We start from the raw sequence: 119,990 nt of genomic DNA on the forward strand, positions 1-119,990 counted from the left end.
TGCTATATTTTGTGTTTGTGTCACTTATTGAATGAACTGGTTGTATCACTATAATAATGTTAGAACTGTGAGGTTATTAGATGTTCTGTTATACATGGTAGTCTAATGTTGACAATTTTACTATATTCAGCAGATGTTGAGATAAAAGCTGTAAGTGGATATTTTGACAACTAATTCAAATTTGTCGCTTTAGTATAAAAGTCAAGCATGACACTAGGATTTTGGTCCAAGATCTGATGGTGCTCATAATAGTTACAGGAGTTGGATGGCTGAATGGTTAGCATGTGCGCGCTGTATCCTAAGGCCTGTCATTGAGTCAACTGGCGTGGTTTCGAATCCCCGGTTGTACGTGACAAGGAGTAGGGTTACCTGTCCAACCTCGTGGGTTTTCTCCAGGTACTCCGGTTTCCTCCAACTGCTAAAGACCCCTACGCGCAAGCGAATTATTGAAATAAAATTAAATCATATGTTAGTTCCGAAATGACCTAGTTTGTGTCAAGTGGATGTTAAACTGCATTTCTCTCTCTCATAATAGTTAGCAACACTGATGTTGAAACTTTACAGCAATAGAATACTGCATGTCAAGTCTACTAGCTACTTCAATCACGGCACAATTTATATTACACGTGTATATAGAAGTACCCGTATCTTCATTGACAATTGTTTTGTTTGCTAAAATACCATTAGTAGGTTTATTGTTTACAATTATTTTGGGGACTGGGTAAACAATTTTTTTTAAAGAATTTGGGTTTGGATTATGTGTCTGTCATCTTTGCAAGCTTTAATTTTGATATTGAAGTAGACTGCCCATCTAACTTGGAGAGTTTTATCTCTCTTTGCATTTGAATCCCGGACAAGGAGTAGGGTCGCCTGTCCAACCTCGTGGGTTTTCTCCGGGTCCTCTGATTTCCTCCCATTGCTAAAGACCCCTACGCGCAAGCGAATTATTGAAATAAAATTTAAAACCATATGTTAGTCCCGAAATGACCTAGTTTGTGTCGAGTGGACATTAAACCCCATTTCTTTCTCTCTTTGCATTTACCCCCTTTTTTTTAAAGTTGAGAACAGGGTTACTTCCCCTGACACACTAAAGGGGGATAATTCAGAAAGACCAGTAATTCTCTCCCATTGACTTTAAGCTAAATCCATATTTCTTGGCATGTAACATTTTTGTTAAAATTCCAATCTGTGTGTGACACTGTTTCAATCTTTTTCTAAGTCTGGTTTAAGGAATGTATTGTCCATGAAGTCATTATCATAAGTGATTTCCCCAATTCATGTCTGTTTCCATCCTGATCCTTTCGCCTCAATATCATGAATATTCAATAAAACCAGGCACAAAATCCAACGCTTTCGATTCTTTACAAAAAAGACTACAAAAACTACCATGTAAAAGCAGAGAGATTCAAGGAACAGAGTTGCTATGAATGGAATTGAATTTTATTTGACATATTAATTGAATTCATGCACAGGGCATAATTTTATGGAATACAATTACCGAGTAATCAAACTTTAGCATCATTCATGGTAATTAGCAGCATGTCGCTGATTGGTCATCATTGACTCAGTATTGTTTTTACATGTCTACACTGTCACATAAAATATTTTATCATTGCTTCTTGATAAAGACTACAGAGCCTTGTGGAAAGGTCGCACAGCCATAGAAAGTCAAAGTATTGTATTCCATAGAATTGTGTTCTGTGTATATCAAGTGCAATTATTAAATGCCATTGAAACAATACTTCAATCCAGTTGAAAACATGTTAAAGATATTGTATTTTGAGCCTTGGGTGAGTTGCAAATATGAGAAATTGTTTAGCTGAGTAAACTAATTAACACTTCATGGCCAAAGGGCTTGAATATCTTTTGTCACATTTTGGTTTCTTCTTTTCTTATTTTCAGACAGCAGTTACATTTAATATACCAGTGATGTGTTGGACAACTTTTAATCGTAGTGAAGAAAAATAAATATTGACGTCACCAATTTTAATAAACCAAGATAAAGTTATACATTAAATAATATTGTTTTAAAAATGCTTTTTGTCAATGAAATCATAAATTTACTGAACTTCACTGATATAAAATAGTTGAAACAATTTATTAATTTGTTTATAATCCACAGTTAAACTTTGCGTACAGTCTGACTATTGACTAGTAAAGATGTCAATAGTTGGATGGGTTTTTGTTATAACATTTGCTAGATATTCATTCCTGATATCTAAGTTGTGGTATAAAAGGAATTCAAGTTAATACTGATATGTTCCTGTACTAAAGAAACTTTCAAGCACAAAGAAAACATTGTGCAGAGGCAATGTCTGGCATGCCTTTTTATTTTTTATTTATTGCTATTATAAACCAGACCTTCAATACCATTAATTATGAAATAAGAAACACTGAACATCCAGTTACAGTTTTTATGAAAATAATTCCCAGACAATGTCAGGAAATTTTGTCGCCTATTCTGACACAGTTATTTTGATCAAAATCACTTGATCTGGAGACATTGTTACATAATATTAATTTTTCAATAATGTTCATAAAGAAATAATTTTTTGGGTCTTCATCTTTCATTTTACAGCATATGAGGTCAGTTTCCAATCTTTGTCAGAAAACATTAGGGCCTAACTGGATATCTGCACCAGAGACTTTTATTAGATGTTTTTGAAGCGATTTGACAGCTGCTGGTATAATCTGATCAACTTGGTCTTTCTCCTCTGTTGTAAATTCACTAAGAACGTAATCCGCCACAACATCCGGTTCCCTGCTCACTGGACGATCTATGCCCAATTTTACTCGTAAGAAAGCCTGACAAAGCAAAAGAAAAACAAACTGGTACATTGCATGTGAAAATTGTTAAATGAAAAGTGTTTTCTAATAAAGCAGTCCCGTAATCCTTCGTGATCATTTCGCCATAATAATTTTTATTAAGTTGGGTCTCCTTCATGGTTATTACCGGTAATGACATGTCTCTGATTGAACATCATTAAATAAGTATTATTATTTACATGTAGGCCTATTGCTCAAACATATTTTATATTTTACTACTGCTTGATAAAAACTATAGAAGCCTTTATTCTCAGTATTAAACAGTAATTGTATTCCATAGTAATTCCAGTTACAAAAACCCATCGAAACAACTTTTCTTAGCGTTAGGTATTGTTAAAACATGATTAAAGTATTAAAAAGTGCATATATTCTTACATCAGTTTTCAAGGAATTCATCACAGACTTGACACCATTATGACCCCTGAAAAATAATTAAATTGATTTTAATATATTGGTTTTTTATAATGGATCTAAAAAAATAGTATGAACAATACTGACAATGTCGTATAGAACATTCTTTATCTCCTTGCTATAATATCTAATCTTACTGTAACCCAAGTTACTCTCTAAAATTTTTAAACCTGATAATGTCCTTGGTCTAGTTACTATGACTACTTCCATAGTGTATTTTATATATAATTCCAGTTATATAATTTCACTATATTATTCTCTGGGATGTGCTCTCAAAAGAAATGCTGGAAATAACTAAAAGCCATGGGAAATGAATGAAATGAGGTTTAAGAATTCTCATCAGAACAATACAACCAGGATTTGTTTTCCATCTGAACGATTAAACCTTAGCCTTGATCATTTTAATTTATGTAAACCAGATCAAATTGGATTTTTGTAATCGCTTTTGGGTTTTAAATTGATCAAAAGTAGTTTTTGCAGTTTTTGCAGAAAACTTGTGATAACTCCCTTTAAACTCAAATCAAGGGATAAAAAATTATAGTGATCTAACCTTGAACTACCACCAGATTTAATAGATATTCTCCCCAGTGATCTATCTAATTCATCTTGTACTATATAAACATTCTCTGGTGATATCTTATAATGTAGAGCTGAAAAAAATATTATAAACAATGATATCTTAAATCACATTAAGATGACCATTTTTAATTGTTAGCTGAAAGGAGCACGAGGAATTAAAAATGAAATGAAATGAAATGGGGACCTACTCTTATTTCAATTTCCAACTGTCAACGGTTCTTTCGTGTGCATGAGACCTCGATTTTTTGTCCCATCAAAATGACTACACACACATTGTCCCTTGCCAGGCCTTCTGTCCTACACCACTGACAAGGGGGAACCACGCTTGAAATTTGAATTTAAGCTATTGCTAGTGAAAGCTGTACACCATTTCAACATAATCTTTTGAGTGGCAATTAGCGATCGGGAAACAGATTAATAGAACAAAGTTTTTATGGGGTACAATCACTAGTTTTATTTCGACAAGTATCCTCTTATCGTTATCAAGCACAATGACATAGTAAACTTGAGGTCAGAGAGAGAGAGAGAAATGGGGTTTAACGTCCATTCAACACAAACTAGGTCATTTCGGGACTAACATATGGTTTAAGTTTATTTTAATAATTCGCCTGCGCATAGGGGTCTTTAGCAGTGGGAGGAAACCGGAGGACCCGGAGAAAACCCATGAGGTTGGACAGGCGACCCTACTCTTTGTCACGTACAACCGGGGATTCGAAACCACGCCAGTTGACTCAGTCAATGACAGACTTTATGATACAGCGTGCGCACACTAACCATTCAGCCATCCAACCCCCCAAACTTGAGGTCAATATATACTGTTAATTAATCTATGTAAATGGTTTCCCCATAAAAAACTTTGTTCTATTACAATTTCAACAATTGATTTATCTACAGACATTAACATTTTGATCTCGCACACTTTTTACCCCATTCAAAGAGGTCCAGAGACATAAGTGAAAGTCTGACGTTAACGATGGAGGACCATCAGACTGGGCAGCTTTTCATCAGAATCCCTTTTCTGATCTGTCACCATCTTAATCTTATATCATGGAGGTTATGTTTTGATGGAAGATCTATGTCCTGGGATTTTTTAAAGGGCCTATTCTTCTAGCCTATGTTCTTGGTACAGCAAATCTAGGTTGAATACAAACTTGGATGTGAAATGACTTGAAATGAGTTACCATTGTCCTGTCTCTCCCTTGCCATCAAATAAATGTAAAATGGTGTTTAATTTCTGCCATTCCAGTCATTCTAAAATATAGTAATCTACGGAACTTAAATGTGTTTAGGGTAAGGGAAGAAATGGGAACAATTTTTTCAGATTTCAAATATCACGTGTCTGGAAACTAAACTACCAGTTTGCACACAGGTACTGGTATTCCATTCTTATCCCATCCTTGTCAGCCTAAAAGCCATTACCCTTACACGTTTAAAAATTTGTGGCCCAGAATAAAAGTACCTGCTTGACTGGAAGCTATACTATAATGTTCTCTATAAGTAGGCCTACCTGTTTTATAAACGCTGGTTCCATTTAGATTCATTGGTTCTTTAGGTTTTAACAGAACCAATTCCACATCGTCACTCACAAAACATGATGTTACATAGCCTTTACAACGTTTACTTTCATTTATCCACCTAGCATTTAACTGAGCCGCTAGTCTATCAACAAACATCATGCCAATATTATGTCGGGTTGATGGTAGCTGATGGTTTCCAAGTCCTACAATCTGTTCATTGAAAGAAATGTTAAAATTAATAAAATTAGAGATATCAAAAAGTGGTGGAGACACTGGAGATTCGAAATGCAACAGTGCCAAAGCAAATCAACATAATGATAAATCCAATGAATTATGAAATCAACAATTATTTTTTCACCAAAATTGCAAAGTTATTATATCAAATGTACATAGGCCTATTCTTCAAAAGCGATTACATTTATTTTCTTGGTGAGAGATTCAACAAATAAAGGAAATTTCATAAAATTACTAAATATCATAATTCATGATCAAAAAGAACCTCAACCTGAAGTTTTTTCTTGACACAAGCCACAAGGTGACTTACCAAAAATTTATTCCTGTTGCTTTCTGTTGATAAATTTACAGCCATTGTAGGTGTACATGTTTTCTGTTCTCTAAAAAGTAAAGAAATCAAAAATCCAAAGTGTCTGCGCGACATATTTAGTTTACTCTTGATAAAACTGGATAAAATATGAAAATATGAACGTGAATGACACAATAACCCGAAATGAAAGCTGAGGTGATTTCTTATGATGACGACACTGACGCAGTATTCGATTGGTTAATAATGACAAGGCTCTTCCCTTGTTACTAAAATTAGATTCCATATCTAAAAATAGCCATTCCAGTCTTTGGACCATGGCTTCGACAGGGTTGCTTGCTGGGCGTTTAGCTCTGGTAACAGGTATAAAATATAAGTTTAGTAGGAGACCGGAAGGTTGCTGAATGATTGCGATTAATTTTATATTTAATATTCTTTTTGATTTATTTTTTTAAAAAAAATGTGCATTCACTGTCATGCATTACAAATCGCAATTTGCAATTATGAATTATGACTGGTATGGTCTTTATAGGTCTACTTTAGGCCTATATATTATATATAGGGTCCCATCTGACCACATTATTAGTTGACTTTGGGTTTCTGAAATCTGTCTACAGAGAAAGTTTAGTATTTTCAATTACAAGTGAACTTGTGATTATATAGTCCACAAAAGATATAATTACTAATAAAACTTGGTAATTAAGCCCAATAAGTAAATTTTCATTTTATAAGCTGATAAACCTCAGTAAAGATGTAAATTGCAGTTTAAACTCAGTAAACAAAAGAGATTAAAGAGAAAAGTAAACAAAAGAGATTAATGAGAAAAGTACTAATTGGTGCCAATTTTAATTGATCTTGGTGTAATCTAGGATTAAAAGATTATCTTTATCTTTGTGTCTTTTTCGAATTTATCTACAAACAATTAGAAATATTAAGGTATGCTTTTATTTATGTGCTCGGATTAGCTCAATAATTGGTTAAATAATTCAGCAGTGAAATGAATTATTATAGTGAACCATAACAAATAGAAATTTGGAATCTTCGTTCGTTCATTCCTGGGAATCACGTGGCTAAGTGGGTAAGACGCTGGCTTGCTACCCTGGAGGTCGGGTGTTCGATCCCTGCATTGGTCGTGAAAGTTCTACCAGATTTTCCCGTTGGTTTCCCCTTGTCAGTGATGCAGAATGGAGGGCCTGACAAGGACAGCTGTCTAGTTGTTCGGATGGTATGAAAAACCGAGGTCCCGTGTACACATTGGCGTGCACGTAAAAGATCCCTTGGTAGTTGGAATTCAATGTAAGAGTAGGTCGTAGCGACGCTGCCCTGGCAAAATTTCCCTCATAGCACACTGTATGGCGTATGCCCGTCTTCATTAGCCCAGGTTAGGAGCAGAACAGTAGGACGTTAAACTCCATTTCATTTCATTTCATTTCGCTTTGTTCATTCCTGGTCGAGTTTTACGTCCACTTCCACCAAAGGTGATATCATAGACAAGCTGTTCAGTTCTAGCCTATACTGTGAGTTGGCTACAAAATGACGGTATATAGAAAGAAGGAATCGGGTGTCACAATCCTATATTTAATGCTTAAAAAAACCATCATCATTAAACTTGGCCGTCCCACCCCACCCTTGTACCGCTTCTGAAATTCTGCATAAACAAACATCACATGCGGGTCTCACAATTTGCAAGTGCCTTTCCCTAAAACTTCAATGTGAAGGAGAGTTATCTGGCGAGACAGTTTTCATTGGCAGGGGTGTAATAACTTTGTGAATGCAGTTGTTTTCAGAATAACACATTCATCTACAAGTACTTTTTTTTAACAGGTGGAGGTAGTGGAATTGGTAAAGCTGTTTGTCAAGCATTTGCTAAAGAAGGAGCTAGAATAGCCTGTGTTGATATCAATAAAAATAATGCAGAAAAAACAGTTGAAATTTTACCCACAGGTTTGCAAATAGCATGAAACAATTTTACTGTTTATAAATGCCTTCAGACTGGAGGAGGGCAATAACTCACGCAAGCCCTTGAAAGTAATAAACAACATCATATGGTCATTTTGATTTTTGTTTTGTATTTGCCTTTGAATCAATAACTTTGACTATAACTGTAGTACCATATTATACGCCCACATTTCATGTGGACGTATTATGCTGTCCCCCCCGGTACACCTACAATTTGTTTGTGGACACTCTTCAGGTCACAATTTTTATCCGATTTTGACAAAACTTGAAATATAGGTCTATCTCCCAAAGATGTTGGTTCCTTTCGATATTGGCATTTATCGGACCATAACTTCATATATTATGGCCCCTGATTGTACGAAAATCACATTTTTAGCTTGTGGACAATCTAGAGGTCACAATTTCCATCTGATTTTGATGAAACTTGACATGTATATTTATAACCCAAAGATCTTGGTTCCTATTGATTTCCGTGCATATTAGATCGTAACTTCCTGAATTATGGCCCCTGATTGTACGAAAAATCATGTTTATAGCTTCTGGTCCCTCTAGAAGTCACAATTATTATCTGATTTAAAAAAAACGTTACACCATAATGTTAGTTGATTTCGAATTTTGTTAAAATTTCGTGAAAACTCCCAGAAAAATGGCTGTCCCTCAAAAGCAAATAATGTAAAAATATGGTATATTAAGGTTGTGGACCCTCTAGAGGTCACAATTTTGATCTGATTTTGATGAAACTTGAAATACATGTTTATAACCCAAATGTTCTTGGTTCCTTTCGATATTCAAGCATATAGGATTGCAACTTCCTTAAGTATGGCCCTTGATTGTACGAAAAATCACGTTTTTAACTTGTGGTCCCTATAGAGGTCACATTTTTTAACCGATTTAAAAAAACATTCGACTATATCACCGTTACACCCTAATGATGGTTGAGTTCAAATTTTGTTAAAATTGGATCGAAACTGCCCGACAAATCTCTTGCAAAATGTGGGCGTATCTTGCATGGCAACCGTTTGTCTATATATAATAAAGAATCAACATTATTGTAAGCTACTGGTACAAACAGTTTGTCAAACTATCTAATAAGCAGTAATCGTATGATTTTAAAAAAAGAAAACATTTTATTGAAGATAAAATAGATCTATATTAAAATTAATGTAGATCTAATAAAGAAAAACTAACCTGTTGCAAATATTTGCTTCAAAATGTTCATCCAGAGTCACTGTAGTTAAGCAAGAATTCACTTGATCCATTGTGAAGCTATAGAAAACAAGTGAATAAGTTTCAGTGTACAAGAATATTTAGATGATAATTGTGATCAATATAAAATATTAAATTTTCTTACTTCGATTCATAAAAAAATCCCAACAAATAACAATAGACAATACAGCTGACACAGGTTGATGACATCACAATAGAACTTATTAAAGTAGATTATTGTTTGTTTTATATAGTATAGATTAGGTGAAGAACATGCATGTATAACATCTGGTCACAGCTTCAACTCTTTCAGGGGTTTTTTTTTTGCATAATTAAATACTACTAAATCATATACTTCTAATTTATGTAAAGCCTAAATGCTTTAGTAATTCTATTACCGTATATCAAATTCACAGTGTATTTAGTGTGTTTGATCTAGGTGTAGACCTACATGTGGCATATTCCCCAACCTTTTTTCAGTTATAAATATAGATATCATTTTAAAGAAAATAGTGAAACTAGATTTAATGAATGCCCACAGGTTCAGATCTGTTTAGGTTTTCTTGTGATTATTAAGACACCTGTACCATTATTTTTATCATTCAAAATATGGATTGAAGTGTAGGTGTTGTGGTCGAGTGGTCTAACACGTGCGTTGATTTAGATCTTAAGGTTTATAAGTGACAGGGAATAATGTTTGTCCATCCTCATAGGTTTTCTCCAGGTTCTCTAAAGATCCTGTTACGCAGGCAAATTATTTGAATAAAATTGAATATGTTAGTTCCAAAATGACCTATTTTGTATCAAGCAATCTTTAACCCCCAGTTTTCTCTTTCCCCAGTAAAAATATGTCAGTTGTATAAAAAAAAATCAGATCACTAACTTGTATTTTTTCCAAATCTTGCATATTGTCAGAATCTATACAAATCTTATTTTACAGATGTACAACATGTAGCATTCGAAGTGAATGTGTCATCAGCTAATGATGTCAAGAATTTGTTAAAAGATGTGACATCAACTTTCTCCACACCACCATGTATAGCTGTCAACTCTGCTGGTATAACAAGAGACAATTTTCTGTTAAAATTAGATGAAAAAAGTTTTGATGACGTGATTGATGTGAATTTGAAAGTAAGTTGATTGATGTTGCTTGCAGATCAATTTAGACTGTAATTCTCTGAAATAATATTGCCAATCATTTGGTACCGTACTTTTAATGTAGTAACATTAATTGTGTTCAATTCCTGATTCAATTGATAGCCATATCAAACAGACTGCTTTTTGGATTAAATTTGACAATTTTTGTTGTTATATTTGTCTTCACCCCAGTTTGTCCGACAGCCCAACCACACTTGCTTGACAGAGTATATTTTTTATCTGTAATGATGCTGTGTATCTATGGCATTTATCATTATTTGCATACTTATTGCCCTTGACATAGCCACACTACATCAAAAATAGCTCAGTATGTGTATCTACCATGGTGATTGCTCATGTTATATTCCTTTTGGTAAGATGGGATTTTTTTCCCACCAGTTTAAAAAATGGTAATGAGCATTGTAATTTTTTATTACAGGGAACATTCTTGATTAATCAAGCTGTTGGTCGTTTAATAGCAGAACATAAAATAAAGAATGGGTCTATTGTAAATATAGCAAGTATTATAGGAAAGGTAGGCAATACACTTCTTGATCCAGCCAGGTTAAATAGTGTCTGTCTTAAAGAAGAAATCCCAGATATAGAACAGGTTAATTCTGTGTGGAAGTTTTAAGAACCACTTATTTTAGTCCCCAGCAACTAACCAAAGCCCTGTAATACGTTTTCGAAGAGATGCTAATGTCCAATTGTCAAATGGATTTGGAGACAAGCTTATTGACTTGCAATCACCTTGTGTCTGGATAAACCTAATAACTCAGATATATTGTTGCATTTAACTGCTTTTTAGCAAGGTTTCCAAAAATGGTATTGAATAGTCACATTTTGAGCTTAGCTTGTATGTTCGGTAATTGACCTAGATGTGGCAGAATACAGCCATTGCGCATGATAACAATAACACATAAAAGGCTCAAATAGATTTCATGTATGATATATTTATTGACAAGATATTGAATTTTATTGACACAGTACATGGGTGTTATTTTAAAGTAGCTAAGTCTCTTACTCAATATCATCCAAAATCTTCAACATTGAAAACACGATTTATTTGTCAAATTAAATCAACATTGATGTTGTGATCTTACCGGAAAAAGATGGGCTTTTGATATCCAATATTTAAGACAAAATAAACATTTTACCATTGGTACACGAATCGTGTACCATAATGCGCTTCAGCCCCAGTTATATCAAGAAACTTGAGGGACGAGGCTAGACACATTGCACCAAATGAAACGGCGTATAGTAGACTGGAATAACCAGACGCTAGAAATTTGCACTCGCTTGAGACTGCTGGCTTATTTAGGCGAACATAACTGATTTGAAATTGGAGTAAAAACGGAAACCATTGAATGTAAATCAGTTTATATACATTCATATTACAGTATTATATGCGTTGCGACCCACTTTTGTCAATTTATAGGTCCCAAATGTTAGCGATTTAGCTGCTTTAAACTCTATATTATATTTAAGGCAGGTAATATTGGACAAGCTAACTATGCTGCTTCAAAAGCTGGCGTTATTGGTTTAACTAAAACAGCTGCAAGAGAATTTGCTAGGTGAGTATAGTAAATTCGGAGATAACTTTTTTAGTTCCTGTGTAAAGAGTCATTTGACTATCTCTGATGTGCTAATGCATAATAATATCTACTAACCTTGCCAACCAGCAATCTTTGATTGATTGAAGTTATACTTGGATATCATGCTGACAGAAAGGTAAACCCAGAGAGTAGGAAGGGTTATTCTTGTTAAGATTCAGGACTGAATAATCCTCACTTGATGAGGACAACTTGTGGGTATAATCATTAAATCTACAAGGATGTTCAGAAAATGTTTATTTATATTCTTTACAGTATTGGCATTTGCTTGAGATAATTTTGATAACATGTAGAATTAGATATACAGATGTAAGCTTTACATGTACTTCTCTGAATATTGTACACATTGCTTACAAAGCATATCATCAAGGGAGATAATTCCTTTACATTTGTGTTCATATTCACGGGACAGAGATAGAGAAATGTACATTCAACACAAACCAGGTCATTTTGGGACTAACATATGGTTCAATTTTATTTCAATAATTCTCTTGTGCGAATGTGTCTTTAGCAGTGGGAGGAAACTGGAGGACCCGGAGAAAAGCCATAAGGTTGGATAGACGACCCTACTCTTGTCACGTACAACCAAGGAATCGAAACCACGCCAGTTGACTCAATGACAGATATAATGATGCAACGCACATGCACTAATCACTCGGCCATCCCCCAACCCCCCTCCTATTCATGGGACAAATAATAGATACATGTAATATTCTCAAATGAAGTAGTGTAAAATTCATGTTTATATAGAGGTGTTTATTTTATTAGGTATGGTATACGAGTTAATGTAGTATTACCAGGATTTATTGTAACACCAATGACAGATACTGTGCCTGATAAAGTTTTTCAACAAATGGTTTTACCACTTATACCCCTAGCTAGGATGGGACAACCAGAAGGTAAATTATCAAAACTGTTTTGTCTGAGGATATCCTCAAAATTCTATTTTACCAAACATACTTGCATGTAATTGATGTCTACTACATGTACTTTTTTTTAATGTAAAATTGTTTTAATAATATATTAAGATACTCATTTAAAAAAATTAATTAAAGAATAGATATTTCATCAATAAAATCTGTTTCTTCATGAAACCCTCTTATAGTGGTTTTAAACCAAATTGAGCTGGCAGCTCACAAATGTTTGTTTTTATTTCAGAAATTGCTGATACATGTGTATTTTTAGCATCTAATAAAAGTTCATATGTAACAGGGGCTAGTATAGAGGTTACAGGTCAGTATATTTTAAGCTTCTTGCTTGTGGACACTCTACAGGTCACAATTTTTATTTGATTTTGACAAAACTTAAAATATAGGTCTATCTCCCAAAGATCTCAGTTCCTTTCGATATTAGCATATATTGGACCATATCTTCATGGATTATGGCCCTTGATTGTATGAAAAATCATGTTTTTAGCTTGTAGACATGCTGTCCCTTGTACGCAAATAGTGTAAAAATATTGTATGTCAAGGTTGTGTACCCTCTTGAGGTCACAATTTTCATCTGATTTTGATGAAACTTGAAATGCATGTTTATAACCCTAAGATCTTGGTTCCTTTCGATATTCACGCATATCAGATCGTACCTTCCTGAATTGGCCCTTGGGCCTTGATTATACGAAAAATCACGTTTTTAGCTTGTGGTCCCTCTAGAGGTCACAATTATTATTCGATTTAAAAAAAACAACGTTTGAATATATCACCGTTACACTGTAATGATGCTTGAGTTCAAGTTTGGTGAAAATCGGACCAAAACTGCCCACAAAATGGCCACCCCTTGTACGCAAATAGTGTATATATCAAGGTTTGATCGATTTTGATGTAACTTGAAATGCATGTTAATAACCCAAAAATCTTGGTTCATTATGATATTCATGCATATCACGCTGGTAAATTCTATCAGAATCTAAGAATACACTGTATTGTAGCTGTACATACTTTTTATACACCCACATGGAAATGTGGACGTATATTGCCGTCTCCGTCCATCATCCACAATTTCTTGTGAACGCTCTAATGCCAAAATTTATCATTCAATAATTTCCTTTTATTATGTCTAGAGTTGTGGCCCTTGTTTCACTTTGTTGAACCTTGTGAACGCTCTAATGCCAAAAGTTAACATCCGATCTTTGTGGAATTTATATGCAATATTTAAATTAGGGAAACAAAGAAGCCTATTGAATTTCAGCAATATCCATTTATTATTTCTAGAGTTATGGCCCGTGTTTCACTTTGTTTAACCTTGTGAACACTCTAACAACAAAAGTTATCATCTGATCTTTGTTAAATTTATATGCATTATTTAAATTAGTGAAACGAAGAAACATATTGAATTTCAGCAATTTCCGTTTATTACTTCTACAGTTATGGCCCTTGTTTCACTTTGTTGCACCTTGTGAACATTCTAAATCTAAAGTTATCTGCCGATCTGTATGAAATTTATATGCGTCATTTCAATTAGCAAAGAGAAGAATCCTATTGAATTTCAGCAATTTCCATTTATTACGTCTCAAGTCATTGCCCTTGTTTCACATGTTGTACCTTGTGAATGTTCATATGCCAAAAATTATCATCCGATCTTTGTGAAATTTATATGCATTATTTAAATTAGTGAAATGAAGAAGCCCATCGAATCTTAGCAATTTCCGTTAATTACCTGTACAGTTATCTGGTGATTTGTATGAAATTGATATGTGTCATTTATATTAGTAAAAAGAAGAATACTATTGAATTTCAGCAATTTCCATTATTACTTCTACAGTTGTGGCCCTTGTTTCACTTTGTTGCACCTTGTGAACGTTCTAACATCTAAAGTTATCTGTCGATCTGTATGAAGCCTATTGAATTTCATCAATTTACAATAATTACTTCTCGAGTTATAACCTTTGTTTCACTTTGTTCAATCTTGTTAATGCTCGATTGATGAAAGTTATCATCAGATATGTATGAAATTTATATGCATCATTTAAATTTGTGAAACGGAGGTCTATTTAATTAATTTCAGCAATTTTCATCAATTATGTCTAGAGTTATGGCCCTTGTTTTATTTTGTGAACCTTGTGAACATTCGAATGACAAAGTTATCCGATTTGTATGAAATTTATATCAAATTTCAAAATTTTCTGTAAATTACTTCCAGGGTTAAGGCCCTTGTTTTAGTTCGCAGAACCTTGTGAACCCTCAAACGAGAAAAATTATATTCTGATCTATATGAAATTGTATTGTAAATGCCCCCAATTACTTACAAAAGAATAAATATGCAACAACCCTTGTCAACCGCTTAAATGATTTAGCTGCTGTGGGCGTGTGTTTCATTGCCTAGCAACCTATCTTTTTAGTAACTTATATTCCATATAATTGTGTCATGTGTTATTCTCATTCAGTTACTAAATGCCGCTTAAACAAAATATACTTATAGGTGTTAAAGAAACAAACAAACTAATACAAATAGATATATTTTTAAACACTTTTCAACAGTGTCAGTGTAATGTCAGATAAGAATTTCCTACAGACTGTGGTTTGCCAATTAGTTCTGTGATTGCAATATTCACAAAATATATAAAGCACCAGGTTATAATTAAATGTTAGGTAAAATACAACCCACTGATAAAAGATTATAATATAAAAACAATCATTGCCATAATGCTAAACTACTGGTAATTTAATTTGGACCCATCAATGTTTAATTTGTTTCTGTAACAAATTGTATTTGAATCCCACTCATGTAGTGTATTGTTGACTTCAATAAATAACGGCACATTATTTCTAACATTAATTATTATAAAGAAAGGAAATGAACATGGAAGTTTATTAAAAACATATTATACTGAAAGGAATGGAAATGATGTATTATTTTTGCCAAAATCTTGTCGAGAGAATAACTTCAAAAAAAAGTCCATGACCACAAATCTCATTAGACTTTATTTAAGGTTGCAAAATTTTTGCTGTTTTTTTTTTTCCAGGTGGTATGTTAATGTAAAGACAAGATGTAGAGACAGTTCAATCTTAAACCATATATCTATGTTAAATGCATTTATCAGGGATAACCATCAAATATAATTGTTTAATTTTGTATTGAATATTTTTAATATCTTTCTGTGTTTGCATTGTTATATTCAACTTAAAAGGCAAAAGAAACACATGTGTCATACAAAATCACTAGATAGTCAGCTATGACAATTATTAATTTAGTGGAGCATAGTGTTGGGAATTGCCACATTAGGGTGTTTTTCACAATGCAATGTTTGTGGGGGAGGGCTTATCATGCCCTTAATTAACAACCGGCAGCAAAGGTACCCATGCAAGATCTATAAACACTGTCAATAAATCCCCATAGAGCAGGCTATAAAAAATGTATTGGATAGCTCATAATTACATAGTGGAACTGTTTAATGTGTATACCGCTGGTCGGGCTAATCTTCGTGAATATCAGATGGGCAAGTTTTTCTTTTCCGTAAGAGGTGCACAACTTTAAAACGAATTATATGGAGAAATCAGAAAATGTACTAAAATTGTCAATTTAAATAATAACTAGAGACTCATCCATTTATATAATCATAACAATAGAATCTTGTTTATATGCTGGGAAAGCACTTACTACAGTACTACAGTATTTAAATGGTAACCAGTTATTTTTTTCTTCTGAAGGACTAATCCTCACAGATGATTCTAAAGGCAAGCAGATGCAAGGTTTTAAAAACAAAGGCAATAGTTTATATGTACAAACAATTTTATTCCTAAAGGCTGAAAGTGAAAATCACCTCCTCCTTCTTTTTGAAAAAGCAGAAGAATCTACAAAAAACTTTTTTTGCTTTTTGTCGGGCTGGCGACGGACAGGTCCCTTTTTCTTCTGCATCATTCTCTTAGATCCTTGATAAGCGCCTGTTCCTCTACGCATAGAAGATTGAATTTCTTCAAACTTTCTTTTATTATACCTAAAACAGATAAGCATTAATAGGATTAAAGGGAAAAAAATGAATCAATAACAACATCCTTTGCCAAATAGAACATTTTAATATTCAAGTTAATCAATAATGAACAAAAATCAAGCACTGAAATTTTGCTGCAAGGTCAATATTAGAACTTGGTTGACGATGTTGAGCCACAGGTTCAAGACATGTTTTTATATGGGAAATTTATCAGAAATGTAACCAGGACTTCATTCATGACCATTTAAATCTTTTGATCACAGTGAACTGCCATTGTTGAAATCAATACTTAGTGCTTAGTTAAAACCATTGTTATCATACAGGGTGATCATTTATAAAATCAGTACCAATGCTTAGTTAAAACCATTGTTACCACAGTGCCTGGGTGGCCATTGCAAAAATAGTGTGCAACTGTTATTATTATGATTTTTAAATACCAGAACCATCAATTTTAATGAATACATATTTCTGTGAATCAACAAGGCCCCACATTGTTAAACATTTATCTTCATACAGTTTAAAATAAAAAAAATAAATATTTACGTTCTGAATTCAGCATCTGCCAGAAGCTCGTCAACAATAGTTTGTTTACGTTGTTTTTTAGGAATTCTACCACTATAGAAGTCAGCTGCCCCTTCAACAACTTTACCAAACTGAAAAAATATTTGTTTAATTAGATAGATGGGAGTACAAGAAAGTAATATATCAAAATTAGTTTGTCATCCTTAAATATACTTAATATAAGGAATCTGAATCGGACAAAACTCTGCAATAAATCTCACCACTTTTCTTTAGGTCAAAATATAAAGTGCTGCATGGAGTTAATCTGATACACTATTTCAGTTAGTGATGAGACAAGTTCTAAAGGATTAAATTTTCATACCAAAAAATTAAACAGAAGCCTGTTTACAAATTTTATTTTTGGCTTATACTATTTACTATTGTTGAACACAAAAAAGTTAACATCGACATAAAATTTGAAATATACCAGTAGATAGATATTGTCCTTGCAAAAATATCAAATTTAAAAAGATAAGTACATAGTTCATACATGTATATTTGTTACCCAAACCCTATAGGCAGTATCCTTATCACGAACTTCTGAAGCAAATATATATTCAATGGAAAAAGGTAATATCATTAACACGAATTTTTGAAATAAAATATATTCAATAGAAGAGATAGTATTCTTCTTATTAACGTTTGAATAAAAAAATGTGATCTTCATCAAAATTAATTGATTTAAACAAAACACCCATTGAAACAGTCAAATTAGATCAATTATTTCTGTCTTCAACTTACTTGGAAATATTTTGGAAAATCTTTCAAATCATTGCTCTTATAGAAACGTTTGGGATCAAGAGCTTTTCTCATTTGTAGAACCATTAAACTATTTTTCTTTTCTTCCGTTAATCCTGTTGCTGGTAAATCAAACCATTTTTTACCCTTTGTCATTTCTCGCAGTTTCTGTGAAAAAAAAAAAGATATAAATTTTAAACAACCCTTCAACTTCATGGTGCCTTTTAACCAAAGACTATCTGAGAAAACTCAATCATTTTTTTCCATGCCAAAATAGACCAAGTGTATAAATAAAACAAATACAAATTTGTCAAGTTGGTCATGAAATAACTATTTTCCCATTACCTTACTTTCACCCACCTAATATTCTTTCAGTTTGTTTAAGACAGAATTCAGTGAAATGTGGATGTACTGGTTCCAAATAGCACAATATCTGCCTCAATTGCTTATTAAGAAAGTAAAAATTAAGAATTTCACAATCAGAGCATTTTGTTCAATTAAAGATACTTTCCCACAAAAGTATTTATATCGAGTGGTTATTCCCAATAAAAGTATGTCAATTTTGGTGTATGGAAAGCAGAGACACCCAATATTACTACAAAAATACTGGATTCCTTGAAAAACACCCATAGAGCGCACACAGAACAAAAATGAGAGAGTGTCACTAATTGGCAGCCTGACCATTAAGGGCTGTCAGCTCGAGTGACATAAAGATTGAAAACGTAGATGATCTGAGTTCTAAGCATTAGGGAGCGCTTGATGAACGTTGATAAACTTGATAGTGATTGGATGTGGGAAGAGTGAGAGACTGAAACGTACAAGAGTTTCCGAGACAAAAACCACGACAAAAGACGTGGGTAGGGGATAATCTGAGATTAAAGATAACATAGTCTCTTATCTGCAATGAATTCCTCTCTGGCTTCGCACCCATTGCTAGGTACCGTTACATCCAAGTCACGTGACACAAACATGACTTCTTTTGATTCGAAGCAAATCTTTGATAGATTAATTAGTTTGAATATGTTTTTCGTCCAAAATATATCATCAAATCACCCAGTTTGTACGCAGGAAGGTATTTTTAAATACATGTGGCACTATTTTCATCAATTACTCTTTAAATACCTTTTTCTCTCTTTTTACTTTTCTAACTGACTCGTGATATTTTGGTAAAGTTTCTGTTCTTTCAAAATCTGGAGTGATAACACTTTTTTCCATAACCTGCATGTAGAGTAAAAAAAAAAATATATAACTAATTTAAATCAACTGAATTCAGTTTATTATATTTAAAGGTATCTCAATTAATACAACTGTTCTATAAGATTACACCTGTGAAATAAATATATGTTTCGATTTGGGCGGTTAGGTGGTCTAGTGGATTAACGTGTGCACGTAAAATCACACGTTAAATCAAGTGGCGTGGTTTCGCTTGAACATGACAAGGACATAGTTTACGTCGAGTGAACGTTAAACCCCACTGTTTCCTCTCTTTATGTTTTAATTAATTTTAATATAAACAAGCCAACAGTGAGGCTGATGTCCCCCGCCGAAATCCAAAAATAAATAGATGAAACATATTCATTAATCGCACATTTATTTTTCTCAAAAGTATCAAGCAATCAAACAGATGATCACGTATACACTAAGTTTCATCACTCTCTATCAGATAGAATCAAAGTTATTTTGTCCCAAAGCATCGACCAATGAAATTGCTTAGCTTTAGCTCAAAATGTTAATCATTGAACTCAGTCAAGACATTCACCCAATGAACATCTACATCAAGTTTAAACATTCTACCCAATTAAAAGCAGAGTTGTTATGTTCCAAAGTCTTGACCAATCAAATTGCTTATCAATCCTTAGCCTAAGCAGAAAATTCTCATCATCAAACTTAGTCAAGGTAATGATATAATGAATCTATACTCAGAGTTTCATCACTCTCACTTAATTAAAACCAAAGTCATCATGCCCCAAAGCATCAACCAATCAGATTGCTTATCTCTGCTTACCGTAAGCAGACAATGTTTATCATTGAACTCCATCAAGGTATTCACTTAATGAACGCCTACACCATGTTTGAACATTCTACCTCAATTAGAAGGAGAGTTATTGTGTTTCAAAGTCTCGACCAATCAAATTGCTTATCGATCTGCTTACCCTAAGCAGAAAATGCCTATTATGGAACTTAGTCAAGGTATTGATGTGATAAAACTATACACCAAGTGTCCTCACTCTCACTCTGTTCTCACTCTGTCCTCACTCTCTTTGCTTACCATAAGAAGAAAATGCTCATCTTCTAACTCCATCAAGGCATTTACCTAATAAACACCTACATGTACACCAAGTTTGAACATACTAGCTCAATTAGAAAGAGAGTATTGTGTCCCAAAAAGTGTGACGGACAGACGAACCCATTTTAATAGTCTCCTGCTTTCTTCGAAAGGCGGGGGACAATAAAGGTCTTTAAAAGGTTACAGCACAAACCTTGAGTTCTTTCTGAGATCGATTCTTCTGTAATTTGGACATTTCTTCATTTTTATGCTTTGTATTTTCTCCGGGTTTAACATTAATATAAATACCAGGTAATTCCATTCCTGCTCCAATTTCTGATGCCAACTGAAATCTTTTAATTGAATTACATGTAATTAATGTTAACAGCATCACTTTTTTGCGTAGCATTTGTTTTTTTTTAATTGTGTAGTTTCCTGCAACCTGTTACAGTAGCTAAGTCTGTAACTCAATATCATCTTCGACATTGAAAACACGAATTTTTTTGCAATATAAATCAGCATTGGTGTTGCGATCTTACCTGGAAAAGATGGGCTTCTGATATCCAATATTTAAGACAAAATAAACATTTTACCATTGGTACACGAATCGTGTACCATAATGCGTTTTAGCGCCATTGTAACAAGGTGCTCAAAGAATGAGGTTAGACATATTCCACAAGTCATGTCAAACGGTGATATCATATTCTTATTTGGGGAGCATGCGCAATAAATAATATCGGTGTTGACTGGAATAACCAGACGCTAGAAACTGACTTGCGGTTGAGACTTCTGGCGTATTTCGCCGAACATAACTGATGACAATTCACAGTAAAACGATAACGATTGAATGTAAAACAGTTTATATAAATTCATATTACATTATTATGTGTGTTGCGACTCATTTGTGCCAATTTCTAGGTCCAAAATATTAGCGATTTAGCTCCTTTAAACAACATTTGTTTGATTATACAATGCGAGGAAACAGAGCATTAGAGTAAATAATAGAGTGGATTAGAAGATGTGGTTCCATGAAAGAATATAACACAATATCGAAGAATTCTAACCACAGGTCTCTAAAATAAAGGAAAAAAATATTAATTTTTAGTATTGTTTGGTAACTTTTCACGTAAATGGAAATAGTTGTCAGTTCTGTTTTAAGCAATCAATGCAAGCTATTAGTACGCTGCTATTTTCACTTCTTAAAATTATAATTGCCCATAACTTATAAGTTTCTGCAAGCAAAAAAGGCCAGCCACTGCCCATGACCGAAATTGACGTGTAAAGGGATGAAACTCGTATTCAGCTAGTAAATTGTCTTGTACAGGTAAATGAAACGAGGTTTAACGTCCTGCTTTTATACACCAACTTGGCTAATGAAGAAGGTGCCAAGTACTAGACTTACATTATATTATTATAAATATAATTACGTCACATACTCATCATTTTTATCATTTTGTTTATTCTTATTTCTATTTCTTCTGCCCCTTTTCCTGGATTTTGACGTGGTTGGTTCACTTATATTACTAATATTTATCCGTCTTTTCTGATCCAACACATTTGTAGGTTTTCTGTCTATAGTGAAAAGTCCAAGATCATCCTCATTTTTCAGTAAACTAGTTTTGTATCCCAAACTATCGTCTGCATCACTGTCGTCACTTTCAGAATCGCCTGTTGACATTTTCTCATCACTGCTGTTTTCAGTAATATTTTGACTGGCGATTCCTGCCAACCTATGCATTTCTTCATCTGAACTCGATATTTCATCAGACGAGGAATCCATATTTACTTTTTTAAAAATAAATAAAAACAAAATAACAGGAATTATATCTATTGAAATCAAAACATTTACATCATATTGAAAACAAAATCTAGCGTGGTGGGGCCTAACAACACTTCCGCTGGATGAAACGGGTATCAATGTTTCAACAAAATAGTTCTAATCGCATTTTAAACCTTACAGACTAATGGTTGCAGTTGCTTTTGTATAAAATCGTAGACGTTGAAATGTAAATTCAGACGAAAGTTGGTGCAAAATTGTTGAGAAAAATTCATTTTTATGTATTTACATAACCAATCCATATTCATACACAAACTGAAAGTAGTAGAACTACTTTGACCTTGTTTCCCCATGGTTTCAATGTGCTGTGAACTGTTGAATTAACTTGTTGGTTGAAATAATGGGCTCTTTGGTGAAACAGGTATTGAACGCTAGTAAATCTAATTAGTAAAATAATTGTTTTCAAGCTGTCAATATTTTATTTTTGATTTTATGTTTTGATTTTTTCAATAAAATAATCCTTAAAAGGTCCATAATAATCTTATGGACTTTGATCAGGACTTCCACTTGAACTTCCAGCCAGTGAGTTTGGTTAATTTTATTAATTGGCATACAGTGTCATAAAATTAAGTAAAATGAATTATTTGTAATAATATGTATATTTCAGAAAATTAGTCAATCCAACCTTTCTTACATATTATCGGGGGGGGGGGGGGGGGATGGCCGAATGGTTAGCCTGTGCATGTTGTATCATACTGTAAAAGTCTGTTATTGAGTCAACTGGTGTGGTTTCGATTCCCCGGTTGTACACGTCAAGGAGTAGGGTTGTCTGTCCATCCTCGTGGGATTTCTCTGTGGTTTCCTCCTACTGTTAAAGACTCATACGCGCAAGCGAATTATTGAAATAAAATTAAACCATATGTTTATAGTAGTGCAATAACTAGTTTGTGTCGAGCGGTGGACGATAAAACCCATTTCGCCCTCTCTCTTTCTACATATTGCCATTACTGTACAGTAGACGTTATAATCCATGAATTACATATTTGTATAGTCACATAGGCTGTAGCCTCTCTTTCAAAAGGGCAACCATGTAACTGGGAATGAAAGGAAAAAGGGTTTAACATCCTTCTTTACTGAAGTCGTGCTGGGAGAAAAATTTTTATTGGATAGCAGCACTACTGCCTACACTTTACATAAATTTAGAATTCCAATTGTCAAGGGTTCATCTTTTACGTACCTGCTTGTGGACGCTCTAGAGGTCAAAGTTATTATCCGATTGACTTCAAATGAGACGAAAATACCCATTGATTTTCAGTGATTTCCGATAATTACTGCCAGAGTTATGGCCCTGGATCATTTCAAAAAATCTTGTGGACGCTCTAGAGGCCAAAGTTAATATCCGATCGACTTTAAATTTATACACAGTGTTTAAGGTCATTAGATGAAGAAGCCTATTGATTTTCAGCGATTTCCGATAATTACTGCCAGAGTTATAACCCTTGATCACTTTGAAAAATCTTGTGGACACTCTAGTGGCTAAAGTTAATATCCAATTGCCTTTAAATTTATACACAGTGTTTAAGGTCATGCGACGAAGAAGTCTATTCATTTTCAGCGATTTCCGATAATTACTGCCAGAGTTATGGCCCTTGATCACTTCAAAAAATCTTGTAAATGCTCTAGAGGCTAAAGTTAATATCCGATTGACTTTAAATTTATACACCGTGTTTCCGATAATTATGCCAAAGTTATGGCCCTTGATCACTTTGAAAAATCTTGTGACGCTCTAGAGGATAAAGTTATCATCCAATTGACTTCAGATTGATACACAGAGTTTAAGATCTTGAGACGAACAAGTATATTGATTTTCAATGAATTTTTATGACTTGAACAGCTAAATCCATGGTGTTAAAAGTTTCGTATACTAAACGTTAGCATGGGGCAGAACTTTATAAAAACCAAACAAATTCTAATGGTTTTCTGATAATTACTTAATGAGTTGTTACTCTTAATCAGATTTTAATGTATTATAAATGTTTCATTATTGTTGACTGCCCGGACGATTTAGCTGCTGTAGGCATATGTTTTGTTGCTTGGCAACCTATCTTTTAATCCAGCCAAACAACTAGACCCTGGCGCAATCTGTCCAGCAGCACTGACCTAAGGGACGCCATGAACCCCGAATTTCCTGATTAGTGAGCCAGTACTTTACTTAGTACCACCGTTGCTCATGGTTGTCATGTACTAATTCACCACCTATGTTACTTATAAATATCTTTGGTCAACATTTGATACAGTCTGCTTTGGTAATATTATTTATTGTCCAGTATTTGACAACAGGTTTTTTAAAACATTCCAGAGACAGTAACAGATCTGTGAATGTAGTTCAGTCGAACTGCTGTGGATCCAAAAAATGCTGTATTAGATTGTAAATGAAATGAAATGGGGTTTAACGTCCTACTGTTCTGCTCCTATTCTGGGCTAATGAAGACGGATATTAGATTGTAGGTCTTGTAGGAAATATTTTATAGTACATTTAAAATGACTTATAACAGTAGCTATAAAATGATATATTTAATAGTAAGAGTATTTCGTTTGTCTCTATACATGTAGGTTCATCTGATTGGCAGAGTAGCCAAACATGGATTATGTTTTATGTCTTCAACAGCTAGTTCTGTTCAGGGTATGTCATTTGGTGAGTTGTTCCTTTATCTATTTTTTACTTCTAAATGCTAACACTACCATTGATGATGTGATTGTGTCCAGTTTTCTTCAGACTTCTTGGAGTATACATGTATATGTGTATATAGAAATGTTATCAGTGGTATGTACAGCTATTTAATATGTCCTCTACATGTATTTCAGAACTAACCCAGGAACAGCGTGACTATCAGGAACTAGCTCGTAAGTTTGCTCGAGAAGAAATTATACCAAAGGCAGCAGAGCATGATCGAACAGGAGAGGTATTATAATAATAATTATTATTATTTTCAAAATGTGTCCTTAGGATTACATACTTTCCTAAACCTTTTAGCACAAACATTCTGCTAAGGTAAGATATGTATTAATGAGGTCTCTTACTTATATTTATTCTGTTTATTATAGTACCCAGTGGAGATACTAAAAAAAGCATGGGAAATTGGATTGATGAATACACATATATCTCCCAAATATGGTTTGTAGAACTTAAAGTTTATATTATCAAAATACAATGTAAAGTGGAAAAGTAAAACAGTTTTTATACACCCACATTTTCATGTGGATGTATTATGCTGTTGCTCCTGTCCGGTCTTCCGGTCGTCCACAATTTGTTTGTGGACTCTCTACAGTCCACAATTCTTATCCAATTTTGACGGAACTTGAAATATAGGTCTATCTCCTAAAGATCTTGGTTCCTTCCGATATTGGCATGTATCGGACCATAACTTCATGGATTATTGCCCCTGGTTGTACGAAAAATCACGTTTTTAGCTTGTGGACACTCTAAAGGTCACAATTTTCATTTGATTTAGATGAAACTTGATATGCATGTTTATAACCCAAAGATCTTGGTTCCTTTCGATACTTGCGCACATCGGATCGTAAGTTCCTCCATTATGGCCCCTGATTGTACGAAAAATCGCGTTCTTAGCTTGTGGTCCCTTTAGAGGTCACAATTTTTATCCGATTTTAAAAAACGTTTACATACATTACCATTCCACTATAACGAATGTTGAATGCGAATTTCGAAAAAATCGAAACAAAACTGCCTGACAAAATGGCCCCTCTTTGTATGCAAATTGTGTAAAAGTATGTAGTACAAAGGTTGTGAACCCTCTAAAGGTCACAATTTTTATCCGATTCTGATGAAACTTAAAATATATCTTTATATCCCAAAGATCTCAGTCCCTTTCAATATTTGCGAATTTCAGACCGTAATTTTCTGGATTATGGCCCCTGATTGTATGAAAAATCGCTTTAGTTTTTAGCTTGTTCACTATTCATCACTTGCAAAATGTGATCATATCTTGCCTGGCAACCACTTCTTAAATTATTACATTGGGACTTACTTTATAAGTGAACCTCATCTTGAGGAAACTTTCTTAAACATGGAACATAATTGTTTATTTAATTGAAATTTATGTATTTTTATTCTCTTTAGGTGGTCTTGGATTAGGTACTTTAGATTCCTGTATTATTACAGAAGAATTGGCGTATGGTTGTACTGGTGTTCAAACAGCTTTAGAAGGCAATTCATTGGGAGTGAGTTAATAGTACTGTATTTGATTGTCAGCAATCAGTCTTATTAGTGGGTCCCAAATCTGCAGTTTTTTGTAGGTACTATTAGTGTAATACTATTTGACAATTTATGCAAAATTGTATTAGACGAATGTAAGTGCATCAGAGGACATGAGTTATAATTTGATAAATGCATATGTTTTATTTGTATTCTCCATTGTCAGTATATTAGCTATAGTAAGGGTTTATTTAAAACACAAATTATATTGTTGATGAAATATTGTGTGAATAACAGGAAAAGGGGTCTAAGTCCAAGGACAAATTTTATGTCTAAAAACACATGATGGGAAAGTTACCAATTCATATTTGGCATGAGTGACCAATCATATGATTAATTACATAATAATTAGCCAATAGAATAATTAATGGCTGTGAATCTGAGAGTATATAATTTATAGAATGTGCACTTCAGGTTAGACACAACCCTCTGGGTTGAGGGATAGCTAGAATGACTTTAATATAATCTATGCTTGTAATATACTATTCAAAAAAAGTAGGGGATATTTGATTTTGGGGGCCTAATACTAAAATATGCAAATGACTACGAAAAAAGTCACTATAGAACCTAACAGAAGAAACATTTCCAGTTACATGTGACGCCCAAACGCACCAATAGCTACCGCATGGAATGCAGGTGATGCTTGGGATCATCATGGGGGTCCAACCCAAGATTTGCACGACTCTGACTTTGAATGTTACAGTCATTGTGGCATTGAATTCCAGGGTGGAAACATCAGTTTAATTGTTTTAGTGACCAGAAAACAAATTTTGATATGCGTCGGCTTACCCAAAATGAAAGGTTACGTGCCCTTGGCATGCTACAGATCGGCACAACACAGGCGGTTGTGGTGCGGACGATGAATGTTTCTCAGTCTGTCATAAGCAGGCTATGGTCCAGATACCGTGATACACAATCTGTACAGGACAGACCACGCTCAGGTCGACCAAGGGCGACAACTCAAGCCCAGGATCGATTTATCCGTACCTTGGCCTTGAGAAATCGTGTCATCACAGCAAATCAGATCAGCGCTCGTCTTCAAACAGACACTGGTGTGAGAGTGAGTGGCCAGACGATTCGGAATCGACTGCATAGGGGTCACCTTCGCGCCCGACGTCCTCTCGTGATCCCTTGTTTGAGAGATCATCACATTCAGGCAAGACGTCGTTGGTGTAGGGATCGTCAACACTGGGATAATCGACGCTGGAGCAATGTGATGTTTTCAGATGAGTCAAGGTTCACTGTTGATTTTTTGGACAGACGTAGGAGGGTGTGGCGTCGTCGAAACGAGCGCTTCCAAGACGTTAACGTCATCAGACATGATCGATTTGGGGGTGGTTCTGTTATGGTGTGGGGAGGCATCACTGTTGCTGGAAGAACGGCTTTACATGTTGTTGCAGGGCGTGTTACAGGCCAGTACTACCGGGACAACATCTTGGCAGTCCATGTTGTGCCGTTCGCACGACGTCATGGCCGCCGTTTCATCTTCCAGGATGACAACGCAAGATGTCACAGGGCCAGGATCGTTACAGGTTACCTCCAACAACAGAACATCACCACATTACCTTGGCCAGCACTGAGTCCCGACCTCTCCCCCATCGAGCATGTCTGGGACATGCTTGGACAGAGGTTACGTCAACGTCAACAACGTCCTGTCAATGTCCAAGAACTTGCTGCTGCGTTGCAACAGGAATGGGACAATCTGGACCAAAATGACCTTAGACGTCTCATTAGGAGTATGCCACGTCGGATCAATGCTTGTTTGGCAAACAGAGGAGGATTTACCCGTTACTGACTTGGTTGTGATGCTGTGGTAACTTTGCTGTTTGACCCCGGGTATTATTTTACCCTTATAATGGTCAGTCTGTGCCTTACTTACGTCTAACGATCATTTGGAATAAATCGATGAATGTGAACTTCATTTCATTTTGTCATTTGTTTCTTCGTCAGTTTCATTAGGTGACTTTAATAACACTTAAAAATCAAATATCCCCTACTTTTTTTGAATAGTATACTATGAATCGGAGTTAATATAAAACTGAAATCAAGAAACTCTGGTATTTGTTGTTCCTGTTAGTGATACTAATTAAGATGCAGTATATTCAATATCAACGTGAAGCTGTCATTAATGTGGGATGGCAGAATGACATTTAAAGATAGCCAGTTAAAGAATTAGAAATACAACCATAGAAAATACTAGATGATCAAGGGCTGTTCCAAAATATGTAGAAAGAAAAGATGCATGGGTTATACGCCAGATGTGGCGACTGGTTTTAGGCGGTGTTCGCTCTCCACATCTGACAAACGACCCATGGTACTACATTAGTAATTGGCACACATTAGACATTATTAATTTCATGACTTTTTGCAGTTTTAATTGACACTCTTTTTGAGTTATTCCCCTTGAGTCTTCAAAGAATGTATGCAGAGATATTTTTATACGCCCACATTTTCATGTGGACGTATATTGTCATCACCCCTGTCCGTCCGTCCACAATTGTTTGTGAACACTCTACAGGTCACAACTTTTATCCGATTTCAATGAAACTTGAAATATAGGTTTATCACCCTAAGATCTCGGTTCCTTTCGATATTGGCATGTATTGGACTGTAACTTCATGGATTATGGCTTGTGTCACAATTTTTATCCGATTTGGTTTAAACTTGAAATGTATGTTTATAACCCACAGATCTCAGTTCCTTTTGATATTCGCGGATATCGGATCAAAACTTCCTGAATTATGGCCCTTGATTGAACAAAAAATCATGTTTTTAGCTTGTGGTCCCTGTAGAGGTCACAATATTTATCCGATTTAAAAAAAAAACGTGTGAATATATCACCATTACACACTAAGATCTTGTTTCCTTTTGATAAATGTGGATACCCGAACTTAACTTCATGGATTATGGCCCCTGATTGTTCGCATTTTTAGCTAACGGATTCCCTAGAGGTCTCAATTTTTTTCCGATTTTAAAAACCATTTAAATTTAAATACATCGAATTTGAATTCGAATTTCGGGAAAATCAAAATGAAACTGCCCGACAAAATGGCTGCTCTTTGTACTCAAATTGTGTAGAAGTGTGTAATACGAAGGTTATGGAACCTCGAGAGGTCACAATCCGATTTTGATGAAACTTAAAACATATCTTTATATCCCAAAGATCTCAATCCCTTTTGATATTTGCACATTTCAGGCAATAACTTTCTGGATTATTGCCCCTGATTGTACAAAAATCGTGTTTGCTTTTAGCTTGTTCTCTATCCATCTCTTGCAAAATGTGGGCGTATTCTGCCTGGCAGCCGCTGGTTAAGCATTATTTGAAGCTTTATCTTTTCAAAACCAATTCTATCTACCAACAAAATAACTTAAATATGGTTGCCTATTGCAATCATCACTCAATCTGGCTGTTCACAATCACTTCTGCATGCTCTACAACTAGACCAGTACAAACTGGATTTGATTGGAGTTGTGTACAGTTTAAATGTGGACATATACTTTACAAGTCGTCCGAGACAACTGCCCCTGTAGCACATTTTTCTCTATTTAAGGAAATGCCTGTTATTCTTGCCGGTAATGAAGAACAAAAGAAGAAATATTTAAGTCGTATGATAGAAGAACCTCTCATGTGTGTAAGTATAGTTAATGTTTCAGAACATCATTTTGTAAGCTTGATGTCTATATGGTGTAGGTCAACTTTTAACAAGTATGAGGCACAACAAGAAAACACCCAGTAAAATATCTGGCAGTGAATATTTGTAACAATTTTTGTATGTATGAACAGTTACCATGAATAGCAATTTTATTCATGTTTAAAAATAGACAAATATCTCATTCAGGCATATGGTGTAACAGAACCAGGAGCTGGTTCTGATGTTGCAGCAATTCAAACGAAAGCAGTAAAGAAAGGTGATGAATATATTTTAAATGGACAGAAAATGTGGATTACAAATGGTGGTAAAGCTAACTGGTATTTTATTTTAGCTAGAACTGATTTAGATCCAAAAGCATCGACAGGAAAAGCATTTACAGGATTTATAGTAGAAAGAGATTGGCCAGGTGTTAATCCTGGTAGAAAGGTAAGAACAATGTACAGATTTGTCAGGCAGACTTATTTTTATTGCATTTAACAGTTACAGATTCAATAATGGAACACTTTTAGAGAGTATAATCCTTGAGTGGCATTTATATGGAAAAACAATCACTGGTTTGTTCACATATAGCACAACATTTGGTCTTGATAGCGATAAATGAACACTTGTTGAAATGTCTTGCCAGTGATTGTTTTTATACGCCCACATTTTCATGTGGACGTATTATGCCGTCGACCCTGTCTGTCCGGACGTCCGTCCGTCCGTCCGTCCGTCTGTCTGTTTGTCTGTCTGTCCGTCCACAATTTGTTTGTGGACACTCTACAGGTCACAATTCTTATCCGATTTTAACGAAACTTGAAATATAGATGTATCTCCAAAAGATCTCGGCTGCTTTCGATATTGGCATGTATCGGATCGAAACTTCCAGAATTATGGCCCCTGATTGTACGAAAAATCACGTTTTTAGCTTGTGGACCCTATAGAGGTCAAAATTTTTATCCGATTTAAAAAACCGTATTATTATATCACCGTTACACCATAAGGACGACTGAGTTCGAATTTCGTGAAAATCGGCCCAAAATTGACAGACTAAATGGCCGCCGTTCGTTCTCAAATAGCGTAAAAATATGGTATATCAAGGTTGTGGACCCTATAGAGGTCACAATTTTTATCCGATTTTGTTGAAACTTGAAATGTAAGTTTATAACCCAAAGATCTCGGTTCCTTTCGATATTTGCGCATATCAGACCGTAACTTCCTGAATTATGGCCCCTGATTGTATGAAAAATCGTGTTTTTAGCTTGTGGACCCTATAGAGGTCATAATTTTTATCCGATTTAAAAAAACGTATAATTTTGTGAAAATCGGCCTAAAACTGACAGACAAAATGGCCACCCCTCGTTCTCAAATAGCTTAAAAATATGGTATATCAAGGTTGTTGAAACTTGAAATGTAAGTTTATAACCCAAAGATTTCGGTTCCTTTCGATATTTGCGCATATCGAATTGTAATTTCCTGAATTATGGCACTTGATTGTAGGAAAAAATCACTTTCGTTTTAGCTTGTTCTCTATCCATCTCTCGAAAATGTGGGCGTATTCTGCCTGGCAGCCGCTGGTTCCATATAAATTGTGTTGTTTTTTTTTGTTTTTTTTTTTTTTATTATAGAGCTTTACCTATTGATTTTGTGCAATTCAAAGCTTGATATTGGTGTAAGATAATATAACATAGAACATTCTAATGATGTGAGACCTAATGATATCCAGACAAATATCAAGAACCATGTTTTCTATTTGCATCTTTTTATACGCCCACATTTTCATGTGGACGTATTATGCCGTCGCCCCTGTCCGTCCGTCCGTCCGTCCACAATTGTTTGTGGACTCTCTACAGGTCACAATTCTTATCGGATTTTGACGAAACTTGAAATATAGGTTTATCCCCAAAAGATCTCGGCTGCTTTCGATATTGGCATGTATCGGATCGAAACTTCATGGTTTATGGTTCCTGTTTGTACGAAAAATCACGTTTTTAGCTTGTGGACCCTATAGAGGTCACAATTTTTATCCGATTTTGTTGAAACTTGAAATTTGCGCATATCGGACAGTAACTTCCTGAATTATGGCCCCTGATTGTACGAAAAATCACGTTTTTAGCTTGTGGACCCTATAGAAGTCATAATTTTTATCCGATTTAAAAAAAACGTTCTATTATATCACCGTTACACCCTAAGAATGATTAAGTTCGAATTTCGTGAAAATCGGCCCAAAATTGACAGACAAAATGGCCGCCGTTCGTTCCCAAATAGCGTAAGAATATGGTATATCAAGGTTGTGGACCCTATAGGGGTCACAATTTTTATCCGATTTTGTTGAAACTTGAAATGTAAGTTTATAACCCAAAGATCTCGGTTCCTTTCGATATTCGTGCATATCGGACCGTAACTTCCTGAATTATGGCCCCTGATTGTACGAAAAATCACGTTTTTAGCTTGTGGACCCTATAGAAGTCATAATTTTTATCCGATTTAAAAAAACGTTCTTTTATATCACCGTTACACCCTAAGGATGACTGAATTCGAATTTCGTGAAAATCGGCCCAAAATTGACAGACAAAATGGCCGCCATTCGTTCCCAAATAGCGTAAGAATATGGTATATCAAGGTTGTGGACCCTATAGGGGTCACAATTTTTATCCGATTTTGTTGAAACTTGAAATGTAAGTTTATAACCCAAAGATCTCGGTTCCTTTCGATATTCGTGCATATCGGACCGTAACTTCCTGAATTATGGCCCCTGATTGTACGAAAAATCACGTTTTTAGCTTGTGGACCCTATAGAAGTCATAATTTTTACCCGATTTAAAAAAACGTATTATTATATCACCGTTACAGCCTAGGGACGACTGAATTCGAATTTCGTGAAAATCGGCTCAAAATTGACAGACAAAATGGCCGCCGTTCGTTCTCAAATAGCGTAAGAAAATGGTATATCAAGGTTGTGGACCCTATAGAGGTCACAATTTTTATCTGATTTTGTTGAAACTTGAAATGTAAGTCTATAACCCAAAGATCTCGGTTCCTGTTTATATTCGCGCATATCGGACCGTAATTTCCTGAATTATGGCCCCTGATTGTACGAAAAATCGCGTTTTTAGCTTGTGGACCCTATAGAGGTCATAATTTTTATCCGATTTAAAAAAACGTATTATTATATCACCGTTACACCCTAAGGACGACTGGGTTTGAATTTCATGAAAATCGGCCCAAAATTGACAGACAAAATGGCCGCCGTTCATTCTCAAATAGTGTAAAAATATGGTATATCAAGGTTGTGGACCCTATAGAGGTCACAATTTTTATCCGATTTTGTTGAAACTTGAAATATAAGTTTATAACCCAAAGATCTCGGTTCCTTTCAATATTTGCCCATATCGGACCGTAACTTCCTGAATTATGGCCCCTGATTGTACGAAAAATCATGTTTTTAGCTTGTGGACCCATTAGAGGTCATATTTTTTATCCAATTTAAAAAACCGTATTATTATATTACCGTTCCACCCTATGGACAGTTGAGTTTGAATTTTGTGAAAATCGCCCCAAAATTGACAGACAAAATGGCCGCCGTTCGTTCTCAAATAGCGTAAAAATATGGTATATCAAGGTTGTGGACCCTATAGAGGTCACAATTTTTATCCGATTTTGTTGAAACTTGAAATGTAAGTTTATAACACAAAGATCTCAGTTCCTTTCGATTTATGCGCATATCGAATTGTAATTTCCTGAATTATGGCCCTTGATTGTAGGAAAAATCACTTTCTTGTTAGCTTGTTCTCTATCCATCTCTCGAAAATGTGGGCGTATCCTGCCTGGCAGCCGCTGGTTTTATTGTCTTGTTCCAATCAGTATTCACATGATCTGGATGTATTGAATCAATGTTTTCTTTATAAATTTAATAATGAAATTTCTTCAGGAAATCAATATGGGTCAAAGAGCATCAGACACTCGAGGAATCACATTTGAAGATGTACGAGTTCCAAAAGAGGTGAGTAAAGATTATTTTAAAGTTCACAATAATTTGTCTTCTGATTAGAGTTTAATATCCAATATAATGTTAAAGGAGCTAAATCACTAATATTTGGGACCTAGAAATTGACACAAATGGGTCGCAACGCATATAATAATGTAATATGAATGTATATAAACTGATTCACATTCAATCGTTTCCGTTTTTACTCTAATTTCAAATCAGTTATGTTCAGCGAAATACGCCAGAAGTCTCAATCAAATGGCAGTCTCTAAAGTCTGGTTATTCCAATCTGCACTGCACATGCTCTCCGGATAAGAATATGACATCACTGTTCGACATAACTTGTGGAATATTTCTAGCTTGTTCTTCGAGTCCCTTGTTACAAAAGCTGCTGAAACGCATTATGGTACACGAGTAAAATGGTAAAATGTTTATTTTGTCTTAAATATTGGATATCAGTAGCCCATCTTTTCCTGGCAAGATCACAACATCAATGTTGATTTTAATTGACAAATAATTCGAAGACTTAGCTACTGAGTTAGAGACTTGGCTACTTTAATTTAAATAATTTCTCTGTTGAACACTGGTAGATTTTCTGTCATAAAGGCCTTCTTACAAGTTGAAATCTTTATTATGATAATTTTATTATATTACAGAATCTTCTTGGTTCTGAAGGAATGGGTTTTAAAATTGCCATGGGAGCATTTGATAGAACACGTCCACCAGTAAGTAAAATTAGTTTCATTTTGATTAGAAATCTCTTGACTAGAAATAAGTTTTTCATTTGGAATAGATACCGGTAATCTAATTAAACATATCATGACATCATTATGGTAAGCCAGTGGGCAGATTTGAAATCTGTCATTGTCAGAAACTTGACCATGTCGGATTGTATTTTGTCTCTAGGTGGCAGCAGGTGCTGTTGGTTTGGCTCAGCGAGCTCTGGATGAAGCTACTAAATATTCTCTCGAAAGAAAAACAATGGGAAAATATATCTGTGAGGTTTGTATATTTCATATTATAATAATAGTTACATTGTGCTGTCTGTTTGAATGGAAAATCAAACTGTAAAAAAAAGTAATCAGATACTATATATTGCTCAGTCTATACTTATATTATCAGATGTGTATTTTTGGGACTAGTTCACTCCATGAAGATCTTTTATATCAGATATTTTAAAATCATTTCACAATTTGTTGACAATAAAAATGTCTTTGTGTATATCACCATTCCTGACTCTTTGAAAAAGCTACCATGTATTTTTAGGCTAAGCACAGATATTTATAGACTTCCTCGAAACATAGATATTTTATTATTGTTACATTATATATTTCACAGCATCAAGCTGTGTCCTTTATGTTAGCTGACATGGCAATGGGTGTTGAAGCTTCAAGATTATTAACTCACAGAGCATCATGGGAAATAGATCTTGGCAGACGTAATACTTATTATGCTTCTATGGCTAAAGGTATGGCAGGTGATGTTGCTAATAAATGTGCTACAGATGCTGTCCAGGTGAGTTTAGAGAGTATTTGGTACAATATACCTCATAAATTTAGAAATAATCAAATCCAAGCCCTTATAAATTCTAAAAAAATGGAGGTCTAGTTAAGTCATATAGGATAATTCAAGCATTAATTCAGCTCAAAATTCACATTTCTCTGCACATTTTTATTTAATACCAATTTCACATTATATTAAAATCTAAATCACATCAATAGTATCGATTATAACTGGGACTTTGGAACCGATGCTAATACCCATTTCACACCACTTTAAAATCCAAACCATTTCAAGACAAATGATTATAACCAAAACTTTAGAACCGGTGCTATAAATACCTATTTCACTTTAAAATCTAAACCATTTCAAAACTATTGGTTTTAACTGAACGGTTGCTAATACCCATTTGTAGATATTATCACACTCACATTATAGTTTGCACACTACAAACAGATACACCACTTTGCATGAATCAACTCACGTCAACAACATAATAAACTCAGAAAAGGCAAAGTATGACTCGCTCCAGTCAGAAGTTTGTCTTTTAAAACCATAAAGCCAGACTTCCTAATACATTCTCAATTCGATGTCAAAGAGTGAATGGTGGCCACTAACCCATTTAAATATAAATTGTATATAATTTGTAAATACTCACTAAAAAATGTTTATTTCAGATATTTGGAGGAAATGGCTTCAACTCAGAATATCCTGTAGAAAAATTGATGAGAGATGCTAAGATTTTTCAGGTAAGCTATGGTGACTGACAGTTGTTTAATTTAATTATGTATTTTAATGTTACTTAGCAAAAGTTTATAATTAATTCAAAAACAATCAAGTGCATATTAATCCTTGAGTGGCATTTAGCGATTGAACACATTAAAAACACAACACAGTTTATATGGAAATACAATCACTGGTTTATAGGCATAGCACTACTTTTCGACAAGTATTCTCTTATCGTTATCAAGCACAATGATAAGAGAATACTTGTCGAAACGTTGTGCTATGCCTATAAACCAATGATTGTATTTCCATATAAACTGTGTTGTGTTTTTAAGTGCATATTAGTTTGTTCACTATAAACAGCAGACATCATCCCTGTATTAATGCCTGTTTGTTTTAATTGGGTCAGTAAACATAGGTGACTAATTCTGTCTAAATTCTTGATTTACAAAACAAACTTTAAACAAACATCACAGGAAATCAAAGCTATAAAAAATATGCCAAAAGAATTTTTATTTTTAAAAAACATATTGCCTACAAATGGGTGAAAATTCTGACAAATACAGAAGCTTCTATGAGAAATTACATAAGTTACTAATAGAACTAGAACTGCGAAAAGCAGAACAAAATGGAAATTCAAAAATCAACTCCCTAAGAATTGTTGCCATTTGGAGTAGGTTAAAAACACAAAATGTGTTTTCGAAAATCGGAATCTAATGGCGGCTGAATATCGATTTGAAGATATTTTGTAAAATCCAATATGGCGGCCAAACGGTAGAAAATGTTATCAAACAAGGTCTGTGATGTCATTTTTAGTCTATTTTTAAAATGGAGAGAACTATTCACGTTCGGGTGAAATTGGAAAGCCTCAGTAATTTCCGGAAGTTTCCGGAAGCCGTCACAACAAATTTTAATATGCCATTTTGAAGGCATCAATGTGTTCCTTATTCCTACCAAATTTCAATTTGATACCTCAAATACTAACGAAGATACACCATCTTGAATGTCGAAAAACTACTGAAGAAAACTTTTGTAAATCTCTGATGTTTGTCATTAACATATTTGTAAATTAGCAGAACAGTATGTTGGAACTTTGCAGTATGTGTATGAGATTGAGATAAAGAAAATAAATTATATATATAAAATGAACAGATTTCTTTTATTTTTAGATATATGAAGGAACTGCTCAAATCCAACGACTAATTATTTCACGTGAACACTTGGCAAAGATGAAACAAAATATGTAAAAAGGACTAATGAGCGATTAGATGGGAAGAAGAACAATAGAATGAATGAAAATAATAGATATGAATATAAATATAATGGGATGAGCATGTTTTCCTGGTAACACAAATATGAATGACCTGATTAATTCTAGAAGTTCAACTGTTTGTCCCTACCAGATAAATTAAAATGATTAAAGGAAAGGCTCATGTAAATAAGACATTCTCAGGAAAATACATTAATGAATATATAATTCTGATAATTACTTGTAATAACATGTAATTAATAAAATAAGCCTTTTTGGTTTAAAACTTGAATAATTTTTTATTATTCAAAAAAGAAATCTTTTTAATTGAGTATTTATTATTAAGCACAATAACCTGCCACTTATCAGGAATATATGGAGATGCAGATTATTCAAAACTTTTTTACTTAATTGTTGTAATTTCTAGAGATTCAACTACAATTATCCCTTAATTTTGTAATCATTCCTTTTAACCTTGGCGGTTGGAATTCATTATAAGAGTAGCCGTAGCGCAGCTGTCCGAGCACACTGTATGGCGTACCGTATGCCTATCTTCATTAGCCCAGTCGGAGCAGAACAGTAGGACTTTAAACAACATTTCATTTCATTCATTTTGATAAACATTTGTTGCCATGCAAGAAACATATGACCACCAGCAATCAAATTGTCCAAGCCCTTATGTGATAATCAGCTCATAAGAATTTCAGAAAGTTTGAATCCAGGGGTGGATACAGGAATTTTGAAAAAGGGGGGGGGGGGCAATTGAGTGTGTGTGTATCTGTGTATTGTCTACAGGCTGCAATTGTTAACTAATCGTTTTGAAACTTTGCATACTTATTCCTTATACCCCAAGGATGATCCCTCTTGGTTTTGCTGCATGACCAACCCCCAGGGGCAGAGTCACAACCATTTTTTGTATTTATTTGTTTGCCATCTACATTCTTAATGGATCCACTTCAAACTTTGAATACTTATTCCTCATACATTAAGGATCATCACTTTTGTTTTTGGTGTATTCCCAACCCCCAAGGGCAGAGCCATGCCCATTTTCTTTTTGTGTGTGTGTGAAGCCTCATTTCTTAATCGATTGTCTTGAAAATGTTTTCTACTTATTACTTATACCATAAGAATGACCACTTTTATTTTTGGTGCATGCCCGAACCCCTGGGACAGAGCCACACCCAATTTTTGTGTGTGTCTGTATTTCGTCTACAGGACGCAATTTGTAACAGACCCTTTTGAAACTTTGCATACCTATTCCCTATACCTTAAGGATGATTCCTATTATTTTTGGTGAAGGTCCGACCCCCAGGGGCAGAACTATGCCCATTTTACTTAGTGTATCTGTGTGTTGCTTAGAGGCCACAATTCTTAATGGATCATCTTGGAACTTGGCAGATGTATTCCTTATAGCCTAAGGATGGCAACTATTGATTTTGAAGCATGTCCTGACAACCCCCAGGGGCAAAGCCACACCCAATTTTTGTGTTTATCGTATACAGGCCGCAATTCTGAATGGATCAGCTTGGAACTTGGCATATGTTTTCCTTATAGCCTCAGGGCGTCAACTATTGATTTTGGTGCATGTCCCGACCCCCGGGGGCAGAGCCACACCCAATTTTTGTGTTTAGCGTCTGAAGGCCACAATTCTGAATAGATTATCTTGGAACTTGATATACTTATTTCTTATACCCTATGGACAGCAACTATTGATTTTGGTGCATGATCCTATACTGTAAGGATAGCAACTATTTATTTTGGTGCATGTCCCAACCCCAGGGATGTAGTACCACGCCCATTTTTTTGTTAATTTTTTGTTTGTAAAACAAACCCAGTCACTGCAGCCATTTCATATTTCATTCTCTTCATTTTGAAAAGTACCATATCAATCAAAGCAGGAATGTGGACGTATATTATATATTGCAGCATTAGCGATGCTTTTGTTTCATGTTACATTTAAATAGTTTGTGATATTCTTATTTCAAACATTCCAAACAAAGAGAGAAAAAACCTGAACAAAACCAGCTAAATAAATTCATTCTTGCTTTACATACTGTATACAAATATACTCAACCTGGTAGCGAAAACATTTGTTTTATTTGAGGTATGGTAATAAAATAATAGTATAGACTAAATTTAAGCCTTCATTAATACAAAAAAAAAACCTGAGATCTAAAGTGTGGTTAATCAACATTAAATTAACATGAGCATTAAATTATGTTAGCATAATATGAATTTTTTAAATGCAATTTAACAAGAAAACAATTCTGAGCGCTCTACTTAGTACAGTATCTTGAGCACTGGAGATAGTCACCCAGTGCTTGAGATAGTAGAGTTTTTGACATTTAACTTGAGCACTTTCTACTGGTTATTTTTACTGACTATTATAATAAACAACATAATGATCTTGAACAATACACTTAATTTGGGTTTATTAATCTCATAAATGCTGGAAGACATAACTGGCCCAGCCATTACCTTTATATAATGCATTGAAGAAATATACAATAATTGCTCCCTGTTGTCAAGGTTACAAATAAATAGTTTCAGGTGTAATAAAAAAAGGTCAATCTCATGGCTTGTAAACAATCATATGTAAAGATGTGTTAAACCATTCATATGAATTCATGAAAATTTAAACTGACATGACCTTCAAATAGTATATTTGTGATTGGATTATCTGTTAATCTCATTATTAATCCTTTGCCAGATGCTTACACTTACTGTAGTCACAACAATAACTTGCCAATAATTAGGGTCACATGACATGGTACAGGTAAATAGGTGTTAATGACAATATACCTGTGCTATATATATGAATTGACTATGTAATTGTTGTCTCTGCGATATCACTTATGTGGAAGCAGACGTTAAACACCAAGAAGAACTAATTGTTGTCAGTAGTATGTATTATATATGAGTGTGTTAGCCTATAGGATTTATTAAAGTGAAATTTAAATTTAATCTGAGCTGGTATCAGAATGTGTGGTGGGGGAACTCAAGTGGAGGATATTGGTGAGAACAAAAAATATGGTATGTATATATTATTATGTAGGCTATATAAGTCCTACTTGTGTAAATTTGAAAATTTATAATTTAAATAATAATACTATAGCGTGATAAAGCATGTAGGCCTACTGGTATAGAAAATATTGCATAAAGAATTTGTAGGAATATTATGTCAGGATAGAACATCAACATGTGTATCTTGTTTTTCTAAATACATTAATAAGCCTACATTAGCCAGCCGTTTGACCCATCAGTGCGTTCAGATGTTATATTGCATTTGCTTATTTTCTTTGTAATATTTGTGCAATTGCATTGTATTTGTAGTACTCCCATGCATTAATTGCTTTCTACTTGTTATAAAAGTTTCTTATTATAGCCATCAATAAACACTGTTTTAACAAATCAGAATTTTGATTTTCTTGCTCAGCTGAAAAATATGTTTTGAAAGAACTTTTATTATGATCCGTGAATGGCAAATATAGTATAAATTCCATAAATAAAAAATGTCTATTATGGTTTAATTCCAAAGGTTAATATTGCTGGCAAGATTCTGATATGTAAACTTGGTGTAATAAACAGCAAAAATAATTATAAACTATTAATCCATTTCTATGTATGTAATGATGTATGCTAGTTGAGTAAAATATGTATATCACATTAATTATTTTGCAGCCCATGTTATAAATCTGTGTCTATAATATGAGTTTAATAAAGTCTTCCAAAAGTCATGTGTACCATCCTACTTACCACATCCTTGATATAAATTAACACTGAAAAGATTCTCAAGGTGCCACTGAATGATATAATAAATTTGAGTTTTAATTTGATATGTACTTAATTTATAATATATGAAGAAACTCTCATCACATTACTATAAATGTTCTTTTCTTGCTTGTTTTCAGGAGAACCTAAAACGTTTGATCCTAACTTTAATGGTCCGTTAAAGAATCGGTCATGTACAGATGTACTATGTTGTATTATATTCTTTGTATTTATAGCTGGTATGCTTGCTTGCTCAATACTTGGTAAGTTAGACAAAAATATAAAAATGTTCTGCACATTTTCGTATTTAATAAGATAAAAACATGGTTGTTAATGTTACAAGAATTTACGCTACAATGACCGAGCCAGTAACTCAGCTTATAGTCTTTTTGCCTGAAGTTATCTTTTTTCTAGTAACTCTGATTTATAAAGTACTCATCATTGCATCATTTGACTGGTTTTGTGAAGAAGACAATATGTATAATGATAATGCTTATTTGTTAAACAAACACTTCCCATACACACAGATGAGAATTTTTAAGGTGCTATGAATGTATACTTCCAATTACATGCAGAATAATGTTTTTCATTGTTTTTAGGTTATGTACATGGTGATCCCATCAAATTGATATACCCCACTGACAGTGATGGAAATATTTGTGGATATGGAGCATATTCGTAAGTTAGATTTTAAATCTGTTAATGCAACAATGTTCACTCATTAAACATACATTATGCAAGAGCTAAATCTGATTATTGCAAGTCTTTATTTAGGCTTCAAATGTCATAGAAATTATAAATTAGATCTTTATTTACACAACAAGCACAAAATCAACTCTGTAGACCCACGGATGGCTTGGATTTGGCCGCATGTCAGTCAATTTGATTGAAAGTTCGATATATACGGCCTTGATATTATGTTTAGTTGTGGTTAAAATGATGGTTTGGATGTCAGTATTAATATACGCTCTTTTAATTGTCACTTGCGTTTACAGAAAAATTATGGAAATTGATAAACATCACCCCAGTTGAATTGCAGCCCCATTGGATCACTGTTTCCTATTTGTCTGCTTCGGGAGTTACGTGGGCCTACCAGTTACAGTACAAGAGTACACGCAGGCTAACAAAAAGTCGGCTATAATTATGCCTCATTGATTTGGTCCATTCCTTTCAAACTTTTGCTTCTTATCTATATATTAAAAGTTTTATTTTTAATTTGTAGTAAAAATAAATGTGATATAAATTGAATCGAAACCCCATCTCAAACCGAATAGCCATTGAAAACGTTACTTGATAATCGAGATTATGTAGGTGGAGTTAACACCTGTCAATGAAACGATCGGCCATTCTCGGAGATGGTGAAGAGAGAGTTGACTCCTATTTCTAGTCAAAAATTACAATGGTGATAACTTTGTTCAGAATAAAGTAATTTAACTGAAATTTTCAATATTAAAATGGTGATAACTTTGTTCAGAATAAAGTAATTTAACTGAAATTTTCAATATACATGTATTCTTCTTTCATCATCTATTTTTGAACTGTTAGAGCAAGAATGGCCAACTCTCTATTAAAATCTCCCATAATGTATCTTTAAAACTTATCCTAGATTATTTAAAGTACAAGTTTGCTTTATGTTAAAGTGTCTGAAGTAAATTTTGGAAATCTGAACTCCCCAAAACATGGGCTCTATAATTGGAAGATAAATTGCTTCTTTTAATTCTCACATGTCAGCTGAAAATTTCAGGGCACATGGTATAATACATTATAGTCTTTATCAAATAAATACCTGTCAGAATAATACAGGGGATCTTAAATTTAATAATTGCCTTCCCAAATACTTTTATACTGAGGCGCTTTGGATATTAGAATTAAAAGGAATGTTGTCATTATGTACCAATGACAAAACCTAAATAGATAAAAAATAACACATTTCCAGTCGCTTAAATACTATCCATACTTTGATAATGAGGTGTTTCTTTTAATTACTACTGTGATTTGACTAGTGGGAATACAACCTAATTAAGATGGGGAGATGATTAATTTACAAAGTTAATTTGCTTCATGAGGTATGAAGGAAAATGTATCAGATTAGAGTAAAGTTTAGGTATGGTGTTGTAGACTATTAAATAGCGTGAATGTTTGATAATGTAAAGTTGATATGTTATTTATTTCAGGAATAAACCAATGCTGATGTTTTTTGATTTATTACAATGTGCAAAGATGGGAGCAGGCGTCATTACGTTTGGTTGTCCAACTCCACAGGTATGTTTGTATTCACACAAATAATTATATAAAATTTGTCGATAAATTTCTTTGCATTACTGGATTTAAATTAAAGATTTCATTATTCGGAAATTGCCCAAGAAAAGAAAAGATTAAAACTGTGCATCAGTTGATATGTGAGAGAGAAACCCATCCTCATTTTGAGGGGCTGTTCTGGTCAAGTGGTAGGGCACTGATCTCTCAACCAAGACATAAATGTCCCATTTTCAAACCCGGCATTTGTATAGGTAAATTCTTCCCTTGCATTACGTATATGTTAACAACTGGAATGAAAATTACCACGTCATTTTAAACTGCCCTAAATATTGTTTTGTTTTTGATTTTCATTTCATGTATTCTTTGCAATTGATTAGCTCATATGCAATATTTAGCACATGCCACATTTCTATTGTGAATTCAAGAATTTCACATAAAGATCTGCTGGCAAATACGTTTTGGGCAAGTATACAAATATACACTTATTGTTTTAACTTTTGAAAAGACTAATGTTTTTTTTTTATTTATATTTCTGATTCACTTATATAAAACTTGTATTAATTACCAGGTCTGTGTGGCAAATTGTACCAGTTCATATTATGTTTACCTAGAAACCATAGCCTTAGAAACAGCAAATGGAGGCATGTTGACATCTGAACGAAATAAAATGTTGTGTAAAAATAATGTAGATCCAACAGCTACAGTAAGTTTTTAAAAAACAATTCTAATGGACAGGGAATCAGACTACTGGTCAAGTTACTAGTAATGTTATAAGTCTGCTGAAGATCAAAATTGGTCCAGTTCACTTTCCGTATCAATTTTGATAAGCACTGAATGAAATATAGTTTATGACAAATTGAGAGATATATTTGAAAATATCACCCTTTTAGTTTTGGGCTATTTAATGGCAAATTAAATGAAGATCATCCCACCTCCTCTTACCGTTAGATTATAAGGTGTGTCACTGGCATTTCTTCGATTTCCTGCTTGTATATGACAAAGAGTAGGGTAGCCTGTCTGACCTTGTGGATTTTCTCCAGGTCCACCGGTTTCCTCCTACAGTTAATAAAGACCGCTAGGAGCAAGCGAATTATTGTAATGAAATTTAATCATATTTTTCTGCCAAAATGAGCTAGTTTGTGGTGAATAAACCCCATTTCTCTCCCTCTATCTTCCTCTGACTTGGCATAAAGGATAAATTGTGTTGCCCTATGCAAAGTTTCATTTTTTTAGTTCCATTGATAGAATGGTTCCAAAGTTATGTAGCATTCAAAATAGCAGAAAATGGTAAAAGTGACTATACTCTATCATTATGTTCAGAAGTTGATATCTTATTGTAATCAGTATGAAGGTTTTGGTGTCTTTTAGAAAGGAAATTGAGTGACATTTCTTTATTAACATTAACAAGTTAGAATTGAAGTGGTATAAATACCTTTGACCCAAATGTGAAACAGGTTCTTACATTTTAATATACACTAATAGTTATTGTTTTTGGTTGTTTATTATTTTGTTGTTAATTTCAGGCTAATCTTCAAACATTAATTGATAATGAAGATTGTGCTGCATATTACGTAGAAAACACAGAAGGTTTGTTATATTATATAAAATAATAAATGGTTGATTTCATTCAGTTACGGTTTCTGTCTATCAGTTTGCGGCATAACTGCGCAACATAAAAACAACACAGAAACTCCAAAATGTCCAAATGAATGTCTATCATTCAAGTGGTATTTGTTTTTGTGAAAAGAAAACACTGTTACACGGGGGGAAGGTACTGTTTCCAAGATTTAAAATCTGTGCATTTTGTTAGGGGATCAATCATTTCATTTCTTCTGTGTGATGTTCAAGCCCATTCAAAATGTTCATATGTTATTTTAAATTTTGTAGTTGTTGGTCGATGTGTTCCTGCTATATTTAGTAAAGTAAGCGATTTAGCAGCTAATTTACAGACCAATGGATCATACAGTTTACAGGCTCAAGATGGTACTAATGTTACTGGTTCTGCTCTAGATTCAGCTAGCTAGTAAGTTTTTCATTAATATAGAGAAATGCTGCTATTGAGACAGAATTGTTTGAAAATAGGAATTAAACCAATCATTTGTTATATTCTCACACATGTAAAAGATATTTATTTCCAATTCATTTTCACTATGTTTAGTTTAACAGCACTTCAAACCACTTTGCAAACTCAATTTCATGCCATTTAAACATAATAATCATATTCTGAGATGAATTAAAAGAAAAGGGCCTGAAAAATGTAATTTTATTTTCAGTTATTTAGCTTTGTTTTACCAGTATAAAGAATATGGTGAATTAGTTTATAAAGATATTGTTAGTTCCTGGATAATCTTAATGATGTAAGTAGACTATTACTATAACAGGCACATTTAAGGCAAAAATGATATTTTGAAGAAATGTGTACCAATTTATGTATTGTGAAAATAGTTTTTTTTATAGTTATATCAATAGAATATTAGGAATGTAAGCCTAATATCCATAATGAGAATATGGCATTATTGAATATTGTTGTTTAAATCTTACCGTGCTTCTAGATGTCATTTAAAGAATTGATACGTCATCACTATCATGGAGATGTGACACTAAAATTGATCAATGATATCAAGTCAGCCCAATCTAAATTTAGTAAAGCTAGCTCTAATTTAATTTTTAATTAAGTTGGTGTAAGCTAAAATATGTATAAATAGGCTGACTAGATGGATATTTATCATTAACTTGAAAACGTGACCTGTATGTGTTAGGAAATGTCATTATTAAATAATGGAGAAGTAGTTATATCCATATATAACTTGTGTTGTCTTTTGTTATGAATAGTTAACCTTGCTTCTAGATGTCATTTAAAGAATTGTTTAAATCTTGTCTGATGTTGCATATTATTGGATTAAAAATAAAATATTAAGAATACAAGCTTAATAATCATAATGGCATTATAATAGTAAGCTTTTCATAATGCAAAAACTAGCAACAGCATTGGAAATAGTTGTTTAAATCATGTCTAGTGTTGCATACTATTGGACTATTTTGTAAATTATATTTTATGTTCTATTAGTGGTTTAGGTGGAGCAGTTGTATTATGTTTACTATGGATTGTAATAATGAGATGGATTGCTGGTATAATGGTCTGGTTTTCTATATTTGCAATTTTTGGCCTGTTTGGTTTCTGTAAGTACCCAGATATAATATCAACCATGTGAAGATTATTGAGTGAACTATTGGTGCAGAATGTTACACCCCATTTCACTTCATTATTGAATGGAAAAAAATACTTAAAAAAAACTTAGAATGTTTAAAGTGGAAAGTACTTCTGTACAATTTAAATGGTGATGTTGATTCAATTTATCTATGATGTATAATAACAGGTATTGTGCATGAGGTAAGATACGCATGCACTTTGTCAACCACTTCATTGGCATTACTTAATTTATAACGAAATGTAGATTGTTGGACAACTGTGGGTATTGTATATCATATTGACACGAAGGAGCTAAAAAGTTGGAGGTGCCCTCAAATGATACTACATTATGTTAATTACTTAACTTCTAGATTATACTCATCCTCGGAATCCCTAGTGGTATCGTTCTGTTTTACACCACTAACCCTGGGTTCATTCACGGGGGAGACACATAGTCAAATTATCCGCCCATGATAAGTGTCTATTATGATCGTCCAATCAAAAAATTCGAAGTAAAACGCATTTTATTGCAACTAAATCAAGCATACAAACTGCTTTATTGCGGTGAACGTAAACAATGCCGCTAAGAAGATGGGTAAGTTAAACTGTTTTTTGATTGGTTCATGGAATCAACCTACGATCAAGGGCAGATAGTATGAATATGTGAAAACCCTGTGGATGGAGCCAGGGCTTAGTGGAGTAGAACGGAACGAAGACATTGGGGATTCTCGAGGATCGATTCTGCTATACCTGATCTTTTCTGCTTCATATTTTTACAAGAGAATTTTCGTTGATTTTCAGCTACATATTACAGCTATTCGAAATATTATGAACTGAAAACACAGAATACAACAGCTACACTTGGTTTATCTCAAGCTTTCGCTCTTAACTTCAGTTATTATCTTTCTCTTAAACAAACATGGCTGGCTTTTGGTAAGTTATAAAATATAACCTAATCATTTTTACAATACCGGTAATTGATATACTTTGTGTGTAAACATATTTTTTTAAAATTTTGTTTTGAAATCATTTTTGCTATAAGATTGGCTGAAAAAATCAAATAAATACACATTTTCACCAATCATGTACCGGTCTAGTTTAGCCAGATGCATCAGAGTAATACAGAAGCTGTAGTCCAGTTTATCAAATGCTCTTGTGACTCTGCTAGGCCAGAGTGTAACAAGTGGGCTCTAACCATGCCACTTGCGTAACATATTTTTTTTGTGTATTCCTATTCTATCCTATTGGTACCCATCTAAAGCTGAGTAGACTGGAAAAAGCACCCAGCTAGCAAATCAGGATCAACCATTGAACAGTATGGTTACGGATCTAGCTTACTAACCATTGTGCTATTTCCCTCCTTGGGGCAGTATCTAATAGACATGATTGAATTTTTCTGCTGTGGTTCCAGTAATCCATGTTAAAATTATGTATTTTATTTATAACAGGTTGTGGATCAGCTACTATATTAATTATTCTATTGTTAATAATCATCTTTCTATGTGCTAGAATAAGAATAGCCATTGAATTAATTAAAGAAGGTAGCAGGTAGGTGTACAATTTATAATGATTATTGAACTATGAGAACAAGTGCAAGTTGATTATTTGAAGTTTAAATCAGACATCGTGAATATGAAATAGTGTAAATTTGTATTCATTAAAGTCACTGAACGTCATTTGAGAGATTTGTAGTACCTATCGAACTACAATATTGTGAACGAATTACATCAGCAACAAGTAGTTTTATATTTGTAATTTAAATATGTAAATGTTATAATGCTATATCATGTCTTTCTGTTTATTACAGAGCTGTAGGATATATGTTCTCTACATTATTATTCCCGATCTTCCCGTTTATATTTCAAATTGCCTTTCTTGGTTATTGGTTAGTCAGTGCAGCGTATCCTTTATAAGAAAATAAACATTACATATCATATTGAACAATATTGTTACATTTTAAACTAGACATTGCCAAATTTGAAAATTCTTGAATATTAGATTAATGATTTCAGGCTCTACATTGACATTATTAATACTGTATATAAATTACATTTATTAACCACCAATCTGATTAAAATACATTTTCTTTTTTTATACTTTCGATGGCCTACACTACATACGAGCGGCTTTTGACCCTATGATGTAAGACATTGATTAATCAATCAGTGTTGACGTTTCGAGGGGTTTACCCACGTTTCCGTGCAGAGCACGCCAAGAACTTGCCGTAACATACCGTTTCATTAGCTAATTCCTCACATCAGCTAGAACGTCTATTATATAACAACTTTTCCAGATCCTAATGTTGTGGAGACAAGTAAACGAAATTTTGAACTATAAAAAACAAAACGAAATAGGAACTGTGTTTTATTCAGATTGATTAATCACAGATGGAATATCAGGCAATAGCTATTTAAGTTATTATGAACCTTAAGCTAATATATAGTTACGTTGCTTCAATGGGATCAGCTGAATATAAGGGAGAAATTCAAAACTCAACTACAGATGGTGTCAACTATGTTTTAGAACGTATACCATGTAGTCCTAATGTAAGTATAGTCGAGTATAAACTATAATCTAGATTTACACCACCTGGTATTTTTACAATTTAATGTCTGGTATGATTCTTTTCATGGACATTTTTAGCAAATTTACGCCAGGAAAATTTTACTTGTGCTCATCACATAGAAATAATATGAACTCGGGTATTTGTAGATATTTATGGTTATTGTAATAAAGATCAAAACAAATATCTGTGAAAATTCTAGGCCTATGATTATTTTTATATTTACTCCATACAGTGTATGTCATTTTTGTATTGTTTTTTTTATATAAAATTCAGGGTACATCAACAGCTAACAGTATCTGTGAATTTGTTAAATATGGGGGAGACGAGTAAGTTAATAATTATTTTGTCAACAATAAAAATGTAACTGAGGTTTATCCATTGATTTCCTTTAAAACTAGTCTTGACTTAGTGTTTAATGCTCTACCTTTTTGTACCAACCGAACTAAAGTAATGTGATTTGAGAGAAATTTAAATCCCATCTGTAAATGGCTCTTTTACATGCACACCTAATGGGACTTTGATTTATTATTCCATCATGGGTTGACTATTATTGAGATAAGTGTAGGTGTATGATTTTAATGGACATCAGTTTTAAAGCGATTGTGTTTAGAATAATGTTTGTTTTATTTAATTATCTTGTAAAGTTCGTGGGTTTTTTTTAATACATTCATTTATTTTTCAGGTACACAATATTTATGCAGATTTATATGTTATTTATGTTTCTATGGGTTATGAACTTTATAGTTGCTATGGGACAAATGGTTTTAGCTGGAGCATTCGCTTCTTATTATTGGGCATTTAATAAACCAGATGATATACCTGCTTTCCCATTAATTGGCTCATTATGGAGAACAGTGAGGTAAACTTTGTTTCATTAAACAGAATCAAAACATATCAAAAACCACAATTGTTCTGAAAATTTGTGTTCACAGAATTTATCAGATTTTTCATTAGATTCAAATAATTATTTATTAATCGTTAATTGAAGTACTTCTTATTCAATCACATATAAAAATGCTAAGGCAACAAATACGAATTAATTTATTTGAAATATGAAAATTGGTGTTCAAATTTTGTTTGATTTTTACTTTAGATTTGAATAATTATTTATTTATGATTAATTTGAGTAAATCACATTCAATCACTTATAAATAACCAGTGTTGATAGGCAACACATATATATTAATTTATTTGAAATATGATGTATATATTATAGATATCATCTGGGATCATTAGCGTTTGGATCGTTTATAATTGCTGTTGTTCAAATGATTAGAATCGGCCTAGAGTATCTGGATTCAAAGTTGAAGGGATCCGAAAATACAATTGCCAAATTTTTTCTGAAGTAAGTAACAGTAGATTTGCATCCAATGATTCCGATTCATGGATAGATCTATCAAGAAGAGTATAGTTGTGTGGTCAGGGCAAACGGGTTTATAAAAAAGAGATTATGAAGATAGTCTAGTAGACAATACAGAATTTCAGAGAGGTTGACAAAGATACATTACAAGAACATAAAAAGTGAATTTAACCTTCCATAAGACAATTTCCTCCCCTGGTGGCTAAGTGGGTAAGACGCTGGCTCGCTAGCCTGGAGGTCGGGTGTTTGATCCCTGCATTGGCTGAGAATGTTCATTGCGACAAACCGAGGTCCTGTGTACACATTGGCGGGCATTGTAAAAGATACTCGATATAAGAGTAGATCGGAGTGCAAATTTCCCTCATAGCACACTATATGGCATATGCCCGTCTTCATTAGCCCAGTTCAGAGCAGAACAGTAGGATGTTCAACCCCATTTCATTTCATTTCCTCCCCTGAAATGTCTGTCTGATCAAAATTGTATTTTTCTGTTATTACCATAGTGTCAATCAGTCCATATCAGACACCAAATCATCAATATACTATAACTAATCTAGTGTTATTTGTTTCAGATGCCTAAAATGTTGTTTTTATTGCCTTGAAAAGATCCTAAAGTTTATTAATAAGAATGCTTATATATTGGTAAGTTAAAAGTGGAAGTTAAATTGAAACATATAAATGCATTCATTATCCTCAAGGAGGCGCAAACGCAAAAGTGGCAAACACCTGCACTTCAATACACCTGAAATATGCTACTGTTAGATTGTTTCAACATAGTGTGGAAAGCAAGCAGTTAACATATTCCTGATGGAATGGCCCGAGAAATCCCTCTTTAGCCATTGCTGTACCGAGAGCAAAAGTGTGTTTATTTTGATCTTCCAATCAAATCTCTCCTGAGTAAAGTAAAATTTGTATTCAAGGGAATTTTCATGACTGACATCTAAACGAGAGTGACCTCTTAATAAAATTTCAGAGCTTGCTAGTAGGCCTACTGATATCAAATAAATTTGTACACTTGGATGCATAGGGAGCAATCATCGATACTCGCATTGGTAAATTGGTCCGTCGCTGAAGTTATTTGACTCAAATCTCCAATATAAATTCTGTAGACGTGTCTGGTTGTACCAGAATTAATTACTGCCCACGTACCTTTGTTATGTATTTAATAATTTCTATCCATTTTTGTGAAGTAAATCCATGAATTATTTTTATTTGATCTAAAAAGCATAAGTCAAAAGAACTGTTGGAATTCGTAATTTCTATCCAGTTTTTTTGAAACACAATATGTAAAAACTAACATGACAGTCCATCTCTTTGATCTGGGGTCTTACCTGAAACTTAGGACAGTCGATAACATGCATTAAAAGGTGTTGAAAATATTGTTCGTCTGCTGTGTGGTCCAACATATGATAAAAAGATTACATGTAGTTACGTTTGTAGCTATTTTGGATAGTCTTGTTTTTCACATAATTAGTTTTTCTGTAATATTCTACTATGCACTGGTTAATTGAGCATAATAAATTTTGTGTATTATGACGTAATGTAGCCGCAATTGCCATTATATACTTTTATGTTAACATACTAGAGCTGTGGTTAATCCAATTGGTTTGTTATGCTGTAATGTATTGGTTGTTGACCGGACTGTTGACCAGTCATAATTTGGGACAGAAATTTACAGTGAGTCAGCCAGTGTTTTGATGGGATTAGGTCTAATCAAACGAAACACTGCATGCAGAGAGTATGGCTGTTTATAATGCATAAGTCACTTTGATAAAATAAATAAATCCTAAAATATTTTAGTTTGCATGTAAAGTTTTTAAATGTGACGAACCACTATTAATAGAGCAGATACAGCAAGAGCCCTGTCATATGATAAAAATACTCTTAATAGTTTATCAAATTTATATGATGTACCTAATTCAGTATATTAATAATAATATTGTTGATAATTTTGTGTCTTTCTATCAGATCGCTGTAAGAGGCAAGAATTTCTGTGCATCTGCTAAAGATGGTTTCTTTTTAATTATGAGAAATATTGTCAGGTAGGTACAATTAGGTATAATATACAATACAGAAATTATTACATGTACCGGTATTTCACTGTCTCTGATCTACATTTGAGGAATTTTGAATTCCTTGCAAAGTACAATAAACAGTTTGATTTCTTGATGAAATACAAAACGATAAATGTGCTATTAATTGATATGTGTCATCTATTATTTTGGGATTGAGGCGGGGCACATCAGCCTAGCTAGTTATTTCAATAAAGAGCTTTATAAGAATAACAGGAAATAAGATAATCCGTAGAAAACCCATGACAAACAGTAGTGGCAATCAGGATCAACCCCACAACCATATTTTATTATTTATGACAGAATAATTATTCAATCTGTTGGCCTCGTAAATGTATTTGTAGTTTATTTTGATTTATGACCTTTCCATATTTATTTTTTTCAGAACGGTAGTTTTAGATAAAGTAGCTGATTTTCTACTTTTTTTAAGTAAGCTTATTGTAACCGCTGCTATATGTAAGTATAACATCCAATTTTTCTTTAATTTTTTTTCTGGAATATTTAACTAGATAACCTATTTTGACAAATCTGATTGAAATACAGATCTATATTTCATTTCATTTCATTTTTGTACATCGGGTGACCTCCACTGCATGAAGATCTGACTAGTTGTAGTGGGAGGTCACGTCTAGGGTCATACAAGCAGCTTTTGACCCTATGACATCAGACTTTTGATTAACCAATCAGCATTGATGTTTCTGCTGGGATACCCACAGTTCCATGCACAGCACAACAAGAACTCGCCGCAACAGACCATTTCATTGGCTAATCCCTCATATCAACCAGATCACAGGTTATATAACAACTCTTTCAGATCCTAGTGTAGTAAAGACAAATAAAATGACATTTTGAACTATCTGTGTTTTAGTCAGATTGTAGATGATATAAATTATAGAATATTTCTCTGGTTTGTTGTATATACTCAGGATAATATTATGGTTAAAATATTTCTTGTTTTTCTCAGGTGTTGGTTCATATTTTTGGTTTCAAGGAAGTATTCCGTTCTTTACATCCTATGTACCAACATTAAACTTTTACATGACACCGGTTATAGTAAGTATAATATTTATATTACATCAAAATGAGAGGGGGAGGGAGCAGAGTTAGTACATAGGATTCACACCAGAAATTCCCAGTTTTGAATCCCAGTGTAGGTCAAGGAGTTGTACCTGTGGGCCTGATAAGAAAAATTTGTCTAGTTATAACAATGGGAAAAAAAACAAACAAGCCATGATTATATTTACAAATTGGTAGTGCCCATAAAGGATCCTTGGCAGTTAGAATTTTAATTAGAGACGACAGAAATGCTGCTGTCCAGGAAATTTCTACCCCTTTCATTGGACACAAAGCAATAGAAATAGAAAAAAGTTGAAGTGTATTAGTCTCAAAATGACCTAAGTGAAGTGTTGACAGGGTGTTGAACTTCATTATGTTCCTTGGTTGTTATAGGGGACAACAAGGCATATCAACCAAAATTCATATCCATCCATTCAAGACAGAAATGAAATGAATTGGACTAATATGCTATGAGAACAATTTGTAGGGCTTCAGACTACTCCTGCTTCACATTCAATACAGAGCTATAGTGATTTGAAATGTCTTATCCTTGATTTTTCAAGAATTAGTCTAGATTATTTTGCATTAATGCTCTGTAATAAGAATGTGTGATACCAGACATTTTGAGTTTGTAGTTTGTATCCTCTTTTGTCACAAAGAGATTATCTAAACCTGCATTTAAATATTGAAAAATATCATTGAACTTCTATCTTGATTCCAGTTTTAACAACTGAAATATTGTGCTTAATCGACTTATGGACATTATTTGGTTTATTAAAATTAAACTCAATTGGTGTAAAAACCTAGCTTTGAATATTAAAAAATTTGAATGAACTTCTTTTTTATTTCCTGTGTAAATTTCAACAACTGAAAAATAATTCTAGCTCGACTTTTGAATGTGTGTGTCAAAACTGTTATTGTTTAAACTATATGTCTGTGACCCTTAAAGAGGCATAATCACATCACCAAGAAAATAAATAAAATTCATATTGTGAACCATACAAAGGTATTTTCACATCACCAAGAAAATATAGTTTACTTTATATAATACTAGCAGGATACCCTGCTTCGCTCGGGGGTCATAACCCCGAAACCGGAAGTGGTAGACTATCGCCACCTGGTCTATGTTACTCCCCGGTCTGAGCTACCCCTATACCCCAAATTTCAGACTCGGGGCAGACCTAGTGTAGCCGCCAACCCCGAACAGACCGGCTTCACTCAGGGGTCATAACTCCGAAACCGGAAGTGGTAGACTAACGCCACCTGGCCTATGTCACTCCCCAGTCCGAGGTACCCCTATACCCCAAATTTCAGACTCGGGGAAGACCTAGTGTAGCCGCCAACCCCGAACAGACCGGCTTTGCTTGGGGGTCATAACTCTGAAACCGGAAGTGGTAGACTAACGCCACCTGGCCTATATTACTCCCCGGTCCAAGCTACCCCTATACCCCAAATTTCAGACTCGGGGCAGACCTAGTGTAGCCGCCAACCCCGAACAGACAGACTTCGCTCGGGGGTCATAACTCCGAAACCGGAAATAGTAGGCTAACGCCACCTGGCCTATATTACTCCCCGGTCAGAGCTACCCCTATACCCCAAATTTTAGAGTCGGAGCAGACCTTGTGTAGCCGCCAACCCCGAACAGACCGGCTTCGCTCGGGGGTCATAACTCCGAAACCGGAAGTGGTAGACTAACGCCACCTGGCCTATGTTACTTCCCGGTCCGAGCTTCCCCTATACCCCAAATTTCAGACTCGGGGCAGATGTAGCCGCCAACCCCGAGCAGACAGACTTCGCTCGGGGGTCATAACTCCGAAACCGGAAGTGGTAGACTAACGCCACCTGGCCTATGTTACTCCCCGGTGCGGGCTACCCCTATACCCCAAATTTCAGACTCGGGGCAGACCTAGTGTAGCCGCCAACCCCGAACAGACCGGCTTCGCTCGGGGGTCATAACTCCGAAACCGGAAGTGGTAGACTAACGCCACCTGGCCTATGTTACTCCCCGGTCCGAGCTACCCCTATACCCCAAATTTCAGACTCGGGGCAGACCTAGTGTAGCCGCCAACCCCGAACAGACAGACAGACAGACAGATAAACGACAGACACAAATATATATATAGATTGTGTTCAAAATAAACTTAAGACACTGGAGTATAGAGTTGTTTTGAGTTAAGTAACCCATTTTTACACTCCCTACATAATGCTTTGAAATGCTTGGCTAAATGTTTTTTTCTTTTTTCAGGTTTTGACATTTGCAACATTTGTGATAGCATCATGTTTCTTCAGTGTATATAGCATGGCAGTTGATACACTGTTTCTGTGCTTCCGTAAGTGTTAAACTTTAATCTTTACAAACTTGACAAGAATCCGTTATTAGAATCACTAAATCTAAAACCTTTTTTTTTTAAATTCAAATTCAAAAAGGTGTAGCTTGTATCTACAACAGGTTTAGCTAAATATTTTGCTCCAAAACATAATCAAAACTAAAAGCAACTGTATTTTGTAAAATATCTTATTTGATATTTCAGTTAAAACTTCTCTAGAAAAATACAACTTTTAATATTTTAAAGTTTTGTTTTTATTTCTTAAGTTTCATTATGTTAAAATCAATACGATCTTTCTAATTGCAGTGGAGGATTTAGAAATGAATGATGGAAGTGCAGGAAAACCTTATTTCATGAGTAAAGGTTTAATGGGAATTTTGGGAAAGAAAAATAAATCAACCAATAAAAAGGAATAAAGCTTATGCTTTTCTTACTGAAGGAAATCTGTGATAAAATTTTAATTCTGTCCTTTTAATGCTCAAGAGATTTACTGTATTTTAAATAATATATATGTTAAACTGTATTTTAAAGAGATTTAATGTATTTTAAGGAATATATTTTAAACTGCACTTTTACATGTTATGTATGTATAATATTTTTTTTCAGTAAGTTGTTTAATATTAATATGTATACTAAAATCTTATTATAACTAACAAAGAACACCATTTAAAATAAATTAAATTTATTGGTTATATTTACTGGTGATATTGCTACAGTTACTCCTGATTCAATGCCTTTAATATTATTAAAATACTTAACCCATGGTTCCCTTTCATTTAACTTGTGGATTACAAATATTTGTCTTTAAATATATGGCCTTCTTATCTTATACATTAAAGATTTATTATGGGAGATTAGATAAAGAGCTGGCAGTTCTCACTATAATAGTTAAAAACTAGATAATGTAAATTTCAGTCAAATTGATCCACTCTGAACCAAGATTTTAGCGATAGAATTTACGGCCTAGCCTCGATCATCATTACTAAAGTCGAAACGATAAAAAACATAGACTTGATTATTCATTTCATGATTAAATCATGAATTGAAGTTGAACAGCAAATCAGAACCTAATCCAATAAACATCGCAGGTTAGCGATGATGATATCGAGAGTTGATTATGGTCTGGATAAGTTAATTAATGTCTAATTAATAATTTAGATAACATTTCAAGCCTAAAGAAAGACCTGCAATAGGCAGATTTAGCTCTTGCATAATGTATGTTTAATTAATATTATTAAAATGTTTAAACAATCTTTTGCTTTAATTTGTGGATATTTTGATGAGTGTATGAGTGATGATTGTGCTATTTTGTCAATACTCATGTACAAATGTATATATAATATATAAATTGAAACAATATATTGTTGTTGAAATAAAGTAATATCAGTGAAACAAATTAATATTCTTGCACCTGAATGGCAGCTCTGTGTTACAGAATTACATGAAAACTTCTCTTTTTTAAATACTTGTTTGAAATTTTGAAAGTGAATTACTTTTATTTGTTTTAGTATAGCTTGATATATGTGATATATTTTTGATATGCTCAGGAAACAGGAAAATATTTTAAGTAGAAATGTGTAAACCTATTCTATGTACATATGTCTTTCAGATTACTCCATCCTATTTTTACAGTTCAATTCATTTTTAAATATTGATTACATGAATGAAATTATTTAGATATATGTTATATTTATATTATTTATATGTAAATAAAACTGTTAAATAAATTTGTACAATAGTAAAGTTTGTCTTTTAACCTTAATGTACAAGAAGGGTAATTGTACTGAAAAGTATTCTCTAGATATATAGTAATATAGACAATTAAACAACAATATACACCTGTCTTTGTATATTCACGTTCCCTGTATTCTTGTCATTATATGTTTTAGCAAACAATAAAAATTTATTTTATAAATCCCTAAATTATATGAGAGCTTATTGTCATGACTTGTAAACAGGCAATATTTTCGAATTTAACATCTAGAATCTCACATCTACAACCCCTCTGCTCCCCACCTACTAAATAAAATTTCTGCTAATGATTTCCACCATCACATTCAAATTGCTGAAAATGATGAAATTTACATTATTACAAGAATGGCTTAACTCCTGTTTAACATATACTTTCAACATGTGTATACACTCTTATGTTTAAGTCTGACTTAAAAACTTGATAAACCTTTTATGTAACTAAGTTTCAGTTGTGAAATTTTACAAATCAATCAAATTTAATTATTTACAGTTGGTGCCAGGTGTACCATATCTAAGTCTGTGAATAATATTTTACCACACACTATAAAATAATTGTATAAATGAGACCAGAAATTGTTTTATTACAGCATATTATGTATAGTTTACATCCAAAACTGATATATTTGGCCAGTATCTAACAAGCATATTGACTTCAAATTTACTCATAAATTTCAGAGACGTGTTGGCCGAGAAAGTTTTTCTATGTGATTTCCCCATGTTCAGTTATGCTAGTTCGGATGTGGGACAGAAAACCGAGGTCCTGTGCAAATAAAGTAAACCTTGACAGTTGGAATTTAAAATAAAAATAGCCAATGCAAAATTTTCCTCATAGCACACTGCATGACCATCTTCATTAGCCCAGACGGAGTAGAAAAGCGGGACGTTAAACGCATTTCACTCAGATTTGTGAAGACTAAAGGGAGACAACTTTCTCTCTGATCATGTTGTCACATAATTACTGTTTCTTGTGATCAAAAGATGTAAGCTGAATTTGAATTACATATTAAAAAACAATGGTAATTCTTAAAAGTATTCAGTAAACTATTTGGGATTAAAAAAGAAAAATATTTCCACCTGTTAAAAGACACGTGTTGTCTTCTCTAATGCAAAATAGATGGCGCCTTGTTGTTAACCTTAAACAGACAGTACAAGACTGGAAAATCGGGATTATGTTCAACCCGTTGAGTAGAATGATCTACGGTGCATGGATCGTATACAGTTCTTTGGCCAGAGGCTATACAGTTGGATGGTCTGGGTGACCGAGGCTAGCTTTTGCATTAAAAATAGAAAATAAATAGAGCAAGCATAGAAAATAACGGAATACATCGAACAGATCAAAATAGTTATCTAGGATTCTGCAAAGATTTACAGTAATAAAAGTAACCATGGCTGAGAAAGATGACCCAGCAGATGAAGAACAAGACATGTTAGACGAGGGTAAATATGGTAAGTAATAATTGAACTGAGAAAAGTTGTAAAAGAAAGTTACCACCCATCCCATAGGAGACGGAATGTTGATGTCGTAGACCGTAGACGTCAATTGAAGTAAACAATAATAACTTCATCGATCAACAAAGATTTTTTTTTTTTTTTTAAAAAAGCTGTGGAAAGTTGTCATTGTTATCATAATGCCAGTAGTTGATGTTTATGGAAGACCGAACAGCTTAATATTGTCAGTGGACGGTAGTGCAGGACGGATAGGGCCTGGAGTGGCAAGCTAAGGAAATGAAATGGAGTTTATCTAGGCAAGAAAACTCACCTCTCAATCTCAACTAGTATATAGTTTTACCTGGCAAAACCCCATGTGTTTCATATCGGGCTTCAATTATTAATCAAAAGTGATCGACTATTTTTTTCATCCAAACAACAGGTGATTATTGTTATTTCTGCCACATCCGACTACGATTGGATTAAGCATAAAATCCTACCTGTACCAGACACAGGTACAAACCACAATTTTTAAATTGAAGCGATAATGCTAGCTTTTTCCGGCATTTTAAATTTGACATCTTTATGTCATGAAGGCGTGCTAATATTTATGACGTGTACAACAGCCAAAGTACTAACTTGATACATTAACAAGTTGTGCCTGACTAATATATAATGCACTGTAATTATGAATGTCTGTATCAATTTTGATAAAAACAACGCCTTTATTGATAATATTTGCAAATAAATGAAAGTTGTTTCACTAGATTGGGCTGCGTATATTTAAGACCTAATAGTATAAAATTAACTTATTTTTAAAGCTACGTTCCCAGAAAAGTATTTATTGGGTGGTTATTTCCAATAAAAGTATGTCAATTTTAGTATATATAGAAAGTAGAAATATTCAATCTTCTTACTAGAAAAATAATGGATTCCCTGAAAAACACTCATGGAGCACATACAGGACAAAAATATACGGTTTTCTCTAATCGACCGGCCATCTGACGATTAGGAGTGTCTGCATGCGTGACGTCGAAGGTTGCACGTGGAGATTTAGCGCTTGATGTACATGTTGATAAACTCTATGAAGAGTTGGACGCATGGGTTCCATGTCAGCCGTATATGCCGGTTGGGACCGAGGGCTCTGAAAATGATATATATAGCAGAAATGTTAGCATGCTTTACATCAATTCAAAATGTTGAAATTCCAAACCTCTCAGAATAACAAAAGAAAGCCAGATATGATAACATTGTCGTCAATGAATCCGACCTCACTTCTTCAACATCGGCCCACTTGGACGTACAACACTATCTGAGATAAAAATCATGGAAAAAGACGTGGGCATTGGATAATCCAAGAATTTAATTAGGCTTTAATATTTGTAATAAATAGTCAGCGATAAAGGCAACATCTTGTGTATGCAATGAATTCTCCTCCAACCTTGCACCCGTTGTGTCACGTGACACAAACATGACCTCTTTTGATCGATTTTTTATAGCCGGCTATTCCCTGACAATTGCAATGTATTGAGAAGGATTTGAAGCAAAATTATGATAAATTGATAAGTTTAAATATGTTTTTAGTCCAAATATATCATCAATTCACCCAGTTTGTACCCGGGAATGTATCTTTAAGATGTTATATCCATGATAACAAAAATTAAGTTTGCCAGGTGTAACTAAGGTGCCCAATTGTAGTTAAAAAACAAGCACATCAGTATATCTCAAATTTTTTAGCTACATTCTCGTAGCTAGGTTTTAGCATCCTACTGTTCTGTGCAGACTGGGCTAATGAAGACAAGCCTACTCTTACATGTATATCGATTTCCAACTGTATACACTGGACCTCGGTTTTCTGACCTGACAAGGGCATAGCTGTCTAGTTATTCGAATGGCACAAAAAACATTGCCGTGTAAGATCCTTGACAGTTGGAATTTGCTGCCCTGGAAAAATTTCCCTCATACCACACTGTATGGCGTATGGTTAGTGTTAAATTTTACTGAGGGAGACAGATTTAGAAAGATCCTGTGCATCAAGTTTAGAAGGGGTGGTTTATTGTCAATGGTAAAAGAAATTTTCATACGAATTCCTTATACCCTAAGGATGATCCCTATTGTTTTTGGTGCATACCTGACCCCCAGTGGCAGAGCCACGCCCATTTCTTATATTGATTTGTTTGTCATCTACAGACCTTGAAACTTTGCATACTTATTCCTTCTATCCTAAGGAACATCCCTATTGTTTGTGGTGAATGCCCAACCCCCAGGGATAGAGCCACGCCCATTTTCTTTTTGTGTGTCTGTGTGTCACTTACAGCCCACAATTCTTAATCGATCGTCTTTTTTAATACTTACATGTATTCCTTATACACTAAGACTGACCTCTATTATGTTTGTGTGTCTTGTGTTTACAGGCCACAATTCTTATCAGATCCTTTTGAAACTTTGCATGCCTATTTCTTATACCCTAAGGATGACCCCTATATTATTTTGGTGATTGCCCAACCCCCAGGGGCAGAGCCACATCCATTTTTCTTTGTGTCTCTGTGTGTTGCATACAGGCCACAATTCTTAATGGGTCGTCTTTGAACTTGGGATACGTATTCCTTATAGGATGACAACTGCATGTCCCGACCCCCAGGGGCAGAGCCACTCCAAATTTTTGTGTTTATTGTTTACAGGCCGTAATTCTGAATAGATCAACTTGGTACTTGACATATGTATTCCTTATGGCCTAAGGGCGTCAACTATTGATTTTGGTGAATGCCCTGACCCCCAGGGGCAGGGGCAGAGCCACACCCAATTTCTGCCTTTAGCACCCGAAGGCCACAATTATGAATGGATTATCTGGGAACTTGGTATACTTATTCCTTATACCTGTAGGACGGCAACTATTGATATGGCTGCATATTTATTTTGGTGCATGCCTGGAACCCCAGGGGCAGTGTCACACCCACTTTTTATACGCCCACATTGAAATGTGGTTGTATATTGTTGTCGCCCCCGTCCGTCCGGAGTCCACAATTGCTTGTGGACGCTCTATAGGTCAAAGTTAATATATGATTGACTTTAAATTTATACACAGTGTTTAAGGTCATGCGACGAAGAAGCCTATTGATTTTCAACGATTTTCGATAATTACTGCCAGAGTTATGGCCCTTTATCTTGTGGACACTCTAGACTAGAGGTCAAAGTTAATATATGATTGACTTTAAATTTATGCACAGTGTTTAAGTTCATGAGACGAAGAATCCTATTGATTTTCAGCGATTTCCGATAATTACTGTCAGAGTTATGGCCCTTGATCACTTTGAAAAATCTTGTGAACGCTCTACAGGCTAAAGTTATCATCCGATTGACTTCAAATTGATACACAGAGTTTAAGGTCTTGAGACGAACAAGTATATTGATTTTCAATGAATCTTTATGACTTGAATTGAACAGCTAAATCCATGATGTTAAAAGTTTCGTATACTAAAAGTTAGCATGGGGCAGAACTTTATAAAAACCAAACAAATTCTAATGGTTTTCTGATAATTACTTAATGAGTTGTTACTCTTAATCAGATTTTAATGTATTATAAATGTTTTATTACCGAAAAAATTAAAAATATGTGACAACTCTTGTTGACTGCCCGGACGAAATAGCTGCTGTGGGCGTATGTTTTGTTGCCTGGCAACCTATCTTTTGTTAATATTTTGTCTGTAAATTTGGCAAAAGAAACATCTAGACTTCTTTGCCTCTTGTCATATTACAGCCATTTCAAATTTCATTCTCTTAATTTTAAAAAGTACCATATCAATCAAAACAGGAATGTGGACGTATATTGCAGCGTTAGCGATGCTCTTGTTGTCTTAAGTTATTGTCAATGAAAGCTTTGAACATGAAGTGCACAATTTATCAGCTTGTTTAAGTTATCATCAAATTGACTTTAACAAAGAAGCCTGTTCATTTTGAAAGATTTCTGGGTGGGGGGGTCTAGTGGTTTCCCATTTCTACGTGACGTAGGGCTGCCTGTCCAATCTCGTGGGTTTTCTCTCGGTCCCTTGGTTTCTCCCGCTGCTAAAGACCCCTACAAGCATGTGAGTTATTGAAATAAATTGAACCATATGTCAGTCCTGAAATGACCTAGTTTGTGCAGAGTGAATGCTAACCCCCATGTCTCTCTCTCCCTCTCTTCAAAGATTTATGATAACTATTTTTAGGTTTATTGCCCTTGATAACTTTGGAAAGTCTTGTGGACAACTTGGGTGTTGTGGGGCTATGTTTTGTTGCATGGCAACCTATGTTTTTGCCCTTGATGGTTATATGAAGGGAACCCTATCAAAATTGTTTTTGCCTTTGTCACTGATATCCTGTAAAAGTCTTGAGTTTTTTAAATTTGTAATTCAAACTTGATCGTTGAGTTTTGATTGTCTCAAGAAGAACCCAATCTGCTGGTGAGGGTCTTTGCATGGTCTGGCAACACTGTATTCCAAAATGTTGTCTAGTTTATCACAATCATTTTATAATTTATCATCTCTTGCCCCCAGGTCATATTTATAACCTGTCTCCTTTGATTGACACTCAACATATTGGTCAATCTAAACAAAAAAAATATTTTCCGCCACTTCTCAAAAAGAATAGCTATTGTCCCAAAATGTTATACACAGAATCAAATTTTAACTGTGTGCCTAAAATATTCAGTCAAATATTGGAAAATGGGGCTTCAAACATAAAATTCTATTTTATGGACATTCACAAGCAGATATTTATGTTACAAGTAATTCTTAATGGAAATTAGATAGGAAAAGAAATCAGGTAGGTTGAGAAAGATATTTGATAAAAATCAATAAAGTGCATTGTCGACTTGAATAAATAATTCTACCAGTTTTATCTTCAAAATGAAAATCTACTAATTATTTCCATGATTAACATATTCAATTTTGTGTAATGTTAATTTCATTACAGTACGTATAATTGAAGTTTTTTTATGGTAAATAAACATAAATCACATTAACGCATGACAAATTTATATGGAATACTAGTAAGTTTATTTCTTGCGATGTTTCGATAATGATTCTCTTGCCTTTATGATTCTTTGCTTGATAATGTCAAGAGAACCATCTTCGAAACATCGCCAAAAGTGTTGTGTTATTCTCATTCAGTTACTAAATGCTGCTTAAACAAAATATAAATAGAGAATCTCCTACTCGTCCTTTTTGATATCAAAAAATATGAACTCAAGTTGATAAGTAACAAAAAACGAGGCTCTGTCGAGTTTTTTTTACTTTATCAACGAGTGTTGATATTTTTTGATATCAAAAAAGACGAGTAGGAGATTTTATTTATCACACAATCCTTTCTTATGTGCACAAATAAATAGATATAATTCTTTGCTACAGACTTCACTTTTACTGAACCTGATTACATTACAGCGTAGTGATACATCATTTTTTGATAGCAATTCAACCATTGCAAAGTCCTTTATATTGACCCAGTGTTTCCATCAAAGTCAAGTAAATAAAAATAATTCATTTTTAATAAAAAAAACATTGAGTTACTTTTAATAAAAAATGCACTGTTCTTTGAAAATACAAAAAAGTAGTTCCTTTTTAACTGACCGATCAAATTCATGCAGTAGATTATGAAATTTATCACACAAGCGATATCTACTGTAGAATGTATTTTTGGGTAATAAATCTTCTTATTAGATGACTAGGAAGGTGATTATTCCTAGTTAATGAATAATTTCCTGTGTAATTGTTCAACAGGAACTGTTATTAGTCTAATTATCATGTTCAAGTCTAAAATAGCCAAGTCATTTTCTGACACCAATCTCATTTTGGAAACATCTTTTAATGGGTTACAGTACATCAAGTTTTAGCTCACTAATCTCTATGAAGGATATTTTTATACGCCCACATTTTCATGTGGACGTATATTGTCGTCGCCCCTGTCCATCCGGACATCCGTCCGTCCGTCCACAATTTGTTTGTGGACTCTCTACAGGTCACAGTTCTTGTCCGATTTTGACGAAACTTGAAATATAGCTTTATCCCAAAAAAATCTCGGCTGCTTTCGATATTGGCATGTATCGGATCGAATTTCGTGAAAATCGGCCCAAAATTGACAGACAAAATGGCTGCCGTTCGTTCAGTTCCTTTCGATATATGCGCATATCGAATCGTAATTTCCTGAATTATGGCCCTTGATTGTAGGAAAAATCACTTTCTTGTTAGCTTGTTCTCTATCCATCTCTCGAAAATGTGGGCGTATCCTGCCTGGCAGCCGCTGGTTTCTGTTAACCAGCCTAATATTAAAACACAATGACCGTTATATGTATATTGTAACTTAAGCAGAGATTTAATTTGTTTTAAATTTTGTAGGTAAAAGAAGAGACTATGATCCATCATTTAATGGTCCCATTCAAAACAGGTAAGTAATTAATACTTTAAATGTATGATGAGTAATATATAACCGTGTAGGTTATAGCAGTTATATGTTATAATTTAAATCTTGAATATTGAACATTAATTGTGTGTGTGCTATTAAAAGGTGAATAGCCAAGGATGAATTGTTATGTAATGCTAATGACATGTTAATTTATTGGTTTAAACAGTATTTATTCCGAGAATATGATACTGTGTAAAAAGCATAAATAATAGGATACAAAAACAAGCTAAATAGGCTTATATTAATTTGCTTCCTTCTGGTTTGGGTGTATAATATATGTACAATGTCGAATTATATATGATACAGACAAAAACTAATTACTTTATTTTAGTTATGGTAAAAACAAGCAAATAAATAATTTTGAATAAATAAATAAATAAATAAGATAAATTTTAAAAAATAAATAAATAAAGATTTAAGAAAAAATAAATAAATAAATTCCTCACCCCAAGGTTGTATTTTACGGAGTAAAACGTTTCGTATCTTTAAAATATTTGTAAACACTTTTAAAAATATCGCTGTTGACGTCTGGAGATAATTCGGCATTTCCATAGAGTAGGCAAGTGATATTTATAAAATACATTGGTAATAAATGAATGGTATTATTTCGCTGGAGTGTGTAGTTTGGACAGAAGAGTAAAAAGTGTTCAGTGGTTTCAATGTCGAGATCCCAGTCACATCGAAGATTGTCATATATATGCATAAGGAACTTATGGTATCTTAAATCACTTTTATTATTACGCAGTTTACAATGGATAATTTGGAATTGTTGTTCACCATAGAAAAACAGTTTGTTAACTTTGGGAAATAAGGTTGGATACAGTTTAGTTTTAAAATCAGAGACAGACGAGGTCTTTTTTATTTCATTATACAAACTATTCCACGCTTTTATAGTAGACGGCAAAAAGGAGTTTATATAAATATTAGTTTTACATTTAATTTGTGTAATGTGGTCGGAGTTACATAGATTGTAAGGGTTGTTGGAAGAGGTAATTGGCGGAATAAGACAACAAAGATAATTGGGAGCTTTGGTATTTACCATTTTGTAAAACATTATTAATTTATGAGCTTGATGTCGCACTGATAAAGATGAGAATCTGGATTCAGTATAAAGTTCCATGAGGAAGCCAGTTATCGTTGATAAAGCGTTTAAGTGGAGCTTTTCTAGTTTTTATAAGCCCACATTTAAATGTGGTCGTATATTGTCGTCGCCCCCGTCCGTCCGTCCGTCCGTTCGGCGTCCACAAGCAATTGTGGACGCTCTAGAGGCTAAAGTTAATATCCGATTGACTTTAAATTTATACACAGTGTTTAAGATCATGAGACGAAGAAGCCTATTGATTTTCAGCGATTTCCGATAATTACTGCCAGAGTTATGGCCCTTGATCACTTCAAAAAATCTTGTGGACGCTCTAGAGGCCAAAGTTAATATCCGATTGATCTTAAATTTATACACAGTGTTTAAGGTCACGAGACGAAGAAGCCTATTGATTTTCAGCGATTTCCGATAATTGCTACCAGAGTTATGGCCCTTGATCACTTCAAAAAATCTTGTGGACGCTCTAGAGGCCAAAGTTAATATCCGATTGACTTTAAATTAATACACAGTGTTTAAGGTCATGAGACGAAGAAGCCTATTGATTTTTAGCAATTTCCGATAATTACTGCCAGAGTTATGGCCCTTGATCACTTCAAAAAATCTTGTGGACGCTCTAGAGGCCAAAGTTAATATCCAATTGACTTTAAATTTATACACAGTGTTTAAGGTCATGAGACAAAGAAGCCTATTGATTTTCACCGATTTCCGATAATTACTGCCAGAGTTATGGCCCTTGATCACTTTGAAAAATCTTGTGGACACTCCAGAGGCCAAAGTTAATATCCGATTGACCTTAAATTTATACACAGTGTTTAGGATCATGAGACGAAGAATCCTATTGATTTTCAACGATTTCCGATAATTACTGCCAAAGTTATGGCCCTTGCTCTAAAGGCTAAAGTTATCATCCGATTGACTTCAGATTGATACACAGAGTTTAAGATCTTGAGAGGAATAAGTATGAATAAGTATATTGATTTTCAATGAATTTTTATGACTTGGAACAGCTAAATCCATGATATTAAAAGTTTTGTATACAAAACATTAGTATCAGGGCCTAAAATAAGGTTAAATTCTCAGAGCACGGATTTAGAGTCGACCACCCGCGAGGGCTTCAGACGCGAAACGCGCCGGCGGGTGGTCTGCGGGGCCTCCCCCAGAAAATTTTGAAAATTGAGAGCTTGAAACCGGCATCTGTGGACTATTCTGGTGCAGTTTACATACTGTAGGAATTTTTTTTGTCGCGAGCAGCTTTTTTCACATGAAAACTAAGCACTAGGAAGACAACACATCACTTTCGTTACGATAATACAGAACTGTAAATCAATTCAAGCTCCCGTTTCCCGTCCATATTTCAATACTTAAAATCGCAGATAACACCAAAAATAAGTCAAAAACAAACTTTTTCAAAGTGAAAGTGAAATGACGGTCAAGGTCGCAGGGAGCGGACTGGATACCAAGCCTACTGAAAATTGCGAGCTTGAAACCGGCATCTGTGGACTATTCTGGTGCAGTTTACATAGGAATTTATTTTGTTGCGAGCAGCTTTTTTCGCATGAAAACTAAGCACTAGGAAGACAACACATCACTTTCGTTACGATAATACAGAACTGTAAATCAATTCGAGCTCCCGTTTCCCATCCATATTTCAATACTTAAAATCGCAGATAACACCGAAAATACGTGAAAATAAGTTAAAAACAAACTTTTTCAAAGTGAAAGTGAAATGACGGTCAAGGTCGCAGGGAGCGGACTGGATACCAAGCCTACTGAAAAACCTGACTAGTATGCTGATGCGGCTGGCGCTCACTCGACTCATCCAAGGTAGTCGCGAGTGAGCGCCAGGTGATCTGATCTGATCTGTGCAACTGACCACACCACAAGAACACAAGAAGAAACACCCAATTAGGGATCAGGAGGCATCGTTGACTACACTTTTTTAGAGCACTACACCATTTTTCTGAGCATGGTTTTCTTATTTTCGAAGCACAGATTTTTCATTTCGAGGCACGTTCGTGCTCCAAGGCACGTTTTTTTAGGCCCTGGTTAGCATGGGGTAGAAGTTTATAAAAACCAAACAAATTCTAATGGTTTTCTCAGTTGTTGCTCTTAATCAGATTTTAGTGTATTATAAATGTTTCATTACCGAAAAAAGTAAAAATATGCGACAACTCTTGTTGAATGCCCGGACGATTTAGCTGCTGTGGGCGTATGTTTCGTTGCCTGGCAATCTATCTTTGTGAATTTATTTCAGTAGTATTATTCCAGACTATATCAGCGTAATCAAAAATTTATTATAATCCCTTACTGTTTATAAAACTTTTATAGATAGAAAGTAACTGCCAATATGGCCTGTCTCCCCAGTGATTAAAAGTAATTCCATATAAATATGTGATTGTACTTGATATGTCAGTCATTTAGGTCTATCTGACTTAGTAGCAGTAGGGGATCACGGTGGCTAAGTGGGTAAGGCGCTGGCTCGCTAGCCTGGAGGCCGGGTGTTCGATCCCTGCATTGGCAGAGAAAGTTCATCCAGATTTTCCGGCGTGGTTCTCCCATATCAGTGATGCAGGACGGAGGGCCTGACAAGGACAGCTGTCTAGTCGTTCGGATGGGGCGAAAAACCGTGGTCCCGTGTACACATTGGCGTGCACGTAAAAGATCCCTTGACAGTTGGAATTCGATATAAGAGTAGGCGTAGTGCCGCTGTCCGGGCAAAATTTCCCTCATAGCACACTGTATGGCGTATGCCCGTCTTCATTAGCCCAGTTCGGAGCAGAAAAGTAGGACGTTAAACCCCATTTCATTTCATTTCACTTAGTAGCAGTAGATACTAGTCGGTTATCCGCGGTCCTGTAAGTGTATGTAGATAATTATTATTATAAGTTTCCAGTATTAAACATTTAAAGAGCCATTCCAGACTCTTTTTATATCTGAAGGACCTCTCGGTCACAAATATATTGAGTTTCAAGAAATTAAACTTGTTATTTTACAAACATAAATTATACATTGAGGAGGATTTATATTGCATCAAGTTTGAAATATGATTGATTATTAAAGGGTTTGAAGTTTAGCTTATACAAAAAAAATAATAAAGACTTGAATTTTTTTTAGTGTATGATGATGATGTAGTAATATGGTTGACATATAATACATGTTATTATATAAATCATGTTATCTATCTGCTGATTTCTTGAAATACTTGGTACACGTAATCACCCTTTTCTGTAATTCTCTAAGGATGTGATCTTTCTATCCTAATACACTCATTACACCATTTTCATTATATTGTAGGAATGTCTATTATTGATCCAATCAATCTAATTGAGTGTTGGTTGTTACACATGTACTAATAGAACTTTGTAGTTATATAATTAGTCTTGGTCACCCAGAACCTCCTGGTCATCAACGTACGGAGGGTCTGGGACTGTTGTCAATATTTGACGAAAAGTCCATTGCCAGTTCCGGATTAAGCTCCACCAAGGCCTGAAGCGGCAGTTGCTGGAGGGCCTATTTAGTTTTTAAATAGGGCCTATTTAAAATGGCGTGGGCCGAATTAATTTCAGGTCAATGTCTATGTTGATACTTAAATTTGATTGGCTAAGCACTAAAATTAATCTAATACTGTCCAATCAAATTACTAAAATTTTGATTTTATCTTAGTTAAAATTTCGTGAAACAGGCCCCAGGTCTCTGGAGCTTTATCAGATGTGCACTGAATTGGATTCTTTTGTAAAAAAATAAAAGGACGCTTCGATTTAATCATTTATCAGTCAATGTTTGTTAGTTTTTGCATCTATGAGCATATATTAAATTATGTACACAAAGTGTAAATTCAGTGTTCCTGTTTAATACTGTATTAAAGTCAAATGGAATTCATGAATATAGTGTTTGTAGTTATGCTCTACAATTAGCATGTATTTAGATCTGTTGTAGATGATAAAAGCATCAAGTGATCATATATACATGTATTAACCTACATCACTTTTGTCATCTGGCCAGCACATGATGATAAGTGATAAACATATTATAAATAACATTTTTTAACTTCTCATTTTTATGTATACTGCTAATGTGGCATGATAGATATTAGAAAATAAATAAAAAGTCTGACACTTTAAAAAATATATATTTACTCCTTTTTTCAAGAGATACATGTATATATGTGTGGTATGAAGTAGGTTTCCAATTTTGATTAGCAAAACAGATTTAAATCTGGAATATATTTTTTTTAAATTCTCTCTGAAATGTGGCAAAGTGTCTGTCCAGACATTACCGGTATCTAGCAGATAAATGTAATACTATATTCATGTAATACTACATGTACATTCGTGTAATGTCATAATCAAATCAACTTTAATGCTCTATTGATTATTGAACTTCCAAGTGCTCAACCCACAGTAGCTTATATTGTGCGAAAGTCACTAAAAATAAATAAATCATAAGTGGGATACTTAAAAATGTTTTTTTTCACCAACCAACAGTGAAGGCTGAAGCTCTGTATATGCCTCTTGAAACCTGTTACAAATATAGAGATGAAAATAGCTCATATACACATGACCTGCCAGTAATTAGAATGAAAATGTCAATAATGATATGATATTTCCCACCTGTATTTGATATAACACATATCATATATTAATATGTAATGGTGAGAATTATTCCATGTAATATGATATTAATATTGACATTATATATAATATAAACCACTAGAGAACTGAATATTATATACATTGTAAATGATACATAAACCATTTTTGGTGCTAGCTTTCTGTCATAGTTGTTCTGCCCGATATTTATACTTGTTAAAAAATATCAAGATACAATTTATTTGTACCTAAAATTATTTCTAGGCCTGTGAAAATCTCTCACTGATTGACTGGATTCTGTGAGTGCAGCTATTTATATAGACTGGCACTCTCTCACACTTTGTTAACTTGGCCTGTATTTTATTTTTTAAATTTGCATTTTTATACGCCCACATTGAATTGTGGTCATAATTACTGCCAGAGTTATGTCTCTTGATCAATTTGAAAAATCTTTTGGACGTTCTAGAGGCTAAAATTAACATCCGTTCCACTTTAAATTGATACAGTGTTTATGGTCATGAGATGAAGATGCCTATTGATTTTCAATGATTTCTGCTAATTACTGCCAGAGTTATGGCCCTTGATCACTTCAAAAAATCTTGTGGACGCTCTAGAGGCCAAAGTTAATATCCAATTGACTTTAAATTTATACACAGTGTTTAAGGTTATGAGACGAAGAATCCTATTGATTTCCAATGATTTCTGCTAATTACTGTCAGAGTTATGGCCCTTGATCACTTTGAAATATCTTGTGGATACCCTGTAGGGCAAAGTTAATATCCGATTGACTTTAAATTTATACACAGTGTTTAAGGTCATGAGACAAAGGATCCTAGTCATTTTCAGTGATATCCAGTCATTACTGCCAGAGTTATATCCGTTGATTACTTTGAAGAATCTTGTTGATGCTCTACAGTCATAGAGGGGTTGAATGTCCGAATGATTAGCGTGTACGCGCTGTATCATAAGGTCTGTCATTGAGTCAGCTGGTGTGGTTTTGATTCCCCAGTTGTGCATAACAAGGAGTAGGGTCGCCTGTCCAACCTTGTGGGTTTTCTCTGGATCATCCGGTTTCCTCTCACTGCTGAAGACCCCTACGTGCAAGCAAATTAGTGAAATAAATTTGAACAGTATGTTAGTCCCAAAATGACCTAGTTAAGATCTTTTGGATGCTCTAGAGGTTAAAGTTAATGTCCGCTTGTGGACACTCGAGAGGTTAAAGTTAATATAAATTGTTTAAGGTCATGAGACAAACAATCAAAACAAATTCTAATCAGATTTTCATGTGATGTAAATGTTCTGATTACTGACAAAAGAAAAAATATGCAACAACCCTTGTTGACCGCTCAGACCACTTAGCTGCCTTGAACGTATATTTCGTTGCCTGATAGCCTATCTTTAGGTTTATCAGGAATTGATTTGTTAGTTTGCATCCTCTTTATAAGTGTATAGCTGTATTAAAATATATCAAGTTTAGTCACTCCATAACATACATATTTTTTTACCCATTTAAATATATTTGTATATTAAAATCTATAACAGCTGTTATTGGTACATTGCATGTATCTAAAATAATTTCTATATCTATTGCTAAAGCTTATATAAACAAGTTATTTTATGTAGAATACAGCACAAAATATTCATATGTAATAATATAACCAGCCAGGCAAGGAAAACATTTGCTTTTATAAGAATTTATTGATTTTATATAATTTTTGTTTTAAAATTTGGTATTATTTAAAGAGCAGTATCTCTGTCAAAAAGAAAATAATTCATTATTAAACACCCACATTTAAGTTAGCTTTAACTTGAATTACTGCTGGTGAACTGGTGAACTGCAGAGCTTGAAAGCCTGTTTAATGCTTGAGTTGATAAAAATAGAAGAATGACTAAGTAACAAGGATAATAGTTAATATTATTTATAATATGAGGAAGAGTGCTTGACACAATGACAACATGTAATATTTGTAATATATTACTCTATTGTTTACACAGTTGTTATTATAATTTCATGTGTGATGAACAAACTAAAACAACAGGTAGACTGAATTGTTTTTGCATTGACTATGAGACAAAATAATGGTTTAAAGATGGGTTCCCCGAAAAGTATTTATCAGGTGGTTATTTCCAATAAAAGTATGGTGATTTTGATATATATGGAAAGTGGAGATATCCAATCTTACTAGAAAAATACTGGATTCCCCGAAAAACACTCATGGAGCGTATACAGGACAAAAATGTAGGGGTTCCCCTAATCAACAGCCCGACGATTAGGAATTTCTGCACGCGTGATGTCAAAGGTCACACAGGTACAAGTTGATAAACTTTATGAAGAGTTAGATGTAAAACACTTTCTGAGATAAAAATGACGGAAAAAGACGCGGGTAGTGGATAATCCAAGAATTTAATTAGGATTTGATATTTGTAATAAATAGTAAGCGATTAAAGACAACATCGTCTTATGTATGCAATGAATTCTCCTCTGACTTCCAAGAGAGTTGCTAAGGTCTAAATATGGTGATTATGCTCCAATATATACAGATGGTTCGAAAGATGGTGATCGGGTAGCTTCGGCTACTGTGACACCATCTGAGACAATTTCTGTCCGCCTTCCACCTGCTTCTTCCATCTTTACAGCTGAACTCCAGGCCATTCTACAGGCCTTGGAGTTCATTCAATCATCATCTATATTTAAATATATAATATTTACTGATTCTTTGTCCGCCCTACAAGCAATAAACAACAAACAGCTTGATCACCCATTAGTGGCAGACATTTATCGTCTGCTACTATCATTCGAGTGTACCAGCAAGGACATTGGCCTTTGCTGGCTCCCCAGTCATATGGATATCAAAGAGAACGATCAAGCAGACTCGGCTGCCAAGTCTGCCTTAGATCTTCCCATATCTGAATTTTTAACGCCATATAAAGATTTTAAATTTATTATAAATAATTTCATTTATGGCCGCTGGCAACGGTCTTGGGATCTTGCAGGCACAAATAAACTTCATCACATTAAGCCTGTTTTAGGAGATTGGCCAAGCTCCTATAGAACCAGCAGGAGTTATGAAGTTGTTTTGTGCCGCTCTCGCATTGGTCATACTTTTTTAACTCATATTTTCATTTTAAAGCAAGAGCCTCAACCAGAATGTGAACACTGTCATGTTCCTTTGACAGTTAAGCACATTTTGATTGAGTGCAAGCATTTCAAGGATATTAGATTAAATTTTTACCGTTGTCAGTCACTACAGCACATGTTTGCCCAACCGGGTTTATATGGTAAAATGTTAGACTTTTTAAAGGAGACAGGTTTTTATAATTAATTTTAATTGTATATATATATATATATATATATATATATATATATATATATATATATATATCATTTCATTTTTGTATTTAATATTTATATGCATAAAAGTTGTATTTTATTTTTAATTTTATTAACTGTGATATTGTTTTTATTTATGCATATAATGTTTTTCTGTGATATAGTTTAGCCTGTCTTTTAATTTTCACCATATGTTTGGCGCAATATAGCCCGGTTGGAGCTGACGTGCCATAAAACCACATTTCATTTCATTTCCAAGAGAGTTAAAGGACAAAAATGGTGCCAGTCATTATCACATATGTAATAGAACTGGTTAAACACGTTCCAAATATTATTTTTTCACAGAGATCATTGCTACGATAGATGAGTAATCAATGTTTCAACAATAGGAAGTGACGAACGCAAAAGGAAAACACAAGTTATCCCTCTATAAAACTGACTGAAGTGACGGGTGATAACAGATACATGGGCGAATTTCTGCTCACTAATAATTCCTTCAAAGACCAAAAGTTGTAGTTTGGTGATAATTTGAATATCACCCATTAATTGACTCCAAGTAGTTGTACTTGAACTATAAAACCCCTTCAATAAATGTGTGTACTGAATACGCCGATCAAGTCAGAATTCAGATTTGTTTTCGGGAAGAATTGTACTGTTAATGTCTCTGAATTTTATGTAATTAGTAGTACAAATTACATATAATTGCCATGTAGAGTTTTCATACATTTATCTGTGCTCTAATATCCTAAAGATACGTTCCCGGAAAAGTATTTATCGGGTGGTTATTTCCAATAAAAGTATTTCAGTTTTGGTATATATGGAAAGTAGAAATATCTAATCTTACTAGAAAAATACTTGATTCCCTGAAAAACTCTCATGGGGCACATACAGGACAAAAATGTAAAAGTTCCCCCTAATCGGCAGTCCGACGATTAGGAATGTCTGCTAGTGTGATGTCAAAGGTTGCATGCGGAGATTGAGCGCTTGATTTACATGTTAATAAACTTTATTAAGAGTTAAACGTAAAACACTTTCTGGATAAAAATCATGGAAAAATACGTGGGCAGTGGATAATCGAAGAATTTAATTAGGCTTTGATATTTATGATAAATGGATAGCGATTAAAGACAACATCATCTTGTGTATGCAATGAATTCTCCTCCAACTTCGCACCCGTTGCCAGTTAATTCGTCAGCGAAGTCATGTGACATAACGCATCTTTTAATAGATTTTTTTATAGCTGGGGTATTCCCTCGCATAAACAGTGTTTTGAGAAGGATATGGAGCAAAATTTTGATATATTAATTAATTTGAATATGTTTCTAGTCCAAATACATCATCAAATCACCCAGTTTGTACACAGGAACGCATCTTTAAATACATTGAAAGATATTGTGTTCATTATGCTTTCAGATCATGTACAGATATAATATGTTGTATTATATTCATTATCTTCATTATTGGCATGATAGCATGCTCAATATTTGGTAAGTACAGACAGAATTTTTTTCCTGGCATCAAACTTTAACCTCATTGCAGCAGAACATTGATACTAATAGTCCTTTTCTATATTTAAATTTAATATAAAATAAAAGCTGATACATGTTCTTTAGATAGTAGTCTAGATGATTACATCGAAGGCGATTAAATCGAAAGAATAGGTTAGAATTAGATTACATTTATAGAATCAAGTTGTACTTCAATAGCTGGCTGACATTCTAAGACAGAAAGTCCCAAGTTCGATCACAGTGTTGGCCTATGAAGTTCCTCTGGCCTTTGCAGCATGGCTTCCTTTGTCAGTGATATTGCAAAAAGCGGCTGGCAAGGAACATTGTTTAGTCATTGACATAGGAAGTGGCTTGGGACTTTCCGGCATAGCTTCATTTGTCAGTTGTGTACCAAGGGGGTACTGGCAAGGAACAGCTTCTAGTTGTTTGGATGGGATAAAAAAAAATGAAGTTCAATGTACACGTTGGTGTGCACATAAAAATAAAGAACCCTTTATAGTGACAAAGTGTAGCCAGAAAAGTTACCCAGATTACCCTCATGGCACAATGATTTGCATATAGGCCGGTCTTCATTAGCTTTGTTGGTGCCTGAGGATTGGATGGCCAAATGGTTAGCATGTATCATGAGGTCTGTCATTGAGTCAACTGGTGTGGTTTCTATTCCCAAGTTGTACGTGACAAGGAGTAGGGTCGCCTGTCCAACCTCATGTGTTTTCTCCAGGTCCTTTGGTTTCCTCCCACTGCTAAAGAACCCTATGCACAAGCGAATTATTGAAATAAAATTGAACCATATGTTAGTCACAAAATGACCCAATTTGTATTAATTGGACTATTGGAGGTTAACTCTCTCTCTCTCTCTGTCTCTCTCTCTGTTTAATGTATTCTACCACCTATATTGGTTGGTGCCTTTAAGTAAAGCTATTGGGTGTGAGGAGGGTGGATTAGATTGATAGTCATGTTTTCTAAACTGTATTTTTTCTCTCCTGATTGCGAAGTTTAAGCTGTGTTAATGCAATAAGATTTTTTTATTCCCCAAATAACCTGGTTCTGTTTGCTGTCAATAAACTGTATACAATTGATTCAAACTGGATATTTTGAAAAATGATTACTTATTTTGCCCCTTTAATACATTTAGATGCATAAGTTGAAATTAATTTGCAAGTCCAGAGTAATGATTTCAAATTTGATATTTCAGCATATTCTCGTGGAGATCCATATCGATTGATTCACCCAACTGATTCTCAAGGTAGAATATGTGGAAGGGGTGAATTACAGTAAGTATTAATATTTCACTATCATAGAATGGATAATATACATACAGTCTATTTAATTCATGAATTTTCCGAAAAACTTGCAAATTAGATTTCAGTGAAACCCTCCTCAGTAGCACTGTCCAAAAGATCTATAACTAGATCAGTGTTTGAGAAAAACAAAGGCACAGATTCGCAGATCTCAACCCAAATCGCTCCAAAACACAAACTTCAATTTTGATGTTTTAACTTTTATTCATATTGATATTTGTAAATTTCAAGCTATGTATGACTTTTTGCCTGATATTATAAGATTCTGACTATGATTTTGATGAAATTAATATCAAACTCTTATTCACATACTTTCTTTTGAATTTACTTTCAGAATTATTGAAATACTCAATGCTTGATTAGTTTTGAAAAATTATATGTTCATGGTATTGAAATGTCAGGAATAAATTGTTGTTTCTCTTTTTTTTTCAGGAATAAACCGAACCTGTTTTTCTTTGATTTATTACAATGTGCCAAATTAGGAATTGCTGTTGTTGCTGGCTGTCCCACTCCACAGGTAGATTTAACTTAATTCTTAACATACTTTGGGTTAGATAATCCTCACCAAATATTTGTAGTTTATTAGATCATGCCGGAAACTACTTCACAAGAAAATAAAGATACCAAAACAAAACTATGGTCATTAAATTAAGAATCCAGGATCCCACTTAGATGGTATCTGGTGTTCGGGAGGGAGTAAACATTAACTGTTTCATCCACAGCGTTTGTGCACCATAGACTCCTTTTATGCACGTACATTGAGATGTGATAATTCATAGAGTACAATGTGTTGCCTCTTTCTAGTGATTGGAAGTTTCTCACATTGAAATGTGGTGGTATATTGGGGTCATCCTCATCCATCTATCCGTTGTTCACAATTGGTGGGACCCATTAACATATGAATATTTTTAATATTCAGGTGTGTGTAGAAAATTGCCCTAGTAGTAATTATGTTTACCGAGAAGCAGAACTAGATGACAAGAAGAGGAAAATGGCTATTTGTGATTATGGTATTGATCCAACAAAGGTAGGTCATACTTTCATTTCTTTTCTATTCTTAAAAGTTATCATGATTATTTCAAACTAATTAAAACTTGAATATAGAAAACAATTCTTTTTTTTAGCCACAGTCGTAAGATTGATTCTATATTTTTTTATTTTTTTTTATCACTGTAGGGTTCGTATGAGGATTATAAGAACTTGGTGAAGACAGAGAAATGTGCTGCTTATCACATAAATTCTACCAACAGTAAGTTTACAAATGATCTTGATAGGAATAGCTACACATCTTGTTTTGTTATTATATTATTTACAATGAATATTGTATTGTAACTATAGTATTTTCAATAAGAATTGTATTGTTATTATAGTACATGTATTTGTAATAATCATTGTTTTGTTATTATAGTATTTATAATAATCATTGTTTTGTTGTTACATTATATTATTTGTTTTGTTTTATTTTAGTATTTGGTCGTTGTATACCGTCAGTATTTGGTCAACTACTAAATCAAACAACAGCAATTGTATCAGATAGTGGTGAATCGACAGAGAATAAAGATGGAGAATCAGTTACAGGAGTTAACTTACGAGATGGAGTCAAGTTAGTTTTATCAAATAATCTTTAGATATCATAATGAGTGATTTGGTCAATATACTAAAGAGGCCATATTCTACTGAGTGTTTGGATCTTTTGTATTAATCATCAGATACATTTTGGAATTAGATACTTCAAAATGAACATATTTAGTTCAGTTTGAATTCACAATTAGACTGTTCTCCATTCCATTTTAAACACTCAATTTGTGAAAACATAACGACTTCTGTTTCTGTGTAGTTAATTAAGGTATGTACTATGAAAATGTAATATATTGTTGTTTTTTTATATAATTGTAGACATCTAGCCAATTTTTATAAAGTTAAACAATACGGAGAAAGAGTGTTTGAAGATATCACAGCATCATGGTACACAATATTGATGTAAGTACCGGAACCTGGTTGTTACAATCAACTTGTAATAATGTTTACACTGTCCTTGAATTAAATTACATACAAAGAAATTTACTCTGTTATGAAAATATATCTTCTACTAAATAAAATCAGCCCAAATGATTAAGACCTGTAGTTATTACTCTGTCCACATCACTGTCAACAGCTTCCACTTTAAAATTTTTGATAATGCATAAAGACTTTGCAAATTAAATCAAAATTTCATGTTTAAATCACTTTGTTAGTTTTAAAAATACTACTGGTATTATAATTGTTGATTATTGGAATATTAGTCTTTTGGCTATTCACAGAGCTCATATTTTCAATTGTTGTCTTTGATTGAAGAAAAATGCAGAAGTGTTCAAAATGAATTCAGATAAACCATTCCAACATAGCCTACATGTTGTACCTAATGCTCAAGAAAACACATGACTTCAGTAATTTTGAATTGCTTTAATAACTTTGAAATAAAGATCAATAAAATAATTATCCAACTCGTTTGACATTAATGAACTCAGAATCGCAATGAAAGTTTTAATATATATAGAAAGACTTGTCAAAGAAAATGAATTACAAACTAACTTCCAATCTAGCAATAGTTCCCCCATCTAGAATATGATAATATCTGACGGAATGGCCTGTCTGAAATTATATTTTAGTTGATAAAATATGTTTGATGAAATATGTTTTTGGTAAAATGTCAAAGTAATATGACGTACATCTTACAACGTCCCAGCTTTCTGATAATTCTGATGAAATTCATTTGACTATCAGAAGTTTGTTGACATTTTGAAAATGGCCATAAAAGGTACTTAAAATTTTTAACATATCACATTGCTCTGCTACATTTTTTTATTGGATCAGCTACATTTTCCATTGTTTATTTCTTGGTTAAGATAACTTATGCATCACAAAACAGAAAATAACACCACAATTTCTTCAGTAGATAGGTGTACATAATGTTTGGTCTAAGGTTCCAAATTCCATAAAGCAACTGTTAAAAATGGTTTATAAAGATATGTCATGTCATGTAAATTGAAGGAAATGATAGTAGCGAGACACTACAGTCACCGAAGCTACATTCTACAAAACATACATCTTATCCTATATTAAGCAACCACTCTAGAGAAGTAGCTTAATTCTGCTGGTCTCTATACACAGGATGTCATAAAATATGAAAATTTAACTTAACTGTATTAGAATACATGATATACAGATATACAGATTAAATTGTTAATATATGTATATTTTTATTTTTTAGTGGATTTTTTGTAGCGATGGTGGTGTCATTATTATGGACGTTTTTATTACGGTGGATAGTTGGTGTTGTGGTCTGGTTTACAATGATTGCATTTCTTGGAATCTTCGGCTTTGGTACGTATGTATATAGCCTATGGTTTCAAAGTTGATAGTGAAATTGTCCTTTTCTCTCATTCTGATCCCTCTTTTTTTTTAACTAAATGTGGAAACAAGTACAAGCATACTATGGACCTGGAAACAAGCATGACGTCATCGCAGTCATCCTCGAATTGTGACATTAAAAGTCAAAGCCTGTCAAAATCAGTTCACAATTGTCAAAGATTTACAAAGAGTTGCTGGTCCAAAAATTCAGTGTTGTTTGAATGGGAAAATATGAATGTTTAGTGCTTGACATTTAAAACCTTGTAGCTTATTATTATCTCTGTGATGTTGTTTAAATGAAGTCTTTTGGCCATATATGGATATGCCTTAATGTTACGTGATCTGAAACAGAAAATATAAAATTTTGACCCAAATTTTGTAATGTACAATCAATTAAGTGTTGCATAATCATGTTACAATAGGAGTGACTTGTTGTTCATCATGTGTCTTAAAGATACATTATGTAGGAATTAGATAAAGAACTGGTCGTTCTTGTTATAAAATCAATACATAATAGATAAAATAGGTAATATATAGTTATACAATAGGGAAACCATAAGATATATGTTGTTAAAATTGATAATAATTTCAGGAACTTTATTTACCGTGTAATTATTTTCAGGAACATACTACAGTTATAGAAGATATTATGACTTGAAGAATCAGAATTTTACAGAGGAATTTAGTGTCAGAGAAGCTTTTAGTTTTGATATTGACTACTATCTTTCTCTTCAAAAAACATGGCTTGCATTTGGTAGGTTTCATTGTTATAGGCCTACATGTAAATGTTATTGTATATAGTACCCGCCCGTGTGTCCATCCACACTTCTTGTACTCACTCTGGAGATCAATCTGATTAAAATACAGGTCTATATATCGTTTCCTTTTTATACGCCCACATTATAATGTGGTCGTATATAGTTGTCCGTCCGTCTGCGATTTTCAGCGATTTCCAATAATTTGTGACCGAGTTATGGCCCTTGATCACTTTGAAAAATCTTGTGGATGCTCTAGAGGCTAAAGTTAATATCCGATTAACTTTAAATTGATACACAGTATTTAAGGTCATGAGACGAAGAAGCCTATTGATTTTCAGCGATTTCCGATAATTACTGCCAGTGTTATGGCCCTTGATCACTTTGAAAAATATTGTGGACGCTCTAGAGGCTAAAGTTAATATCCGATTGACTTTAAATTGATACACAGCGTTTAAGGTCGTGTGACGAAGAATCCTATTGATTTTCAGCGATTTCCAATAATTTTTGCCAGAGTTATGACCCTTGATCACTTTGAAAAATCTTGTGGACGCTCTAGAGGCTAAAGTTAATATCCGATTGACTTTAAATTTATACACAGTGTTTAAGGTTTTGAGAGGAACAAGTATATTGATTTTCAATGAATCTTTATGACTTGAACAGCTATATCCATGATGTTAAAAGTTTCGTATACTAAATGTTAGCATGGGGCAGAACTTTATAAAAAGCAAACAAATTCTAATGGTTTTCTTGAAATGAAATTGAACCATATGTTAGTCTCAAAATGACCTAGTTTGTGTTGAGTGGATGTTAAACCCTATTTCTCTCTCTCTCTCTCTCTCTCCCTCTCTCTCTCTCTCTCTCACACATATTGTGAAGACAAGTAAAATGAAATTTTGAACATTAAAAACGAAACTAAATAAGATCTGTGTTTTAGTCAGATTGTCTGCAGGCTTTGTATGGGCTGAAAGATGATACCTATGAATTTTGAAGATTATCACAAAAGTAGTTGCAGAGTTATTGCCACTGATTGTTGATCAAAGTATACTCCTGAACTTGTACTTACTCTACAGAATATACACTATAGTTCTCATCTGACGTAGGGTCACCTGTCCAACCTCATGGGTTTTCTCCGCTTTCCTCCCACTGCTAAAGACCCTACGCGCAAGCAAATTATTGAAATGACCTAGTTTGTGTCGAGTGGACGTTAAACCCCATTTCTCTATCTGTCTTTCTCATCTGACTGTCACAGAATTTACAGAAATGGTTCGTACTTGGACAAAGAGTATCCCTGTTGATTTTGAGAATTTTTGCAAAACAGTTCAAGAGCTGTATGTATGTTATATGGCTCTGAGAATTATTTATTAAGTTATTATTCCTTTTATTTCCAAGTGGCTAAATTGCTTTCTTTTGTTCTGTCTAATTAAACAGTGAGAGTGGGGTAGACTATACATGTCAAGACACTAAACATAATATTATTATATTATTATTATTATTTCAGGTTGTACGTCGGCTACAGTTTTGATCATATTTATTTTAGTTTTGATTTTCTTGGCTAAGAGAATTTGTATTGCTATTGAATTGATTAAAGAAGGCAGCAAGTAAGTCTTGTTTCCCTGCTCCAAACAAAGTTAGGGAGGGATATTGAAATGGGTCCGTTCGTGTGTCAGTCCGTCTGGCCCAATTTTTTTTCTGGGGCATATCTCATAAACTGTTCAAGATATCTTTTACGATTTTTGACAATATGTAAAGATAAAGGACCTGCATGACATATACTACCACAACTGGACAAGACGACACAAAATGGCACAGATGAGCCACATGATTGTACATCTATGCCATAATCTTACCTCATTTACTTAAAATTCCACCCATCAAATTTCAAATATCATCTCCACTTCGGCCAACAAAATTTAACTTGTTGGTTCTCCAGGATCATTGTACTTTCTGACAAGAATGTTTCCATAATAACATTATGACGTCGTGATGAAATAATTCCACGGTTTGTTGCTTGGCAACCTAAGGTTTATAATTCTATGTAATTTACAAATTGTTTTGTTTATTTTCAGGGCTATCGGACAAATGATGTTCACATTGTTATGGCCTATAACTCCATTTCTGCTCCAAATACTTGTCTTTATCTACTGGGGATCAAGTGCCATGTATCCTTTTACTACATTTTAGTGAGCCCCATTGTTGGCCAAGAAAGTTCCTCAGGATTTCCATTGTGGTTTCCCCTGTCAGTAGTGCAGGATAGGGAGCCTGACAAGGAGCAGTAGTGTCTAGTCATTTGGATGGGACAGAAAACTGAGGTCCTCTGTACACTTTGTGTCCACGTAACAGAACCGTTGACAGTTGGAATTCGAAATAAGAGTATGCCCAAGTGTTGTTGTGCATGCAGATTTTCCCTCATAGCACCATTAAAAATCATTTCTTTTCATTTAATCTTTTACGATGATTATAGTTTTTGTATGATTGTATTCAACAGAACAAAATGTCAGACAATCATATAATTTAGGAGTGGTGAAATTAATCACTTTAAATTATATTTAGATTAAATTAATTTCAGTAATGAACCTTAATACTATATGTAGGTATATTGCATCTATGGGACCAGCAGAATATGTTGTTAATGAAACTCAAACACAGGAAGGTGTTGATTTTGTTTTACAAAAATTGCCTTGCCAAGCTTCTGTAAGTTTTATTTTGTGATTTTTTGCGAAATTAATAATCTTGCTACTTCAACAATCAGTCTTATGGAAATAACTAAGAATATAAAACTGGTGAAAGAGAAGAGAGACAGAATATAAAATATCTCATTTTTTTATGCACTCATATCTTTGTAATGTACATAGCATTATACCAAGGATCAGCCCTGTTTCAAGTTTTAAAAGGATTAACCAATTATTTATTTGGAGAGAAAAGTTATAAAGGAATTTATCTGAAACTTGTATGGTTTAATCATTATATCATGGACCAAAAAAGTTACAATGCAATAGATTTGTTCCTTGATGGCTTCTTGATATTGACCCTACTTAAAATTAATGGCACAAAAATTATTCACCAATGGTTAGTGGATGTTTATGCTATGCTAGTGTCCAATACTTGTTGATTGACTATAAGAAATCTATTTTTGTTCATATCTCTGATTTTCGTTTCAGCAAAACGATACGAGTGGTAAACTATGTCATTTTGTGAAATATGGAGGAGATGAGTGAGTAAACTACAATACATATTTACTTTCAAATTAAATATAATTTACCATTTCTTAGAACAGGAAATTTATTTGTCTGATAAAAAGGAACTGAAAATAATAAATTAAAATCAATTTCATTTAGGTCAAAATAAAATTTTGGGGTGTTTTGAATTAATTTTAATTAGACAATGCAGCAAGCAGACTGTGATTATGGTGAGGTGGCAGTGAATTTTTAACTATTGTGAATATCTTTAATACATGAGGATTTTAGAGAGATGAATCTTAATATTTTGTTGTTGGTTTTTTTTTTCAATAGGTATTCAATATATATGCAGGCATATATGTTATTTATGTTTTTCTGGTTAATGAACTTTGTTGTGGCCCTGGGAGAAATGGTTTTAGCTGGTGCCTTTGCTTCATATTATTGGGCCTTTGACAAACCAAAAGATATTCCTTCATACCCTCTGTTCAATTCCTTGTACAGAGCCATCAGGTACTTAATTTTAAATACCCCCCAAAATTCTGTCAATGTCTCGTAGAACTCCAAAAAGGAGAATATTTTTTTGCATCTTTTATATCCTTAGAATATAGATAATATTCTTTAATAAGTGTTAGCTTTTTAATAATAGAATAATCAGTGGATATATAACACATTTTATGGATATACTCCCTTACTTAGACATACAGGGCCCTTTATAGTCACCAGTATTTATCTGTGAATATTGCACTTTTGCATGAAAACTGAAAAATTTTCAAAATAATCCAGAAATGGACGACTTCTGCCCAAAATATCTTCGCTTTAAACAGATTGTCAACCTTCCGCCATTCCATGGCTATGATCCCATGGCACAAGAAATCAAAAATAAAAATGTAATTTTAATGTCCAGCTCTGGGAGTACTTTTGTGACTTACACTTACATTATCTTGGTCTTAGGGCACAAAATTCAACACCCAGCTAGAGGAGTGAGGATCGAACACTCAACTGTGTGGTTACAGATTTAATTTGCTTACCATAGTCATTTTTCTCCCCAAACTAATAACCAAATTAAAAATGAAGATTACAGCAACAAAGTTTTGCTTCATTTTTCAATATATTTTATATATTTTATTATATTTTAAATAGATTTCATACAGGATCGTTAGCATTTGGAGCTCTGCTAGTGGCTATTGTACAGATGATACGAGTTGTATTAGAATATATTGATCAGAAACTTAAAAATGCTGAAAATAAGTGTGCTCAATATTGTATGAAGTAAGTACTTGTGTGCACCTAATGTAATTTTCTTGGTGTTTACCGAGAAGAGCCTTTGACATTTCACAAATATTGCCTAGTTATTTGGATATCATTAAAAACTGTTTGCACTTTTAAAAAAAAAACCTTGATAATTTGGAATCAAAGAAATGTTGGTGTCTGGGCAAAGTTCTCTTTCCTAGCATTACATACATGATTATAGAAATAAAAATAAGCACATGTTAGTCTCCAAATGACCAAAGTATTATTCTGACAAGACATTAAACTCCATTCTATTCCTACTGAACAATTTTAAAAAAATCTTAAGTTGAGAACAAGTTTGAATTGATGTTTTTCAGATGTATGAAGTGTTGTTTCTGGTGTTTAGAGAAAATTCTTCGATTTATCAACAAGAATGCTTACATTATGGTTAGTTATACTACTGTACACAAGCACCCCGAAGTAGCATTAGTAAACTTTGAATAAGATGAAGTTTCCCTGTTCTGAAAACCTGACTATTGTATTCTGACATAAACAAAACTTTTTACACAACAGTCATTTTAGAATTGACCAAATTCAGTGAACCAGTGGGTCTTTTGCCCTGAAAAGTTGTCACATATTGACAATATGGGCTACTGTATGCAGGTCTAATTGGGTCTACAAAATAGAATTGTTGATTTCATAGGATTCTGTGGGTTGACATGGAATATTTTATATCTATGGATTAACTCAGGAAGAGGGCTCTAATAGAGGCTATGGTTGTTCCCCAATCCCTATTCAGATAGAAATATTGTTTATATAAAAAAAAGTGTTGTGGTATAACCCAAAAACTAGTAAACAGGCTGAATTCCTCTTAAATCTTTCAAAACAAAAATTTAATGGTATAGAGCATGCACTGTCACTAATTGAGATAAAACATTAGATCAACCAAATTCAATGGTAAATTATTGTTTGTATTATATATTGACATATTTATTTTATCAGATTGCAGTGTATGGTCGTAATTTCTGTACAGCAGCTAAAGATGGCTTCTTCCTTATAATGAGAAACATCGTCAGGTAGATATATTTTCTGTTAAGTAGCTACCGGAAGTTGCACAGGTGGATGTCTTGTATAGTTTGATTTTGATTTCAGAACCAGTCTAGACACTTGTCGTATGTTCTAGAATGTTTCTTTAAATGTTAAAATATTATGCCTCAAAATAATGCAGTATTCGTTATCTGCATCAAATACCACATAAGCAGTACCATTAAATTTATTGTAGAAAACTGTTTATTTTAAATATTAAGTGCATGAGATCCACACTACATGCAAAACAAAACTGATAAGACAAACCTGTGGACAAGACCAAGTACACAGACATTGCAAGCAATAAACAGATATCAAATCAAGTGAATAGATCCCGGGGCCAGTCGTAAGCATTCACTACACTGTACAGTCTTGGGCTTAAACATACATTATGCAAGAACTAAATCTGTCTATTATTGCAGGTCTGTCTTTCTTTAGGCCTGAAATGTTATCTAAATTATTAATTAGACATTAATTAACTTATCCAGACCATAATCAACTCTGAATTGTGAGCCGATTTACAGCATAACTTTCCTTCACGATTTAATGATTAAATGGATAATCGAGACTTTGCTGTTTAGCGTACTGACTTTAGTAATGATGTTTGAAGCTAGGCAGAATTTTCAATCGCTTAGTTCTTGGTTCATAGTGGATCAATTTGATTGAAATTTTCAGCAAATTGCCTTTATTAATTAGACATTAATTAACTGATCCAGGCCTTAATCAACTCTCGATGGCATCAGTTTTCTCCGATATTAAATAGATTAGAATGGTTCAGCGATACTTTGATTTAATCAAATATGGAGGACCGAGACTTAGCTTTGATCAACCAGTACGGTGGTTGAAATTATTGCACACGTCTGTCAAACCTTCAAAGGCTTATATCTTCACTTGCAATAGAGTAATGTGAATGAAATTTTTAAATTATTCATTTTACATCATCTACTTTCAAACTATTATAGCAAGAAATGCTAGTTCGTTATCTAAATCTTACATAATGTATCTTTAATAATTAAGTTAATTAAATTCAAACTATGAGGTCTTAAAAAACAAAAAAGGATAACAAACTTTATTTTGTATTAATTTATCAAAAAGATTTGTGATTGTATTATTTATTTTTATTTATAGGACTGTGGTATTAGATAATGTAACAGATTTCATTTTGTTTATCAGTAAACTTATGATTACATGTGCTATCGGTAAGTTTTAATTGGGTTTTTTTTGTAATATTATGTCATAATTTCTGCTAATAATCTAAAATCAAAATCTCATTTATAACTAAAAATGTATAAATATAGAATACCAACCTATAAATTTTGATAATTACATACTTTTTTATTTTTACCAGGTATTGCTGCTTATTTCTTCTATCAAGCTAAAATACCTGTTTTATCCAGTACTGTGCCTTCCTTAAACTATTACCTCACTCCAGTTATTGTAAGTAATGATTCTATTTACACTTTCTATACATTGTCAGTATATATTTCATTATTGTTCAATGTAAAAGTAGTTCTCCTGGACGACAGTTAGTAAGTAGATTCTAAATAAATCATATTATCAGTGCATTGTTCAGGAATTGAAGAGTGAGTCAGAAACATTTGGTGGAGCATAAGAAAAAATATAATATCTAAGAGCTAAGCTTGTACTTGGCTGTCGAAAAATTAGACTAGTTAACTTACCTTGTCGGGTGAGGGGGGGGATGGAATGGCCTATTGTTAGCGTGTGCGCAATGTATCATAAGGTGACAAGGTCTGCTATCGAGTCAACTGGCGGGTTTTGATTCCCCAGTTGGTAGCCTGTCCAACCATATGGGTTTTCTCTGGCTCCCCCTGTTTCCTCCCACTGCTGAAGAACCCTATGCGCAAGCGAATTATTAAAATAATATTGAACCATATGTTTGTCCCAAAATGACCTAATTTGTGTCGAGTGGACATTAAACCCCATTTCTCTCTCTGTCGTTTACCTTGTCAGAAATCTGAGATGAGCCCAAATATTAATAAATAGTTTTCAATTTATTTGTCTATTCATATATATCTCTGTATGTTAATTCATTTTAGTCTTGCAGCTGAAATCATCAAGGCCATTTTAGTATTATAATTTTGCTATATATATTACAGATATTGGTTGTTGGATCATATCTTATTACCTGTTCATTCTTTGATGTGTATAATATGGCTGTCGATACACTATTCCTTTGTTTCTGTAAGTACACAATTTATAGAACAAATTTTCTCTTTTATCAATAAAGAAAAACATTTGAAGTGGCCTACAAACGTTTTATTTAACTATGCAGTATAATGCAGACAGGTAGGCTGTTAAACCCCATTTCATTTTATGCAATAAAAGATATTTTCCAGTTCCAGAATTCATTTCTCTCAATCCCACAAATGGTGACACAATCTTGTAAACTTCAGAATTTCAAGCAATGAAGCATGCTTAAAACTGGATAAGAAATTATCCTACCATAGCTATATTTGATTACGCCACAGCGGTTATCTGGACTGACATGTGTTATCACTCAATATTGTGTCGCTCGATTGCAATTCCGAATGTTCCTGGCTCACAAGCCAACATCTCCTTTCAGATGAGTCTCAAGATTGATGACTGAGTGAGAGTCTACAAAAATTAGTCTTTGGGAACATACAATTCAATCAAACATTACAAGTAGTAGCATTTTCATGAGGACGTATATTGTCGTCACCCCCATCCGTCCGTCCACAATTGTTTGTGAACAGTTTACAGGTCACAATTTTTATCCGATTTCAATGAAACTTGAAATATAGGTTTATCACCCTAAGATCTCGATTCCTTTCGATATTGACATGTATCGGACTGTAACTTCATGGATTATGGCCCCTGATTGTACGAAAAAATCACATTTGTAGCTTGTGAACACTGTAGAGGTCACAATTTTTATCCAATTTGGTTTAAACTTGAAATGTATGCTTATAACCCAAAGGTCTCGGTTCCTTTCGATATTCGTGCATATCGGAACGTAACTTCCTGAATTATGTCCCCTGATTGGACGAAAAATCGCATTTTTAGCTTGTGGACTCTATAGAGGTCATAATTTTTATCAGATTTAAAAAAACATATTATTATATCACCGTTACACCCTAAGAACGACTGAGTTCGAATTTCGTGAAAATCGGCCCAAAACTGACAGACAAAATCCCAGCCCATCGTTCTCAAATAGCGTAAAAATATTGTATATTAAGGTTGTGGACCCTATAGAGGTCACAATTTTAATCCTATTTTGATGAAACTTGAAATGTAAGTTTATAACCCAAAGATCTCAGTTCCTTTCGATATTCGTGCATACGCGACCGTAACTTCATGAATTATGGCCCCTGATTGTACGAAAAATCGTGTTTTTAGCTTGTGGACCCTATAGAGGTCATAATTTTTATCCGATTTAAAAAAACATATTATTACATCACCGTTACGCCCTAAGGACGGCTGAATTCGAATTTCGTGAAAATTGAAACTTGAAATGTAAGTTTACAATCTGGTTAAAACACAGATCCTATTTCGTTTCGTTTTTATAGTTCAAAATTTCGTTTAACTTATCTTTACTACACTTGGATCTGGAAGAGTTGTTATTTAACTCGTGTTCTGAATTGTGTCGGGGATAAGCCAATGAAACGGTCTGTTACGACGAGCTTTAGGCGGGTTTTTCTCGGAACTGTGGGTAATCCACTAGTAACATCAATGCAGATTGGTTAATCAAATGTCTGACGTCATAGGGTCATAAGTCGGTCTTTTGACCCCTGACGTGACCTATCGCTATACCTTGTCAGATCTTCATGTAGTGTAGGCCATCGAAAGTATAAAAAAACGAAACGAAATATAGATCTGTATTTTAATCAGATTGGTAAGTTTATAACCCAAAGATCTCGGTTTCTGTCGATATTTGCGCATTTCGAATTGTAATTTCCTGAATTATGGCCCTTGATTGTAGGAAAAATCACTTTCGTTTTAGCTTATTCTCTATCCATCTCTCGAAAATGTGGGCGTATCCTGCCTGGCAGCCGCTGGTTAACAATATTGATTTTTGTCTTCCGAACCATTTTGGTATTATAAAAAAAAATATGAATTGTTTTGTTACAGTGGAAGATATTGAAAGAAATGATGGATCAGCAGACAAACCTTACTTCATGAGTAAAGGGTTACAGAAAATACTTCGCAAATCTAACAAAATGAATTAACATTCAATAAAAACAACATAAAGTAGAAAACAGAGTTCTGTACCAAACTTAATAAAGATAACTGTTAAATGGCCAGTATTCTATAGAAAATTTTGTGACAATTCTAATTATGCTTTGATGTTAACAAAATTATATTAAAATATAAACAATTTTTCTATATTAAGAAATTTAAGACCTGGCACATAATGTCCACATCTTAAATCCATTTGCTATTTTATACATAAGTTTTAGTATTGTACAATTATGGTTGACAATTTGTATTCAAGCTGTAGGAAACAATGCACAGATAACCACACTTTTTAAAAGTTAACCTTAATTTATGTTAACCTATAAAATCTTTTAACATACTCGCATGAGAAACAACTTATCAGAAAAGCACAAAATTTAAGATAATTGCATATATAAATAAACAATGTAAAGGCCTTTTAACAAATAAGTTAAATTTATGCATAACTGGGTGTTGAGGTTTTATTTTTGACCTGGGTGTCTTATACAGCCAGAAACTGTAACATACTATAAAGTTTGTAAACAGACTCAAACTCTTTATGCTTTTAAATTGCACTGTTAAGATACTAAGTGAAAATTAAGCTATACAATCAATGAAATAAATAAAAGAAAAAGTGTTTCAATTGATATTTAGTTTAACTGCGGGGTTTTTTTCTAAATTTACTTATTCCCAGCTCTCGACATCTTCCATTTAGGAATTTAAAAATATTCTTGTCTTACAATCAAAATGACTACTAGTATTATTTTCTAGACAATGGATTTTTATGGACAGAAGTATTTTAAAGAATCTCTTTATTATTGTGATGAAATATATTTTTTTTTTTAATACTCCAAATAAATTTTTTAAATTGATTTAGAATTTACAAGTGTTTCATTACAGTGGTTGATGACTCGGCTTCTGTTTACAAGATTTATCTTTTTCTTGATCAAAGTCTCTTGTTATATTCCAATCTTTGATTAAAAGAATATTCCAAGTCGAATGAGTTTAAAGATGGGGGGGGGGGGGCTATTGAAACCAGGTCCGTCTTTTTTCCCTATACTCTATAACACACATCAATATATTATAGTTGTTGTGCCTGTTGCTGATTAGACATTTCTCCATTGAATTATTTGACATGGCTTTTGTGCAAGGACGTAAGATGTTCATGACCAAGTCATTTTGTTACTAAGTGTGTAACATCACCAATAAAATATTTACAAAACTGTGCAAGTCAGATTAAAACAAAAGCTAAGTCATCTTATTACTGTTAGCTGTATTGAGTCATTTGTAAAAATTGTTATAATTTATTTACATAATGTATTGATCAATATTAATCAGTGAATTGATAGTCAGATTTTTATTCTTATTACTCAATATTGAGATTAGTCAGTTTTTAGTATATTCTTATTAAGAAATATAGATGTGGGCCTAATTATACTAATTACTATTAAGCCTCATCATACTGATAAAGATAATTTTGGATGCAAAAATTATAGTTTAATTTCATATCTTATTACTCAATATTGAGATTATCAGAAATTATAATTATAAGAAATAAATATATGTGCCTAATTATACTAATTACCATTAAGCCTCATTTTGGATGCAAAAATCATAGTTTAATTTCTTACCTTATTACGATTATTCAGTTTTTAGTATATACTTATTAAGAAATATATATGAGCCTAATTATACTAACATAAAGATCATTTTGAATGCAAAAATGATAGTTTAATTGCTTATGGAATACATCTTTAACATCACACATTATTTTATATATTTTCAGTAATTTTCTTCTGTCTTCTTTTGAATAGTTATGCAGATCTATATATTTGTATCTTAAATAGATGAAAGCAAAGAAAATGTATTTTTATTCAATTGCTTCAGATTATTCTTATACCATGTTTTGATATATTTGTTTTTCTTCCTTCTGTATATTAAATATATATACTCTTGCTATGATATATTTTTTTTAATATTGATGCTCAGAACATTTTGTCATCGTTTATGTGTCTTTCCTATATTTTTTCAAATTTATTCATATCGTAATATGAAATTTGCATGAGATAAGTAAAGAATTGTTTTTACAAATACGGTATACTTTATTTATTTTTTAACCTTCAATAAGGTATTGAAATACATATATATGTGTATATATTTATATATAATATATAACCTCAGTCTTGCCCTTAAATAAAAAGTTTTAGAAATAATTGTCAGTTTTTGTTGAAATTTATTTTTTAATATTTATGTATTTGAGTTGTAATGTGAACTTTAAATCCTCTAAAACTAGTAATTAATGTGTCATGAAATTAATTCTTATTTAATTGTTAAAAATAAGAAATGCAAAAGGAAATAGATTTAGAAAGACTTGTGGTGGGTGAGATTAACACCTTAATTTCTTATGTTATAGTAGTGGCCTAGTGGGAGTAAATCATTTTTACTAAATCTTAAAATGCTTATGGGTTTGTTTGATTGAAGCAATTCCAACCAAATCTAAATCTGGGTTCCTTTTTAATTTAATTTCTACTCAAATCAAATCACTGACTCTTCATGTAATATGATTGTAGTGTATTGAGTTAAACTCGGAAATAAAAAATACAAGAATTCTTGAATGTAAATATACTTATCAAAAAAATGAACCTTTTTTCAGACTGCATGAAATTATTTAGATGTTGATGGGTGTGTGTTCTTTTGTCTGGCAACCTATATTATCCTTTAAGAGCATAAACGGTTTCAGATTATTTATTGTAAATTTATAAAGTATTGTGAACAAAAAATTGGCTATTGTTTTTGTAAATATAATAATTTGTATTACATTCCTATTTCTATTGTCTTGAATATTTGGAATTTTATTTTTTTATTAATGAAAGAAATGATCTTATGCAACAAGGCAAAATTTAAAGTACCCGACTATTGTTGGTCCTTAGCATAGCTTCCTATTAATTCCACTGCTGGTCTCAGTTGGATATTGTTAAAACTGTTATAAAACTTGTTAACGTTTTATACTAAAAAGTCCTATATACCTTTATCAACTATATTTTGTTTTCTACATGTAGTTAAGGATTACTTTGTTATTCAAAATGTCATAAGATATAGATTTTTTATTGACGGAGTGTTGCAGTTTGACATTGTACCCAGTTTGACTGTGTACCGGTACCTTATTTAAAGATAAACTAATAATAAACAGTTGAGTTGTTGAAAGCTCTCTTACAGGGTGTTTCACAATCTGATTAAAACACAGATCCTATTTCATTTTGTTTTTTATTGTTCAAAAATTTTGTATTATTTGTCTGTACTACACTAGGATCTGGAAGAGTTGTTATATAGCCTGCATTCTGGATGATGTGAGGGATTCGGCAATGTAATGCTTTGCTACAGCGAGTTTTTGGGATGATGTGAACGGAAATGTGGGTAACCCACAACAAACAACACTGATTGGTTAATCCAATGTCTGACGTCATAGAATCAAAAGCCACTCGTAGGACATCTTGCGCGACCTGCCTCTACTGCCGGTCAGATCTCTATGTAATGGAGGATATCAAAAGTATAGAAAAAACGAATCGAAATATAGATTTGTATTTTCATCAGATTGGGTGTTTCATTAAGACAACCAAGAAAACGTTAAGGCCTGTCAATTCTCATCTATTATAAAATATGTTACATACATGGATGTAAATGATGCAATGTCACGAGGTACCAACTAAAATAGTGACACAGATCAAACTCAGAGTTTTAAGTTTTGACTTCAAGTCAAATGATTTTTTGTAATGTATATTTGAGTTATAGGTGAATTTTGGTTAGCTTTGGGGATTTTTTTGCAAAATATTTTACTTCTTATTACTATATTGATATACTAATGTTGTGAATGAACCTTATTATTGTAGTAATGGCCAATATATAATCTGTTGAGTTTATGTGTAATAAATAGAATTCTACTGCCTTGAATCATGACATTTTTTCTGTTTTAAATAAAGAAAAAAAACCTATGTAATATTGATATAGTCTTGCTAAATGTTCTGATGCCAAAAGTAGTGAAAGGGAACAAGCCAAATTACCGTAGTTCAAAAAGCTCAGAAATATTGATGTAAGAGAGGCCAAATATGAAGACCTTAAGTAAACATCTAGGGAGCTACCTGGTAATGAAATTACCTTCATTCATCAAATACTTGTACTGTAATATTTAGGGATACCCAGCCAGCGGACAACTGATAGTCCGAGGGTCATAGTGAATGGATTAAGTATGGCACTGGCTTATAACTTGACGGTGTTGATTGTGAAAGTTCCTCAGGATTTTCCAGCCTGGTTTCTCTTTGTCATTTGAACAGGACGGAGGGCCTGGCAAACAAAGTCCACCCTTGTACTCTTTGGTGTGCATATAAAAGAACCCTTAACAGATTTATATTGATAAAACATACTCATTACATATCTCCAAATCTATTTCTCATTTTATGTTATAAAATTTATAGCAGGGGGCAGTGATTTCATACATGTACTAATGTATGCACTTGTCTCTGCAACAATTTCGGTCAATGTGCCTTAATACCATAGTTTCCAGAAATAAAAATTTTGTAAACAGAATAACTTCCGCTATAGGCTAGGCCTATTTATAAAAGATAATTCAATCCTTTACATTTTGTCATGTCACTAAAGCCAGTAACACCACATTGAAATAGGCCTAATTAGTTAAATCCTAGAAATAAGTGAATTAATATCAGACACATTAATTTTAGAAACCATTAATTTAAAGATACATTCTCTCGTACAAACTTTGTGATTTGATGGTATATTTGGACTAAAAACATATTCAAAGTAACCAATCTATCAAAAATGTGCTTCAATTCCCTCTGAAAACTTTGTCTTCGCTGGGGATACCTATAGCTATAAGTAAGCTGTTGTTAGATTCAATGTCTGTCAACTTAGCTTCATTGTGGGAGGGTCTATTTTTCAGAATGTATTTATCATTACTTACTGTACATTTATCATACATATTGATGCCTAAGTAAATTCTTAATTATTTATGTCAACTTCTTTTACAACCGTTCAATTACAGAGTCTTTTATAGGTTGATACCCCTCAATGTTCCCAAAACCGCCTAACCATTTGATCAAGAAATAACAACAGCTCCCTCACTTAAGCTGGCACACAATAAGCTGGCAGATAACAGTCAGGTTGCCAGTTAGGAATACCCTGACAATTTTGCCCAGTGCTTGCCCCTTGGGCCTTTTTTCGGGTAATCCAGTATTTGTCTAGTAAGATTGGGTGTCTATACTTTCCATATATACCAAATTTGACATACTTTTATTGGAAAGAACCACCCGATAAATACTTTTCTGGGAAAGTATCTTTAATACAAAAGAAGGCTAAAGCACAAATGGGTGTGCTATCATGTCTGGGGTGCAAGGCCTGATTTATAATACCCACAGAGGCCCTAATTTGTTGCACCCTATATGCCTGGTTAGAGTTTTTTTGAGATTTTATACAATATTAATCATGATGACAAAACAGGTCACAGTAAGAAAAGATAAAAACATTGAACATTTTTAAATTAAATATTTTAAATTTTGTCATTATAATAAAGTTTGCATTGCCCACATCCCCATGATGCCATAAGTACAGGCCTAGCCTATCTGCTTTTCTTGCTTAATGTATAACCTGTGTTAATTATCCGCTTTATGCCAGTTGTAAACATGGCAATATTGTTTTTGATTCGGGCAGTAGTTCTAACTTCTAAACCAATAGGCCTATGTTATATATTATGCAAAATCATTTTTCTGGGATAAAAAAAAAGGGGCGGGAAATTAAGCTGCTTATCAAGTCATTTTGCATTGTAGGCCTAACTCGGGTGTGTAGCCTAAATTATTATGACTGATAGTCCTATTAATTGAAACGATCAAGATATGCCCCAACGCGTCATTCAAAGGGGAAACATGATTCGCTTTTTTAAAAATTTAAAGCCTGCATAACAACCTGCAGAAAATTGCTTCGCGGAGCGACATTCTTATCAATAATCACTACTCTCAAACCCGAGTCACGTGATCCCATTTTACCAGATGACGCAAATACAGCCCAACGACGCCATATTTGATGATCGTAGGTTGAAATTTTAACATATTTTACTTAATTACTCTTACTGCACACCCTGTTACACCCTCGTGAGCTAGGGATTAAATTGGTTCTTTGTTTGGGCGAGAGAGGTCTGTGAAGGACGCGACGGTGGTACAAGGTCAGGGCCGTAGCTTTCTTTAGGAATGACTACCAAGAATTTATCAGCACAAATTGGGTTGCATTTTATCGAATTTATGTTTTATATCGGACGAACACATTAGATCAGTAAGTATTTAACGAAACAGGTGACTGCAGAATTTATTTGTTGTCAACTTAAGCTGAGAAAAATCGCTAGCGCGTTTGTTTTGGAACGAAAAAACATGTGCCCCTGCCCAAATGGCCTTCACTTCGGAAAGGGGTCGACTGCTCATTTGAAAATATTACTCGCCAAAATTAGCCTTTTGGGGCGTTTCTCTTGATATTTTCTAATGCTTTATCGAATGAAATAAGCTTTTTATTGCATTATACACACATTGTTGAAAGTATAGGACAAAAGTTTGACCATTTCGTGGTTATATTGACCACAGTAAAATTTGTAAACAAGTAATTACAGCTCACGACCTTTTGAAGGACCTTGACATTTCAAACTTGTCAATATATATCTGCCAGTGCATCTTCTAAATCAGCTTTGGCTTGGATATGGATAGAAATTAGAATATTATTCAATCAATGAGTGTTAATATTATGATTCATGGAATGCATGTTGATGTTAAAAACCGAATAAAAATAAATATTAAACAGATGCAATCAATTTAAATTATCAGAATAATTTACACAGGGATCTTATTTTGTAGCTTATTAATAGGCCCTATTAGTATTTATATATAAACCTTTATAAGGTCCATGATTTATACTATATCAAGGTTTACTAAATTAGATGGGAATTGTAGACTCAGTTGCATTCACAAGCTATAGTGGACATGTTTTGGCAAAGTCAAGGGCAGAACTTAGTGAATAAGTGACAGATATTGTTTAAATTAGAATGTGTCCAATAATTTAAACCAGGTACAATGTACAATACCAGATTTAATAATAATGACTTTATTTAAGAAGGTTTGAAGATTAGGGCTATAATAGCCTTTCTAACATCCTGCCATTCATAATACAAAAGATATAGACTGATATTAAATAACACACCACAATAATTTACAATAGCGGAAAAAATATATACAAATCAGTTAAAAGATTAATTTAAGTATGCGAGTTCAAAAAACAGAAAGTTTGAATACATAGATATAACACATATTAAGAAATGTACAATATGTACATGGTTATATATGGAGATATAAGCTTATACATGTAATAAATATAGGGGGAGGGCCTTTTTTAGGATAATATATTTGGAGTAGATTTAAGGTAAAGGAGAAGTTTTTTCCTGAAAATATTCAAGTTATTTTCAGTTTTTATACGCCCACATTGAAATGTGGTTGTATATTGTTGTCGCCCCCGTCATCCGTCCTCCCGACACCCATCCGTCGGTCCGGCGTCCACAATTGCTTGTGGACGCTCTAGAGGCTTAAGTTAATATCCGATTGACTTTAAATTTATACACAGTGTTTAAGGTCATGAGACGAAGAAGCCTATTGATTTTCAGCGATTTCCGATAATTACTGCCGGATTTATGGACCTTTATCACTTTGAAAAATCTTGTGGACGCTCTAGAGGGTAAAGTTAATATCCGATTGACTTTAAATTTATACACAGTGTTTAAGGTCATGAGACGAAGAAGCCTATTGATTTTCAGCAATTTCCGATAATTACTGCCAGAGTTATGGCCCTTGATCACTTTGAAAAATCTTGTGGACACTCTAGAGGCTAAAGTTAATATCCGATTGACTTTAAATTTATACACAGTGTTTGAGGCCATGAGATAAAGAATCATATTGATTTTCAACGATTTCGAATAATTGCTACCAGAGTTATGGCCCTTGATCACTTTGAAAAATCTTGTGATGCTCTAGAGGCTAAAGTTATCATCCGATTGACTTCAGATTGATACACAGAGTTTAAGGTCTTGAGACGAACAAGTATATTGATTTTCAATGAATCTTTATGACTTGAATTGAACAGCTAAATCCATGATGTTAAAAGTTTCGTATACTAAACGTTAGCATGGGGCAGAACTTTATAAAAACCAAACAAATTATAATGGTTTTCTGATAATTACTTAATGAGTTGTCACTCTTAATCAGATTTTAATGTATTATAAATATTTCATTACCAAAAAAAGTAAAAATATGCGACAAGTCTTGTTGACTGCCTGGACGATATAGCTGCTGTGGGCGTATGTTTCATTACCTGGCAACCTATCTTTAATAATAATCAGATATGTAAATCCTGTTGTGTTTGATGCAGACAGTCCTAGAGGGATTACTGTGTAACTGTGATAACAAGATACATCCACATTCATTGTGGGTGTCAAAAATACAGAATAAGAGGAAATTGGTTCAACACAATAACACATATCTACATGTACAAGTAACCTCAATTCTACCACACAAAGATTGAATTTGAGTCTAGCATTTTCCTACACATGATTAAGTGCTGACCCATATCCACGATTAAGCTCACCATTTTAATCCAGGCAATTAATTGTAATAAGGATATAGGATAAGCATGCTATGCCATTTTTAAAATGTTTATAAAATGGTTATAAAATGCTTTTACAATGCTACCATGAAGTTCAAGTATTGTCTACAATGGTACCATACCATATATGAAGTTCAAATATTGTCTATGATTATCACCTTTGGATGCAGACATGAACCCCTAGTACATGTAGTAGCACTACCGTAGTGGAAACAACTGAATTCTTATGGAAACACTTAACAGTTTATTTTCTGAACATGAACCCCTAGTACATGTAGTACAGTAGTGGAATAACTGAATTCTTATGAAAACACATAACAGTTTATTTTCTGAACCACACTTCATTTATTATTGAGATAGATTTAATTTGATTCATAATTGTTGGTTTGGATTCCTAATTTGTCTGTTTATTGAAGAATTTGTTCTTTTCAGAAATGAGTGGTTTGAGTGAAGTGGGTATATCCCCAGTTCTTCTACAAGCAATATCTCATACATTAACCTCATCAGATTCAATATCAACAGACAAGCGACTGACAACCATGAATGTTAAACAAGAAAATCCTTCACCATCTAAAGTGGTTTCCCATTTATTACAAGGAATGAATGAACCAGTGGCAAGTCTTCTACAGAGCCACTCCGGAAACAAAATTATGATTAAGTCAGAAGTTGATGATCAGCAGCAACCAGTGCAATTAAACGTTAATCAAAATGTTGAGAAATCAACAGACTACACTAATAGTGGTCAAGATGTAAGTATGGTTAATGTTTTAACAGCCCTAGCAACGCAACATTTGAGGAACAACACCAACTCAGATACGACCATACAACAACAACAACATGTCAGCGAATCAGCACCAACTAATTTACTAGAGCAACATGTAACCAATGAACAAGGACAACATATCATAATTTATTATAACAGTGAAAGTGGAGCTGTACCATCCCCCGCAAATGAACACGAAGTGGTTATTGAGAACATGGAAAGTTCAGGGGATGGGCAGGGAATCCGTCTTGTAATGCAACAGGGAGATGAGGAGTTGCCTGCAGCATCAACATCAAAATCATCCAATATATACATGTTACAAGAAGTACAACAAGCTGCTTTAAGTAGTGAATCACATACATCTAAATCATCACACAGTGATGGTGCTGAACCTATTGGTAATCCTTGTCCTATCTGTGGAGATAAAATATCAGGTATGAATGAGGATTCTCAAAGAATTCATTTATCCCTGCAACAAATTCTCCCATACATGTGCATGTTTAATGTTTTAGTAGAAGTAGTTTCACTGACCCGAAAAAGCTTCAAAATAGCTAGAAACTTTTGATAAATTCTGTTAAGATTCAAACTACCGGTATGTTAATTATAACTAAGCATAGCCAGAATTTTAAGAGAAATAGCTGTTCATTTTTACAGCCCCCTAGCTGCTATCTTGGTTCTTTAAATAAATAGATTTGCTTTTTTAATATTTTTTTTAAGATTAAGAAGAATATTTTTGTTACAATATTGTATGTAATGTAAATATGAAATTATGTCTTATTTCACAGGCTATCATTATGGAATCTATACATGTGAAAGTTGTAAAGGTTTTTTTAAACGAACTGTTCAGAATAAGAAAACATTTGTTTGTCATAGAAACAGTGACTGTGAAGTGAATATTTATAATCGTAAAAAATGTCCAGCATGTCGATTTGTAAGATGTTTAGACATGGGAATGAGGCTAGCAGGTAAGATAGTAAATAATAATGTAAAGTTGAAAATATTGCTTCTATGTTTTCGTAGAGTTTTAATTACCTGTAATGAATTTCAAAAACCTCCTTCAAGTATCACCTAGTGCACTGACATATGTAATAGATCATACCGAAATCTATTGACAGAAAACAAACATTGTCAGATTACAAATGAACCTGGAAATAAGAAACATGTCACAGACATTAGTCACAAATGTTCGTACTCTTAAATGATAAAAAATCTGAAAATGAAATAGTGTTTACTTTTCTTGGTAAACAATCTACCAGCAACATACCTTTCCAGTTTACAATGTCAATATAAATATAATCCTCTATGCCAATTACGCTTCAGTTCAGATGATTTTTTTTTCTTGTTGAGAACAATGCAAATCGCCCAATTGATGAAGGACATAGTGATCATTGAAACGATGTATTACAATTCAACTTATTACAATTTGCGTAATGAATCGGGAGATGCTGAATCGATTTATCACGATTCTTTTTATACGCCCACATTGAAATGTGGTCGTATATTGTCGACGCCCCTCAGCCCCTGTCCATCTGTCCACAATTAGTTGTGGACGTTCTAGAGGCTAAAGTTAATATCTGATTGACTTCAAATTTATACACAGTGTTTAAGATCATGAGACGAAGAAGCGTATTGATTTTCACTGATTTCCGATTATTACTGCCGGAGTTGCGATCCTTGATCACTTTGAAAAATCCTATGGACGCCCTAGAGGCTAAAGTTAATATCCGATTTATTTTAAATTTATACACAGAGTTTAAGGTTATCAGACGAAGAATTCTATTGATTTTCAACGATTTCTGATAATTAATGAGTTAATGGCCCTTGATCACTTTAAAGAATCTTGTGGATGCTTTTCGAGACAAACGTTATCATCTGATTGATTTTATATTATACAATGTGTGTACTATATGTAATTATTTCGATTGACTTTAGATTGATACACAGTCTTGTTGATGCTTTTCGAGACCATAGTTATCATCAGATTGATTTTTATACGCCCACATTTTCATGTGGACGTATATTGTCGTCGCCCATGTCGGTATGTCCACAATTGTTTGTGAACACTCTACAGGTCATAATTTTTATCCGATTTCAATAAAACTGGAAATATAGGTTTATCACCCTAAGATCTCGGTTCCTTTCGATATTGGCATGTATCGGACTGTAACTTCATGGATTATGGCCCTATTGTACGAAAAATCACGTTTTTAGCTTGTGAACACTGTAGAGGTCATAATTTTTATCCGATTTGGTTTAAACTTGAAATGTATGTTTATAACTTACAGATCTCGGTTCCTTTCGATATTCGCGCATATCGGACCATAACTTCCTGAATTATGACTCTTGATTGTACGAAAAATCGTGTTTTTAGCTTGTGGACCCCATAGAGGTCACAATTTTTATCCGATTCACAAAACCGTGTGAATATATATCACCGTTACACCCTAAGAATGGTTGAGTTCGAATTTCGTAAAAATTGGACCGAAACTGACAGACAAAATGGCCGCCCATCGTTCGCAAATAGTGTCAAAATATTTTGTATCAGGGTTGTGGATCCTCTGGAGGTTACAATTTTCATCTGATTTTGATGAAATTTGAAATGCATGTTTATAACCCAAATATCTTGGATCCTTTCTATCTTCGTGCATATCAAATCATAACTTCCTGAATTATGGCCCCTGATTGTACGAAAATTCGCGTTTTTAGCTTGTGGTCCCTCTAGAGGTCACAATTATTATCCGATTTAAAAAAACGTTCGAATATATCACCGTTAGTCGTTACACCATAATTTTGTCTGAGGTTGAGTTTCATGAAAAATCAGACCAAAATTGCCAGACAAAATGGCCGCCCCTCGTACCCAAATAGTGTAAACATCTGGTATATCAAAGTTGTGGACCCTCTAGAGGCCACAATTTTGATCTGATTTTGATGAAACTTGAAATGCAAGTTTATAACCCAAAGATCTTGGTTCCTTTCAACATTTGCGCATATCGAATTGTAACTTCCTGAATTATGGCCTCTGGTTGTACGAAAAATCGCGTTTTTAGTCTGTGGTCCCAATTATTATTCGATTTAAAAGAACGTTCCAATATATCACCGTTACACGATAATAACTGTTGACATCGAATTTTATGAAAATCGGGCCAAAACTGCTGGACAAAATGGCCTCCCCTCGTATGCAAAAATTGTAAACATCTGGTAAATCAAGGTTGTGGACCCTCTAGAGGTCACAATTTTGATCCGATATTGATGAAAGTTGAAATACATGTTTATAACCCAAAGATCTGGGTTCCTTTCGATATTCGCGCGTATCGGATTTTATCTTCCTGAATTATGGCCCTTGAATGTACAAAAAATGGCGTTTTTAGCTTGTGGTCCCTCTAGAGATCACAATTATTATTCGATTTAAAAAAAACGTTCAAATATATCACTGTTACACCATAACTTCCTGGATTATGGCTCCTGATTGTTCAAAAAATCGCATTTTTAGCATGCAGATTCTCTAGAGGTCACAATTTTTTTTTTTTCAATTTTAAAAACCGTTTAAATATATCACCATTCCACCATAATGAAGGTTGAATTCTAATTACGGGAAAATCGAAATGAAACTGCCGGACAAAATGGCCGCACTTTGTACGCAAATTGTGTAAAAGGATGCTACAAAGGTTGTGGACCCTCTATAGGTCACAATTTTTATCCAATTTTGATGATACTTAAAACATATCTTTATATCCCAAAGATCTCAGTCCCTTTTGATATTTGGGCATTTCAGACCATAACTTTCTGGATTATTGCCCCTGATTGTACAAAAAATCCTGTTTGTTTTTAGCTTGTTCTCTATCCATCTCTTCCAAAATGTGGGCGTATACTGCCTGGCAGCCGCTGGTATAATTATACACTGTGTTTATGCCTATATAATCATTTCGATTGACTTTAGATTGATGCAGAGATTAAGGTGATATTAAATGTATATTCTAATGATTTTCTGATAATTACATACAATCTAATTAGAATACAGATCTATATTTCGTTTTGTTTTTTTTTTTATACTTTCGATGGCCTACACTACATGAAGATCTGACCGGTTGTAATAAAATTTATCGTCAAAGGTTGTACGAACGGCTTTTGACACTATGACGTCAGACATTGATTAATCAACCAGCGTTGACGTTTCTAGTGGTTTACCCACAGTTCCCTGCATCGCACACCAAGAAGTCACTGTAACAGTGGGCTCATCCCTCACGCCATCCAGAACGCAGGCTATATGACAACTCTTCCAGAACTATAAAAAACGAATTGAATTCAATAGAATCTGTGTTTTAATCAGATTGTGATAATTACTTAATGAGTTGTTATTCTTAATCAGATTTTAGTGTATTGTAAATATTTCATTACCGACAAAAGTAAAAAAAAATGCGACAACTCTTGTTGACTGCCCGGGCGATTTAGGTGCTGTGGTAATATGTGTCGTTAACTGGCAACCTATCTTTTATGGTTTTTGTTGCTTCTAATTATCCTGGCCGAACGAAGTTAGGGAGGGATATTGAAATGGGTTCTGTCCATCTGTCCCGATTTCCTTTCCGGAGCATATCTCATAAACCGTTCAAGATATCTTTTTGAAGGGAGTCACGGTGGCTAAGTGGGTAAGGCACTGGCTCGCAAGCCTGGAGGTCGGGTGTTCAATCACTGCATTGGCCGAGAAAGTCCATCCACATTTTCCGGCGTGGTTCCCTGTTGTCAGTGATGCAGGACAGTGTCTAGTTGTTCGGATGGGATCAAAAACCGAGGTCCTGTGTACACATTGGCGTGCACGTAAAAGAGCCCTTGACAGTTGGAATTCGATATAAGAGAAGGCTGTAGACGTAGTGCTGCTGCCCGGGCAAAAATTCTCGAATAGCACACGGAATGGGCCTGTCTTCATTGGCCCAGTTTGGAGCAGAACAGTAGGACGTTTCATTTATCTTTTTGAAACTTTATACACACATCAACCTATTCAGTAGTTGTGCCTTTTGCTATTATGAATTTCTGGGATTTATATTTTTTGTGTTTCCATGGAAACAAATTTGACATAGTTTTGGTGTACAATTTTGTTTCCGGAGCATATCTCACAAACCCACAAACCGTTCAAGATATCTTTTTGAAACTTTGCACACACATTAACTTGTGATATACCGGTATATAGTAGTTGTGCCTTTTGCTTAAATTTCTCTGCTGAATGATTTTTGAATTTTTACTACACATTTGACTTGTGTATATAATTAATTGTTGTGCAAACCTTACAGGGAGTGGAGTAACAACCCTGCCTTGCTGAGCTAATGTGATCAGAGTATGAATCTTGGGTACTATTTCAGTAACGTACCTCTACCAGTTCCTGTGATCGTAGAGACTTGTAATTTTTAGGGTGTGTTCACGGGGACTAGCCATGACATCACACGAAATTTCAGCTGAATCGGTCAATAACTTTTTATTTTACCGTAGTTTAGTTTCTATAAGAGATAAATTTATCCGATTTTGACGCCATTTTGTTTGTTGACTATTTAGGCTCGAATGACGTCATATGTGGATTGTGGGTTAGAATAAGGGTTAGGGTATAGTCTCAAGATGTAGACAGGGCTAGCCCTAACCCTAACCCTGTCTTGTTATTCGAGTCTAAATAGCCAACAAACAAAATGGCGTCAAAATCGGATACACTTTCTCGTTATAAGCTAAACTACGGTAAAATAATCAGTTATTGACAGATTCGGCTGAAATTTGGTGTGAGGTCATGGCTAGGCCCCATGAATGCCCCCTGAAAATTTCAAATCTCTACGATCATGGGAACTGGTAGAGGTACGTTACTGAAATAGTACCGAATCTTCTGACTAGTCACATTGATATTCCAAGAAGTTGTTTTTCCTTATGTCTTCCAAACACCTGCAAGGTTGCAGGATGGTGATGACTAGTTATCTTGTTATCCATGTTACACACTATCCAAAGGTACAGCAACATTGGCGTAGGAGCTGGGGGTGGGGTGGGGTGATGGGATTTCAAAATTTTAGTTGTCGGACATTTTCTTCCCGAAAATAAAGGGACATAACTCTTATCGTCATTAAGCGTTTTCAAACCACAATTAAGAATCACGTGTCAACAAAATATTCAAATTCATACGTAATAAAAAAAAAATAGGTGCACCTCGTTATTTTTCAAATTTAATTCCCGTACGGTATTCAGATTTATGTCAATAATATTCCTACAAAATTACATGACATCGTAATACCATAGAATGAAAGCGTGCCGACTACTGCCCATCCGTATACCGGTTTCAAATTCCCCCAAAATTACTATATTTTTCGGGTCATAAGTCGATACATTTTTCAGCGAAGTCCGGCATTCGTCTTATACTCTGTTTCGATTTATATACGGAAGGTAAAAAAATGACATCCCGAAATTTATTTGACCGTAAACCGTAGTAAACGTCGGTCTATAATACAACGAGCGAGTGACACCAACTGCTAAAAAATCCCATTCGACTCTAAGCATGCGCTCTCGTCTAAAACAGTTACCGTAACTACTTACGTTATTCCAATCAAAATATTCATCAACATTTTTTAGCGTGTTTATGTATTTATTTAAAAACATAAACCCCATTCAAAATATGATCATAAATCCGACAATATGCCATCAAAATAGAATCTTTTCTCCCGACATCAGACGTATTAGATTCGGCACGTTTACACCTCTTAATTTCACGTGTCTCGCGAGATTTCTACTTTCATTATGCGTAACTACTTACGTTATTCCAATCAAAATATTCGTCAACATTTTTTAGCGTGTTTATTTATTTATTTAAAAACATAAACGCCATTCAAAATATGATCATAAATCCGACAATATGCCATCAAAATAGAATCTTTTCTCCCGACATCAGACGTATTAGATTCGGCACATTTACACCTCTTAATTCCACGTGTCTCGCGAGATTTCTACTTTCATTTTGCGTGTGTGTGAAATAGCTTTATTTAACTTCGGCTTCCACTGAAGAAATATCACAGACAAGTTATCGGACACAATGTATATTGATTTGGGGTGTTATAAACTATTAGGATATGTGACATGACTAATATTATCAACGATAATCAGGTTGAGTGGTAGTTATACACTCAGTACACTATATTAATTTTGGAATTTTGAATATTATTTACCATGTCTTGATGTCCAATTCGGCATATTACTGGTCGGACAATTTACGACGTTTGGAAAATAGCGTCGGACATGTCCGGAATATACTGGCAAAATCCCAACCGTGGGGAGCTGCACCAGATTTGGTCAACTGTCCATTTTTCGGGCAATGTATTTCCGTTTTACAAACATCAGAGAATGGGGAAAAGTTGTTTTTTGCTTAACATATTGTAAATTTATATTATTGTGTAAAATTAAACAACCATCACAGCTTTGTGGAAAACCCTTTTTAATTAATGATTGATTCATTCTGAAAATCCGGGTGACAAAGAAAATTATCGGGCAAATAGAGATTGACCCCCTACGTCGCCTATGTACACAAAAACTCTTAAATTGTTTTGGCCAGTTTGATCTCTTCCACATTGACAGGACTAACAATATCAATTATTCATTTTCTTGGTAAATATATGCCTGGTTATGGATAGTGATATGGATTGTATCTTATTGTGACTTCAGTGGCAATACCCAGCACTAGAACTACTAGAAGGACATATGAACTGCAAAACATAGAAATATACTTCCATGATAGATGTACAATGAGTTGCACATTATCACCCTGGTTTAATCTAGATTGTTATCCCATCTTTTTAAACAAGCTTTTTGTCAATGCTTTTGCTTGAAATGATTTAAATTGATATTTTATAGATATTTGTAACTTGAGAGACAAGTAATTTTTGTATTATCTTTCTGTAAAGATTTCAGAGCATCTGTGAAATACACCATAATATTAACAACTCTTCTCTTCTGTCTTACTTTTAGCAATAAGAAGAGATCGGACACGAGGAGGAAGAAGTTCTTATGAAGGATGTCTTGCTCCTAAGAGTAAACCGTCACCATTAGAAAGAAAGATAAAACGCTCGTTACCCGGTTTGAAGACTCCAATTTCAGATGATATGGCAGTTCCTGTTAATATCACATTTCCTGGTGATAGTAGCAAAAGTCATCTGGTAGCTATTTTAAACCATAGTAACCCTATTTCACAAACTCATAAAGAAACTGGACCTCAAACACCCGAGTTATTAACAGATATCATGAATTTAGAACCATTATTAACAGACGAAGACATTGTTCAGGATCTACCATTAGATGCTGTAGAAACCCAAGACTCTTTATTAAGTTATCTGACACAGTTGACAGAATTACGACTTTATAAATTGGTCCGCTGGGCTAGAAATTTACCACAATTTGGTGCAATATCAGTAAGTACCTGTAATTAATATTTTAATAAATCATAATAAAATCTATTAGCATCGACGTATACTATACACATAAGGTAATTTAAATATTGATTATAAAAGGAGTTCATTCTAATGAGTAGGGTTGTCACGATTAATCGGTTTAGTCGTAGTCGATTCGGTTTCTAGTTCAAACCGATTCACATTTTGAAAAATCGGTAGTCGTTTCATCCAATTTATATTTATACAATTACATAATATTGTTTGACTTTTACTGTCTGCTAAACACACTGCTATTAGCACTGCTAAATTGCTGCCTATTAAAACCGTATAGAAAGTAGGGCCCTACGTAAGTACGTGGTTTGAGACTCTATACAGAAATTCCCATTTACAGTGGCAGGATCTCAATGTCGCATGGAATTCTTCGCCTACCATATTAGGCATATCTTACTACGAAATGTGTAAAATGGTTGATTTTGGCGCGAAATAGCTGTCAACAACGGACATGATAATCATGGGCATTATAATACATGGACTGAATGCATGCCGCACGAGACAGGGAAGTTGGCTATGCCTTTTTATGAGTGATAAACTGTCAATGTAATTTTAATAAAATACCGTTTTATAAAGAAGAAAACACTGCTCCAGTATAAATTAATTTTAAATCCAGCTGTAATTTATTATTTAATTCACGATCAGAATGTGCCGTTACTGTGTACAAGACTCCTCTATCCTGAGTACGAGGATCTTCTATTCGCCCCCCTCGGCATATGTTGCCGTCTTTTTAAATGACACGTGTTCTTTTCTATTTGTGCTGTCTTCCGCGGCTTCTCTTGTCGTTTTTCGTCAATATGATTATCGCTATATATGTTAAAATATTCTGTACGGGAATTGTTGTACTAGTGAATTGTAATCTATTGCCAGAATAGGATTTTTAATTAGTAGTTAAAGCTGTGGGGGTAAGTCAGAACACGGAAATGTCTTACTTATCTTAATTAAATATCAAAACTAATGACTTAGTAAATGTTGTTTATTGCCAATTTAAACAATTTATTCCAACATCTATTTAAGACAAACTCAACGAAATGTACTACATTGATATACAATAAGCTTTTTAGTGTTCACGCGCCATTTTATAATTTACTTATTAAAAAAAAATCACAAGAAAAAAACCTCGGAGCGCAGTACAGACATTGCCATTATAGATTTATACGGCATCCGATTTATCGGCACCGATACGATTTTTGGCTGGCCGATTAACCGATTCAAGAATTTTGTAATCGTGACAACACTACTAATGAGGCTTTTGTTTTCAAATATTTTTGGACCAGGAACTGGTTCCCAGAAGCTACTCATCTTGTGGTTATTCTTGTTCTTGTGGGGCAATGCTATTCGAAAAAAGTATGGCTCCGCCATTTCAAGTATGACATCACAATTCCAAAATGGCTGTGATGGCTACGTGTGTACTTGTTTTAATTTAACAAAAACAATTATGTAGGCTACTACTATTATGTTTAACAAGAGCTATTTATTTATTTAGTTTAATCCATAAATATTTAGTTTTACAATTACTGTTTGGTTTAACCAAAACTATTCAACTTAACAACATTATTCTAGATAACAAGTTTATGCATTCACTGCTATTGATGTACTACGTACACTACTATATAATAGTATAAGTTTTTATTTATTAATTCTAATTTTGTAGACTGATGATCAGATCTTACTTCTACAGAGTTGTTGGTCTGACCTGTTAGCTTTAGGTGTATGTTGGAGAACTATGAGTAACCCAGCTGAGCTTACAATATCAGCTACCAAGAAAATTAGTTTAGAGTTTGCTATGAGTTTGGGTTTTGGTGAAGTGGTCACCAGACTGTTGTCTCTGTCAGAACATTTTCAGAAATTACAAATGGACCAAGTAGAATATGTGGCTTTGAAAGTTCTCCTGCTGATTACCCCAGGTCTGTTGAGTACAGGTATCTTATTGTTCACCCACATTTTAATGTGATTGTGTATTATTGTCGGGCCTGTCCATTGGTCTGTCGTCACTTTCTTGGACTCCCCCTAGAGAGTTTATTTCTTAATCACTATTCAATTTGAACGTTAGTTAAAGTTATAAAATTGCATATTTTCTAAGAAAGTCAAAACATAATTATTTCTATATCTATTACTTAATAGGTTGTCAAATCAATAGTATACAATCATAGGAATCATTCTAGCATTTAAAAAACATTTACATAAAAATTTGAAATAATTTCTACTTGCCAACGGTATTTGGAAATTGTATCATTTATTTTCTCTGGAAAACTAAGTCTACACAATGGAAGAGGGAGGTATCTCAATTATCAAGGTCCATGGTTAAACAGATAAGGATAATTTTGTCTGGTTGAGGGGACGTTTCATTCGATATTGGCATGTATCAGACCATAACTTCATGGATTATGGCCCCTGATTGTACGAAAAATCACGTTTTTAGCTTGTGGACACTCTACAGGTCTCAATTTTGATCCGATTTTGATGAAACTTGAAATGCATGTTTATAACCCAAATATTTTGTTTCCTTTTGATATTCGCGCATATCGGATCCCAACTTCCTGAATTATGACCCCTGATTGTATGAAAAATCACGTTTTTCGCTTGTGGTCCCTCTAGAGGTCACAATTTTATTCTGATTTAAAAAAATTGGAAATTGGACCAAAACTGCTGGACAAAATGGCTGTACATTGTACGCAAATATTCTAAAATATAGTATATCAAGGTTGTGGACCCTCTAGAGGTCACAATTTTCATCCCTTTTGATGAAACTTGGAATACATATTTATATTACAAAGATCTTGGTTCCTTTAGATATTCGCGCATATCGGATCGTAACTTCCGGAATTATGGCCCCTGATTTTATATTCCGAAAATCTGAGTCCCTTTTGATATTTGCACATTTCAGACCATAACTTTCTGGATTATGGCCCCTGATTGTAAAAAAAATCGTTTTGTTTTTAGCTTGTTCACTATCCATCTCTTGCAAAATGTGGGTGTATCCTGCCTGACAGGCACTGGTTGCTCTGCAAAGTTGGGTTTGCACTCTGCACAGAGTTAAAAATGGTAATGACACTGACTTATGATAATAATTGTTAAATGTCATTTCTTGATTAATGTACTAATTTAGAATTGTGTCAAAACTTTTTTCATTGCTCTCGTTATAGATGTGAAGGGAGTAAAAGATCCTGCTAAGATATCAGAACATCAAGAAAAACTAATGGAAGCTCTGGAGACTTATACATGTACACACTTTCCTAAACCAGATAATAAATTTGGTGAACTTTTATTGAGATTACCTGAACTTGCTCGAATTAGTTTTATGGCAAAAGAAATTTTACTAACGCGTTTACCCAAGGACACAACCACTTGTGGTTTATTAGTGGAACTATTAAAGGGAGAGAATGCTGCAAAAGATGTTTGATGGAGTTCTCCTTCCTTGATAACTTGGTTTATGGGATATTGAGGTTATTAAAAAAAAACCTCAATTCTGTGTGTAAAAGTGCTGTCTGTACATGATGTGCGAATTGTGATACAAGTGAATTTATCGACTTCCGAAAACCACAAAAGAGTTGGAAATGCATTAAATATTAAAAGTCTACAGCTTTGAAAACATTAAATACAATTAATGAAAGATATGTGCAAAAAGACCTCAATTGATAAGCATGAGATGTTAATATTATGGGAATGTGACCAGATGTTAAATTGTCTTAGTATAAAAGAAAGAATCAAGGAGATAATTGAGAGAGATAATACAGGGGGTAACCTCACCTTCATTGTTAAAATTTGCAAGAGCTTTAACTCAAAACCAGATAGTTTTTTCTTCATTGACTATTCGCATTCATGTATAGGATGAAATATATTCTGTATTAATTCAGCTGATATAGTACATGTAATTTAAACATACATGTACATTATGCAAGCACTAAATCTGCCTATTGCAGGTCTTTCTTTAGGCCTGAAATGTTATATAAACTATTAGACATTAAATTAACTTATCCAAACCATAATCAACTCTCTATGTCATCTTATGTGTCAGATTTTCACTGGATTTGAATCCGATCTGCTGCTCAATCTGACTTTAATAATGATGATCGAGGCTAGGCTTAAAATTCAAAAGCTAATGCCTCAGTTCAGAGTGGAGCAATTTGACTGAAATTTTCAACATATTCTATTTACGTTGTCTATTTTTAAACTATTAATAATAGTGAGAACAGCCAACTCTTTATCTGATCTCCCATAATACCTCTTTAACTTGCATAATACTGTATTATGTGACAAATTAATTTTTTTTTTTTTTTTTTTTTCATTACTGTTGATAGATTAAATGATTATGTGACTGTTATGGACAAAATTGAAAATAAGATCAAAAAATTAATACAAACATGTCACTATAAATTTTAGCATTTATGAAATATAAGGAATCATGGAGTGAGGGAAAGGGTTTTCGTTTATTCAATATTCATGAATATGTAAAGTCTAGACACAGACGTTTTATACTTCCACATAATGTGGACTTAGACTATTATGCTATTGCCCGTCTGTGTGTGTGTCTGTGGGTCGCCTACAGGGCACAATTCTTAATGGATTGTCTTGAAACTTTGCATACTTATTCCTTATACCCTAACTATGATCCCTATTGTTTTTGGTGCATGCCCGACCCCCAGAGGCAGAGAGATACCCATTTGTTCTTTGTTTGTATGTTGTCTACAGGCCACAATTCTTAAAGGATCGTCTTGGAACTTGGAATATATATTTCTTCTAGCCAAAGGACGGCAACTATGATTTTGGTCCATGTCCCGCCCCCGAGGGGCAGAGCCATGCCCAACTTTTGTGTTTATCGTACATGTATATACAGACCACAATTCTGAATGGATCATCTTGGAACTTGGCTTTTGTATTCCTTATAGCCTAAAGGTGGAAACAATTGATTTTGGTGCATGTCGTCCAGACCCCCCAGGGGCAGAGCCATGTCCAATTTTTGTGTTTAGCACCCGAAGGCCACAATTCTGAATAAATCATCTTGGAACTTGGCTCATGTATTGCTTATACCCCAAGGATGGCAACTATTGATTTTGGTGCATAATCCCCCCCCCCCCCTTTGGGCGGTGCTACACCACTTTTTGTTAATATTTTGTTTAAATACTGTACAGGTTGCATTTATTAACAGATTTGGATCCAATTCAGCATGATCCATCATAGGGTTGTACCTATTTATATTGGTCCATGACCAACCCTCAGGGGCAGAGCCACGCCCAATTTCTGGCGTGTTTTTTGTCTACAGGCTGGAATTCTGAATTGATCATCTTGGAACTCATAGAGTGGGGTAAAGTCTAATCAAACAAAACACTGGGAGGGGTATGCTTGGAACTTGGCATATTTATTCCTTATACCGTAAGGATAGTAACTATTTATTTTGGTGCATGTCCCGACCCACAGGAATTGGGTACCACACCCACTTTTTTGTTAATTTTTTGTCGGTAAATACTCTCTACAGGTTGCAATTATTAAAAGATTTAGTTCAAATCAGCATATCAGTCATTTCAATAACAGGGTTGTACCTAATTATATTGTTCCATATCTAACCCCCAGGGGCAGACCCACGTTCAGTTGTTCTGTTTATTATCTACAGACTGCAATTCTGGATCATCTTGGAACTTTGCATGTTTATTCCTTATACTGTAAAGACAGCAACTATTTTTTGGGGTGAGGCGGTGTCACACCCACTTTTTTGTTAATATCTAGTTTGTGACTTTGGCAAAACAAACCCAATGCCTAGCCTTCTTTGCCGCTTGTCATATTGCAGCGGTAGCTATGCTCTTGTTGTTTGTTAAAAGTTAAGGTACTATGTATTATTCCAACATGTTGGAATCGGAAACAAAACTTTATTCTTTTCTTTAAAAAGTTCATGGGATTCTAAGACGATTATGATTATAAGGAATTTTGCCTTCATGTACATGTATGTAGAATAATTTAAAGTATTATACACCTACTTGCATCAAATTACTATCTGTATTTAAAATTTCTTGAATACCGATTTTAGCAAAGGTAAATCAGTTGTGTATTATTGAATATTTGCATGAACATCCCAGAAGTTATCTCAAAAATGTTATGGTGAGATGATCTTTTAAGTTGAATGGTGTTGACATTTTATAAATGAATTCCATCTTATCTTGAAATTTTGAAAGTTTTGAGTAAGCTGTGTTGGAATTCCGATTTGTATTTCATTTTTATACCAGATCCAGGTACCATACATAATAATTCAGACACTCCCTGACCCAATCATATATGTTATAATCCTTTCAGCAGTAACATTGCTATATTTTATGATAGTGGTGATTTATGTTTAATAAAGTACGAACTGAATCGTCTTATGGGACCACCACCATTCATTGTTTTGTATTTTGTTTGTTATTTTTCTCTTTATTTAAGAGGTTTAATTTCTAAACATCAATAACATATATTTCCCTAAATATAGGATTTATTTCTTAAATCTTTTAAGGCTGTAAGTAATGTTCTGTTTATTCAATCGTGATTAGAAAATTTTTTAAGTTTCTTTTATTTTGTTAATATTATTGGTTATTCTGTTATTTTATTATATGAAAGATTATCCTTCAGACTAGTCTGTGGCTTTTCATAACCAATAAAGAATATTGACTAATTTTTGTGTACATGACAATATACCTACATTTAATTGTAGACCAGAGGGAAATAGTTAATGATCATGAAGAAACATACATATTTTTAAAAAATATCTATATCTTATAATTTTTTTATTTTGTCAAATTTCTTTCATTTCAAAATGACAATATTTTTCACATTAGATTGGTTATGTAAATATATTTATTGAGGAATAATATTTAACTAAATGAATTTTAAACTTCTAAGTAGGTCAATCATGTATGACTCGAATAAATTATTCCGGTATTTATTTCTTTGATCTTTATTTTAAAAAAAAGCTTCACATGAGATTCTTCATTATGATGTTTTTAGAACAAAATTATATTGTCACATGGAGGGTGGAGCAGATGAGCTATACCATGTCCATGACTAGAACATGGAGGGTGGAGCAGATGAGCTATACCATGTCCATGACTAGAACATATCCTTCCACAGAAAATGGTCATAATTAAAACACTAAAACTTTTTGTGAATTATTCAAATGTTGCTTCCAGTCTTTCAAGGTAACCATTTATTGACTTTATATACCCTCAAAAGCATCTATAGAGGCTAAATTTCTCATCCGATTGACATGAAATTTATACACTGTGTTTCAGGACCACATAAAGCTTGCATGGGGCCTGCTGGCTTCAACAGTGAAAAGAGGGGCATATTCTGTCACTCACACAAAATGCATTTTGTATGTTTATGGTATATTGATAGATTTATTTGGCAAAAACATATACAACATATTTAACAAGAACATAAATTAATTTTATGAAAACTAATATGGGGGGCTTTAATATTGGGGGATAATCTGGGCCTGTCATGTTTATGTTTTTGATACTTTCCAGGTCAAAGTTATCATATTGTTGACTTGATGCCGGGCCCGTAGCCCGGCCCCCCCCCCCCCCAAAAAAAATAGAATTAGCCCCTCAAATATTTTGCCAACAATAATGATTTCTTAGGAGCGTTCTTAGCCGGCCACATTCTCAGCCCCTTTAAAAAATTCCGTAGCCCCACCAAATTTTAAGAGCTGGCTACGGGCCCGCAAAGTTGATGCACGGTGTTTATGTTCATTAGATGAAGAAAAAAATGGATTGCAACATTAGATCTCAGCAACTACTTGTCGCATCGTTAAGATGTCTTCAGTTTTAATGGGAAAGTGTATGGTAGGGTATCTCTACCAATATTAAATGCTCTGCTACAATGTCTTTTCCATTGGGTATTAATATGTAAAAAATACGATGTACAAAGTCCGGTAATGATAAAGTCAAAATACCTCTAAAGCAAGAGTTAAGTGTCAAATGACAAATTTTTTGTGAGAAAATGCTTTTTTGACGTGTCTACATTTTATTACATTTCTCTCATTACATTTTACATTAATTGCGCTCTGCCACATCTCATTTATCCTTCACGCTTTCTACATAACATCTTTCGCACAGCATCAACTTTCATGTGCAAATGTAGGATATCACGTGACTTAAAGATACATTATGGGAGATAAGATAAAGAGATGGCAGTTCCCGCTATAATAGTTAAAAAACTAAATAGTGTAAAGGTAATTTGCTGAAAATTTCAGTCAAATTGATCCACTATGAGCCGAGAACGAAGCGGGTGAAATTTTCGCATAGTCTCGGTCATCATTACTAAAATCATTAATATAAACAGCATTGTCTCGATTATCCACTGTTTTGATTTAATTATCAATGGCCGTTAAGCGGCATATAGGAATCTAATCCAGCCAACATCGAAGGCTAGCCTTGACATCGAGAGTTAATTATGGTCTGGATAAGTTAATTAATGTCTAATTAATAATTTAGATAACATTTCAGGCCTAAAGAAAGACTTGTAATAAGCAGATTTTGCTCTTGCATAATGCATGTTTAATAACATATACGGAAACCTGGCACACATTATAAACCAGCACACTATAAGGATATTCACCGCACGATAACAGTAAAGCAAGCTGGCACATTTTAAGAAACTATCTAGACGACCGTGCGTAATATGCCAGGAAATAATTGATACATTCAAAGAGCCAAAGAAACATACTTTTCAGTAATTTATAACACAATAACTGGAATATCGTATTAATATCCGTATTTTAACGGTCTTTCTATAAATAGAGTTGAGTACAGCCTAATTAACTTTGTTCCATTAAAAAAAACAAAAACAATATATAAGCATTGTGCCCAACAAATAAATAATATATTTAAAGAGAGGAATGACTTTACATTTTTTTAGTATAGACATAGAGAATCTTTGATTAAGCCCCTTCCTTCACTCCAACTTTAATCTTAATTTGTAAAGTTATGCAAATATGAATGTGCCAAAAATTATTTGCATATTTAGAAAGAGCAATCAATGATACGTAACATGGTATCTGGAATTTCGTATTTAGACCAGTATTTTTACTTAATACCCCTTAAATGGTGTTTCCTGCCACTCGATGTTTTTCAAGGTACGCTAATCTGAATGTGCCAATAAATTATTTACATATTATTAAGCAGCACTAGACGTGCATTTAGTGATAGGTAGCATGGTATGGGCAATTAAAATTAACGAGGCTAGGCCCAAAATTCAATCGCTAAATACTCGGTTCAGGGTGGATCAATTTGACTGAAATTTTCAGCAAATTCCCTTTACATTATCTAGTTTTTAACTATTATAGTGAGAACTATCGGCTCTTTATCTAATTTCCCATAATGTATCTTTAACTTATGTTCAATCCATCTTGACTAATAGACAAATCACCCCACTCCCTCCCTTCCTCCAATTCTATTCCTCTGGTCCATTTCCTGCTCAGTTGAAAATGAAAAGACCTGGACAAGCATCACTCAATCAACACACTTATTAAACTTTGTTTAAACCCATTAAAGGGTCTGGAGAAGTCGAAAATGTGCTCTATTAAGGTGTTGCTTCACAAAAACTATGATCGGGCAATTGCTGTCGATATGTAACGTTCATGCCAAAAATAATCAAAATTCTCCAACTATAGTTTCTGACAAACTCTTAGGGTGATCCTTATCACATTTCAGAAAAAAATGATTCACCCATTATGAGAAAGAAGCCGATTTTCTATAAAATATCTTCTATTCGACCTTAAAAGACGACGAATGCACCAATCCCAAAGCGCTTACACCATCACCTCTATGGACTGACTGGAAAGTAGTGAATAGAAAGCGTTTGTCTATATGATACACACCCGATGCTCCATGTCTAAGTGTTTAAAACAACTTCTCAGCCGATATCTCCCAAATAACAATACTTCTCAATCTGAGTGTGCAATCCCGATGGTTGTTATTATTACACACGTAGGTCTCTAGTCCTTTCATCTTAGTTCTATCAGCTTTAAAATGGCATATTCGCGTTTCTCGTCCCCCGCAACCCCTGAAACAACATATCACACTTGTATGTTGAATACTTTTTGGGCCAATTTCTGTCACTATTTTGGATTTTGGAGGCCATATTATTGGATCAACCGTTTGTGACATGAATCAGAAACTGTCTAAAATGAGTCCGGTGACCAACAAAACTTGTCAAGGTCAATTCAAGGCCATTTTTGGTCGCCATCTTGGATTTTCGACTCTCCTGGAGTTAGCCCGTAGATTTTAGAGGTAGCAAACTACAAATATCTTCACTGGGGCCCCTTCTATTAGAAACCATTGTCAAACCTTGTCACGGATGCGTGGGGAGTGACCTGACTAATATGTCATGAATTAGTCTATAAGTATTTTCCAGTCGAATATGCCTGTATGACGCCAAACAGTGATAACGCGTAAATTCATTTCAATAAACGCGTTAATTTATATATACTGAGCGCCATGGAAAACGCAACACGTAGTTTTTCGTATAACAAAATGATCCTGTAAACATATCTAATTTATTTTGCCTCTTATTGTGAACAATATTCAAATGGGAACACATCAATAATAACACATTTGTACACTTATGGATGTTTAATCTGTAATCAACGGTACAAAGTCAGAGGGGTCAAAACCAAAAGTACGACACAGATGTCAGTAGCGCGTGTGTCCTCCACGGGCTTTTACGCACGCTGTGCAGCGACGTCGCATGGAATTAACCAATGTTTGAAAGAAGGCCTGGGGCAAATTGTTCCATTCTTGGACAAGA

At 33.9% G+C, this 119,990-nt stretch overlaps 7 protein-coding genes across 9 annotated transcripts; 5 read left to right on the forward strand and 2 right to left on the reverse strand.

Moving 5' to 3' along the window:
• Window positions 1-1,971: 1,971 nt before the first annotated feature.
• Window positions 1,972-6,091, reverse strand: LOC126827911 (peptidyl-tRNA hydrolase). Its single transcript, XM_050557525.2, has 5 exons — window positions 5,878-6,091; window positions 5,324-5,543; window positions 3,788-3,887; window positions 3,202-3,247; window positions 1,972-2,805 (listed from the first exon to the last, which is right to left on the reverse strand). The coding sequence occupies exons 1-5, from the start codon at window positions 5,989-5,991 to the stop codon at window positions 2,605-2,607; spliced, it is 681 nt and encodes a 226-aa protein (XP_050413482.1). The 5' UTR covers window positions 5,992-6,091; the 3' UTR covers window positions 1,972-2,604.
• A 78-nt stretch (window positions 6,092-6,169) lies between these two features.
• Window positions 6,170-15,880, forward strand: LOC126827818 (estradiol 17-beta-dehydrogenase 8). The gene is made up of 8 exons (XM_050557415.1): window positions 6,170-6,237; window positions 7,699-7,818; window positions 9,980-10,170; window positions 10,616-10,711; window positions 11,665-11,750; window positions 12,558-12,688; window positions 12,948-13,022; window positions 15,751-15,880. Exons 1-8 carry the CDS (start codon window positions 6,192-6,194, stop codon window positions 15,765-15,767), a joined length of 762 nt encoding a protein of 253 aa, XP_050413372.1. The 5' UTR covers window positions 6,170-6,191; the 3' UTR covers window positions 15,768-15,880.
• Window positions 15,881-16,499: 619 nt separating this feature from the next.
• LOC126827752 (deoxynucleotidyltransferase terminal-interacting protein 2) lies at window positions 16,500-22,187 on the reverse strand. The gene is made up of 6 exons (XM_050557303.2): window positions 21,718-22,187; window positions 20,496-20,634; window positions 19,138-19,233; window positions 18,019-18,183; window positions 17,260-17,369; window positions 16,500-16,722 (listed from the first exon to the last, which is right to left on the reverse strand). The coding sequence occupies exons 1-6, from the start codon at window positions 22,059-22,061 to the stop codon at window positions 16,545-16,547; spliced, it is 1,032 nt and encodes a 343-aa protein (XP_050413260.1). The 5' UTR covers window positions 22,062-22,187; the 3' UTR covers window positions 16,500-16,544.
• A 186-nt stretch (window positions 22,188-22,373) lies between these two features.
• Window positions 22,374-37,724, forward strand: LOC126827626 (medium-chain specific acyl-CoA dehydrogenase, mitochondrial). 2 transcript variants are annotated; one of them, XM_050557189.2, is made up of 13 exons: window positions 22,374-22,479; window positions 24,672-24,753; window positions 24,924-25,021; window positions 25,164-25,233; window positions 26,200-26,300; window positions 29,886-29,966; window positions 30,174-30,413; window positions 33,898-33,969; window positions 34,611-34,679; window positions 34,861-34,956; window positions 35,293-35,469; window positions 36,132-36,203; window positions 37,350-37,724. In XM_050557189.2, exons 1-13 carry the CDS (start codon window positions 22,459-22,461, stop codon window positions 37,425-37,427), a joined length of 1,257 nt encoding a protein of 418 aa, XP_050413146.1. In that variant the 5' UTR covers window positions 22,374-22,458; the 3' UTR covers window positions 37,428-37,724. The 2 variants fall into 2 exon arrangements, with proteins under 2 accessions (XP_050413146.1, XP_050413066.1); XM_050557109.2 differs by lacking the exon at window positions 22,374-22,479 and adding an exon at window positions 22,539-22,640.
• Window positions 37,725-39,769: 2,045 nt separating this feature from the next.
• Window positions 39,770-57,810, forward strand: LOC126808430 (choline transporter-like protein 2). Its single transcript, XM_050533130.2, has 22 exons — window positions 39,770-40,462; window positions 41,341-41,463; window positions 41,800-41,878; window positions 43,375-43,462; window positions 44,028-44,162; window positions 44,983-45,046; window positions 45,347-45,482; window positions 45,733-45,816; window positions 46,527-46,639; window positions 47,451-47,582; window positions 48,098-48,197; window positions 48,457-48,549; window positions 49,093-49,195; window positions 49,489-49,541; window positions 49,898-50,074; window positions 50,432-50,560; window positions 51,148-51,217; window positions 52,544-52,617; window positions 53,033-53,103; window positions 53,612-53,700; window positions 55,949-56,033; window positions 56,337-57,810. Exons 1-22 carry the CDS (start codon window positions 40,411-40,413, stop codon window positions 56,444-56,446), a joined length of 2,160 nt encoding a protein of 719 aa, XP_050389087.1. The 5' UTR covers window positions 39,770-40,410; the 3' UTR covers window positions 56,447-57,810.
• A 1,182-nt stretch (window positions 57,811-58,992) lies between these two features.
• LOC126808431 (choline transporter-like protein 2) lies at window positions 58,993-95,255 on the forward strand. Its single transcript, XM_050533132.2, has 23 exons — window positions 58,993-59,228; window positions 65,579-65,627; window positions 76,078-76,151; window positions 77,368-77,446; window positions 77,906-77,990; window positions 78,393-78,500; window positions 78,650-78,722; window positions 78,941-79,076; window positions 79,370-79,453; window positions 80,724-80,836; window positions 81,486-81,617; window positions 83,120-83,219; window positions 83,688-83,780; window positions 84,213-84,312; window positions 84,780-84,832; window positions 85,131-85,307; window positions 85,938-86,066; window positions 86,405-86,474; window positions 87,030-87,103; window positions 88,242-88,312; window positions 88,462-88,550; window positions 89,231-89,315; window positions 91,224-95,255. The coding sequence occupies exons 1-23, from the start codon at window positions 59,168-59,170 to the stop codon at window positions 91,319-91,321; spliced, it is 2,133 nt and encodes a 710-aa protein (XP_050389089.1). The 5' UTR covers window positions 58,993-59,167; the 3' UTR covers window positions 91,322-95,255.
• A 2,090-nt stretch (window positions 95,256-97,345) lies between these two features.
• LOC126808432 (nuclear hormone receptor FTZ-F1 beta) lies at window positions 97,346-116,124 on the forward strand. 2 transcript variants are annotated; one of them, XM_050533133.2, is made up of 6 exons: window positions 97,346-97,400; window positions 100,437-101,201; window positions 101,553-101,732; window positions 108,745-109,184; window positions 110,869-111,121; window positions 112,361-116,124. In XM_050533133.2, the coding sequence occupies exons 1-6, from the start codon at window positions 97,361-97,363 to the stop codon at window positions 112,615-112,617; spliced, it is 1,935 nt and encodes a 644-aa protein (XP_050389090.1). In that variant the 5' UTR covers window positions 97,346-97,360; the 3' UTR covers window positions 112,618-116,124. The 2 variants fall into 2 exon arrangements, with proteins under 2 accessions (XP_050389090.1, XP_050389091.1); XM_050533134.2 differs by lacking the exon at window positions 97,346-97,400 and adding an exon at window positions 97,440-97,640.
• Window positions 116,125-119,990: the final 3,866 nt, after the last annotated feature.

The sequence above is a fragment of the Patella vulgata genome, chromosome 1, assembly GCF_932274485.2.
Source record: "Patella vulgata chromosome 1, xgPatVulg1.2, whole genome shotgun sequence".
NCBI classification, from domain to species: Eukaryota; Metazoa; Mollusca; class Gastropoda; family Patellidae; genus Patella; species Patella vulgata.

Bases quoted from the DNA above. Each gene is read 5' to 3' on its own strand.
- LOC126808432 (XM_050533133.2), top strand. From the start codon at position 97,361: ATGACGCAAATACAGCCCAACGACGCCATATTTGATGATC. The intron at 101,202-101,552 runs GTATGAATGAGG...CTTATTTCACAG, and splicing joins CTGTGGAGATAAAATATCAG to GCTATCATTATGGAATCTAT. The intron at 111,122-112,360 runs GTCTGTTGAGTA...CTCTCGTTATAG, and splicing joins TCTCCTGCTGATTACCCCAG to ATGTGAAGGGAGTAAAAGAT.
- LOC126808430 (XM_050533130.2), top strand. From the start codon at position 40,411: ATGTGTGGTGGGGGAACTCAAGTGGAGGATATTGGTGAGAACAAAAAA. The intron at 41,879-43,374 runs GTAAGTTAGATT...TATTTATTTCAG, and splicing joins TGTGGATATGGAGCATATTC to GAATAAACCAATGCTGATGT. The intron at 45,817-46,526 runs GTAAGTAGACTA...ATGTTCTATTAG, and splicing joins TCCTGGATAATCTTAATGAT to TGGTTTAGGTGGAGCAGTTG.
- LOC126827818 (XM_050557415.1), top strand. From the start codon at position 6,192: ATGGCTTCGACAGGGTTGCTTGCTGGGCGTTTAGCTCTGGTAACAG. The intron at 11,751-12,557 runs GTGAGTATAGTA...TTATTTTATTAG, and splicing joins GCTGCAAGAGAATTTGCTAG to GTATGGTATACGAGTTAATG. The intron at 12,689-12,947 runs GTAAATTATCAA...TTTTTATTTCAG, and splicing joins TAGGATGGGACAACCAGAAG to AAATTGCTGATACATGTGTA.
- LOC126827626 (XM_050557109.2), top strand. From the start codon at position 22,602: ATGGACTTTGATCAGGACTTCCACTTGAACTTCCAGCCA. The intron at 25,234-26,199 runs GTTTGTAGAACT...TATTCTCTTTAG, and splicing joins ACATATATCTCCCAAATATG to GTGGTCTTGGATTAGGTACT. The intron at 26,301-29,885 runs GTGAGTTAATAG...TCTCTATTTAAG, and splicing joins TAGAAGGCAATTCATTGGGA to GAAATGCCTGTTATTCTTGC.
- LOC126808431 (XM_050533132.2), top strand. From the start codon at position 59,168: ATGGCTGAGAAAGATGACCCAGCAGATGAAGAACAAGACATGTTAGAC. The intron at 84,313-84,779 runs GTAAGTTTTATT...TTTTCGTTTCAG, and splicing joins AATTGCCTTGCCAAGCTTCT to CAAAACGATACGAGTGGTAA. The intron at 87,104-88,241 runs GTAGATATATTT...TTTTATTTATAG, and splicing joins ATAATGAGAAACATCGTCAG to GACTGTGGTATTAGATAATG.
- LOC126827911 (XM_050557525.2), bottom strand. From the start codon at position 5,991: ATGTCGCGCAGACACTTTGGATTTTTGATTTCTTTACTTTTTAGAGAA. The intron at 5,544-5,877 runs GTAAGTCACCTT...TTCAATGAACAG, and splicing joins GCAACAGGAATAAATTTTTG to ATTGTAGGACTTGGAAACCA. The intron at 3,888-5,323 runs GTAGGCCTACTT...TATTTTTTTCAG, and splicing joins AACCAGCGTTTATAAAACAG to CTCTACATTATAAGATATCA.
- LOC126827752 (XM_050557303.2), bottom strand. From the start codon at position 22,061: ATGGATTCCTCGTCTGATGAAATATCGAGTTCAGATGAAGAAATGCAT. The intron at 17,370-18,018 runs GTAAGTTGAAGA...ATATTTTTTCAG, and splicing joins ATTTTCCAAAATATTTCCAA to TTTGGTAAAGTTGTTGAAGG. The intron at 16,723-17,259 runs GTAAATATTTAT...TATCTGTTTTAG, and splicing joins GCAGATGCTGAATTCAGAAC to GTATAATAAAAGAAAGTTTG.